The sequence below is a fragment of the Eulemur rufifrons genome, chromosome 15 (assembly GCF_041146395.1).
Source record: "Eulemur rufifrons isolate Redbay chromosome 15, OSU_ERuf_1, whole genome shotgun sequence".
NCBI lineage: Eukaryota > Metazoa > Chordata > Mammalia > Primates > Lemuridae > Eulemur > Eulemur rufifrons.
This window is the reverse complement of record NC_090997.1, coordinates 63,475,964-63,618,201: the sequence shown is the minus strand read 5'-3', so window position 1 is coordinate 63,618,201 and position 142,238 is coordinate 63,475,964. Positions and strand designations below refer to the sequence as shown.

Below are 142,238 nucleotides of genomic sequence, written 5' to 3'. Positions count from 1 at the left end.
GTGCTCCACCATGCTGTTGCTGTCCCGAGTTGACTGTGCCCTACAACATACTGTTGTCCTCCCGTGTGGACTCCGCAGTTTCGTCATCTGTGGATAACTGCCGTCTACCTCGTGACCTGGCAGTTAGTTCTGGTCCGTGGTAGCCGCAGGGAAGGCTAACTCTGACACCAACGGATGCATAAACTTCAGGCCCCTTCACTTGCTCTGGCTCTTGTGAGAGACCTTGGTAATGGGTTCACTTGGTCATAAGATTCTGTAAAATTTTGCATTAAATAAATTTTACAAAAGTAAGATATTCACCGTGATCAGTTAAGACCGCTGCCTTTTTCCACTCTGTTTTTCCTTCTATCAATTTCCTCCTCTGTCAGATGCCATCAAAGTGGTCATGGGCATTTTTTTCTTTCATGATTTGGTATATATCTTTTACTTTAAAGAGGGCTCTTGAAACTGTATAAACTTCAGACCCCACAAAAGCTGAATCTCCCTCCAAATCACATTTAAAAAGTGTGTTGTTGGGGAAGTTCATACTCAAAATACGCTCTGAATGTATTCAACCAAACGCTCAGTTCTGCTGGTTCCCTTTCATGTATTATTGAAAACATACCGAGTGCAAAGGGCTCATTCTACAAAATGATGTACGCAAAGGGGAGTGTAAAATTCCTGTATGTGGTAAGGAGGAGCGTTTTCTGATTTAAGATTGTAGAGGCTGACTGTGGAAGCCAACATCTTCTGCAGCTCCCCCCAGTAGAGTGTCTCGGAGTTACGGGTATTTGTTGTCGTGTCTGAATTTGCCAGAAGTTAGTAATGGCACTATTTTTATCTCTAAAGTCTACAGTGGACTGGTATTTTACTGGCAACTGCTACTTCTCCAAGTAAATTCATTTTCATCATTTATTATTCCCTGCCTCTCTCTGGGCTCACCCACCACATCAGACACCAAACCTTAGAGATCTTCATGGAAGTTCCAATAAGTAAGTCTTGAAAGTCTACCTTATGAGGAGGAAAGGGGTCGATTATAACTGCGCTACTTCTGTGTCTGGAATCAGGGCTACTTGCCAAAATAGCAGAAGCTCGAGCCGCCCTGGCTCACACCTTCCCTGCCGCCCTGTCCTGACCTGTTGCTGCACACAGGGGAATCCCGGGGGCCCGAGCCTGGCTTCAACAGGCCTCTGAAGAATGCAGGTTCCATTGGCTTCAGGCCCTTAATTTACTGGCATCTAGCACAGGAGCAAGGCTAACACACCACAGGCCATCAACACCCAGGGACAGCAGAGCAGGAGGGGCGGGGTGGGAAGGGAGGCCCCAATTGTGCTGCAGAGGTGAGGTTCTGGGGACCCCCGCAGCCCACGTTAAAGTGTTTCTGAAAGAGTATTGGGGGTGGGGGACATGTGAAGCCCAGCTCGCCTGAGTGACCTCAGCCACTCACCTGTAAGGTGATAGCACTAGATCCCACCGGACGGTCCCTAGGGCTGCTTTAGCTCTCTCCTCAGTGATGCCGACGCCGGTTTTCCTATCAGTTTTCTCAATGATCCCCCATTCTAGTCATATTGCTACAGCTCCATGTAAAGAAAGATAAAGGACTTACTAGTCTTATCCATATACAAATCAGCTTTCTTTCTGGGTTTCATTTCTAAATACATTCACCTCTTCTTGCTTTTCAGAGGAAAGTAGAGCACTGACCCGGGCAGGGGGAAGGAGGGGCCTTCCTAGACACCTTCTGTGGCTGCCACTACTTGCTGGACGCAGCCCTGCAGCCTGGCCTGCTTCCCGCACTTTCACACTCTGCCGTGCGCACGCCTTCCCTTCCCTCAGCTGGCTTTGACCTTCCTGCCTCTGAGGCTTTGCTCACACCATTCTCCCTCCTGAGATTTCTCTCCCTCCTTTCCTTTGTCCATCCAAATCCCACTGATTCTTTGGAGCCTTCCTCACTTACCATCCTCTCCCCTGGACCCATGTGTGTCCACCATACTCTCCTCTCTCCTGAGCCCTCACAGCCCCTCATAGCGCATCTGTGCTGGTTGTTAGAGGACTGTCTTGCTTCCTTTCTTGAGGAAGAAAACCTCCTAGAAATCCTTAAGTCTCTTACGGCCCTTACAGTCTGCCTTGGACAAAGTGACTGTTCTACAAATGTTTGTTGATTGATTTTTTTATAATAGCTGCTCAATAAAATATGACACCACCTGTGCTATTGTGAAATATATTTATTTGATCTTCATCTCAGTTTTCTGACATACAGCTCCTAAAAACCCTTGGACTCTCTGGAGTGAAATGAGTGTCTTTTGTTTACTGATGAGATAACTGGTGGCTGGGGGCCTCTAGACAGGTTCAGAATGGGGGTTGGTCACCTGGAAAGACCAAGGCACAATTAGAGATTTGAGGCCCAAGAAGGGAGAGGGGGTTGAAGGTGAAGTTGATCACCAATGGCCAATGATTTAATCAATCACATCTAGTAGACAAGCTTCCGTAAAAGGCCAAAAGGACAGGGGAGATTCCAGATAGCTGAACACGTGGAGGCTCCTGGAGGATGGTGCCCCAGAGAGGGCATGGGAGCTCCACACCCCTTCCCACAGGCCTTGCCCTATGCATCTCTGCCCTCTGCTGTTCATCTGTAGCCTTCGTGACGTCCTTATCAATAAACTGGCAAATGTAGGTAAAGCGTTTCCCTGAGTTCTGTGGCTGGCTCTAGCAAATTGAACCTTAATCAGCTGCACGTGAGGCAGGGGTCGCGGGAACCCTGATCTATATAGCCCAGGCCACAACCTGGGGCTTGTGATTGACATCTGAAAGGCTTGTGTAACTGAGCCTCAACCTGTGGGATCTGACGCCATCTCCAGGTGAAGTAGCTAGTGTCAGAACTGAATTGAAATTAGAGGACCCCTGCTGATGTCTGCCAGAGGATCTGCGGAACTGATTGCTTAGCATGCGGGGAAACAGTCCCACATTTCTAGTCACAGAAACGTTCTATATTGAGTGACCATGAGAGTAGTAAGCACAGTAGGAGAAAAAACAGTGTGGGTTTTTTCCCCTCTGTCTCTTGGTCCACCTTACCAGGAATTTTACGTATCTTAACTTACCAGAGGCTTACAACTACCTGCAAGGGAAATCTTGGTTCGTTCCCACTTTTCAGATGGGGAAGCAAACTCAGAAGTTAGGTGACTTGCTCAAGGTAAAACAGACAGTTCGCCTGGCACCAAAGTGCATGCTTTGGTTAAGAGTTTGAGCCTTGGAGTCTGATCCTTAGACTGGGCTTGGTCATTTAAGAGACCCTGGGCCCTTCCTTGTTTTGGAGCCTCAGTTTGTTCCTCCATAGAATGGGGATAATATTAATAGTGCCCACTTCATAGGGTGATTATGTGATATGGTGACATCCATGGGTCTAGCGCATGGTTAATGCTAAATATATATTAGTTAAAATACTATTATCTCTATATTGGTACATCAAACCACCTGCCTGGAAATAAACTCATTGACAGCGAAGTGTGTAATGCCTGGTGGTCAGTAGACACTTGGCAAATATTGGTTCCCTTGTTTGAATATGTGGGCTAAAGAATCATTTGGGTCCTATCCCGGATTATCTCCTGAATAGTTTTTTCAGCTCCAATCGGGTCCTCATCTTAGGGACGGCAACATTGCTCTGCCCTTGCCCGCCCCTTGCCCTGCCCCCCGCTGGCCCAACGGGAGACTGCAGCTCGCTCTGGGCAGCCACATGAGGTAACAGGCGTTTGCTTCTGGCTGGAACTTGCTGGAAGTTGGGCAGGCTCACCCGTTGTTTACCACACCTCCGAATCAGCTGGAGAAATCCCAGGCTGGTGGCGGGTGGAGCGTGTGGAGCAGAAAGGGAACCCGCTCCCTGGGGCTGGGCAGAGACAGCTTCCCAGAGCTTGTGAGATGAGGTCACTCGCTCCTTTCTCCAGGGCAATGAGTGACAGAGACACAGCCGCATGGGCCAATGGAGAGTAAGATTAGAGGGAATGTCCTTAGTGAACTCCCCAATGGGAAGCAGTTTTGCTTTCCCTCCGTCTCTCAGGGCATGAGACCAACCAGTCACTGGAAAACAAGTTTTGGTGCCAGAGCCTTCCGTGGGTTCCAAGACTGCTTTTTCAGAGACAGGTACTTGAATCCTCTCGCTTTTGGCTCAGGGGTCTTTCTGTCCACACCCTGGGAGTTTGGGGCTATGTCTTAATAGGGTCAGGGGACAGTGACTGGCAGGTCACTGTGCCAGGAAGCACGCACCTTGGCAGCTCACTCCTCTCCTCCGTGGCAGCTGGTCATTCTAAGCCGCAGAGTGCCTTCCCTCTCAATTCATTTATGCTATTTTGAGAGAGCTGCTGTACGAGGAGGCCGATGTGAAATAGCGAAGCCAGTAAGGGCACGGGTGGCTGCCTCCTGCCTCCAGGGAACACGAGGGGCTGCGCCCCTGCGGCCTGTCCCGGCCCTGGCAGGCCTGCTCCCTCAGCTGGGCAGCCCGTGGGACAGCAATCAGATTAACAGATGGCTGTGGAAACGCACGGACTGCTTGAGGGACAGAAATAACATCACACCCCATTGGAGGGCTTTACAGTCTCTCAGTGCAAGAGAGCTTCAGAACCAGAAGAGAAAGCAGAGACCACCGTCAGCCAAGCCCACCTTTGCTCACAGCCCCCGCAGAGGGACTGCTCACCCCCTCCAGAGGAAGGCGCATCTCTGTGTGAGGGAGGCCACGGTTCACACCACGTGACCCGATGTCCTGGCCACTGCTCTTTGGACAGGGGAGGGCAACTGTGCCCAGGGCAGATTTATGGGCTGGCTTAGCCCAATAGGCTGTCTGGGGCTGGAGCTCTGTCCAACAGGGGTGGCAATGACCACCCAGGACAATTGCATTTTCTCTCTCCAGAGTTTAAACCTCAGCCACACAGAGAGAGTTAGAGAGCGTGAACAGACGTGGACAGACAGACGGGGGAGCCAAGGCAGGCAGGGAAGCTGACAGTGGAGCGGGGCCCAGTGGGAGGGTGTGCGTGGGTGTCGAGCCCTCGGCATCCCTCGGCCCCACACGGGGCGCCCGTCTCAGGATGCCCAGCCCGGGCTCCTGCGTGTCCACTCAGATTCTCACAGGAGTCCGCTTTATGGGACAAGCTCAAGTGGGGGTGTCTTAGTTACCACCTAAAGGAGCTAATCAAGACTCCATTGGTTTGTTTTATTTTTATTTTTATTTTCTTTTTTTTTTGAGACAGAGTCTCGCTCTGTTGCCTGGGCTAGAGTGAGTGCCGTGGCGTCAGCCTAGCTCACAGCAACCTCAGACTCCTGGGCTCAAGCGATCCTCCTGCCTCAGCCTCCTGAGTAGCTGGGACTACAGGCATGCGCCACCATGCCTGGCTCATTTTTTAAGTATATATTTTTAGTTGTCCATATAATTTCTTTCTATTTTTAGTAGAGACGGGGTCTCGCTCTTGCTCAGGCTGGTCTCGAACATTGGTCTGTTTTACAATGAGGGAGTGGAGGCTGGGAGACCACGGGCCACTCCCCAGGTTACAGAACCAGTCCAGGACCGAGTCCAGGCAGGAATCCAGGTTTCCGTATCTGCAAGTATGCTCTCCAAGGGCTGGGGGGTGTTCAGGGGTAGGGGGTGCAGGGTGCGGACGGTGACTGGGGCAGATAGCGGAAGAGATGGGTTCAGTCACTCAAACTTTCTGTAATGTCCTTATCATTAAAAGCACATTTGTGAACAGTAAGAGTTGAGTTCTAAGTTGCTCATGGGTCATGCCCACTCCCGACTGCCCCCAGGTGGTTTCTGGGAGCAGAGCCTACCCGGCTCACCTCACCAACCTTTGCTGGGTTGTGCCCACAGGGAAAATAGGTTAGGAAAGGGGGCAGAATGAGTAGAAATCTCCCCGCAAATGCAGACCTACTAACCAACTGTGTGTTCTAAAGGCAGATCCAGTCCAGTTTGGTGCTAACACCTAAAAGCCCATAGAGACCTTGCTGCCCGTACCCTAGTATTTAATGGGAAGAGAACTTAGAGGGATGTTTTCTTCATCCCACAAGAAACATCAACAGGGCTGGGGGCAGTGGGGCCAGGTTAAAAAAAAGAAAGAAAGAAATGCCAACAGGAGAGGTCTTTTTCTGAGGGGCTGAAGACCTAAGGAGGGAACTGTCAGGGACAAACTTTGTCTGGACGGAATAATCCTCGAGACAAGGCGTGCAGCCCACATGTCCCTCCTCACAGGCCCATGGACACGGCCCGGGTGGCGGTGGTGGGGGCAGGCCTGATGGGGCTCTCCACCGCGGTGTGCGTGTCCAGACTGGCCCCCCGATGCTCCGTGACCGTCATCGCAGACAAGTTTACTCCTGACACCACCAGCGATGTGGCAGCCGGGATGCTTATTCCTCACGCTTATCCAGGTGAGAGAGATTCCAGCTCCTCTGTCAGAGATGGTAGATATGGGATGGAATGATTTTGGTGGAGTTCTGCCAGCAGAGACGGCTGGCTGTGTGCGTAAGTGCAACGTGCAGTTTTAACATCCTGTTGGGTCATCTCCTAGGAAAGGTTCAGTTATGCCGCAGGACAAAACCAACGTCCAAATCTTAGCCGCTGAAAAAGCAAAGGTTTGCTCTTGCTCATGCTGTATGTGGGCTGAGCATCAGCAAGGGTGTGGCTTGTCACCCAGGCACCCAAGCCACGGAATAGCTGTCGCCCTGATTTATTGCAGCACCTGTGCGGGGAGGGGGGCGTGGGGGGGGCGCAAGGGAGCTCCGAGGGTCTCGCCTCACGGTTAAATGCTTTGGTCAGGAAGTGACTTTCAACACATCTGATGACACCTCATTGGCAGAGCTAGTCACGTCCCCCCACCCCTCAGGAGGAGGCAGCAGGTGCAGTTCTGTGAGGTCCCCAGATGCATAGCAGAAGCATTTGATGAACAGCATTGAGGACTAAACAATTGATGACTCTAAGTCTTTCAGAAATTACTTGTAATGGGACTAAAATTATCCTAACTTCTAAGCCAGTATAAAAACAATTAGGCAATATTCATTTAGGCCTGAAGATGTATTGATCTTTGAACCCGGCCATGCATCCTTTGCATTCTGCCTTCTATGCGTTCATTGAGAGGCAGGAAACAACATCAACCAAGATCACGTTGCAGCTAGCAAGGTTTATACACACTGTCCCCACTTCCTGGTTTCCACTCTCTTTTTTCCCTTTAATTTTAGTTTTTATTCTTTATCAAAGTTATATGTGCACATAGTTTAAACAGTCAAGTAATTTACAGCATTGATTACAAAAAGCAACGATCTGGAATATGAGAATCACGTTGCGCTTTCAATCTGTAAACGCTGTTCTGCAGTCCAGGAAGCAGCCTTCGAGTTACTCAATTGTTCATTTCCTCCTTCTGGTGTCTCTGACTCTCTTTCTGGAATTGCTGTCATATGGGGCCTCCTGGACTAATCCTCCAATTCCTTTAGCTTTTCCCCTCTCCTATTTCTAGCTCTCTCTTTATTTTGCTTTCTAGAGATTTTACCAATTTTATCTTTCTCCTTGCTGTTGAATTTTTTATTTCTACTATAATATTTTTAATATTCTACAGCTTTCATTTTGTTCTCTGAATGTTCCTTTGTTATAACATCCTATTTGTGTCATATGGTTACAATGTCCTTTTTTATCTTTCTGAAGATACTAGTAAAAGTTTTTCTCCCTACATAGTTTCTATCATCTCCAAGTTGGTTTTTTTGTGTGATGTTCCTTATTTTTCATGATAAAGGTTTTCCTTTTTCATGCGGGAATCTTACCTGCCTGCTGATGTTTATGAGTGGGACCCTGAACAAATGGGAATTTCTGGGTGCTTGCATAGGACTTGCTGCCTGTCAGCTTCCTGGAGTGGGATGGCAGGGCTGCTTAACTGGGCAACCTCTGATGTCATTACGTTTAAGTCTTTCTTCTTGGGAAGGTCACGTTCCCCAGAAAAGAAGCTTCCGTCTCCTGGCTGGGGAGGGTGAAGGCCTGCCAGCATTCTAGGAGGTGAGGAAAGAAGAGTCTGGGGTCCTAGCATCTAGTCTGCTTGTGTTTCCTTAACATCTTATTTTCAGTATGGCATCCCTGCCCTTGCCTGCACTTGGCATTTCCCAGTCCAGAGACCCTGTTTCACCCAACAAAGAATAAACCCATCTTTTGCCAGGGTGGTGAGGGCAGTAGGCTTGGCATTGCAGGCTCAGGAACTTGGCCAGGTCAGCTCCTGGGAGCTGCCTCCCAGGAAACAAATACAGGAGCCTGGTGTATTTGCTAGATGCCAGCTCACATTAGGCACCTTTCTTGGGACTATAGTTCTTGTGTCTATTTTCCAGGGTCTCCTTTGCTTGTACCAGGCCTGAGCGGTCAGAAGACTGCCTGGCAGTCATGGAATCATCTTCAAAGAGGGAGGCTCATCTGAGAGTTCATCCACTCTATTGAGGCTGGAGCTCTCTTTGGCCAGGTGGCGGGGTCTCCTGGCCCAGGGTCTTTATCTCCCTGGTGCTGCTGGATAAAGACTTTGGTCTTCTCTTTGGACTTCTCTCCTAGACCCTATTCAGACCAACCCCACTAGTAAATATCTCTTGGATTCATAAATGTCAATACCATATGGGGACCATGCCTGTCCCATAGGGTTGCTGTGAGAATTAGATGAGTGAATATATGTAAAGCATTTAGAACAGTGCCTGGCACATGGTAAGTGCTATATCAGCATTTGCTATTCTTTCCGACACTCTGGCTACAGTTTTGTTTTACCAGCACTTGAACATGAATTATGTCACCAGGCTTGCTTCACCCACTGTTGAACGGGAATTGTCTGTTCTTTGGGGATGACTTCTGCAGCATGTGAGTCTCAGCCACTGTTTTGTCTCTAAGGCTTGGGATGGGAACAAAGGGGTGCGTTTCAGTACAGCCCCACAGGCTGGCACAGATCGTTGCGATATGATCCACATGAGGTCTAATTTAGTTTTCTCTGTAGCTTATTATTTATTTCTTATTTCTAAACCAGCAGCCCTGGTCCGCAATTTTGGACTATAGAACTGAGTTTACATGGGCACATGTTTAAAGACAACAGTTCAGATCCAATACTAAGAAATATTTATTGGCTCTATAACAAGTGAATTGTTTTAAAACTCTACTACTAAAGTGCCCTCACTGACCTGGGGGCTTTGTGTGGGGAGCAGGATGCTTCCAAGGGTCTCTCTTGTGATCCTTCCATGGGAATCAGATGGCCACATACTTCACCCACAGCTGACTTTGTGGCTTTGGGTTATGCCTGCTCTCTGTGCCTACAATGTACGCTATTATTTGGGGGCTTAAACCCTGCCTCTTGTTTCCTCCCTGACAGGCCCGGCACCCTTCCAGAAGCTGTGTCCGTGTCCAAACTCCTGGCCTCTGGCAGGGATGCCTGGGGGATGGGTGGCCCCAACACGCCACTGCTGGCCTCAGGAATGCTGCTCTGAGCTGGCCCCTGAGTCCATGGTGTGGAGGGTAATGGTGGCCCTGGCAGGGAAATCCGGCCTTCGGGGGGCTCTTCCCCAGGGGCCTGTCCCCACAATGCAGGACTTTTTCCTTGTAGGGCGAGCTCCCTGGGCTTCTCATCCACATGCAATGTGTTCCCTGCCCTGGCTGACCTGGGCCCCACAGACCTGCCCTTGTCATCCACTGTGATTCAGCCCCCAGGAAAGAAGCCCTTTGTCCTTTGTCCTATGGCCTCAGCTGTGCGGCCAGCCGTGTCTCTCAGCTGTAAACTAACCTCTGCTCAGTTTGGTTACGGAACCTCCGATGACCTCTGGAATACACCTAGTGCCAAGGTCTGCCTTCCAACTGGCTCACACATTAGGTTTTTCTGTGACTGGCCTGTTTCCCACCCATTGATTAATCATTACATGAGCAGACATGGATGGCGTGTGTCAACATGCAGCACTCTGGCTGCTGATGGATCCTCCGCTGTGGTACTTTATACAAATATTCCTCCCGGCCTCCTTGTTTTTCCCATTTCTAGGAAGGAGCTTATCTGAAGCACTGTCATTATCATCACTTTCCTTTCTGTTCCACTTTGCTTTGCTCCGTGATTGCAGACACACCCATTCACAAGCAGAAGCAGTGGTTCAGAGAGACTTTCGACCACCTGCTCTCAATCGCCAGTTCTGCAGAAGCTGGGGACGCCGGTGTCCTTCTGGTGTCCGGGTAAGTGAGGAAATCTCAAGTCACTTTAGAATTGAGGATGACCTTAACAGACATTGGAGTTCAACATACACTCGTTATTGAGTATCTGCAGTGAGCAGAGTGCTGAATTAGATGCGGGAGGATTTAGAAAGAACATTATAGGCTTTCTCCAAAGAATTTAAGAAGGACAAGTTACAGTATCAGACTTTTTAAACAATAAACAACTGCCACAGTTTCCCATCACAAATACTATTTTGAGTTTCGTCAGGAACTATGCAGTGATTTGCAAATTTGGCTAAAAAACCGCATAGGAGGTAAACATTGAGCTTGGGTTACATGGGGACGTTGTGGAGAATGGAAAGCAAACAGGTGTGACATTGGAATGAGTGCAGAGACCTAAAGTACAGGGACGTCTTATTTATTTGGTGTCCTTGGAGAATGAGATAATCTAAAGAAGTAAATTTTGCAGTCACTAAAGTTGCCTTTGAAGTGCCATTTGGAAAAAAAGATTTCTGAAATGGGTAACACGCTTCTATTTGATTTTTAATATCTGACTTCAGGAGACATACATAATTAAATGAAAGTTTGAGAATAAATTCTATTTAACATTTCTAACACAGACTAGCACTTAAAACATGCCAATATCTTTTAATATATTCTTAAAGAGATCATTAAATATTCTATCACTTTTATATCTCAGTGTCATCATCTGCCATAACACACGCCATCTGTGTTATCCTGTGTGATAACACAGTCTCCCTACAGCCTTCTGAAGAGCAGAGGGATGTTTGCCTTTTAATAAGCCCCAAAACCACTACATCTTTTGTACCATTATGCCTGCTTTAAACATTTTGCCCCATCTCTTTTTATGTCAGGCTGCCCACGGGCATTTTCAGTGGGTGTACACAGCTCCCTCAGGCAGATTTCAACCCGTTTTTCCTCTTTTTGTCTTTCCTCACTATCACAAACACCAAGATGATGTTGACGTCAATAATTTCCTAAAAGCCCCTCTGCAAAGTAGCAGCTTTTGCTCCTCTATCACTCTATGGATTGATTCTTCTCTGTAACTATCTCCAGAGCCAGCTGATGAACCACAGAGAATGAGTGTTTGCATTGATTTATGGTCACTCTTTGTTTTTGTCCAAAACCAACATGACCAACAGTCTAATTCACAAACTTCAGCTCTAAGTAATTTTTGGAAACAACCATGTCCAAAATTCAAAAATTCTTTCAAGAATAAGACTTCACAAATGTCCTGTGCATCTTTGGCGTACGTGGACAGCCTTATTCATTCATTCAAAATGATTTATTCAGCACTCCCCAGTGCCAGGTACTCTCTTAGGTATCAGGGATACAGCAGTGAGCAAGTTAGTAACGCTGCCTGGCGCACAGCAGATGCTTGCTTAATAAATATGTGTTGAGTGAATTTTTAAGGAAAATAGACACAGTCCTGCCCTCATGTAGTTTATGATCTGTAGGGAATGCACTAAATCTAATGAGTTGCCAAACTCACTGGGACATGAGTTACCAAAGGGAAAGAGGACAGGGTGCCATGGAAGCAGATGTCTGGAGAACAAACTTGCTCTGGGAAGTTACGAGAAGCCACCCAGAACATACAGTTTCATCTGAGACCATCGGGAAGAGTGTGAGCTAGTCTGGGGATGTTGTGGAGGTGAAAGGAGATGGAGACAGGTGGGAGACAGGAGAGATAGCATTCCAGTAGAGGGAACAGCACACACGTAGACCTGAGTCTAGGGGACTGTGGTGTGTTGGAGGGACTGAAGAAAGTCCAGGATAACGGGGAGGCACTGAGGGGGTTTTCACAGTGAAGCAACTGATCATATTTGCATTTCGAAAATATTTTGCCTGTAGTGTGGAGGATAGCTTTGTGGGAAGAGAGATGGTGGGATAAATTGGGTGTTGATAGTTGGGATAGAGGGTAGATGGATTTGAGAAATGCCTATGAGGCGTTGGATGGGACTTGATAGTTGATGGCCTGTGGGGGGTAAGGGGGGAGAGAGAATCAAGGATGACTCTTGTGTTTCTGTGTTAGCACCTGGATGGATGGGTACCATTTTCTGAGTTGGGTAGGGCTGGAGAAAGAGCAAATGTGAGTGTCTGTGTGTGTGTGTGTGTGTGTGTGTGTGTAAACGCATGAGCCGTCTAAGTAGACTTATTCAGTGGGGAGTAGGCAACATGGTCTGGATCTGTTTTTGGAGCTCAAGAGAGAGAACAGGGCTAGAAATGAAGCCTTCTGAGTGTTTGGCCTGTAGACGGTGGTGAATTTACGAAAGAGGGCAATCCAGCCCAGGGCGAGTGTGCAGAATGCGACAGGAAGTGGGCCAGCATATAGCCCTGCAGCAAGCAACATTTATATTAATACCTTCCTGGGGACTGCTCTGAACGAATTACTTAGAGGTATAAATTCTGGTATGTTAATCATTAGCAACTATTGTTAATGCTATTTTAGAGCAATGATTTACAACATTTATTCATTTACTGATGAAGACAATGCAATATTTATAAATCCAAATATATGCATAGCAGCTATAAGTAGCAGTATTATTACAGGCTTCTTGTTAACAATCAATATTGTTCCAAGCTCATCTACCCCAGTGATGCCAGTGACTTAATGATAACAGGGCTCCTCTTGGCAACCCTTGGCTTCTCTCTAGTCCTGCAGCGAAACTTGGTGACTTAAATCTTAACTCATAATTTGCACCTCTGCTTCCTTCACACCTGCCATTGCTTGTTCCAATTTAGATATCTCATTCAGAATTGGGGCTAACCTTTAAACTTTTAACGTTTTGCTTACAATTTATGTAAACCATTGTGCAAAGCAGAAAAGACTTTCCTCAAAAATGCATCGTCATAAATAAAGAAAAATTGGGCAAAAGTTTTTTAGAAAAGGAGTATTAAATTCAATCTTTAAAAGGTATATTATTTTGGCCAGGTGTAGTAGCTCACACCCGTAATCCCAGCACTTTGGGAGGTTGAGACGGGAGAATTGTTTGAGGCCAGGAGTTCAAGACCAGCCTGGACAATATAGTGAGACCCTGTCTCCACAAAAAAATAAGAAAAATTAGCCAGGCATGGTGGTGGGCGCCTGTAGTCCCAGCTATTTGGGAGGCTGAGGCAGCAGGGTCAGATTGCCTGAGCCCAGGAGTTCGAGGCTGCAGTGAGCTATGATTGCACACTGCACTCCAGCCTGGATGACAGACAGAGACCCCCATCTCAAAAACCAAAAAGGTATGTGACTTTAAAAATGTCTTATTGCCCTAAACATGAACATTGGAAATTTAGCTACTGAGTTATCTAAACCCAAGAGAATGGAAGAATATATCTTTTTTTCTTTGCATTTATAGGAAGTGAATTTTTATTAATAGAATGCTTTAGAGAATATGTCACATGGAGTTTACTAGAAATATGTTATTCCACAACATTTCAGGGAAATTTTCCACTTACTATGTTTGAGTTGGCAGATATTTCAGAGCCTTCCTACCGAAGAAGTGCCATTCTGGGCTGATGTGGTTCTGGGATTTCGAAAGATGACCGAGGAGGAGCTGAAGAAATTCCCTCAACATGTGTTTGGTCAGGCTTTCACCACCCTAAAATGTGAAGGCTCTGCCTACCTCCCATGGTTGGAGAAAAGGTGGGTTGAAATGGCTCTTCCCTGTTCCCTTTATATGTCATAGCAGCAAATAACTTCATAGTTATTCATAAAATTTCGTACTGAAAACTCTGTCCTCCCTCAGAGCTCTTTTGCATGGTGTCTTGTTGCTCATGAATGGCTCAGGCTTTGTAAAACAGCCTGAAGACACTGTCTGTGTCACAAGGTCTAAGTCACCCCATGCTCGTGGACACGTCTGTCTTCTATTTTCAGTGTGCGCCTTGATGTCCAATTTGTTCCCCACCTTCCCCAGCCCCAGGGGTAACCCACTTACTGAAACAGTATCTTAGTTTTTTTCATCTGTAAAATGGAGAATTTTGGAGAATAGGCTTCCATCTAGACAATGATGTAATTTACTCTAGTTCTTTGGATGAGAGAATCCTATGCTTATTATAAACTATTTTTGAATTTTTTTCTCATTTGTGGTAAAGAAAATAGCTTTGTTATTCTCTTTTGTCATAAATAAGAATGCTAAAACTGAAGGCTTATCCAAAGTATGTAATTTCTTCCTCACTAAGTTCAGCCCATAATATCTTGAACTTGCACTTTGTCTTGGTTTTCAGAATTGTTTCCAGTTAGTTAGGAAACACATCGAGAGTATACTTATTTGAGATACATCAATAAATCTGTCTTTAGTTTAGTCTGGACACTGCAGGCATGTGGAGTGTCGTGAAACATTCGCCCTTTCAATTCTTGAATCTGAATATTTGATAGATGAATAGGAACAATGTGAATTATTGCATAAATGTTGGAAAAGTGACTTGACGCAAGCAGCAGCAGCAATGATCTGGTCCCAGATGTAGGTTATGGGATAACTGTTTCGTACAACTCATTGATTACACAATTCTTTGTTGAACACCTATATAGGCCTGGCACTGTGCTAGAAGCTGGTCAAAAAAGAAGGATAAAATATGGTTACCTTTTTAAAAGAAATTCCTGGCCTATGGGGAGTGATTGCATGTGTGTGCATGTTTATGTATGTGAATTAACAATCACAGTGACACACATGGTAAAGGTTAAGTCCAGATTCGTGCAGGTTGGACTGGGAGCACAGAGGAAGGAGCCTAACTCTGCTGGGCACATCAGTGACATCATGATGTATCTTTGTAGCTTTTTAAGCACTCTTCTCACTGTTACCTCTTAGCAATTTATATAGGACATTTCGCTTTTTTGAGTTCCAGTTTCACAAAACCCGTGCTTTTATGCCTTTTTCGCTGGCCCATAAATCACTGTGTGCTAAATTTGGACTTGTATCCTCAGCTGATAAATGTACATTCTGAGCCATCACTCGATGGGGCTGTCCGCCAGCCAGCACGCAAGTGTCAGCAGCAACACTGGCTTTTCTGAGTGGCAATGTTGTGTAGCGTTACACTTTTTCCCTAATATTAAACAAATGACTGGAAGTAGAAAACTTGGAAGTGTTGATCCCAGTGATAACAAATTGAGGTGTCATATACCTTATGTTTATAAAATTCAGAGAAGTGGAAATTATTAGGCATGCCAAATAGTGTCAGAGCTTTACTTTCAATACAATGCATATTTTTTTTATTATGATCCCCCCCCCCCCGGAAAAAAACCCAAAATGGAAGAGATATACAAAATATTGTGTAAAAAAGGTGAAGTGTCATTAGAAAATTTTTTAATTTTTGGTATTTTTAATTGTCTTGGACTGAAGTTTCATTATTACCTCAAAGTCTATCATGTTTGGCTTCTCATCTTGGACTTTTGTTTCAGGGATCAGGAGGGTCTATAGGGAACCTGGCTGGAGCCCTGTGGTCTCTGGCAGACCAGGAAGAGGTGGGTGAGAGAGAACCTGAGAGTGTGGTTCTCACTCAGAGAGACTGTGAAGGGCTGGTCAAGGGCTTTTCTGTGTGGCGATGGCTGGGACGGTGCCAGAGGGACGGTGAAGGATGCAGAGATAAGGGAAGTGAGGAGCTCCAGTAAACCCTTTATCCAAAGTCCTAACATTTTGATTATCACTTTATCTTTCCTCTTTATACATATTTTTTCAGAACCATTGAAAGTAAGTTGCAGACATGATGACTCATTAAGTTTTTAAACACTTGTTCTAAGAACAAGGATATTCTTTTATGTAAGCTCAGTACTACAACAAAAATCAAGATCTTTATATTGATACAACACTATAATCTATCGACCTTATTCATATTCTGCCAATTGTCCCAATGATGTCCTTTGTAACTGCATTTATACATTTTTTTCTGGTCCATGATCCAATCCATGATCACATGATCACACATTGCCTTCAGTTGTTGTGTCTCTTTAGTCTGTTGTCTATCTTTATCTTTTATTACCTTTACAACTTTGAATAGTATAAACAGTTTTGTAGAGTGGCCCTCAATGGGAGTTTGTCTGAGGTTTCCACAGGATTGGATTGAGGTTTTGCGTTTGGGTGGGAATGCCACAGAAGTGACGTTGAATCCTGATTGCCTCATATCAGCAGGCACATGATGTCAGTTTGTTCCTTTGCTGGGGATGTGAACTTTTATCACCTGGTCTGCCAGGTGTCTCCACTGTGAAGTCACTACTTTTTCCCTTTGTAATTACTAAATATTTTGTTATGATATACCTGTGACTATGAAAATATTCTGTTCCTGTAGAAACTAGTTCCTATGAAACTAGTACTTTTGCCTACTAGTTTTAGCATTCTTTGATGATTCTTGTCTGAATCAATTATTACTGTGATGTTTGACAAGTGATCATTCTCTAACTCCTTCTACATTTTGTTTGCTTTCTACTGTAAAAAAAAAAAAGAGCATTTCCTTTTCCTATGTTTTTTACTCAATTATTTATTTATATAAGTATAAACTCACAGATTCCTACTTTATTCAATGAATTGTAACCTATCACTCTTATTTATTTATTTTCATGTTCAAATTGTCCAAGATTTGGTCAGTGGGAGCCCCTTTAAACTGCTCCTGTGTTTTTTTGACACATTCACATCACTTTTTAAGCACTTCCTTACTTTTGGGCACAACGGGATTCTGTACACCCCCAGTTTTGAGAAGAAAACAATTTTTCTTTTCATGAATATTTTCCTCCATCTTTTCCTTAATACAAACCTGAAGCAATGCCACAATTTAATTTTATGGATTCATTACAGAAATAAATTGCCTTTACTCTTTCTCCCTCTCTTTCTCTCTGTCCCCTGAAGTTTGTCCTCTCTTGTGATTTGAATCCCGATTTTGGGTGTAGCTAAAGAACATACCCAACATCAGACCCACTTCTACCACAAGCACCCGGAAGGCCAAGTTTACATTTAGAATTCCTGGATTCCTGGGAGTGCCACATCTTAACATGGTAGCAAGGGGCCTTGAGTGCACACCAGGAGGCACCCCAGCTCAGGCACGCAGGCTCCATCCCATACCCTCCCCCTGAAAATAGTCCCTTGGCCACCATTTGGGTGCACCAGGGGTGCACACTGTGGTGTGGTCTGCCCCTTGGAGGAAGCCAATGCAGGCCCTGAACAAGTGTAGGGGATATGGGGGTCCTAGGTCCCCAGAACATGAACTAGAAGTGAAGGGAAAGGGCTGGCTGAGCGCATCTCTGTGCCCCACGTACTCATTGCCTCAGGGGAGGGGCCTGGCTGGAGAAGGGCCAGAGTAGGGTCTTCTAGGCGCCCAGCCAAGGAAGGAAGGGCTCAGACGCGCCAGGGTAAGCTGTGAGTCCTAGTAATGGTCTTGAGCTTATGGGTCACCAGGGTTAAGGGATGTGAGGAGTTTCTCCCAATCTCTCGCTGAAGCATTGGGTATAAAGTCAAACAATAAGACCTAACCGGTAATTCCTTCTGGGAGAGAGGGCTCATTGCTTTCCTTTTGCTTTAGGGGACAAATAGTTGATAAGGTCCTTGGGAGACAAGGAAAGTTTTGATGAGGCAGGGAGGGAGCATGAAGGCCCAGGGCACCTGAAGGATTGTCACTGTGGGAGGGACAGAGGCAGGGAAGCCAGCTTCACCCCCCCATCCCCCCAACCCCCGTGTGCGGGTCACCTCCTCTGAGCAGTCTTCCTAAGTCTCCCAGTTTGCCTGGCTCTGCTCTGAGCCATCTCTTCCGCGATGGGCGCCCGGGAGTCCCCCGTCGGGCCGGGAAGTGACGCCAGCCCCCAGCACTGCCCTGCACCTGCGTGGCCACCCTCCATGCTCCCCGTCTTGCTGACAGCGAAGGTTTTAGCTCCAGGGCAACCCTCAGCCATTCCCACACAAAACAGAAATCATCTGAACAATTTCTTCTTCCCGCTTCCAAAGTGCCACCTTCTAGAAAGCAGGCCCAGTTTCCATAATAACCGTATTTTCAGGCCTGATCTCTGACTGCGGGATGAAGGCCGGGGAGCAATCCTGCTTCCCCCTCAGGAGGTGTGAGCCTGCTCTCAGCGTTTCACTCCGCTTAAAATAGCCCGGAGAGGGTGGTGCCACCTGCTGACCGCAGCGGCCTGATGACAGGGCAGATGGCTGGCTGTCGTGCTTCCCGTCTGCAGCCGGCTTACAAGAGGACCGAGGGGCTGCTCTTGGCCCCCATGGGGTCCCGGGGAGGCCTTCTGCTGTCTTTGATGCGCACGCGGCAGCTGGGACGCGAGTGGCACAGACAGAAAGCCGCAGTCTGCTGCTGGGAAGAGTGGAGGAGGAGACCCTTGTCCCAGCAGGCCCCCCAGACCCGACCCTATCAGCAGCCCCGCTCTGCAGCCCCCTGTGCCCTGATGCCTTGCTTCCTCCTGCTCCGCTCTGCCCCCACCCCCAGTCAGCACGCAGACGCCGCCTCTCTGTGGGACTAGCTGGCCCCAGCCCCAGAACTTGGCATCCCCTGTGCTCCCGCGGGGGCTTGGGGGGGGGGGGGGGCCGGGAGCAGTGCGGCGGGTGGGAGGCAGGGCCGTGTGAGTGCGACCCGCATGGCGAGCCCCGCAATCCCTGCCTGCTCCCCACACTCCAGGTCTATTCTGTGGCCTCCCGCGCTCCTCCCACGCAATGTGAGTGTTCTGCCTCCAGCCTTCTGTCTCGAAAATGAGCACTTCGCTCAGCAAGTTACACGATGCCCTGGGCCTAAGAACTATCCTTCTGAAATAATACAAACTTCTAGGGAAAAAAATTGTTTTTTATTACAAATTAGGTCTGTAGTAGTTTTCAAAGAAGAGATCATCTCCTTCTCAAAAAAAGAAATAACAATGCCCAACAATATCCAGAATGAACAAACAGATGAAAAACCCGCAGTGACTTAGTCACCAGGCAGATCATATTTTATATCTTCAGCGAGTGGAGTCATATTCTGCTGCTTTTCACTCGCCCCTTCCAGGAAGGAATCATAGAGGCAGTCAGTCTTACGCCTGGCAGCCTATATATCATCCCGGAGGGACCAGAACCGCCCTGCCTTGGATGACACCGGAAAGCTGGGCGGCCCGTTTCTGTTACTGGGCGCACCTTCTCCCGCGGCGCTGACCGCAGTATTTTCCTTTCCACCGTCCTTTCCTTTCCACCATCCTTTCCTTCCCACGCGGCCGATAAGGCCTCCCTGTTACTTTCTTTCTCTGGAAGAGCCCTCTGTCTCCCGTCTTAGCCTTCCCTGTGTATTCTGTTCTCGGCCTGACTCGCAGCGATGCCTGTGAAGGAAACCCCTGTGACTTCCTGCCTGCTGTACAGAGACAGGAGCTGTACATCAGCAATGCTGACCGGTCGTCCCAGCCGTACAAACGTCCAACTTGCAGAGGTCCCTTCCCGTGTACAGCAGACCGCTGCTCCTGCGCCCAACACACGGGACCTGCTAGAGCACAGCCTTCCTCGCCTTCCAACCATCTGCCCCACCCCCAGCCCCTGCCTAGAGGAGCAGTGGGCAAAAGGCACAGACTCGCCATCAATAGGAGCACCTCCCTTTCTCCCTGGCTAGGCAAGGACGAAGTGAGAGGGCACTGGCGAGGAAGGTGGAAAAATGATGGTGTTTGTTTTTTCTGATGATGGCAACAAAGGTAGTAGGGAATAGGTGGAGGTTGTGTGGGGTGCAGCAGCACTGGGGGCTTCCATTAGGGCTTTGGGAGTTGCTCTAAGGCAGCTGCAGAGGTGAACTTGCTCTTCACAAGCCCACCTGCAGCTAGACAGACTAAATATGCAGGGCTGCCCCGTTCAGGCCCACCCTGCCTGAAGAAACCCTGAGCTTCATCTACACCCACCTCCTCCACGGGGCCAGAGGCTGCTCCACGCCTGAATGGGGCCTAGAGGGAGTAATATGAGTCCATGGAGTGGACAAAGCAGGGAGGGACTTCCTGAGAAGTGGGAAATAGGATGCAGTTTATTTTACTGGAGTACGATTGCAAGGGCATGAGTGAGGAATGTAATTGTCAGATGAGATAATGTTATCAAGTCAAAATCAGACTGTATCTATTTAGTTGCTTTGTAAACCTAAGAAATACTTTAAAATTCTAACTGTTATAAGCTATGTTAGGTATAGCTACTTTGAGTATCACCCTGAAGAAACAGTGGATTTTTTCCCACGAATCTGTATGCGTAGTACTATTTGCCAACTGAGATTTTAAATTAGGTTTTTTTCCTTGGTTTCAGACAAGTAGATCACTGTTAATAAGGCATTGCTCTTCAAGTTTGAAACAAGGACTAATGTCAAAAACTGACTACATCTAATAATGCATGCATAATACATCCTGCTACTCTGTCTAATAAATTCTTTATGTAAAATATCTCACAGAGACAACCCTGCCCCCTGGTCCCTGAGCACCAGCCCAGGCCCAGCCATCCTTGCTTCTCTCTACGTCTTTGGCCACAGCTGCCTCCTCCCTGGTTCTCACCTCTCCTCTCCAAGCTATCCTCACATAGTGACTCAAAAACTCAATGCTGTTTTCCTCATACCAACTAACTTTAAAAGACAGATGCTACCAGGCCTTCCTGGATCACAGTAGAGCTGGGCTCCACACAGAGGTGGGGAGAAGTGTCCCCTTCCCAGCTCTGAACCTCCAAGGCAGCCCTGCTCAGAATCAGTGCCAGCCCGGGGTCCTCACCCTCTAGCCAGGGGAGCCCGCTGGGGAATGGACACCTTGCTGTCCCCTCCTCCTTTCACCATCCTGGGCCAAGGCACAGAGTCCAAAAGCAGTCTGGCCTGCAGAGAAGCAACTCGGCCTTCACACAATTATTTCCTTTCTTTCCCCAGAGTAGTCTTAGATCCAAGAAGAAAGATTCAGAAATTTTAAATTTTAAATGAAAAAAAACATTTTTTTCTCCCTAGTTTCTACTCATTAAGTTCCAAAAACAACTAGGGTCTAAGTTTCAGCAAATGAATTGCAGGGCCACATGGGCTCCAGGGAATATGTTGGCTCTGCTGGTTTAGTTGCCTTGTCCCACTCCTCACTGTGTCTCTGCAGAGCTGTACCTTCCCTCCTGCCCTGTCTTCCCATTCCTCTCCCTTCCTCGGTCCCACTGCCCCCAAGGCTGCTGTCAAAGCAGCCGCTCACACCTATTGGTGCCATGCTCCATCCCACTGCACTGGAGCCCACCAGGGGCTGCCATTCCCCTGCGCCCCTGCTGCCCACAGGGTCTCCACAGCAGAGCCGCTACCTCTCTGTTTAGTGCTACCCAGGGTTCTTCTCTCACCAAATCTTCAGCTGAGGAAGAGGATGGGAAGTAGGGTGTGGGAATTGCCTCTCATCCCAAGAGCAGAGAGGGGAAGAGGGGACTCCTCTTTGCTGGTGGGAGATGGAGTGTATGTGTGTGTGGGAAGGGGGGATGTATGTGTAAAGAAATGCTTAGTTCACAATTCACAATCGCAAAGATGTGGAAACAACCCAAATGCCCATCAATTCATGAATGGATTAGCAAAATGTGGTATATATATACCATGGAATATTACTCAGCTATTAGAAATAATGGCAATATGGCATCTCTTTGGTTCTCCTGGAGAGAGTTGGAACACATTCTATTAAGTGAAGTACCCCAAGAATGGAAAAATAAGCACCACATGTACTCACCAGCAAACTGGTTTCCCTGAGTGCACATTTGGGAATAACACCAACTGGGTATCGGACAGAGGTGGGGGCTGGGGGGAAGGGATGGGTGTATACCTACTTGATGAGTGCGATGTGCATGGCCTGGGGAATGGACACGCTTGAAGTTCTGACTCGGGGGGATGGGGGGCATGGGCAATATATATAACCTGAACTTTTGTACCCCCATAATGAGCTGAAAAAAAAAAAAAAAAAAAAGAAAAAGAAATGCTTAGTGGATCCCCATCCTTCTCACAGGCACAGCCAGCTCAATTTCCCTCCTTGCTGAAATTTCCATTGAGTTGAAAGAAGGGCCCCAAAGATGACTGTCCCCCATGTTTATGGTCAGGCTGATGTAGTTCAGGGAAAACAGGCACTCATGTTTTAGGGTGAGGATGAGATGACATTAGGCTGGGGCCATTTAGTGAGCCCAGCTTCTTGAGAGCCCCCTGTCCCCTATTTTCTTATGGGAAATTGGGACAATGGTATTCTCTCTCTCTGGGTTGAGGTCTTGCTCAGTTTCAGGAAGCCTCAAAAGGAAAGCCATCAAGCTTCTGATACCCAATCATGTCCCCCTAAACTCCCAGAATAACTATCTCTTATAGTCATAAAAGCAACATTGTAGGCACCTGGTCACCTAACTTAACATCCAGCTTCTGGGTATAGTTTCCTCCTATGCACTGATGTCATCTTGATGCATTGCCCATGGGATGTATAATGATTACTGGGCATCGCCATTTGCATTGCAGTGCCATAAAGCTGCCCAGTCTCTGGGCATATTCAGTAAGTTTGCTCTTGGGGAACAAAGCCTGGGATGGACCCAGCACAGTAGGCCTGACAGGGCCTTCCAGCAGCCCAGCCACTCTGATAATTTAAGAAGTCTCCAGGTACAGGTTGGACTTTCTTCAGTAGCTTGTACTGCAGGGGACCCTTGAAATGCAAAAGAAAGACATTTGCATTTATTGAATTCCTACATAATTATCCTAACAATCCTGTGAGTTAGACACTCTCATCCCTAGCTTATAGTTGAAGAAACAAGTTCAGTGAGTTTAAGAAATTTGCTTAAATCCCAAGGCTGGTAAATTCTCTTATTTTCCTGAATTAGGAACATAATTCTGAGTTTTATTAGGATGGCTGGAGCACAGAACCTACTGTTCAAATATGAGAACATGGAATCCACAATTAACATGGAATCCACAATCTATTAAAAGAAACGCAAAACCAAGATAATGTCCAAATAATGATTAATTTAAAAAAATGTTTTTAATTGAAATGTCATTCTTAATGTAAGTGGTGTATGGGTATTCCTGAGGGCAGGAATACTTGTAGATGAAGGTCTTACATTTTACAGTAGCATAACAAACCCCTAAACCTTTTAATTTTTCTTACAAAAGATCTTTATTGAGCAACTGTAATGTGCTCTGCACTGTCAGACTTTTTCCAGATGTTGCCTCATTTCATTTTCACAATGAGCCTATGAAATCAGTATTATTATCCCTGTACTATGGACTGAAGGATTAAAGCTTAGAGAAGTTAAATAACTTGATCAGGATCGTATGAACGGTAAAGGGTAGAGCGCTCCTGAACCCTTTTCAAACGTCTTTTCTTTGTGTTCGCTTTTTTAGAGATTATAAACACACTGCAAGGTGTTGGTCAGTATCATCACAAAATTCCAACATACTCTTCTTTCTAAGCCAGTGTTGGGGGGAAAAAACTTCATAGAGTTATTTTACCTTTAAAAACATTCATCTATTATTGTATATTTAAAACAGATAATTTAAGCTTCCAAATTGTTTATTCTACTGAGAGAGCTGAAAATTTGTGACCATAAAATTTGCTACATTACATACTTTCATCTATGAGCTTTTTACTTAGAAAACAAACAAACAAAACAGCTCCAGCCCATTCTCCCTCTTTTAACTACTTTTAGTTACATCAGAAAGTAATCCATTCGCTTTATTGGTTTTCTGCAGCCCTAAAATATGATTGTTTGCTAGATTTTTTTCTTTGGTTTCCTTCTCTCAAGTAAAAAACGTACTGTCTTCCATGGATTTTCAGAATAACAAGAAAGGATGCATAGAGCAGAAATGCCAGCGCTTGATTTAAGCCCTATTGTTTGGAGCATTGGTGCTGGACATACTGCTTGTATTTAATAGGAAGCGCACTGCAGGCTCACGTAATCTTACAGCAAGGGGCAGCCTTTGAGCTCTCTCCCCTAGCACAGTGCTTGGCACAGCACAGGCCCCCAGCAAATATTTGTTTAATAATAAATGAATCTGAGGCGATGGAGCCCAGTGCAGCAGCTTCTCCTTCAGTCAGATGCAGAGGCTCAAGGCTGTTGTTTTATGTAATAGGAAACTGAGCTATTGGGGTCAGAGCTGCCGAGAGCCTCTTTCTCACATTAAACCTTCTTAGACTCATACTTAATCATATTAAATTCACATTAAACCTATGAATAAGAATACATGACCTGGGGGTTGTTGTATAATGGGTACAGGGTTTTCATTTTGTAAGACTAAAAAAGTTCTGGAGATGAACGGTGGTGCTGGTTGTACAACAGTGTGAATGTGCTTAATGCCACTGAACTGTACACTTCAAAATGGTCAAATTTTATGTTACATGTATTTTACCACAGTTTTTAAAAAAGATTATAGGACCTGGAAAGCCATCTCTTTTCATTATCAATATACTTGGTGCAAAAAATAATTACCAGTTACAACTGTCATTTAGTCTATTGGCTGCAAATATGTTGTGTTCTCACGCTAATATCCCCATAGACATGGGGAGGGGGCGTGCGACCCCGTACCAACCATTTGGTCAGGGAGACCAGACTGATGCAAGGGAACATGCAGGAGCTAACAGTACGAGACAAAACATCCAAGGCAGTAAATTTGGGTGTTAAATAAACAATATAAACAAGAAATGCTTGCTTAAAATACCAGATCACTTGGTATGTATTTAGCACCTAGAACGATATAGGAATTCTACAAAACCTAAAAAGGGCAAGACATAGGAGTATAATTTCCTTTGTTTTGAATTTTCAAAATAAGTTTTCATTTCGGTACAACCGTAGGACTCCTCAGTCCCCAAGGCTAGGAGGCAGCTGATGGCTGGAGTCTGGCCCTGGAAGTTTTGAAGGTTTGTTCAGCAGGTTGTCACCTCATTTTTGTTCCCGTGTTCCTGTTCTTCACTTCCTGGAAGGAGCTGAGCAGAGGCGACTGCGGCTCACCTCATGGTCTTTCTTCCCCAGGGTGAAAGGGAGTGGAGGGCAGATACTGACCCGACGAGTGGAAGATCTGTGGGAGCTTCACCCATCCTTCGACATCGTGGTCAACTGCACAGGCCTTGGAAGCAGACAGCTTGCAGGAGACTCAAAGATTTTCCCTGTAAGGGGCCAAGTGCTCAAAGTCCAGGCTCCCTGGGTGAAGCATTTTATCCGAGATGGGAGTGGGCTGACGTATATTTATCCTGGTATATCCCATGTAACCCTCGGTGGCACTAGGCAAAAAGGAGACTGGAATCTGTCCCCAGATGCAGAAATTAGCAGAGATATTTTTTCCCGATGTTGTGCTCTGGAACCCTCCCTCCGTGGAGCCTGCGACATAAGGGAGAAGGTGGGCTTGAGACCCTCCAGACCAGGCGTGCGGCTGCAGAAAGAGCTCCTAGCCCGGGATGGCCAGAGACTACCTGTGGTCCACCACTACGGCCACGGGGCCGGGGGCTTCTCGGTGCACTGGGGCACTGCCCTGGAGGCTGCCAGGCTGGTGAGCGAGTGTGTCCATGCCCTCAGGACCCACACTCCCAAGTCAAAGCTGTAGATGTCATGAAATGACAGCAAATGGCTCTGGACACTATTGCTCAAAGCACAATTTAAGCATCAGAACAGGTTCAAATAACTTTTTCATTGCTTGAAAGTTTAACTAGGCATTGCTTTGTTTTCAAAATCAGAAATGATGCAGCAGGTAGACTTAGGAAGTCTAGTACTAATGACACAGGGCATAAAGCTCTTTTTTTGTTCTTAAAAATACTTGTTATAGAGTAAGATTTCTTTTAGACCTGATGTCCAAGCACCTATGCTAATTTATACGAATGCTGGAAGCTACAGGGATTTTGACATTTTTTGGCTCACAAATCCACAGAAAGAGATAATGCATGGAAAAGTCACTGTCAGTTGCAGAGCTACCTGTGATCCTCTTAGGTTATAACGAGCATTATAATCCCTCTAAATACATGGTGATCACAAAATGCAGACTTGTTACATTTAATTGAAGACAGAGTATGATGACTGCTAGCACTAGTGGCAACCTTTTCCTCCCCTCAGCTGATAATGATGGTAGAAGACAGAGATGAAGTTGCTTAGGGATGTGGCATCAATTCAGCAGCTGCCTGGAGTCAATCACCTAAGTGTTGTACGTTCTGTTACCACAAATGACGGCGAGCTGGCTTGCTGTGTAGTCGACTTTGCCTAAGCATTTTTGAAGATTGAAAATCATGTGCAGCCAAAGTACTAATTTGCTAATTACAGTGGAACAATCATTCTGCATGACATTGAAGCAAAGGGCATCCTGCAGGTTGTTAAAATGTGCTGGGGAAAAGGGGAGTGTGTCTCACGACAAAATGAGTTTGGGGATTGCTGAGTTAAATAAATTTTTCCTGGCTTTTTGCCTCAGGCATGCCCAGAGCCTTTAATCTGCTCATGTGTTTTGTGAATCTTCAGGAGGATGTTTGGCTTGGGTGAATGGAAAGAGAGATGCTATTCATTGAGGTAAGGAGGCTTGAGAAGAAATAGGTTTAATTTTAATTTTTGAAAGAGATGACCTATGTTTAGTGATAATAGGTTCTATTTTGGACATCCTGGGTGAGATGTGGGATTGGCAATGAAAATGGGAAAGAGAAAGGTCCCTGCACAGCTCTGGCTTTACTGTCTCTTTCATTGAGCGTCAGCGTATGATTTTGTTTAAAGAGAACTTTCTGCCAGTAGAGAGTGAGGGAAGCATGCTGGCCTATTGGATAATCTTTATCACTCCACTTCTGCAGTATTAAAATTCTTAAGTTAAATCAAGTGTGGGAGCTTTTCTATAGCTTTCCACCAGGGGGTGGTGTTGCATCAAATTCAGATAAATTGGTACATTCGAATGTTTAGAAATGATTAGAAATAAAAAATGGATACCAAGTGTGCAGAGCGTGTGTGATTCTTTTGAAGCTTTGGAGTTTACATGCTCAAAATGCAATGATTCTGAATTCTGTTTAAAGAATTTGTGACATGTATAAGTTTAGATAGACTGGAAACACATTTATGCATCTCACATAATCCATTAGAAATAATGTTATGATAAAATGGCATTTCAAAGGGGAGAAACAAAATTTTTAATGGTTAAAAATAAAAAGGAAGGACACTGCTCAGAATAGGTAGGATTTCAGTCGTTTCTCAGTAGTTTTCAGAGTACACTTTTGTTCCGTGTGCTGCTACATTTTTATTTTGTGTGCAGAGGCTCACACTCTAGGACCTTTGCCTATTTGCTACCCTAGTTTAGCTTCACACTGCATTTTGCATTTCTAAAGCTCAGCACTACGAGACTGCAAGACTGGAGGCTTCTTGAAAAAGTGGCCATGGCTGCATGCCCTGATTTCATTTTCTCTAATTGCTAAATATTTGCTCCCAGTGTTTCTCAAAGGTTATTTATTTTGGTCAGTATCTGCCAATCTGGGGTGCACCTTAGAATCACCTGGGAAGTTCTGAAACAATATTGATGTCCAGCCCTGCTTTCTGAAATTAGACTCTTTGTGGGTGGTGTGCAACTATGGCATCAGTATTTGCTCAAAGCTGCCCACAGGTTCTAACTGACAACCAGGGCTGAGAACCACTGAACATTGTTTCCCTTCTCTCCTCGTAGGGTTCCCCTGCTAGTATAACTACAGTCCTTGCCTTCCTTCTCTGCCTTCTTGGTGCATTGAGCTAAGAGGGATGTGCTCACTTAAGCAGGTGTGTCCTTAGGCACTGCTGGGCAAGGTGGCCTATAGGAATTAGCTGTCTCCCAAAGTGGCTCCCTAGAAAAGCTGGGAATCACCTTGCTGGCTATATAGGTCAGCTGCCCAGAGACAGCTGCCTGTCATTGTCTAAAAGATGAGAGACTGAATATACAAATGGACAAAGTCCAGACCATACAAAAATAGAACTCTGACTCACAACCTGCATCAACCTACCCCCTAAACCAATCCCCTTTTCTACAATAAACAACACAGGAAGCCAGCCTGCTCTATGTCAGACTCGCAGTAAGCCAGATTGCCATCTCTAGTAATAATCCAGAAAGCTAAACAATAACTTCTGTAACAATTGGCACAAAATGGCAGGACTTGATTAATAACTGACAGCTCCCCTAATTTTTGTCCCCACTTCTAACTCAAGATCAATCAGAGAAAGCAAAGTATGCACCCCTAACCAATCACATACGTGCCCTGCCACTAGTTAACCCACCTGCTTCTTTACATGCCAACAGTGTCCAGTCAGGGCATATCTGACATCTCTTTTTTCTACTATAAAGCTTCCACGCTCCTCTGCCTACCTTTCAGTCTCTGCCAAACGCAAGCGATGATGGCTGACTCCTTTGCTATAGCAAAATCTAAAGAAATAGCCTTTGCTTTTCTCATTTGGTTGGTGTATTAGTCAGGGTTCTCCAGAGAAACACAACCAAGAGGATATAGATAGATACATAGAAAGAGATTTATTATGAGGCATTGGCTCACATGGTTATGGAGGCTGAGAAGTCCCATGATCTGCTGTCTGCAAGCTGGAGGTCCAGAAAAGCCAGTGGTGTGGTTTTGGTCAAAACCCGAAGGCCTGAGAAGCAGAGGAGCCAATGGAGTAAGTCCCAGTGTGAGTCGGAAGGGCAGGAGTGCCGATGCCCAAGGGCGGGAGAAGATGGATGTCCCAGCTCAAGCAGAGAGAGCACACTTGTCCTTCCTCACCTTCTTGTTCTATTCGGGCCCTCGACACACTGGATGATGCCTGCCCACACTGGTGAGGACAATCCTCTTTACTCACTTTATTGATTCAAATGCTTCTCTCTTCCAGAGATGTCCTCATAGACACACTCAGAAATGTTTTGCCAGCTATTTGGGCCCAGTAGAGTTGACACATAAAATTAACCATCACAGCTGGTCTTCGTTTATTTCCACAAAGACTTCATGTTTATATAAGTTGAGGTCCTCCCCAGTGATCCATGCTACCGCCCGAGAACAGACTTTTTCTTCTTTTCTTCCTTGTTTTCTATTTTAGAACATCTTTTATTTTTTTCTGAACACGGAGAACAACCGATGTCCTTCTCAAATCCCAGCTTTCAAGTGTCTGACCTTGGTGGCTGAGTTTGTGCCTGCTGTGCCTGTGACCCAGAGGAACAAGGCTGCTTGGAGGCCCTGGTATTGCCCACACAGTGCTGCTTCAGCAAAGGTTATGCACAAACTTTTAGGATTTTTTTTAACTTTCAGGATATTTGCTTAGGAAGAAAAGAAGTTCAACAGAAAGGCCATAGCCCAGTTGGACACAGTTGCACATAGGAAAAGCTATTTTAAAAAATGACATATATGCTTCCTTTTATGGAATCGATGCATTCAAATCAGCTGATATTCAGACCAGTTTTTCTCAATCAATTAAAAACTTTTGGAGAAAAGGAACAAGAGGATGGTGGGACCTCTGTCCACTAAGAGTTGTAGTTCTTGGAAACCTCTTCTAGGACCCTCATAACTTGTCAAATATTTGAAATGAATGTAGCTTGTAGTCTTTTTTTTTTTCTCGAATTTCTCTCATCTTTCTCCTTGAAGATGTGAATGATGGAGACACATTTGAAACCTGTTTCCTCAGGATATCATTTACTCAAGAAAAGCTGATTGAGATGTTAAGTGGTCTCTTTCTTCTTGAAAAATCTTTGCAGTTTGCCACCAGGCCTGGGGGCTTTATTATCCTAAGTGACTTTGCTGCCTATAAATCACAGCCCTAAGTCACCAAAGGAAATGAGTTAACCAGATCGCTCAAAAATATAAGCAATGTTTCTTCAATTATTAGCAGAACAATTGACTTCCATCTGCTCAGGGCACCTGCCTACCTGGCCTGCAGCCATGCTACCCACAATTCCACCCCTCAGAGTCTGTTCCCCTTGAATTGCAATTTTTATCCTGGTGCATGTTCTATGGCATCAGTCCATGTCCAGACTTTTCGTTTATCCTAGTATTTTCCCTTCTGTACAGATCCAAGTCATCTGGCAATATTACTTAGCATGAGGTCGATAGGCCAAATGATCTGCCTGCTCTTTCTAGGCCCCCTTTCCTGGGAAATCTGCTCAGACCTGGGGGACTCACTAGTGAGCAGTATCCCCCATACTCTGCCTCTTTGGTCACAGCTTATTGGATCAGAGGAAATTATCAGTTAAGTTTGGGTTCAGTTGTTCCCTTCACCCACCATTATTTGCTTAAACCAGATGGGCATATATTTCTCTCACATAAAATAAGCCTAGATATAGACAGTTTGGGGATGGTGTGGGGTCGCCAATGGCAATCAGTGACACAGGGTCCTTCCTGCTCGCACTCTGCTATCTCAAGGGTATGGCCCTTGTGCTCAGGTCCAAGATGGCAATCAGAGCCCCAGCCGTCACATCATCACATCCACACCCCGGAAACTTCCGGGAAGATTCACTTGTTTATATTTCACTGCACGGGATTTAGTCTCAGGGTTACACTGAGATTGAAGGGAAGCTAGGAACGTGGTCTTTTGGCTTGGTGGCAATGTAAAGATCAAGGTTGTAGCAGCCTCTGCTAAAAGTATCAAACTATAAATTGGGTTAAGCTGGTCAGGTTAAGCATTTGTACTAAGAGATTCTGAAACTATTTTCTGGTGATGGCAGGCTCTGGGGAGTCCAGGTTGTTCAGGTTTACACAGAGGAAGCCAGGCAAGAGAGAAGAGGAAGAGAAAAGCAGAGGGACGGAAGCCCCAGGGGCCCTGTACTACTGCTGAAGCACTGAGGGTGACCTTGGGTTCTGACCCAGTCCCACTTCTTAGGAGGTCTCACTGGACAGTAAATTCTGTATTCCTCAGAAACTGCATATTTTTAAAAACTTGTTTTTAAAAATTATTGTTTTAAGAAGGTAAAGGAGAAGGGAGCTGAAGTGTTTCAAATTCCCCCCAAAAGAAGGGTTTTTTTTTTCTGTAATATTTCAATAATAAGAATCCTTTTTATAGCCAAAGAGTAAAATCTAAACATCGCAGATCAAATCCACCATTTGGTAACTTGTGGCTTTTGCTTAAAAGTCTTGTCTCTTTTTTCCTTTTCCTATCACCAACTCAGGATATTTTACATATTCTTACTTCCTTTATCATTATTATCACCCATTGTTAGGACAAAGTCAGAGCTACTCAAACAAAGCCCTTGTGTTGCTCAGGCAACAGTTTTTCTTGTATTCTAGACATATTATTAGTTCTTAGTCAAGATCTTGTTATAACCAATGGTGACCTTAGTAATACTGATTATGTTCTTTAATTAATAGAAGTGAGTTATGGCCAATTTGTAGGGCAAAAACTCATATTTTAGGAGAAATGCCTGTATTTAATTTCCTGTCCATAGATTTTATGCCACATATGGCCTTCTGGATCCTTGAGTGTGGCCTTTTGACTGAATCCAAATTTTACAGAACAAATCCTTTTAATAAAGTTTATATTTGGTCGAGGGGCTGCACTTGGGGATCTGGAGGGCCACATGTGGCCTTGAGGCTGGAGGTTCCCTATGCCTGCATGGGGAAATATTTTATCATAACCGTTCTTTCTCCTTTAGCCCATTTAAGTGGGTTCTCTCCCTTCAACCCCAAATCCTCGTCTAAGTCAGTTTATAAAAAACAAGTGGATGGTTGTGATGGGAAAACAGAGTTCAACCATCCATTAGACCAGGGGTCAGAAAACTTCTTCTGTAAAAAGCCCAGGTGGGCACAATTGTACATGTTTGTAGTCCCAGCACCTCAGAAGGCTGAGGCAGGAGGATTCCTTGAGCCCAGAAATTGGAGACTGCAGAGGCGGTAGTGAGCTATGATCATGCCACTGCACTCTAGCATTCTAGCCTGGGTGACAGAGTGAGACCCCGTCTCTTAAAAAACAAACAAACAGAAAAACCAAAAAAAAATCCCACTGAACTTCTCCTCAACTCTGCCATTATAGCCTGAGAGCAGTCATAGACAATACATAAACAAATTGTCATGGCTGTGTTCCAATAAAACTTTATTTACAAAAATAGGCAGAAGGCACTATTTGGCCTCAGGGGTGTAGTTTGCCCTGTATTAGACCATAAGCTCCATATGGTCAGGGACATGTCTGATTTAACATTTAACACCCAGCCCCAGGCACCAAGCCTGCACTTGATATACGTTTGCTGAATGACTAGGTGAGTAAACTATTACTGCAATATCAACGGGCAGATTATCCCAGCTTAAATTTGGGAAAAAAATGTTAAGCCCTATTCAGTAAGCTCTCTTGTTGGCCTTCTGATTGATTTTTCTTAAAAACTGTAAAAACCTATGTACTCCTAAAATCTCATAGCTTACGTTTACGGCCTGTACTGTCAAGGAGCTGAAGCAGCTAGAAAGAACAGGCCGGAGAAATCTTTCTTGGAAGAAAAGCCAGCATGTCTGTGCCTCCACCCAGGTCTGTGTATCTTCCTGGCGTTCCTCTACTAAGCTGGGGCCATGAGGGGTGTTAAGGGCACCCCCTGCTAAAGGAGCAGCTTAAGGCTCCGTCTCTTCCCTGCTTCTGTGCTCTCTGCAACCTCCAGGCCTTTGCGCCTGGGATTTGGCTCCTACTACAAGCAGAACAAGATAAAAGATAAACATCAGACCTGTGTCGGGAAACAGCTTTGGCCAGAACCTTCTCTGAGGCTGATGGCTCATCTCAGCGCCTTCTTCCCACACTGACCCCAGTGCTGCTGCCCACCTGGGCCACCAATAGCACTTGTATAATAATCTGTCTGGTCTTTCCTCGGCTTGCCTTACCCTGGTACTCAAATGCGAGTTAACTTCCCTGAACAAAATCCTCAGGACCAGAGGTCTTCGATATTTTACATTAATTTCTCTTTGGGAATTTCTGCATCACAGGAGATGCCCAGAGCACTGGATTGAGGTCAGCTTCCTTGAAGTTTCCCTCAGCAGGTGGACAGAGTTTTTATGCTCCCCCCTCACGGACAGGCCCATGCTTTCCAGGTCTCCCGTGCCTCGGGCAGGGACATCATTTCTAATCCCTTCTTTGTGCACACTCAAGCCCTCTTTCCCCAGGGCCCTTTCTGGATATTGAAACCCCAGGCCCCTGTCATCTCTCTGTATGTCATTTTCCAAACATATGGCCCAAGTATAAATAAGCATTTTGAGAGTGGAGCAATCTAAGTTCAGGTTTAGAAGGAAAATGATTTTTTCTAACTCTGCAGGAGCATAGTTCTGCAAATATATACCATTTAGTCTATAAAATAAGACACATAATGCTAGGAAGTTTTCTCCATCTTCTAGAATCTACTCCATTCCCTCCAGCAGGGAAGGGAGCTTCTCAGTCATGCTCACCAGTGCAACTTCAATGTCCAGCTTAATGGCTGGTACATAGTAGGTTCTCAATCATTTTGGTTGTAATGACCAACAGGTTAATCTTCATAAAGTTGAGAGAGTCCTTATAAGTAAGTAAGAAAAAAAATGGGCAACCCGAAAGGCAAATGATAGGAATAAGAAGGTCACGGAAGACTTGTCAAATGGCTAGTAAATCTGTGAAAATATGTTCAATCTTACTTATATTTAAATAATTAGAGCTCAACAGTGAGATTTAGTTTTTTACTTACCAAGCCAGCAAAGATTGAAGGGAAAGTTGATATCCAAGGATGTGGAGAAATAGGCTTTAATAAACTGTAGGTGAAAGTATAAGTGGCTTTGTAGGAGGAAAATTCCACAATTATTTTAAAATTTAAAAAATATTTTTTCCCTTTGACCCTATATTTCACTTTTAGTAATTTATCCTAAATAAATAATGATATATCCATAGGATGAAATATTATGCAGTTGTTCAAAATGTTACAAATCTGTATGTACAAACACAGAAATGTGACCAGGATATATTAAGTAGAGCAAATTGCAAACATTGGTATACTATAATATCTTTTTTGAAAAAAATACCCATAACAAAGTGTAAATTTGTGTATTTCTTTACATACCAAAGAACAATAATGGAGACATATCTACAAAATGTTGACCATGATTGTCTTGGGGAAGAATTGTGGGAGATATTTATTTTCTCCTATACATTGATTTATAGTGATTACATTTTGTATTATAAAGGGGTGTTAATTGTATAATTTTCAAAAAGAATAATATAAAAAAGAAAAGGAGTCACTGTTTCTGGTATTTCGGAGAACACTAGGGACTTTGCTTAGAGCCTTTTTAGTGGGGGATTGTGGGTGAGAACCAGATGCAAAGACCCCAGGAGTGATTCTGTTGTGAGGAAGTGGAGACGGAAAGCGCAGACAGCTCTTTCAAGAAGCTCATCTGCTGGTTTCTAAAGGGAGTGAGGTCGGCGGAGAGCCATTTAAGATGGGAGAGACATGAAAATGCTCAAATGCTGAAGGAAAGAGGCCCTAGGGTGGGAGAAATTGAAGATCCAAGCCATGAAAGGCTAAGGGTCAAGGGACCTTGATGTACAAGGAACCCGGGGGAAGGCAGGGGAGGGCTGGTGCAGAGAACCCTTCCACTGAGACAGAAGGAAGGCCAGCAAAGGGGACGTGGGGTGGGCACTTGTAGGTGTGGGTAAAGACACTGCTGGAGTTCTCATCTGATGACCTGGGTCGTTCCCTGTAAAGTAGGCAGCAAAATCTCTTGCTGATAATGAGTGAGAAATTGTAGGAGGGAAAAGGAGCTTGAAGAGAGGGGTGAAGTTTTAGAAGAGACCTGTGGAAGAGAACTGACCAGGGGCATATGAAATGGATCACTGGGTAATGCCTGGAGGTTGGTGATCCTAAACTGGTGGTGCCCCAAATCAGCAAAACTAATTAAATAAATAAATTAATTAAAGGCATATTTATTAAATGCCAATGATGTGGCAGACAATGTTCCCAAACAGGGGGAAAGAGTGGCGAATGAGACAAAAGTCTTGTCTTCATGGAGCTTATATTCAACTGGGGGAGACGATACATAAATACATACCCTAATGTTAGGAATTGTTAAGTGCTTTGAGAAAAAAAATTTTTTTTTATATAGGGAGGATCAAAGTCTGCAATTTTATAGAGAGTGCTTTGGTTGGGCCTCTCTGGGCAGGTGGCACTTGAAAGAAACCCGAGTGAAGCGAGAGGATTGTGATCCCTGTGAACGTCTGGGGAAGAACCTTCCAGGCAGAAGGAGCAGCAGTACAAAGGCCCTAAGGGGGAGTGGAGCGTGCCTGGTGTGCACAAGGGACTCAAGGAGGCCAGTGTGGCTGGGGGCAACGCGCAGGAAGGGGAATGGGAGAAGGTCGGGTCAGAGAGGGAGACCCAGGTGGGTGAGGTATGGATTTTGCGTTGTGTGCTAAACACAATAGGAAGCTATTGGAGAGTTGAGAATGAAGGAATGACATGCTTTGGCATCACTTCGGCAGCTGTGTAGAGAATAAACTGAAGCGGGGGGAGGGCAAGAAAACAAAAAGGCAGACAGCGGTGAGGAGCCCATCGTAACCACCCCCAGAAAAGGGGACAGTGGGTTGGACTAGGGCATGGGGGTGACAAGAAGGGCTACATTCTGTATGTATTTTGAAGGTAGAATTACAGGATTTGGGAATGGATCAGATGCGGGATGTGAAAATAAAAAAGGAGGTAAAGATGACTCCCAGGTTTTGGGTGAGAGCGTCTGGATGAATGAAGCTGCTGCGCTCCGAGATGAAAAGCATGGAGGGAGGAGAAGGTTTAGCTGGGCGGTGGGAGGTACAAATAACCACGTGCCTGAGAAGCCGTCAGAATCACCTCCACCACTCGGTGCTCCGTGCCTGGCGCCAGGCAGCCCTGTAATCGGGGTCAGGGTCGCCTGTAGGCAACTAAATGGCACCCACGCCGGGTGACATCAGGGACACTTAGAATGTCTTCTGTTCCTTGACTTTACTGACCTCAAATTTCACTTGAAATTCCATTTCTTATTATATGTAATGACTTCTTGGTTTTATATTATTTTTAAAATTTTAATAGATTTAGGGGGTACAAGTTGAATTCTGCCACATGTATATATTATACAGTGGTGAAGTCTGGGCTTTTAGTGTACCCATCACCTGAATAGTGTACAGCATACGTCACAGGTAATGTAGTAACTTTCAACAGGAAGAGAATGTCCTCTTTGTTCTGCTCACTGGGGACAGGTTGGAGGAGAGAATGTATGATAAGACTTCAAAAAGTTCGTGGAAAATTAGAATTAAAAGATAAAGACATAAACTTTATTTCTCAACATAAGCCCCATCAAGGTCAAGATACTTTCGTAAGTGATGATACCAGCCATTTAGTCCATGCCAAAGAACAGAGGGGCCTGGGAATTCAACCACGTCAACGTAGTCTTTTTTACATTAACTGAAGAAAACTGGGTGTCCTTTACAGATTTCTTAAGATTAGGAAACAAACAAAAGAAAAGTCAGAAAGAGCCAAATTAGAGCTGAAACATGGATGCCTAGTGATTTCCCATCAAAATTTTCCTTGTTTGATAAGAGGAATGAGTAGGAACATTGTCATGTGGAGAAGGTCTCACTGGTCAAGTTTTCCTGGGTGTCTTTTCTGCTAAAAATTTGGCTAGCTTTCTCAAAAGACTCTCATAATTAGCAGATATTCTTGTTCTTTGGCTCTCAAGAAAGTCAACAGCAAAATGCCTTGAGCATCTCCAAAAACTGTGGCCATGACCTTTACTATCAAAAGTGCACTTTTGCTTTGCCTGGACCACTTCCACTTCTTGGTGGCCATTGCTTTGACTGTGCCTTGTCTTCAGGATCTCGCTGGTAAAGCCATGTTCCATCTCCTGTTGCAATTCTTCACAGAAATGCCTCAGGATCTTGATCCCACTTATTTAAAATTTCCATTGAAAGCTCTGCTCTTGTCTGCAGCTGATGTGGGCACAACGGTTTTGGCACCCATCAAGTGGAAAATTTGCTCGACTTTAATTTTTCAGTCAGAATTGTGTAAGCTGAAGCAATTGAGATGTCTGTGGTGTTGGCTATTGTTTCTGCTGTTAATTGTCTGTCCTCTTCAATTAGGGCACAAACAAGATTAATTTTTTCCTCAAAAATTAATGTGGATGGTCTCCCACTGCAGGCTTCATCTTCAACGTTGTCTAGTCCCTTCTTCAAACATGTTATCCTTTTATAAACTGCTGCTTTCTTTGGGGTATCGTTCCCAGAAACTTTCTGTAAAGCATTAGTGATTTCACCATGCTTCCACCCAAGCTGAACCACCAACTTGATGTTTGTTCTTGCCTCAATTTTAGATGAATTCCTAGTCTGATAGGGGCCCTTTTCAAACTGATCTCTTGTCATTCTTAGTGCCTCAGACTAGATCCTATTCAGACATATTACAAGTTAGTATGGATTTATTTTGGTGGAAAAATTTTTGAAAGCCATGTACAGTTCTTTTCATAATACCCATTTTCCATGAACTTTTTGAAGACCTGTTGTACATGAAGGGTGGAGGGGAAAGGCATATCAGAGTCCGCAGGAGACTCATATGAAGCAAAAAGGTTTGGGAAGGCAAAGATCTTCAAGCAGACACTGGTGATTTACAACTTAATGTGAATGTGTTTCAGGTCTCAGTTGAGAGTTAGTGTTGTTAATGTAGAATTCAGGGTGGGAAGGTTGTTGGGGTAAAAGGTAGAAATGTTTGGGAAATCCACATACACTGGGTCTCTGCTGGAGTTGGCAGAGTTTTGATGATGGTGGTGGTGCACAGAGCACAGAGGTCTGTGAAAATATGTTTTGCTGAGGGTGGGCCGTGCCTGTACCCAGTAAGGCTTAAGTGAGAGAATAGAAAATACTGACATGTGCAGATGTGAATAGGGTATGTGAACAGTGGGCAATGCATTTGCTAGTTCTTATATTTGGAAGGAGACAAAGGAAAATAAATGCGTTTAGAGGAAGTGAGCGGGTAATAGAATCATTTCACTTCTAGACAAGGCAGGACTGCTAGGATTTCTTTTCTGGCTAATCTGGGAAGAGTTTGGAGGAATGAGGCAATGTTTTTTTCTTTTTGTCAGTCATGTGTCAAATACTTTGGGGCTATGGGTGGAATGATTTTTTTAAAAATTTCAGAATATTACAGGGGTACAGATATTTTGGTTACATGAATTGCTTTTGTACTGCTTTAGCCAAAGTTGTAAGTGTGCCAATCACCCAGATAGTGTATATTGTACCCGTTAGGTATGATTTCAGCCATGTCCTCCTGGTGGAACGATTTTAAAGACCTATTCAGAGACAAGGGAATAGAGTCAGCAGAATGCTGGGCTGTTAAGGGGAGAAGGCTGAGATAGAGGCATTATGATGACTTGCAGGCTGCAACAGAGGAGTTTATCCACAAAGCATTTCTTCAGTCTTTCCTGGGAGAATTAGAAACACTTTCACAACTATCTAATTTTAATCTTTTCAATGTTCTTGTAAGGTAGGTAAGAAGGAATATTCTTACACTTTTTTTTAACAGATCATAAAATTACATGACAAGTATTTTCCAGAGAAACCACGTGGGGCCAAAGTGTAAAGTCAGTCAGAGAAGGCTATCTTCTGAGAGCAAAACTGTTATTCTTTTTGCAGAAGCATTTTATTTAGTCTGTACCTTCTCCTTTCTAATTCATGTTATTAATGGTCTTCAATATACTAATGTAGGGCTTAGCATTGACCACTAATGCTTGGTAAGAACATTAATCACGAAGGCTTTCCTATAGTTTTGAGTGGTTTGTGCATAGAATATGCTTTTTTTTTTTTTGCTAGGCATTCAGAGAGGTTTCAGAGTTGCAGAAAATTTCTCTGATACAAGAAGCTGTTGAACCTTAGGAGCAGTCTTTTGTTCAGCAACTCAAAAAGCCTTTCCTGGAACATGAACTGCTAATGACAGGCAGAATATTTTTTTAAAAGTCATTGCTAGTTATTACTTCCTACCTCCTACTGTCTGAGGAGAGAAATGATTCTATTGATCTGCCCAGCTAACTTTTACCCTTGCCAGTAACAAAGACTTAATTTTTAACAATGTTGGTGAATAATAGACAAACATAGCCAATTTATTCTGGGTTAGTAGAGCCTGAAAGATAATGCAACGTCTCCCCTTTGTTTAACATGGGGTTTGAGGCAAACTGCATGGAAAGAGTTGTGTTTCATTAGAGCCTGTGGTTAACAAGATGAAAACCTTTGAGTTCAACAAGGTTTCTGTGTTTCAAAGAGATTTGATTGTGACAGCTTTCGGATTTAGTTTCGATATTTATTTCTTATCAATGAAAGCTTAATATTATCTCTTTTTCACATTTAATTTAATTGTCGAAAAAGCTTAGGGCTGGAGGCTTTTTGTGAAGTCAATGCCCTTTTGATGTTAAACCAGAATTAGGCAAAATGAAGTATTTAGCTGGTCATATATAGTGCCCAATGGTCACTGGATTTACCCTTTTACTGAAATTGAGTGCTGGAATATGATGATGTGGCTTGCAAACAATTTTCATTATTGTCCACCAAACTTAGGAAGGCTATAACCTAATCTACTAAATATACAAAATCAAGATCCCTCTGAAATTTCATCAGCATAGCTTTTAAGGGCTTTAAGAAAGACACTTCAGATATATTGTAGTATTGCTCTGAGGATATTCTCAGTGCATTCTGTGAGGCTAAAGCAAAAGTGAGAGAATCTATCCTGAAATAATTATACTATTAATACATTATTATCTAACTTTGTGTGAAGAAAATGCACAGTTGGGCGATGACCACTTTATTTTGTTAAATCTCTGTGTTCAAACCTTATAAAATTCTATAAATTGCTGGAAGAACATTCTACAGGAAAGAAAGAGACCCATTTTAGTTTTGGAAGAAGTAGAGAAAGCCCTGGAAAAGTATTCTCTTTTTGCATTTGGAAGATCTGGAATCAATCTTTTTCGATGTCAACATATCTGATGTTTTGTGTTTTACAGTTTGATAAGTTTTATTTTGAAGAATATAAGGTGAGGGCTTTGGGAATACTATAGCCTGCATTCTTAGGGCCTATGAAGGTCTTAATGATTTTACCTCCAATCATCCCAATCTCTTCTGCTCAAAACCATCGATGACTCCCCATTGCCCTTTTAATAAAATTCAAACTCCTCAGCCTGCTGTTTCCAAACCATCATGGATAACTGTCCCATCTCCAGGATAGGGCCGTAGTGTTCTTTTCGGGCAGGGGAATGACAAGAGCAAAGGTCCAGAGGCAGGACAGCACAGTGGGTGCTGGGGTACAGTGCATGAGGGCACTCGGAGGTTGGGTCCATACATACAAGGCCAGCGTTGAAGGTTTCTCGAAATCCTCTGTTGCATAGATTTCACTGAGCTCCTCTCCATGCCAGAGAAGGGTTACCAGCAAGGAGGCAAAAATGAATTATTCACCATCCACATCCCCACCCTGCATCTGCTGTGGGATGTAGGCTGGTAAACAATCACCGCAGACGCAGTTACTTGCTTTGATATACCTGGTTGGGACAAAGTGATGGCAATAATGGGAATTTGTTTCCTGATTTTTACATATAATTTCCCCACATTAAGGCAGAATTAAAAACCCACAAAGACATTAAAATAAGGACTGCTGCTATTAAAAACCTAGCTAGTGATCTCATGCCCAGTGGTTGAAGCAGCTAATGTGCACATACCAGCAATATTAGCAAGACACGGAAATTCTTCCCCACTCTTCTTTGTCGCCCAGCTCAGGGTGGCTTTTCTCCTGGCCCCCCTTTGTGACAGGGAACTGGGTTTTTTTTTTTTTTTTTTTTGCCTTCTTTCTCTCCTAGCAACAGCAACATTCTTGCAGACAGCATTTGTCTCCCTCTCTGAGCAACCATCCAAGTCGGCAGGGCAGGAGGGAGGAGAGGGTTGCTCAGGCCTTCTGCCCCCTCTCCGAGGAAGCAGCTCTGAGAAGTCCTGGGCAGCTCTAGCACTAGGCGCATTCCTGACGGAGGGGTGGGGCGATGTGTGCACTGCGATTGGCTTTGTATTTGATACTAATGGTGCAGACTCAGTCAAGTGATCAGCGCTGGGGCTATTCCAAGGGGCAGGTGAAAAGGCATGAGAGATGATGGAGCTGGAGCAGTATGAAGAGCTGGCTTTAAAGAGAAACAACGGCGAAGTGAGCACAGGAAACAGGATGAGAAAGGTAAAGGAGAGAAAAGTGGTGTGGTTGTGTGGCACACAAAACCCACAGCAATCAGAAATAAAAGGAAGAAAGGAACTGCTTTAGACTAGTGCCGGTCGAAGTGGGAAGGAAAGGATCTGCTAGTTAAATTGGATCAATGTGCTTTCCCAGAAATAATAGAAACCTAGTGAGACACTGCCTGCCATGTGATGACTCTAAGAAAAAAGACCAGGGGCTTGGTAGTAACACCAGCAGAATAGCTCTGGTTTTCGTTTTTTCTTTTTTTTTTCTTTAGAACAAAAGGGTCTCACTATGCTGCCCAGGCTGGCCTTGAACTCCTGGGCTCAAGCAATCTTCCGCATAGCTGAGATTTATAGGCATGCCACCACACCCAGCTTCATTTCTCCTCTTATTAATATTTCAGTAGAGTCGAGACCCAGTAAGCCCACGTCCCCAACAATTCAACCTGAAGCAAGAGAAAGAGGAACATAAACTGGTCCAAAACAAATGTCCTCTCTGATTTTACAGTGAACAACAACAATAACAAATTACACATGATAGTACTATGTGCCAGGCACACTACTCTAAGTGCTTTAAATATATTAGTAACTCATTTATCCATTACAACAATATCTCAATACTTGATGAGGAAGTTACTATTATTACACCCATTTTATAGATGAGGGAACTGAGGCACAGAGAGTAAGGTAATTTGTGAGCTGAAGGGCATTTCATCCCAGTGAGAGCACCGTAGAGTTCCAGGTGCTACTGCTTCCTGAAGAGCGATCAAGGAGCAGGCTCTTGCTGTATACAATCCCTATGGGTAACTACAACTGGTTCCTTTCATTCCACTATGGTGAGAAATTCTAAGCACAAACAGGAGGAGGGAGGGAGGACTTTTGTACTCCTTTCACCTCCCCGTGCGGCATTATGGGGTAGAACGGAATGGCTGCCAAGGGGCCTCCTGAACTATTAAACATGAAGACCCCTTGCTAATGCCTGAAACTTTGCTAGCAGCTGTTCTTAGAGGACTAGGGGAGAACATTTGCACCCATGGATACGAGGACACCTTGTAACAACTGCCTCTTACCTTCCACCCCCCACCCTCAACCATTAGCACAGTGGGAACCACTGAGCCAGGGTTTCTAAAAGTTTGATTGTGGACCACCTGAGGCTTGTTAAAATAAAGGTTTGGGGGACTCACCTCTGCCTGAAAACCCTCTGGAGGTGGGACCTCTGAACCACATTTGAACAACTCCCCAGGTGATTCTTATGTACACTTAGGTTTCACAGCCTCTATACTATGATCTGAAAATAACATAGTTCTTAGGTTTTTGCCTACGGCTACAGCAGTAATGTGATGAGAAAGTAAAATGGCTTTTGACCTCAGGATTTTTAATATATTCACAAGCCGAGTGGAAATGACAGAGCCCTGAGATTTTCGCCTTGGGCATGCTGGGCCTCACTTTATCCTGTCAGTTCCCTGGTGATCTTTTCTGACCTTAAAAGGTTTTTTTTAAGCCCTCGACTTTGGGAAAGTTTCAACCAGGAATGTTTTTGACTTCAAAGTGATCTGTAGCTGGGAGATTATTTCTGGCATGTGTCATAATGATAAGATGAATCGAGGGTGCGGGAGAGGAAAGGCTCTATAGGTGGTCCTATGAAAAAGGCAATGTTGTGGTAGTTCTTAACCTAAGCCCCTTTATTGTCACAAAATCCACGAATGTGGATTGCGGGAGCTTATGTCTGTAAATAAACCTTTCTAATAATGCCTCAGATGTGTTTTCAGAACACATCCAAGAAAGAGTGTGTGTGTGTGTGTGTGTGTGTGTGTGTGTGTGTGTGAGTGTTACATCTTTTTGTCAGAACTTCCTGCCCAGGGGTGTTGGGGCCTAGGGTTTACCTCGGAGCCACCAGCCCCTGCAGTCTCCACCCTGTGCCTGCACTGATCTTCCCACATCAGCATCTTTGACCTTGGGTGTGTTTTTCCCTCCAATGGCTTGTGTGATGCATTCCCTGATTCTTCCCAAGTTCCTTCAGGGGCGGGCGGGGGGCGTGGGGGAGGAAGGTACCAGGTTGGAGGGATTATCTGTGAGCCAGCCAACAGAGGTTTGACTATGATTCTTTTTAGGTTAGGATGGATGAGCAACGTGGTCTGCTGGGAGAACTGTGGTATCTTGGGTCTGACCTCAGCAGAATTGGGGTGTGATGTTTGTCGTTTGCCAACAACTCCAGAGACATAATTGAAGCCGATCCCATGCAAGGCATTGCTGGCGGTTCAGAGGCAAGTGAGACCCCCAGCCCTATGCCTGAGAGACATCCCAGGCAGAGGAAGGCTAAAGCAAGTCCACAAATGTTAGCGTAAGAATGGGAGAACACAGTGTGAAGGGGGATTCAGAAGAGGCAGGAAAGGCTCATGCTCTCTCTCCCAAGCAGGCCAGGCCATTAAGACATTCCCTAGGCATTTTCCATATGACTACCCCAGAGTTAGCTTTATTAGGTTGTGGAATATGCAGTGGTGTGATTTTAGGCAGGGCTCCCAGCCTCAAATAGCAGTTCCAATGTCTGTCATTCCATTAAAACTTTGTTCTTTTAGGTCTTGAGAACTTTCATCCTGAGTGCTTTTAACATAGATGCTTCCGATGGGACTATCGTCATGCGGAACTACTACCTTAATATTTAGCTACTCCTTTAGGGTGGGGAGGAGGAAACCAACTGACAGTCCAGTGAACACAAATCCCATCTGGGATGTGGCTTGGGACTGGCGTTAGAGGGGAGTTGAAGAATGAGTTCAAGTGCGGTGATGGAAGAAATAGAAGGGAACTAGAAATAAGCTTCGCTTAGTTCATCCTTCTGTTGGGAGCTGTCTCAAGGCTATCCTTTGAGGTTTTCCAATGATAACAAAGGAATATTTGATGGACTTTAAATGGGATTAATATGGCCTTTTTGGTAGATTTAAAAATTAGTAATAGCAATTCATATCAAAAGACCTATAATTTTGCCTTAATTTAGCATTCTACTCTTAAGAATTAAACTTAATGTGATAAAATAATTATAAATACAGACTTGATTCATTCTTCATTCTTTAACTTGACAATTATTTATTGAGCACATACTATTAATATTAATACATGCTAGGTATTGTTCTAAGCACCAAGATTATAGCAATAATTAAAGTAAACAAAGTCCCTGACCTCATGGAGCTTACATTCTAGTTGGGGAAGACAGATAATAAACAAAGCATCATGTTATCAAATCTCATGGGCAGTTTTCAGTCCACATACATCTTATTAGACCTTTCAGTCTCTTCCTTCTAGAAATACTTTCTTCATTTGGCTTCTGGGACACTACATTCTATTACCTTCCTGCTTATTTATCTCAGTACCCTTTGTGGATCCTCCTCATCTTCCTGACTTGAAATTGGGGAACCCCAGAGCTAAGTCTTCAAATACTTCACATCTATACAGTAATGACTCAAATTTATATTTCCAGTCCTCACCACTCCCTTGAATTCCAGTCTTTTAGAGCCAATGACCTTCTCCACATCTCCATTTGCATGTGTAATGGGCTTCCCAAACTCAACGTGACCACCAAAATCAGACTCTTGATTTTCTACTCCAAACTACTGTTACTTGAGTCTTTCCCTTCTCAGTTCATGGCAACTTCATTCTTCCAGTTACTCAGGAAAAACCCTGGAATCATTCATGGCTTCTTTCTTTCTCTCATACTCCACATATCTACGACCAGATTAAACTACAAAGATGCCCATCACAGCATTGTTTATAAAAATAAGAACTTGGAAATGGTCTAATCATTTCACAGTGGAAGAATGGTTAAATTATGGTACATATTGTAAGTCAATAGCTTACTGTTCAAGGATATTTTTGTTATAGAAAACTTCAAACATGCTCAATAACAGAGAGCTGTGAGCCCATCATCCAGCTACGACAATGATCAACTCATAGCCACTCTTGTTTCATTTACACCCCCCACTTATGTCCCACCTCCTCAATGGGTTATTGGTAAGCAAATTCCAGACTATACAACACATTATGTTGCAAAAGCAGACTGTGTAGAAATATGTACATGATTTCATTTTTGTAAACTACATATATGTGCAGGGGAAAAAGTCTGATGGGATAGCTATCTCTGAATTGTGATGTTGTGAATGATTGTTGATTTCTTCTTTTGCTTGTGTGTATTTTCCACAATGAACATGTATTACACAGAGAAAAGATGATAAGGGGTTGGGGAAAGATATTGAGGCCGGACATTTTAGCTTCATTCCTCTTGTAAATTTGATTTATTCAGGCTGCGTATTTCACATTGTGAAAAAGAAATAGCCACTCGATGGAGGTCAGGGTCCTTCCTGGTCAGCTCTGTTTTCTCTTTGGACACTCGGTAATGAAAACTTGCCACACAAGCATCTATCTTTACAACAGGGTTTCTCAACTTCAGCTCTCCTGACATTTTGGGCTGGTTCTTTGCTGTGGGAGGGTATCCTTTGCATTGAAGGATGCCTAGCAGCATCCCTGGTCTCTACCTATTAGATGCCAATAGCATCCACCCCATACCCCACGAAGTCTAACAACCAAAAATGTTTTCAAACATTGCCAACTGTCCCCTGGGAGGCCAAATCACCCCTGATTGAGGACCACTGCGCTACAGCATATGTGCAAGTTGAAATGCATGTTGTCTAGGAGATTAGCAGTAAAAATGTTCCATTTCACTCATTTCCCTGGCTGAACGCTCAAGGAGGATGTAATTTGTGATCTGATGAAAGCTTCTATTGTGGTTTACTGACCTGCTCGTTTAATTAACCAACCTATGACACAGCGGTTAATGATTATTTGCATTTTGAAACGTATCCAGAAACGACCAAGACACATTCAACTCTATGAGAAAAGCAAAGGTCATGAATGAAAGAAAGATCGCTTGTCAGCCGCAGCAGTGATCAGTAAGACTTGCCTCTCCAGCTCCCCAACTGACCCATGTTATTATTCATTATCGTCCACAACACAGGAAAATATTGCGTGGAAATTAAAAACAGGAGATTTTTTCCTACAAAATTAGTGATCATGCATTAGTATCAATGCATATAAACAGTTCCTTTTTATTAGTAATAAACACATAGACACAGTTGCAAAAGAAAAGGGAAAATGGTACTTAATTAAATATTGCATTTAATTTGGATTTTTTTCCCATAATGGAAACATTTTATTAGAGAACCACAGAAATGAGATAAGGGAAAATATGAGCTCATCTTGCCCATTCTCTTCAAGAGCTACACTGTTCTATATGCACCCCCTGCCTCATCCTCCACTCCCAGTCCAGAGTCTTAGTGAATGTCCCCATTTTAATAATGAGGATACTCCTCATGTTTTTTCCCCTGGAGAGAAACTCAACAGATGAGTAGAGGGTATACATTAGTGGTATCATGATCTTTAAAAGACTAGTTAGTGGTATTGTGCTGACTGCATAGAAGATGAAACCTCTAGCAAAGCCTACATCAGACATTACTGATCCAGGTTTATCAAGCATCATACAAATTGCATCTTAAATAGCATTACACAATTTTACAACTTAATAGAGTTCATTTCTTGCGTCGTAATGGTGTTTTCTTGGAATTGTTGGGTACTACTAATTCCAGAGAATACTGTGTAAGATATTTATCATCTCCTTATACTTTCTTATGCGTGCCTACCTCAGAATTAATGTTTACTTTTTGTTTTTCATGACAACATCCAGGATTTTCTCTAATGGTAAATAACAAAAATAATCACTATTAATTGAGCGTCTCCTGTGGGCCAGGTATTATTTAGCTACCAAACATATAGTATTTTACGCAATATTTGTAATCCTACCATATACGAGGTCTGTCCAGAAAGTATCCAGCCAATGTTAATATTACTATAACAAGAACAGTTTGCACGACATCAATGTAACCTGGCAGCCAAGGAGAGTGGACTGGGATGCACATGTGTGACCAGTACGACTTCACTGTCCTAGTCAGTGGAGCGCTAGACACTGTTGAGTGAGCATGTGTACTGTGTGGCCGCGGCATTCAAAATGAGTGAGTAGAGCAATGAATCTGCATCAAATTTTGCATTACGCTTGAACATTCCTCCGAGGAAACTATTCGGATGATTCAAGAGGCTTTCGGGGATGATACAATGAGTGCAGCGCAAATAAAAGTCTGGCACAAATGCTCCAAAGATGGTTGAGAATCTCTTGAAAGTGATCCACGTTCTGGAAGGCCTGCAACAAGCAGAAAGCCTGAGAATGTTCAACGTGTATGGGTTAGGTTAAGAGATGCTGGGAGAACTGTGTGAGGTCCCAAGGTGCCTACTTTGGAGGGGACTGAGTCCTTGTTCTATGTACAATGTTTCTTGTATCGTCTTCAATAAATGTCTCTATTTTTCATATTACATGGCTGGGTACTTTCCAGACAGACCTCTTGTATAGGTCTGTTTATGTACAGGGAAACTGAGGCTCAGAGAGCTTAAGTTCTTTGTCTAAAGTTTCACAGTGCCTGAATGGCAGGGTCCCGATTCAAACACAGTTCAAGTAAATAGTCACAGGATGTGCTGCTGTCTCTCACAGTTTGTGTGAGGAAAAATGTACTTATTTGGATTCCTTAAAACAGAGCCTATCTGCAATAGCCCCCAGGCTGCGTCTAAGAAAACAGCAGAAGTCAATCATAATGAAACATGCAGGAGCCCGAGGACCTGATGTGGCCAGGCAATGGACTAGACTGGGTTGAGAAATTTTGTTACACGTAGAGATATAGCCCGAGTGCTTGGTTCAGTGACAAAGAATAAAATGGATCTTTTTTAAACCAGGAAGAGAAGAGGGTTCCCTATGGAAAATTCCTGAAATTCAAAAGGAAAGGGGGTGAAGCTCCCTCCATATTTGATCTCTGTTGACCATGCTGTAGGTTAAGGGGAAAAAGAGGATAGGTAAGCAGGGGCAGTCTAGGCAGAAACATGGAAAATGCAAGCGTTAAAGCAAGAGAAAAAAATGTGATCACAGTTAAAAAAAAAAACAAAAAAAACCCCAAACCTAAAACCCAAACTCACACCAAATGGGTTGTGGGAAAGAATTCTACTAACAATTGAAAATGGCACATCCAACACTGGACTTCAGGCTGTGAGCGTTCGGTCTGATTAATTAAGGTCAAGGTGGTGATGGAAATACCAGCTGGGGAGCATTTTGCCGAAAGATAAATTTGTCCCTCTGTATCTCTGCAAGACAGCAGTGAGGTGTGTGTTTGGAGCTAAATTAATTTGATTTACATCATGCCATGGTAACTTCTGTTCTCTCTCCCTGCTGTCAGATGTCTTAGCTGGCTTTTTCCCTCTCCTCCTTCACCCCCACACATTTCATAACATGGAGAGAAAGCACGAATTGGCTTCAGGCAGAATTTAGAAATGGAATAAGTCTAATCTGATTATTCTACATTGAGCTCTATTCGTCCCCTGCCCCCCTTCTTTCTTGAGAGGGAGAAGTTGTAAACCTGAGCATAAGTGCGATTTATTTTTATATTGTGTTTAATGGCACAAACTGCTTGACTGTTGATTGTAGCCACACCTGGCAGCTCACCTATGCTCAATCCTGTGTTTCTCCAAAAATACTAATTCCAGAAAATGAAGTTGCGGCTCAGGATCCCATTAGGAATGTGCTTTTTCTGGCCTTGTCTCTTTCAGCTCCGCCAGGCTTTGGCGGCCGGGCTGGAGGGCGCTCCTTCAGAGAGCCCTGCTCAGCCGGCCGCCTGCGTCCGGGGCGGGGTGGGGCGCGCAGCCCCGGGCCCGCGCCTGGCCCACCGCCCCTCGCCCCTTCCAGCGGCAGGGCGCGCTCGGCTGGGCAGGATAAGGTTACGCCGAGGCTTCCTCGGTGGGGAGGAAGGGAGGCGGGTCCGAGCCCGCGCCCCGGCCCGCGGGGGAGTTCCCACAGTTGGCAGCTCGCGCCCGCGGGGCCACATCCCTGTTGCCGGCCGGGCGCCGCCCGCAGGACCCCAAGCGCGTCCCCGGGGCCCGGCCCCCGCCATGGCCCGGGACAGGCCGCCCGGGAGGGGCTGCAGCGCCCTGCGCCGGGGTCTGCTGGGCGCCGCGCTGCTGCTCGGCCTGCGGCTCTGCGCAGAGCTGTGGCGCGCCGAGCCCGCGCCCGGGCCCCCAGCCCGCAGCGCCCCGCCGGCCCCGGCCTTCAGGCCGCCCGGCCCGCACCTGCCACCCGCGCCCGGCCCGCCGCGCGGCGCCAGGAGGCAGGTGACCTACGTGCGCAGCGGGCGCCGAGCGCCGCCGGGGGGCGGCGGGAGCGGGACGCCGGAGCCGAGCTGCTGCGCCCCGCGCGGGCGCCCCCGCCGGAAGGTCAGTTGCGAACCGTGCAGTATTGGGCCTTGGGCCTGAATCCCCTCCCTGACCGCGCGGCGGGGCCCTCCGCTCGGGGTCGCAGGCCACCCCGCTGGGCCCTCCAAAGTCTTCCGCTTCTCTAACCCCCATGCTCTCTGATGCGGCTCCACTGGTCGCATGCTTCCAAGCTCAGGTGGAGCGAAGTGGGACCGAGCAGAGTTCATTCAATATTCAACTAATACTGGCTGAGCGTCCACTGTGTGCCAGGTGCCCTCCCAGGCTCTGGATATCCAGCAATAAGGACGATGCCCTGCTCTCACGGGGCGTACACTTTAGTGAGGGGACGGCTTGAGCGATAGGCAAGGGAAGTGATGGACAGGGACAGGGAAAGAAAGGAGTTGTAGTTGCCATTCATGTGCTGTGTGCTTCTCCCAGTTTTCCCCTCAAGGCCAGGACAGAGCCGGGTGGGTATCCACTGTGAATGGCTTGTCCACTCCCTATATCACAGGGAAAATCCACCCTCTAGCCGAATTTCCTTTGATCCCACTGCCCGGGTAGGCAGGAAGGTTGGTGCAGGGTGAGAGGTCCAGTCCCCAGCGCCATTTAATGGGAGGTTAATTGGATACTCGAGGGCCCAAGTAATAACCTGGCTTTGTCTGACATCACTCCGCAGTGTTGCGCTTCCTTCCGCATTAACTTCTTGGCTCATACCTCATCGAGTAGTCCATTTTAACCTCTGATTGGTAAGCCTCAGGCCTCCTACCCTTCTTTTTGGAGCTCGGTAATTTACATGGTACTTGGGAATGAACAGATTAAGGACTACAGTTATGAGCTGGCCTCGTCCTTGTACCCGTCAACTCCTCCTCCCAACCCCATCCACATCCTGTGAAGCACTTCCTTCGGTTGCCTGGCTTTTCCTCATTTCTTTGGACACCCCTCCCGCCGCTGTTGGGCAGGGGGAAAAGCTCTTCCTCTGACTGTGTTGCTTCCTTCCCATTATCACACCCCACCACTTCCTCCACTGCTTTTCCCGCCTCCTCCGCTTAGGGCTTTGCACTCTGTCCTTCCACACCACTGCTGTTCCTTTCCAGGCCATCAGTCTTATCTTCCTGGATAACAAATATTTGTTTCTATCTCTGAAACCTCATCTCCTATGTAAAGTCTTAATTAGCTCTTCCAGAAGAAAGCAGCCACTCCCTCCCCATGCTTCTAATGCACTTTCCATGATATCATGTTATGCGTTCAGCACACTTTTGCCAAGGGCTTACCAGGTACCCAATGCTGCATCAGGTGCTGGAGGCACAAAATGAGTTCAAATTCTCATGGGAGTGGCAATCAGCACAGGCATCTGCTGATGTGACTAGTATTGTAATTGAGGCCTTGAACTCTGCCTGCTGAGTCAAGAAAGGCTGACTGAGGAGGGGGACACTTGACCTACAACTTGGTGTTTCTTAACAGTTGGGCTTCTTTTGTTCCTCCGTGGCTGTCCTCAAATGTCCCATCCTCGATACCCTCAACCCCACCGTGCACTTCTTTCAGATTCACTCTCAACATCTGTTCTTTCTGCAGTCACCTGTCCAAGAATTACTCTTAAGTCTTTGTCTCTACTTGAGACAACAGTACAGATAACTGGAGCCTGTCCTACAGATAGCAAGGTTTGGAATGCGTAGGCTCAGAGGACCACTGGTCACACCCATCCCCTTAGGAGGCTGCTGCAGTGATCCCTGCTGGAGATGGAGGTGGCTGAGACAGGGTGGTAGGTGTGGAGGTGGTGAGAAGGATGTGTTTGGAAGGTAGACAAGGGAGGAGCAGTTGGTTCCTGCTTGGTTGTTTTGTTTGGGGGATGGAAGAAAAGCAGGAGTTTGGTTTTGAGATATCCTTGGTCATTCAGGTGGAAATGTCAAATAGGCAGTTGGACGTGTGAATCTGGAGTTTGGAGCAAACATCCAAACTTTCTAATATAAAAATATATAAGAAAGAAGGTAACAGTTTGGGATTTGAGAGTCATCATGTACAAGTGGCACTAAAATCATGATATTGTATGAGGTCAACTAGAAAGTGGGTGTGGCTAACAAAGAAAAGACATCTCAGTCTGAGCCCTGGGGCTCAGTTTAATTAAAATTAAATTAGGAAGAAAAAAAAAAGGAAAAATTTAGCATAGTGCCTGATGTACTAGTCTACTCCAGCTCTTTAGCCTCAGCCATTTGCCAAGTGTAGTTTGTTATAACCTATTTCCATGCCTTTGGCTTTGCTGATTTGTTTACCTGCAAGGCCCCCCTCCCCCTTCCTATGACGCCTGCACTTTCCATCCTTGAACATTCAGGTGAACGTTCATCATCTGGAAACCTTCCCACAGCAATCCTTCTTCCATGCTGATCTCTCCCCAGTTTGGGATGACAACAGAAATGCTGTCTGATTTGTGAGTTGCTTTGTACATGTTGCGACCCAATAATCCATTTCAGATTGAATATTTTGTGTCCACTATTGTTCTTGATGGGAAGGATTGTGTTTCCCATGGTGACCCCTAGTAAATGTTTACTCCTGAGATACCAAAATGTAAAAATATAAGAATCTTACTATTTCAGCCTATTATGGGTAACTCTGAATGTCTTTGGTTAAAAACATATAAGAAAGAAGTAAGTGGGCTTATTGCTGTTTTTAAAATACTAAGTTTTTAGCCGCCTCCTAAGGGAAAATTTTGCCTGGATTTCCTTCTCCCTAGCTATTTACCTATTTTCAGGATGTACATCTAACCTCCCCAAATGCCTAGATAGTGAGAAAATTGAATTTGTTTCATTTTCCCATGATTTAACAGTTGAATTAAAATATTCCTTAAAACTGGAAAGACCAGTTATCTAATCTGTCCTCCCACTTCTGGGAACAGAGCTCAATAACCTGCATCTCCCTTGGGACAAGTCTTGTTCCTTTTCAGCCTCACATCACGAGGTGGTATAATATAAGCTGAATGCACCGTTAAGTAATTGAAATAAAATTTGGAAGTTGTTTGTTAAACTCCTTGAATCTTATTTTATTTAAATTTTGTTTGTTGAGAATACTGATCAACAATCTTGTTAGGTTCTTGGTTACTTTGCCCTGGGCACCCCCCAGATTGGTAAAGGAGAAAAAGTTCCATTCTATTTTGAGGATGGCTTTCTGAGTGGATGAAAACCTGCATGAAATAATTGGGTTGCTGAGTGTGTCTTGTCACCAAGCTTCTTTTGCAGGTGTTAGAGGCACAAAAATTCAGCAATTATATTGCCACTTTAATCATAGCTTATGTTCTTCTTAAAGAAAACAATCTATTATAAAAAAGAGAAGTGAAGTGTAATTCTCATATAATTCTTTCCCTCTTTCCTCATTCCTTTCTTTCCCTGAGGCATGGAAGAACCAGCTCTAAATATTAAGTCGTTTTTTGCATCAGGGGTTCTAATTTGATAGCACTGTGAAATGAGGGCAAATGACAGAGAATAGATATTAATAAATACTGCTCTTTTTGATTATGACCACCCTGAAACCTGTACATTCTTGTATATTGCAGACTCTTTAAGCATTGCATCAGAGTTTTTAATCTCCAAATTTTGTATACTACCCATGCATAAAAATATCACTGTGACTCTTTTTTTTTCTCTTCTCTGTTTTCTATCTGCATGTGTTTTTTCTGTTTTTTTTTTTTTTTCCTTTTTCTTTCTTAAACAGACTTTTATTATGTTTACCATGAGTAATGTTCTTTTTGGGAGGATTTATGTGGAGGACTAAGCTATGGTCTCCATGATTTACACTTTCTTTCTTTCTTTTTTTTTTTTTATGCAGCTCTTGGGCAGATTTCATACCTCTTACAGGTTGACAATCCACCTAAAAGACAGCAGCAAAATACAGGGTTCATTTGCAGAAGAGAGAAACTCACTCAAGGGCCAAGCTTCCCAGAGAAATTTCTTCTCTCTTATCGGATATATTTTACTTGACATTTAATATGTTGGATAGAAAAGTGACTTCTGAGTCACAAAGCTACAGAACCCAGCAATGTGCTGGCTTGGTTTGTTAGTTACAGATTCTTTGGAACAATGTGTCAGGGGGGAAAAAAAAAGCTGTTTCCTCTTCTCCTGAAAAACCATATGGCAAAATTTGGTCTTTCTCACTTCTTGCCATCCTCTTAGTATTCTAATTCCGTGATTGTCATCAAGAAGAAAGAGGGAAAATGACATAGTATGCCCCCTGGTATATCCAACTGCCTGAAGAGTCATTATTCTTTAGGAAATACTTGAAGGTAGGTTTGAATTGCTTGTGAAATATGGCCCAGCAGTAGTTTCCAGCTCCTCAGGTTTTTGCGTGTGTACCTACACTTCAGTCCTTCAGGGAACAACATTAATCAGTCCTCTCACACTGTCCTTAGGAGGCAAAGCATTTTCATTTTAAACAAAGTCATTGAGGGTAATTGAATGAACTCCAGCAATATGTGGGTGTGAAATAGCAGTTGCTTAGTTGCACAAAGAAAAGCAGGCTTTCATTACAACTTTGATGTGTCTTAGATGGGGAACAGGGCGCTGCACTCTTTCCAAACCCCGCAGTTGCTCAGGGAGCATTCTGTGGGTAAAGGAACTGCTAATGGAGGCTCTATTGTTTTTCAACAACTGGTGGTGGAGATTTTAGGTTTTTGTGTGTAATTTATCCAGTCCATTTTCTCCAAGGAAAAGAATGTCTTATCAGTTTTCTTGAATAGGATTGGATTTCCTTTTTAGTCTGTGAAGAGAATCAGGGCCAAGTAGTTAAAGGGAAGACTGTCAAGGGTGGTAGGCATTTGAGTTTTTCCGCCTGTTCTATGGATACCTTTGGAGTCCTGTGCTTATAAGGGGTTTGGCTCTTTGTGCTGGGATTTATAGAAAGTAACACGAGCCTGTTTTATTTACCATGAGGCACACACTAAGACAGGAATCTACCAGTGTTGATAAGCTTCTTTTAAAAGCAGCACTTGGGTCTTCTAGATACTTCACATTGGTCCCACTAATGTCTTGTGGAGTGTTCTGCTAAAAATGGGTAGGAAAATTTGCTGTCCAAAAAGCATTTTTATCCTGCTCAAATGATTGAAAAAAATTGAGTTTATGAGCCTTACAGTCTAGGTCCAGATGTAATGTAAACGAATAGCAAGCTGGGTTACTAGTTGGCAGCTCAGGAGGTAAATCTGGCCTATGAATTTTGTTCAAGCCACATGGTGTTTTAAGTATTTGAACATAAATATCTTTAGATGGGGCATATAGTGTCTAGTGGGGTCAGCTCACCATTCTCTACATTTACCTCACCTGTCTTGTCTTGGAAGGCATTTGAAGTTAGAACCCTGAGCCAGATCATGCCAGTCAAAATTAGCAGTCATTTTCCTTAAAAGTGACAAGTTAGGTTAATGCTAATTGCAATGGTAGCATGGCACATGACTAGTAGGTAGAAAGGAATTGAAGGTCCTTTTAAATTGTTCCTGTTGAGGAAGATGAGTTACCTAAGGCTGGAGCTGGATATTGGGGAGGATAAGATTGTAGGAGAATATTCTTAGTTAATATAATGTTCTTTTGGATGTAAATAAGAAAACTGGACTCTGGCCTAACTTAAAAAAGAAAAAAAGAGTTAAAGAAATGTATTGGGAAACCTTGGGGATTTCTGACTGAATTAGAGGAAGAGTTGATGACCACCCTGTGGAAGAAAGAAGGACTAGAGCTGCTTTGGAAATCCCAGCTCTCTGAATTCCTGACCTTCTTCTTCAAGTGCTGCTGTAATGCAGCTCGCCTCACTGGACGGCAGGGCTGGGTCTCTGGTCTCTGATAGTCACCCTGGATCAGCCAGCTCTGGCCACTTGCCCTTGACATAGCCCAAGGGCTCCCTCCCTGTCCTGGAAGCCATTCTTAGAGAAAAGAGAAACTTTCTCTAAGTTACCCCAAGAAATCAAGTCCTTGGCATTCTTTACTCAGTCTACTTTATGTGCAGGTTTGCCCTTTGGTTTTTGTTTTTCTCATATATTATTCTCTTATTTCAACTAGCCCTTGGACATGAGCACCTGGAAATAGAGTATAAGGTTGCTTTTGTTTTAATAATCCCAGACCCTAGCATCAATGTGTGTGAATATATATATATATATTTCTTTTTTTTTTTTTTTTTGTTGAGACAGAGTCTCACTTTGTTGCCCAGGCTAGAGTGAGTGCCGTGGCGTCAGCTTAGCTCACAGCAACCTCAGACTCCTCGGCGTAAGCGATCCTACTGCCTCAGCCTCCCGAGTAGCTGGGACTACAGGCATGCGCCACTATGCCCGGCTAATTTTTTCTATATAGATTTTTAGTTGTCCATATAATGTCTTTCTATTTTTAGTAGAGACGGGGTCTCGCTCAGGCTGGTCTCGAACTCCTGACCTTGAGCAATCCACCCGCCTCGGCCTCCCAGAGTGCTAGGATTACAGGCGTGAGCCACCGCGCCCGGCCTATATTTCTTTAAATATTAACTATTTCTCTGTCTAGATGTGTTCTTATAGATAACCCTATTTCCAAGTAGCTTTTGGCAATAAGTTGGCACCTTGTGTATACTTCGGACTTTTTTTTTTATTCAGTGGGTGTATGCACACAAGATCTATTTATATATAATGTTTCCTATACTTTTTTCATATTTTACTTTTTTTAAAGTAAAAAGTTATTTGTGAGGACTTTTAGTAGAGAAAGTATAATAAATATCAGTATTTAGCCCATGATCCCAATTAGGGTTCTCAAACCAAAGTTAGAGTCTTATGTTCTTTGATTCTTTTTTCTGTGAATGCAGAGTTACTTTGCAAAAAAAAAAAAATAAATAAATAAATAAAAATCTGAAAAATTCTTCATAGCATCTGGATATTTACGCCCCTTTGCAACTGTCTAGTCTGGGATTCTTTAACATACGGTGATTTCTATCAGTTAGGACTCTCTGGGTTGCAAGTGACAGACACAAATGAAACTAGTATGAATGGCAAACAAGGACCGACTGAAACAGTACTGGGGAGAAAAAGAAAAGCTGTGGAAACCAGGAAGGCTCTGGAACTTGATGATGTCTACAGTGAGCACTGAAGACCTTAGTCATCCATATTGCCCATTACTACAGAAGTGCTGGGTATTTATCTTTCATTTCAGCCACACTTTTGAATATCTTTCCTGTGTTTAAGGAATTCTCTACCTTTCTAAGAAAAATGCCAAAAATTTTTCCCCCACTTGTCATTGCATCTACAGTGCATTCATGTGACCTGTGCCTCACCATTCAGATACAACTGCAGGAGCATTTGGATTGGACCTTACAGAGGTCCAAGGACCACAGAGTGGCTCAGGGCTGAGGTTCTAGCAGCGGCATCCAGAGCTCAGAGTGGTGGAATAGGCTGTGGTGTCCATACCCAGTGGTGGGGCAGCATAGTCCACACCGGCATGTCTGGAGGTGGTGTTACTGCCTTGAGATTCTATAAGCTAATAAATCTTTAATCAATTCCTTTTCTGCTTAACTAGCCAGAGTGGTTTCTATTGTTTACAACTGGGAACCTTGACAGACCAATAAATTAGAACTGGCAGATGGGAAGGTTACAACGGTAAAACTTTTCCTTTTCAATTCTGCTTAGGTCTATTTAATTCAGATTTTGGAACATGATGATTGGGGGCCAAGTGAACTATGGGCTGAGGGACCTTTCCCTGGCAAGATAATGACATTTTGCTTCAGATACTAAATTACACAAATCTGCTAACATCACTAGAGACGCCAAGCCCTTTTTCATGACACCATTTGTCTGGGGGATCCAGCAGGAGGGGCTCATTTATGCTTTATGCTGCGGTCACAAACAATGCTCCAGTCTCAGGGTTCATACTAACATGCATTTATTTCTTGCTGGTGCTGTGTATGCATTGTGGGCTGGCAGGGTGGGGCACAGCTTTGTGCTGGCATCGTCCTCCCTCTGGACCCCAGGCTAGCAGCGCAGCCACTATCTGGAACATTGCCGATCACCTCAGCAGAGGGGTGAGTGCTCTGGAGGGTCTCGCGTGGCATTATTAAAAGCCCTGGCCTGGAAGCAGCATACATCACTCCTGCTCACAACCCAGTGGTCAGAGCAGTCCCTTGGCCCCGCCCAATGCCAGAGGTACCCTCCTGCTGTGTACCAGAGTCAGAGAGCTGGTGAGCAGCACTTATGGCCACCACAGTATGGTAACCCTTCAATCATCCGTGTCTAAACGGACATTGTCTAGGTCATGTTTCACGTTCACTGTTTTGAACGCCTCACTGAATTTGCACATTTCACAGTATTGAATAAAGCATAGGAGGCTCTTTTCAGGAGACCGAGATCTAAAATGAGGCAGACGTGAATTTGGCAGAATAGTGAAAAAAAACAAGACTTGATTTACATCTTACAAGCAGTGCTGTGGTGCATCCTGGAGTTTGTTAAATGCGATCATTCTTGTTGACATTGTTTATGTTAGACTCTTTGCACAAAGCAGGGATGGAATGATGGTCTGCTGGTCTTTTTCTCTGCAGGGAAAAATGCAAGTTATTTGAATAAATAAGGCCACGAGTGTAAATGAGCTGAAGACCTCTGATGAGATGAATCAAACGCCATGTCTAAATCCATCTTCATGGTGATCACTTACTCAGTTTTAGTTGGAGCCAGTCGAATGACTTCCAAACGTGTTTTCAGAATCCAGCCACAAATCAGAGGCAATTCATGTTGAATAGCATTTGCTATTGTGCACAATATGACAGCAAGTCATTTTAGTTTATTTTTCATCTTTGAGTGGAGCACAACAAAAAAAATCCGAATGAGCAAAATATATACTCATCGAGCTCAGAGTGATTAGGCTGTGGAAGGAGGCTTCTTCTTTCAGCAGTTTTGGGAGTAAAATATGGGAGAAGTCAGTGAAGGTTATACATGGGATCCTTGGAGACCTGTTTACCTGGATTTACAAATGTCATAAAAATACTTCCATATGATGCAGCCTTACCTACCTGTAAGATGGACTCATATATTTACACTTAACGTCAGAAGTTTAAATTCTGCTCCCGTACTTTACTGCATGTGGACAAGTAGAATACCCTCTCTGAACTTTAGTTTCTTCCTCTGTAAGAAATTAGTAATACTTAATTCACAAGATTGTTGTGAAGATTAAACAAGAACATGTTGGTGAAAGCACTTAGCAGGTGTCCTGGCACATGGAAATAGTTCAGTAAATGAATCTGGTCTGTGTTCAATCTTGTGTTGCCAGCTGGGACACTGGCCTGTGATTGTCAAAAAGGTGTAGGGGTGTTGGCTGGGTACAGTGGCTCACGCCTGTAATATTGGCACTCTAGGAGGCCGAGGCAGGAGGATTACTTGAGGCCAGCCTGAGCAAGAGCAAGACCCAGACCCCATCTCTACCAAAAAAAAAAAAAAAAAAAAAAATAGAAGCATTAGCCACGCATGGCGGCATGTGTCTGTAGTTCCAGCTACTCAAGAGGCTGAAGCAGGAGGATCACTTGAGCCCTGGAGTTTGAGGCTGCAGTGAGCTATGATGATACCGCTGCACTCTAGCCCAGGTGACAGAGCAAGACCCAGTCTCAAAAAAAAAAAAAAAAAAAAAAAAGGATACAGGTGTCTGTGGTGTATAAAGCCCAATTGTAATTTTTAATGTTTCTTTTATTCTTAAAACTTAATATTCTCAGGGATCAGAGGAGTTGGAATATTTTTTAAAAATCTGGAATAAAAGCTAGCAGTAATGAGGGCATTTGTGTTAGTGTTTGTATTATAAATTTATTCCCTATATAACTCATTTGTTATGAAATTGTTATGGCTTACCTGTCCATATCAGTTTATGATTTTTTTCCTCAAAACTAATTACAAATATCTTTTACAATGTACTGTTGAATAATTTTGGTCTGTATTAGGATTGACTGTATAAATTCCAAGCTTTTAAAATACAGTTTTCCCTCAAAAGAATGTTTACAAATCTCTTATTAACTGGGTCGCTTATTACCACTGTTACCTCTTTAGTTCAAAGGAGGCCATTTGGAGTAATCAGGGATTAAAGAGCTAATTGTTGAATTGTTTTTCTGGCCCTGTCTTCCACATTTTAGTCAATTAAGTGCATATTATTACAGTTGCTACTTTGTATGCATTTTAAAGATAAACTCAATTTAATCAACACAATAAACAAAGTCTAAGTATCAACATTGCACATAGTATTATGGGGAATATAATTCCTTCAAGAAGCTTCTAATTTAAGAGTGGGCTGGGAGGGGGCCATTGTCCTAGGGGAGTTACATATATATTCTTTCATTTAATTCTCAAAACGAACCTGTGAGGTAGGAATTGTCCTCATTTTACAGATGAGGAAGTCAAGGCTCAGAGACATTGATAAATTTGAGCAGGACGTAGCTATAAGGGATGAAATGAAGGTCTGAACTCAAAATCCATGCCTTTTTCTGTTTGCCTGCTGGGAAGGGCACTAACAACCAAGTCTGACATAATGTGGATTATTTACCAGGTAAAAATTAAAATCTTGTATACAAAAGACACCACAAAATTAAAAGACAAATCAGAGTCTGGGAGAGGATATTCGCAATGTATATCACCAATAAAGGATTAATATCCAAAACCTTAACACCAACAAAACGCAAAAGACAAACAACAGAAAAATAAACATGGAATCAACCAGGAATTAACAGAAGAGGAAATCTGAAAGGCCAAAAACCAAATTGTACATATGTATAAAGATGATCCATTCTCCTAATAAGAAGGGGAAGCAATGGAAACACGATGGGATTCTAGTTCATCCCCATCATATTGTAAGAAATACAGTACATCTGATAAAACAAAGATTGATAATAATATGGAGAAAAGGGAACTCCTTACTATCAATGTACTGCTTTATCCAAAGTAGCTCCCTAGCCCCACTCTTCTAATACCTTCTTTCATTTTCTCTATAGCATTATCACTCTCTGACAATTTTTACTTTCTTTAATTTTTGTTTGCAGCCTCATCCCCTATGAAGGTAGACAGCTCATCTGTCTTACCACCGTTTCCCCAGTGACTATGATAGTTCTCGTACATAGTACGTGCTCAGTAAATAGTGGCTGAAAGAATGGTTATTTCTATCATGGGGGTACTAGACCAATGGGTTTGAGGAACAGCTGAATCTCTCAGGTACTACTACAAAGTCCCTTTGAGGTCTGTGATCTCTCTATTAGGGTATTTACACCATAGACTCTTAGCATAAATAACCCAGCATTCACTTTCTTCAGATAATGGTGACTACAGAACAGAGGTCAAGGACCACATCTGGCCTGCACCTGTTTTTGTATGGCCCATGAGCTAAGAATGGTTTTTACAGAGAAACCGTTGCAATCAATCTGATGTTAGGAAACATGAATTTTGAACCCCAATAAAGCAAAATGCTATCAAAAAAATAAATTTTATTCTTCTCATTAGTAGATCTGTATTACTAAAAATTGTGCACAATTATTGTGTTTTGAATTTTATCAATAAAAGTGTTGTGGAACTCTGTCTTCTCTCTTGTTATTTAAGTACTTACTTAACGTCCTTGATTTTGCCTCTTGGCTCACAAAGTCTAAATATTTACTATCTGGCTATTTTCAGAAAATGTTTACCAACCCCTGCTGTAGAAGTGGCCTCAGGGTCACCTAACTGTGACCGTTCCAAGGGTGGTGGTGAGAAAAAAACTTCAGTGGACCTAGAGTTTTTCCATCTTCAGCGTGAGAAGAATAGTCCTAGACTTCCAATAGGGCACCGAGAGAATGTTTTGGTACTCTCTGACCATTCATGGGAATGTCACAGTAAAGTCTTGAAGGTCTTAAGAGGCTGCAGTGAACATTAAAGTGATAAATCTTGGTTTTTCCTACTGTGACCCGTTACCCACTTTTTCTAATACAACTGTGAATTTGTTGGGCAGATTATATTGTGAAAGTCAGATGATTCCCATCTCTTCCAGCTTCTGGGGTCACCCTTTCCCTTAATACTTAAATTAAGGCCGGGCGCGGTGGCTCACGCCTGTAATCCTAGCACTCTGGGAGGCCGAGGTGGGCGGATCGTTTGAGCTCAGGAGTTCGAGACCAGCCTGAGCAAGAGCGAGACCCCATCTCTACTAAAAAAATAGAAAGGAATCATATGAACAGCTAAAAATATATATCGAAAAAATTAGCCGGGCATGGTGGTGCATGCTTGTAGTCCCAACTACTCGGGAGGCTGAGACAGGAGGATCCCTTGAGCTCAGGAGTTTGAGGTTGCTGTGAGCTAGGCTGACGCCACGGCACTCACTCTAGCCTGGGCAACAAAGTGAGACTCTGTCTCAAAAAAAAAAAATACTTAAATTAAAATGTCTTGAGCCGTGTGCTATGAGAAGTTCAGTATCTTTTCTTCCCTCCAATATTCTGATAATGTCTGGGGCTTACATTTCCCATCACCCTTCTCTGAATTCCTGCTGCTAGCTCAGTGTCTCCCCTCTGGCCACTGCGGTCTCCTCTTTGCACTGCCCACTTCTTTAATCTTCGAGAGTGACACCAACACAGGCCTGACTGCAGGTCTCAGAAATGGAAGAAGATATCAACGCGGTTCTAAACAGAAATCAACTTAAAATTGATGCCTTGTAGTTTTCCTGCCCACTGGGATTTCTTACAGGCTGTCTTGTCTTTGTAGGCTCCTGCTGCATTATTTCTGCTTCTCCTATCTACACATCAGTCCTTGTCTTCCATTTCAAGGCTTCACACTCCCACTCCCCACCCTACTCTCTTTAGCTTCTAGCAAACAAGTGCCAAATACATGTCCTTTTCTTACTCAGCCAATTTAGCGTCCTTTGTTTTTCCCTCTTCGTCCAGGCCTGGCCTAGACGTGAATTATGCCATGCTGGCAGAAGGCAGAATTGGCTGCAGTCAGTGTTTGTTTTCAGTAATCATGTTTCCCCATCCTCTCTACTATTAGACAATGCATATAATGTGCTCAGTACGGCGCCTTGACCATGGTAAGCAGTCATTATGCGCTGTGTTATGGTGTATGGGAAATATGTTATTAGTGGTATTTTGGGAGCAGCAATATATTGCTTCATGCAGAACGCCTTTTTTCCTTCACACATGTCTTCATTTCCCCCTTTGACTTTTGGAGTCCCTGGTGAACTGTATTTCTTTCTGTCTGCCATGGAAATGGGTGATGACATGAACTTTAGGTTCAGAAGTGCCCAGAAGTTACTCAGCAATTGCATTCCAGGTATATACCCAAGAGAATTGAAAATATATTTTTACACAAAATTTGTACATGAATGTGTGTAGCAGCATTAGTCAGAATAGCCAAAAGTTGGAAGCCACTCAAATGTCTATAAACAAATGAATGGATACACAAAATGTAGTATATCCATACAGTGGAATCTTATTCAGCCATAGAAAGGAATGAAGTACTGATACATGCTACAGTGTGGATGAACCTTGAAACATCACGCTAAGTAAAAAAAACAGTCACAAAAGGCCACATATTGCATTACTCCATTTTAATGAAATGTCCAGAATAGGCAAATCTATAGAGTCAGAAAGTAGATTAATGGTTGCTGGGGTGGGGGGGGTATGAGGAGTGACTGCTACTAGGAACAAGGTCTCTTATTGAGGTGAAGATAATATTCTCGAATTAGATAATGGTGATAGTTGCAAACCTGCATATATACTAAAAGCCACTGAATTGTACACTTTAAAATGGTAAATTTTGTGGTATGTGAATTATATCTCAGTTCTAAAAAACACCCAGAAGCCCACAGAATGAATGACAGGTGTGAAACTACATGCTTTGCTCTGTTCAAATAAAGGAACTGTGAGAGCACCCTGGGATCTCAGCCTCACGGCTCTGACTGGTGGGCACAGGGATGTTCAGCAGAAATGTGGAGCCCACGTGTTTGCTTCTCTACGTAGCACCTGGCTTGGCCTCTCAGGAATGGTCTCCTGGCCCCTGGTGAACCTCCTGGTGCTCAGTCTCCTGACAGTTGCCCAGGCCCGGCAGATGCATTGCAGAACCAGACGCACGCAGCCCTGCATTAGAAACCTAGGAGCTTGCCGTGTGCCAGATGAGAGGCAGCTTCAAGGTGCTGTCGCCGTGAGCTTGCTGGCCTCCTAGTGCATCAGCTTTTTGCACAAAGCACTGACACAGAGCACCAGGGGTTTGTCAAAAGATGTGGCCAAGCATCTGTCAGCCCACTGCACCTCATACACTAGCGGGTTCATGTGCAGCTAAGGACTTCAGCTACCTGGGCTCTTCTTTCTCACTTTCATTCTCAGCCAAATCACTGTTGTCACCTCATTCGTAAGGACTTACATGCAGGCAGCATTCTATATATGTTGGTGGGCGTTTGTGTTAAAGGGAACAGCAGTTATACCAATACCTTGCTTTTAGACAGCTCTTCCCAGCTCACAAAGGCTTGCTCTGTTGTTATATCAAGTGGTTCTTATAATACCCTTAATGAGTGAGATGGACGTTATTTCAATTCCACCAAGAGGGAATCTGGTTAAATTATTGGCTCAGGATAAATTGAGTTTATAACCCAGGTCAGCCAAGCTCAGATTTAGTGTTGTTTCTACTCTGTGCCATGACTACCTCTATGCTGAAACCGGATCTCAGAAACATATGTAATTACTATAGATTTTAGGTTTGATATTAAGGCTTCCTAAATGTTTTCCAAATCAACTAATATATTTTAAAGCTTAATTTTAGCTATTTTGTCAGGCTGGAATTTCAAGTATGTCTTATATTGCTTAAAAACAAATTTGAACCAGTTATGTAATTATGATAGGGCATGTTCTCTTGAGTAGTGAATATTCATTTTGCACAGAAATAGTAAAAGATGGCTTATTTAACTAATGTGCACTTAGAGGAAACTCAATCAGGAACAGATAGCTACATTGGTTTTGAAATTGAAATGCTTGAATTTATTTGGGTACCCTGGTTACAGAGAGTTGTTTTGGAAAATCTGAATGCCTGGGCGTTATTCCTGGACAGGGAATGTTCTTATTTATAAAACCAAACCACCAGCACAGATTGGAGCCTGTTTAACACATATAACATTGTATCCTTCCTTGTTATGTTGATGTGTTAAGATAAGAAACAGGAGAAAAGAGCACTACCTATATGTGTAATTTGTTATTTTAAAAATATAGGTAAGCCATGATACTGATAATTAAAATAAAGACATGTACATTTCGTCAAGTCATTAATTTAATAGGAAAAACAGAAAGTGCTCTTAAGGTTTTTTAAAAAATGTTCTATAATAATAATAAAACCATACAGGAATGGGAGAAGGGCAAGGGAAATTGGAAATTTAATTTTCTGTGCCTTTTATCTGAGGAATTCTTATGTTACAGTTATTTTGAAAACCAAACTTTTCGATTTAAAAATAGAAGTGAAGAAATAGGAACAGATTGGAGTCTAGAGGAAAAAATTTAGAGAAAGAAAGAGAGAAGTACAACAGGAGGGCTCTGCACAGGGAGTGCTTGTGTTCAGCTTCGTCTCAGACTTCCTCATGGCCGTGTAAGTGACCGGGACAGTTGACACTTGGACTGAGTTCTCAACAGTGGTTCGGTACCTTTTGGAGTTACACAAGTTTGATGAAAACAATCTGATGGAGGCTAGGAACAAGCGTTCCAGAATCCTGAACATTTGCACATGACACACTCATTTGCAAATTCAGGGGATTCAAGGCCCATGTGAAGTCTTAAACTCTTAATCCAGGAGTGGATCAGAATTGTTCATAGGAGTTTTCAGAATGCAGATACCTTGGCCTCCCCTGGCCCCGCCTCCTGTGACGGATCGCTCCTGCAGGCAGGCGTGAGTGCCAGATTAAGACGTGGCCAGTGATGGCAGGGATGGTTGATTTCTAAACTTGGGGTAGAGAGTTTAATAATTAGTGTTCACCTTTAACTGAGGCTGCCCAGTATGATGATGGGCTTTTCTCTGCTGGCATTGCCTGGATGCTGGTTGGGCTGAGCCCTCAGCACGTGGGGCCCAGTGTCCTAGACAACAGCCTGTAGCATCAGACCCACCCCGACCAACCCCCTCTAGCCAGGCCTAGCTTCTTCCTCGTGGTGCTGAGATGTGTGATCACCTTGGACTCCTTAAGCTACACCTTGAAGAAGAGCCATGTTTTGTTTTCAGGACAGTAGCCAGTGGTTCCTCTTCCTATTGATTTTTGTGTTACTTCATTTGTAAATAAGTGCTTGTTCTATGCTGTAAAGATGATGAATGCTAAAAAAAATTTTAAAGCTGGGGAAATTTATAGCTTCTTGAGAAAATAAATATAAAGGAAGCTATGGGTCATCTCTTCTACCTTGTCCACATCCTGATTTATGTTTATATTCCTCCAGCTACTCACTGACATTAATCTCTAGCACCTTTCTGAGTTGATTAATAACATTGCGCTGTCTCTAACTGTGCACTTGTGAATCTCTACAACCGTTCGTTTAATTAACAAGTTGAGTAGAAGCCTCATATTCTAAGTCTCTGGTTTGCAGTACTTAGTTATATACGTTAAAAGGTGGTTCACGCAGTGAATCACAAACACATGTACATACACGGTGTATTTATACTGAAAACATACACATGTACATTCATCTGCCAATCTTTTGTTGTGTGTATGGCCCCTGGCTGGAGTTCTGGTCTTTCTTGCAAAAACTCATCTGAACTACATCACCCCGTCTTTCCAATTTTGTTTTCTTCAAAGTAGAGCAAGAATTTGACACTTGGGAAGCAATCTGAGTGCAGAACACCTCTAGATTTTAGTGATTTTGTTATTCTCTTTTACAGTTACTTCATCCATATATAATGCAACAGTATTTAAAAATAGCACCTAGCCTTTATTGACTTGGTTTTTATAAAAAGAGAACCCATTTTCTTTCTGTGCACACATTTCATGGTTTTACCTAATTTCCAGTTAAATTATGTCATTTCAATAAGTTGTGCAACTGATATAGCCTGGTTTGGGAACAAACCAAATGACTCCTGGGGAACATAAACTAAGCTGCAAAAGTTCACAGATAGGGAAAATTCTGAGTTGGTTTTGTAGAGACAGATTAAGAATGCTTCTACTGTAATATATGTTGAAGAAAATAAAAATCGTGTATCATGTTTTGCATATATTGGAGCTCACTTACTTTACTTATAAAATAAATTCCTACAAGGAGGAATGCACTCATTTAATGTTAAGAGAATCTGCACAGCATTGTTCTTATACAGGATGAATGGCAAGAACCAGACCAGAGCAGTTGTGACCAGAAGGTTCTCTTCGTGAGGTTGTCTCTATGGGATCAACCTCCCATGACAAATATAGTTTTCATCGTTACCTGAAAAACTACTTTTTCTGCATTTAACAAATAAACTTTACAGTAACAAATATATATAGCTTCCAGGTTACATGCCAATAGTCTTTAGAATTATGAAAACAAACTTTCAATGTTATAGAAAAGCTCTGTGCTCTACTTAAACAGATTTGGACAAAACCTAACTTTATGCCTTCAAGATACAGAATATGTACAGATTTAGCTTAAAGTTTATGATAACTGGTATGTAGATACTTTTTATCTATCAAAACAAATGCTAATTTTTAATGACGTGTTTTAAATTCCCTAAAATGCTTTCTTGCGGTTTCTCTCAGGGTTCCTGCTAAACTACTTGTCATTTCTGGTTTATATTTTAATTTGAACAAAGCTGAATCAAAGACATTTAGGGTTTATAATAATTTATTTCCACTTAAATAGAAGTATTTATATTTAGCAAGATTAAGGTATTACTCTAAAGCCCAGTTAGTGAATTTCCCTACTTTCTTCCAAAGTAGTAGAAAAAGATTGTCCTCAGCTCCAAGGATGAAACCATGTTCTCTCTTCCCTGGCATTTAAATCAATGTGAAAATGTCCCTTGGAATCACTTCTGAGGGAGACTGTAAAAGAAGCAAAACACATGGTGTCTTCATGAGGCTTGGAGTCTGGTTGGAGAAACAAGATTGACACACTTGAAACAGATTCTACCAAATGTTTGGTTACGTATAAAATGAGAAGTAAAAGCAATATTGCTGAAGCACCTGCTTTGCACGTAGCAGAGGCATGAGGGATTAGGAAATTTGAGGGAAGTGTGTGGGACTAACACTAGACTCTGAAGAATATGTGGAATTTGAACTGACAAGTGAATAAGGGAGAGGATTCTGGGCCGGAGGAAACAGGCCTAGCTCAGTATGTTAGGGCAGGATGCACTTAGAAAACAGACCAGAGGGTGGCATTTGTTTTATAACTAGAATTTCCTCATGGTTTTTATCTGAGCACTTCCTAAGTTCTCTGGGTCTGATCTCAACACTGGCTTGTTTTTGGTTACACTTCATTTCTTTCTCCATAAAACAATGGTGTGTTCTAGACTATCATTCAGTCTCTGATATGTGCATTGGGAAGGTTATGTGGGGATGCATTCGTAATAATGATAACCATCTTTTACCGAGTGCCCTTTAAGGGCTTGTGTCAGTCAGGATAGGTGAGGTTATGCTACAGTAACAAACATCCTTCAAATTTCAGCAGATTAAAGTAAGAAACTTTTATTTCTCACTCATGCTACAAGTCCATTGTGGGTTGGTGCGGTGAGAGGCGAGGTCTCAGCTTGTGGCTGCCATTGAGGGACTCAGGCTGCCCGTTCTGCTACTTACATATACCATCACCATTCAACAGAAAGGCCTGAATCCTTTCCCCAACACATTCTAATCCTCCTTTTTAGCTCACTGAGGATTCATCTCCATGACATCTTCAGAGCCACTAGTGAACTTTTTAGTATGTTCCACATTTTATGGATAAAGAATTTCATGAATTTCTTAGCCCATTGCATTGATGAGTTTATCAGCTCAAGGCAGTCATTGTGGTTTTTACCTAGGAATTCCTTCTGAAGTTGCTATTGGGTATGTCATGTCTGTATTGTCGGGAAAACTAGGTATGGGGAAGACAAAACTCTGAGACCTGGGATGGAGGCAGTGTGGTGTGGCAGGGCAGGTAGGGGACTAGCAGCCTAGAGGCCTGGGCCCAGATTTCATCCCTGCCACCTCCTACCTGGGTGACTTTTGCATGTCGTTTCACCTTTCTGAACTTCATTTTCTTTGATCGTAGTACGAAGGGGTTGGTCTACATTATCTCTAAGGTCTCTTTCAATACCACGATTCTCTACAAGTAAGAAACAAGTAAAATTTAAGGCTTGAAATGGTTTGTGTCTTCTAGAATCCGTAACCTGATTTGTTTTTTTTTTAATTCTTCCTTGTGGAAGCAAGTTTGTTTTTCTTTAATGCAAGGAATATTAGTCCTTTCTCATACAATTAAGATCTATGTTCAAGATTTCATCAGCTTAGATGTGCATTTATTTGTACAATTTTCCCCCTTTTTACTCTTGTTATATCCAGTCTGAAATGGGGAAAGGGCCCCCGGCCAAGGTCATTTGCCACTTTGGCAGCTTTACTTCTAACCTTGGAGATTCTCACTCCCGTTCACCTAAGAACCCTGAGTCCAGACAGTAACACGGAGTCAAACCCAATAATTGACCTCCAGAAAGGTCTGCTTCCTTCAGCAATTCTTCACGTTCCTGAAAGGGGCCACTTAGTGATGAAGCGGGTAGATTTTTCCTTCCATTTAGGTTTGAGGCTGAAGTGCGTTTGGTTCCAGAGGAGTGCAGCCAGCTCTGCCCGCCGTGTTCTGCCCTGCTGGCAGCTTCCCACGGATGAAAAAGAAGCATTTGTATGGCTTCTTCTAACTTGTCAGGCACTATAACTTATAGCACATTCAGACAGGAAAATGTTCTATAAATATAGAATCATGCAGAGAATGTCCTGGAACCAGAGTCTTATCTCTAAGTGTCTGGTAGGATTTGCTGAGGCTACCAAATACTGTATCGCTGTCTAACAGCCAGAGGGGGAGACTGGACAGTATGACACATGGACAATATGAAAATGACAAAAGAGTTAGTTAATGAAGGAATGCATGCTGAGAACTGAGAAATACATACATATTCATACACACACACACAGTTGTGTGCAGTGACATATTCAATGGGATGTGGCAGTCTCAGGAAACTGGTGGTAGATGGCATGTGGCTTCCCCCAGCCTGGCTGTCCAGCCATGGCAGAGCACCTAACATCCTGCTTGCTTGTGTCCTTTCTCAGAGATGAGTTAAGCACCATACAGTGTCCATAGCTGGTTTCCAAAGAAGGCTTTGCTTCCTGTCAAGGCACTGGGTCACAGGTGGCTGCCACCCCCTTGTCCCTTTGGGGTGGCTATAGGCTGCTGCCAGATTGTATTTCAGGTGCCATTTGTGGCCCCCGGGAGGCATTTTTTCTGCCATAATTCCTGTTCCTCTACACTTGGTGACTCTGAGTGAGGCATTTTTTTTTTTTTTTTTTTTTGAGACAGAGTGTCACTCTGTTGCCCGGGCTAGAGTGCCGTGGTGTCAGCCTAGCTCACAGCAACCTCAAACTCCTGGGCTCAAGCAATCCTTCTGCCTCAGCCTCCCAAGTAGTTGGGACTACAGGCATGCGCCACCATGCCCAGCTAATTTTTTCTGTATATATTTTTAGCTGTCCATATAATTTCTTTCTATTTTTAGTAGAGACGGGGTCTCGCTCTTGCTCAGGCTGGTCTTGAGCTCCTGACCTCGAGAGATCCTCCCGCCTCGGCCTCCCAGAGTGCTAGGATTACAGACGTGAGCCACCTCGCCTGGCCTTGAGTGAGGCATTTTATTTCTTTTTGGTGATAAAAATCACTTCTTGCTTAGAGTCTAGAACTGAAATGGTTTCCTTGGTTTGAATGAAGTTGAGGACTGACGTGGGCTGAGAGCCACCAAAATGGCCCCGGGAACCCCCTGTGGACAACCCTGGGTTGCAGGTAAACTCGTGGGGACAATGGAGATTGATGTGCAGGTGTTGAGGGAAAACTCCTTTTTCCTCTCCTTTCTCTCATGCCCCCCTTTTCCTCTTCCCTTCTCCATTCCTCTCCCTACTCTCAGTGGCTTTATGTTCTCCCTACCCTCTGCCAACTCCAGTTTTCCTTTGGCTTTGGAAGCTACTTGGGATTCCCAGCATCTTTGAAATGAGTTTATGGCATGCTGTGGACCTTCCATCCTGAGAAGCCGATGTTTCAGGAACTGGTAAATGTTTGATGGGATGTTAACTGACTGGAATTTTCTGACTGAAGCAAGTCCTTGAACATAGCAATTGATGTTGATCCAGATGATGTTAACCTGCTAGGATTCTGAGTCCCAGAAAGTCCAGGAGGTATCCTACACATTTTGATGAGGCTGTGCGTACACGTGCAGGGTGTGTGTGTGTGTAGAGAGAGAGAGAGAGAGAGAGAGAGAGAGAATGCTTAAAAATGTTAATGCTCTTCTGAATTTCCATTTGCTTTCCTACGCAAACATTCTTATATAAACTTACTTTCATAAGACAAATGAAACTCCCTCCTTTCCTGGTTGATGTGCTAACTCAGTGAAACCCACGATTTGACATTCGAGTCCTTGCTGCGTGAGTGCAGGTGCTGGGTAGTTTCTGTATCATGAAAACAAAAACCTCTGCCTTTCATTGGATCTACTCCAGGTATTTGGCTCCTCTTTTTACTGCCTATGGTAAAAACCTAAAATACACTATGTTTTATTCTCTTAGCCATTCCCTCGTGTGTTTCAATCTCACCCACATTTGAACCATTTTTAACTTATACAGAAAATGTGGTGAATGTAAAGATGTCAGTTTAAGAACAAAGCCCGACTCAGACTTATTTGGCCTCTCTTTCCAACCTACCAGCAGAACTAGGGTAACTTAGAGAATAAATCTAGAGTGGAGTATTTATTCCTCCTTGTCCTGTTTTTGTTGTTTATTCCTTCCTAAAAGTTATCAGGGCCTGCTTGAATTATGGTGCATTTTTTCTTGTCAGAGTTGATTTGATTTCTGGTTCCCTTGCCTCCCGGCCTACACTGTGTAATGACGCAGAGGCGGCAGATTGATGGGGAAAGGATTCAGAATGCTGCCCTGGATTTGGGTTTCAGCCTGCGTGCTGTCTGCTGCCAGAGATGTTTAGCAGATGGTCCCGGAGAGGTGGGACTGGGCCTTGACAGGGAGGGGCCCCAGGGGAAGAGGCTTCTCTGGGATGGGCTGGCTCTGCCCTTTCTCACCTGGCCGTTGTGACCTTGTCTGTCACTACAGTCACAGAGGCTCAGCTTTTGTTGTTGTTTTTAGTTTTCAGCAGTTTGATTATGATGTGTATGAGTGTGGAACTCTCTGAGTTTTCCCCTTAGGGGTTTGCTGAGCTTCTTGAATCTTTAGGTTTATGTCTTTTGTCAAATTTGGGGATCTTTCTGCCATTATTTCTTTAAATACTTTTTTTCTGCACTGCATTCTTTCTCCTCTTCCCCTGAAACATCAATGACATGAATGTTAGACCTCTTGGTATTGTTGCACAGGTCCTTGGGGTCTTTCTGTTCCCCCCACCCCCGACCGCCCCCAAATAGTTTTTTCTCTCCGTTGTTCAGATTGGATACTTTCTATTTATCTGTCTTCAAGTTCATTCCATTACTAAGTCCATCCACTGAGATTATTTCCGTTATTATATTTTTCTGTTCTAAAATTTCCATTTGGATCTTTATGCCTCCCATTTCTTTGCTTTCAAGAGTGTTCACCTTTACTTCATGGAGTATTTTATAATAGTTGCTCTTAAGTCTTTGTCAAAAAATTCCAACATCTGTGTCATGCCTACTTTGGCATCTGTTGATTGTCTTTTTCCCACACCAGTTGGGATTTTCCTGCTTCTTCAGATACTTAGTAGTTTTGGATTGTATCCTGGACATTTTGAATATTATTTTATATACTATAGATAATGATGATGTATTTGTTTTAATAGGCAATTGACCTGGCTGGGTTCAGGCCTCAAGTTCCAACCAGCCTTCTGTGGGTTGTGATCTCAATGTCCATTCTGTGTTCAAAGCCTGTGCTGTGTGGTTCAGCTCTGTCCCATCTGCATCCCACCCAGGGGCCAGTCTGGGACCCAGGCAGAGGTCTGTCTGCTAGCTCAGTTCTCACACTTTGATTTGCTAACCAGGATCGGATCCATGCATGCGCAGTTCTAGAGTGAGCCCAGGACTTTATAAACCACTTTATGGGTTGCGTTCCTAAGGTACTCCTTCTCCCCAGTTGTCAAGGATTATCTGGTTCCTCGCAGTTTTGAACACCTGGCTGGTAAGTCTGGGCTTCGGTTACCCCTGCTCTGCCTGTGCTGGGCTGCACGCTGCCTGTGACTGTGCCTGAGTCCAAGGCCAGCAGCGGCAGCCGGAGGAGGGAGACAGGAAATAGTCAGTGGGGATTCACCCCACCCTCTGGGGGCCACAGCCACACATCAGAGAGGAAGCTTTCTTTTACTCCTGGTTTTAGGTGCCGCCCAGCCCCCGCTGTGGCTTCTATCACCTCCATGGGGTTGCCTGGGCGTTGAGAGGCACAAATAGAGAAGGCAAAAAAAGGAGGAAAAATGAGGAATTTCCCCCACTTTCTCTGGGCACTAGGAGAGGCTTTCCCTCCTTGAGCCTGGACTAGAGGGCTGCTCCTGAGCCCTTCTGCCTGTGCCAGCAGCCTCCAGGGGGCGGGAGCATTACCAGAAGGAAAAACAATGGTGAACTCACTGCTAGTGCCCAGGTACTTTGAATTCTGGTCTTCCTCCCCAATCTACCTCCTATTGTCTGTTGACTTTTCAGATTCCTCAAATAACTGCTCCCTGCATTCCAACCAGCTTCCATTGCTGCATTCAGTGGGAGACACAGGGTGCGGATGTGACCCACAACTGAATCTGAGATCCTTTATTTTTAAATGAAATCTTTGCATGGGGTACCTGAATTTTAAACATCACCACACAATGTATAACTCACCCCTGCTCTTTTTGAAGCAGGGCTGAGTCTGAGAAACCAGCCGATGACATGAGAATGCAGAGACAAAGGCATGTGAACTGCACCCCACCCAGCTTTCAGAGCCCCTGGGCACACTCTAAGGGCGGTACCGGACATTGACAAACTCTCAGCCGTGGCTGGATTCATGTTCTGTCCAGACACCATTTTGTTGCCCTCCTCCCCCGACAACTCTCATCCCCTCCTGCTAAAAAGGAATAAACAATTTCCTTCAGTCATTGTTTCCTGCCCACTCACAGATGCTCTTAATTAGCGCAAAATCGCAGCAAAATTGCTAAATAAATCTATTTGACTTGTTTTGGGTTTGTTTCTCCCAGAAAGCTTAGGCTTCCCCATCATCAACACATCAACACATTCTCAGTGTTTTGTTTAGTTTGAGTCAAGGACTCACAACCTTGTTCTTTTCCAGGAGCACAACCATAATGCACAGGATCCATTGTTAGTTCTCTCTCCCAGCAGAACATTGCTGGTTCTAAAACCTTTCAAGAGCTTAGTAGTGGTGGGAACGTGCTCGTGGGAGTATTGAATCTTTATAAAAAGTGTCCTGAACACTGTGTCAATTATCCATCATGATGAAGGAACCAGTCATTGAAATTACTATCATACAATTTCATCCCCAAAAGGACCATGGCATTGAAACACAGAGGAGTGGACCATTAGAAGCTTTCTTTTGCTTATTTTACATTTAGTTTTTACACCAAAACAATGTAAAAATGCACGCACAAAAATTACTTGTAAAGCTGCTGGCGTCACTGTTCTTAGTTTGACAATTTCTTTGTAGGCTGCATGAGGTCATTCATGAATGTGAGGATATAGCCTGTGAAGAAGAAAGCTGTATTCCAAATTTTAAGACAAAGAAAGCTTTTGCACAAGGCAGAATCGATAGCTCTCTTTTCTAGGTCATGGGCGGGCCTCCTTTTTTCTTTAAATTTTTAAAAATGCTACCAGTTTTGCTTGGGGCTTATGGTATTGAGTTAATATATTTCTTTCATGTGCACAAGTGTAGGCTGGTAGGCAAAGGAGTATTTTAAAAGATTGCTTTATTTTTTGCTTTGTCTTTTAGGAGTAAAATCTCAGAATTCAGCTTCATAGCTGGAGAGAATCATTTTCTCTTTTAAAAAAACAACATTTAATGCTGAAATAACAAATGGTAAAAATATCCCAAAGCCTCATGGTTGTGCTTGTTGCAGTCTTTTTGAGTCAGATCCATTATCTCTACGCACCGAATGACTCAGTGATCACTTTTTACCCTTTGAGAAGTAGAATCTCAGATATCTGCACAATAGCTACTCAACAGCACGAGTTACTTGTGCACCGAATCTTCTGCTGTCTTTAATCTGAATGTTTGGAATTTTTTCTATGTAACGAAGACATTTGCCTCTCATTAGAAGAAGCCAGCCCGCTTTCCAATACTCATTTCCTGGAGAAGGTGCCAGAACCGGCCTTCACAAAACAAAAAAGGGGATGCTTCCTTTCCTTGCACATCCAGGACCACGTGTGCCCTGAGAAATGCTTGTCTGAGGCCGGGGAGGTTCCTTTGTGTGAATGTCCTGGTGGTTTAGGAGCAGAGGGGCCCCCATCCCTGCGGGAGCTCAGGAGCAAGGCCGTTTCTCTGTGGCAACTCATTGAAATGCTCCATGCGACATTTCAGCTCAGGCTTGCTGGGGACAGGCCAGTCCAAAATGATGGAACCTCCAACCACCTTCTGCGTAAGCTGCTGCTTTACCTGTCTGAAGAGGAAGTGCAGGCGGCAGACAGGACTGGGAATCCATGTGCCCACTTCCTGGGAGCGATGGGGTGGCAGTGTTATGGCCACTGGATAGTTGAAACACATGGATAATAGGTATTTAATGTACCCTGGTATTTAGGGAATTGTTTGGAGTAAAATCGTAATAATAAAAATTGTTTTGAAAAGAAAAAGATGGTTTTTGTCCTTTTCTATTAAGCCTGCCATTGGTGTTTTAAGGTGCTCGGAGAATTCTGTTTGTGGGAATTTGGGAAGGACAAATGTTGATATGTGCACTAGAGAATTAAGACAAATGATAATTGAAAGAGATGATAAAAGCTAGTGGTTTCCATGGGGAAATAATCACAAACTGCTGTCAGACTGATTCCAATAAGAACATTGCTTTATGTGAAATGTTTTTTAAACAGCTCAACCAATGCATTAAGCCAGAGCACTTCTGAGGGCATTTATTTGTTGTATGTTTCTATTATATCCCCATCTGAGACTCTTCAACTTATATTATTTACTATTTTAGCTGCTGTGTTTAGCTTCTTTGTGGTCAACACTCAGTTGGAAATGAGAAATATCAGATTGCAGAAAGGGTACTATTTGTGGATCCTTAAGATAATTCTATAGTTTCACCATATTGATTCACCATAGGGATTCATAATTACTCATCTGTGAAGTTTCTTTCATGTGTTAGCCCAGGTTAAATGCTACTTCTGTGTTGAAGGTGTCTCTTTAATGATGCTAGAAAGAATTTTGATGTGCTTTTGGGCTCCTAGCAGTGGAGGCTGCTTCCCCAAAGCTGCTTTGTATTTTCAGGCATTTATTTTGGAGTAATACTCAGGTGCTCCATCTCTTTGTGCCCCCATCCATTGTACCCTGTAGAGATTTCTGTCGGAGCCCTACAACCTTCATTTCATTTGTTGGTTTACACAGCTGTGTTCTATATTAAATCGTAACACAGAGCCTGGCATGAGGCACAAGTGCCCGCTGAATGAATGAATGACTCTTTGGTCAAATCTCACTGCCTTTTTCCAAAGAATGCTGTGCAGGAGGCCCTCCATTTGCCCCCCAGGTCCTCTAGGCCCAGTCTCCCCCTTGCTCCCTGCTCTGCCCCTGGGAGGCTGACCTGCATGGACCAACCACACCCTCCCTCTTCTCTGTCTTCCCTTTGGGTTTGGCCAACAGGAGGCAGGAGATTGATGGTGGGGCAGACGGTCAGGCTGGAGTATGTTATAGGATCGACTGTGTTCTTCTATTAAAGACCTTCTCCGTCTGGTTTCCTTTGGGCTTGTCAGGGCTCTCTGGTGTTACCAGACACAGGTATTGCATTATTCCTTATTGGTTTCCTTATACCCTGCCCACACCTTTGTAAGCGGTCTCTCTGTTAAATTAGCCAGTTTGAACGAGCTCACTGGATCCTGCTGGGATCCCAACTGATGTACGCAAGTCACCCAGGTGACAGCATTGGTTATAATCTAGGTATCATAGGGGCGGAATGATACCTTTCCTCACTTATCATAAGCATCACGGCCAACACTCCTGTAACAAAAGACAGGTTAACAAGAGAAAAGCATAACAAATTTATTTAATCAAGGTTTTACGTGACATGGGAGCTGTCAGAAATGAAGACCCAAAAATCCCAGGAAAATGGTCTATTTTAATACTTAGGTTCACTGAAGAATGGACAGCTGTGTAGAGATATGATTGGACAAAAAGGGTATAATCTAGCACTAATAGACTGAGTAGGGAAACCCAGCAAGGCTTGTCTGTTCCAGATTCTTCTTGTCTTCTCTGTGAAGCATTCCTCCCTCCTAGGATGGAGCAGAACCCCTCTGGAATGAGGGTATTCAAGGGAGAAGGGAGAGGGAGAGGGTGACCTTTCTATGGCTTGCTTTGTGGAAGAGGGATCCTAGTTTCTATGACCTGCCTTACAGAAGAGGAATTCTGGTTTCTTGGACTTGCTTCAGAGCGAGAAAGAGGGAAGAGAGACAGGAAGGCAGGAGACGGTCAGAGAGAACTTTATCTCAGGGCCTTTCAATGAACTTCGGTTTAAAGTACTCAGTATGCCAAAGCACCACGCTTTGGGGTGTCATGTTCTGAGCCCCAACAATATCATAATCTGTCTCCCTTGCATTACTTCAAGTAAACACCCATGTCTAGGCCAGCCTACTTCGAAATTAGAATCAAGTGGGGCAGGGGTCAGCACACTGCAGCTTGCGGGCCAAGTGCAGCCTCCCGCTTGTTTTTGAAAACGGAGCTTGATTGGAACGCAGCCACAACCATTTGTTTATTTATTATCTGTGACTGCTTTTGAGCTCCAACGTGAGGAGTTGCAACAGAAACTCTGGCCTGCAAAGTCTAAAATATTGGCTATTTGACCCACGATAGCAAAGGTTTGCCAACCCCTGATTTAGACGAAAACCAAAACATGCGAACTTCATCCTTTTCGTCATCGAGAGGCTCCAGGCCAGATGCTGGGGGCACTTGTGAGTGGTCCCATGACAGTTAAGTGGGAGGTTTCAAGCCCCAGGCCTAAGTGCTCGTGGAGCATCATGTGGCTGTGCCGACTGCCGTGGCAACCCGGGAAGGCACTCTGTCCACGCCACGCGGAACGAGTGTGATCCAGCGAAACTAGGAGGCATGTGTGTTTAATGTATGATTTCAGAATCAAATAATTTCCCGAAAAGAATGACTCTCGGGAACGTTTTGGCATTTCACTATCACCGGACTGCGAGCGCCTTCTGGGAGAGTCTGGGTTTTACTTGGACCTGTATTCACCAGCGCCTGGCACGGAGTGGCTGAGGCTCAGTAGATACTGTTTGACTGAATGGTGATCGCCATCTCACTCAGAGAAGGAAACATTAAATGGGGGGGGGGGGTGTGGAAGGCAGTAACTGGAAGATATATTAGTTGGTGTTCTCCAGCTCTCGCTGACTAGAGTTCCTGCTCACCCTTCACAGAGCAAGAACAGCCATGGGAAAAGGCTGTTCTTCCAGAAAGGGGGGGAAGAACAGCCATGTCATTTGTGGGGCCCAGTGTAAAATGAAAATGCAGGACCTCTTCTTCCAAAATTATGACGAATTTCAAGACAGTGTCAGCAGAGCATTAAACCAAGCCTGGCCCTTCTAAGAGGGACAGGTTGCACACCCAGGAGGCCGGCCCTGCCTTATGGATTCCTGAACGAAAGGCAGCCTGTGGGCAGTCGGGGAGGGGTCCTTCAGTCTGAGGCACTGCACGGTGCTCAGCCACCGCAAGGGCAGCACAGGCTGTCGGGATGCTAGGACTGCGGGCTCTAGCGTCCCTGCGATGGTGTGTGTCTGATAATGCCTAACCTAACACTCCATCACTTCCAAAGTGTTTGCCCTGATCTCAGACCCTCACACCAGAGTGGATTCCTCTTCCCCAGACTCAGACACCTGGCTTCATATTGACCAACCTGCCTGTTCCTGCCCTGCTCCAAGGCAGTTTAACCCCAAGTCACCTCTCCCACTCCAACATACCACATTTGTACTAAAGTGTCTCAGGGCTAGCCTGTTTAGATGTTTCTTTTTTGGGTGACAGACATTTCCTGCCTAGAGAACAATGTGTGTACATGAATGTTCCCTTTATCTTGTCCCCAGAACTCTCCCCTGCCCCTTTCTCACCATGAGAGGCAGTTTAGGGACCCATCCTAACCACTCTGCAGGATCCCTTGTGCTGTGACACCCCAAATCCTTCCTGATGCTAGACTTCCACCCAGGCAGCTGCTGGAGCTTCTCCTGCCCCCAGCCCTTCCCATGCTGCATGCTGAGCCCTCCCCTCCCCTTCTCTTGGAATCACAGGGAATTTTCTGGAGCTCTCCAGGTGGTGACAGCTGTAGGTGGGGAGCTCTGGGCTCCAGCCAGTGCCTCCTTTTCATGGGAGGGGTTCCCATTTTTGCTTCTTCCAGACCACTGTCTTCCCCTAACCCTTCATCCACTCATCCTTGCTGCAAAACGAGGCTAAGGGGTCATCCTAACCCTTCTGCTCATGGGAGCTCCTCCTGCCCCCTGCTAAAAGGTGGAGGCTGCCTCACAGTGTTGGAAAGCCACCCTCCCCAGCCCTGGTGGTGACAGCTCCGGGTCTGCGTCCTGCAGCCAGGTGGCATTACCCCATCACCCGGTGCTTAGGAGGATAATTGAGGGCCCTGAGCATTTCTTCTCCACAGGACAGGCCTCCAGCATCATGGTGCTGCAACCAACAAAACTGGCCTGTAAGAAGGCACATGTTCTTTTTTCCCCCCCAAAGGTCTTTCTTTCTTTTTTAATTTGTATAACTTCAAGGGGTACAAGTGCAATTTTGTCACATGGATATGTTGTGTAATGGTGAAGTCTGGGCTTTTATTATATCCCTCACCTAAATAATGTACATTGCACCCATAACCCCCAGCCTCCCACCCTTTGGAGTCTCCAGGGTCTGTCATTCCACTCTCTGTCTGTGTGCGCACATTATTTAGCTCCCACTGGTAAGGAGAGCTTAAAGCTCCAAGCTTTGGGAAACTGTAGTAGATAAGGGAGTTTTTTTCCTGAATGGGAGGGCCGGCATCATGTCATATAAAGCTCCGGTTAAGGGAGAGCCCGATGGGGTCGAGTGGAGTTTGCCTTTGATCACAAGTGCAGAGTCAGACAGTCCCCGGGGCCTGTGCAATCTCATGCTTAACCTGGGATCTGGCTGTCTCGGGACTCGTTTGTCTCCCTGTGACTGATGTGGCCTTAATGACAGCAGCTCCCTGAGAGCTCCCTGAGCCTGTGTGCACTTGTGTTTGTTCTGCTGACAGCTAAAGCAGCCTCGCCCCCATCTCACACTCTTCGTGGTTCCCTTGCCCACCACGCCTCTAGTTCCTGACGCTGCCTGTGTTGTGTGTCTCCCACAGGGTCCCAGGTGGCAGATCCGTCTCCAGCCTTGGGCAGGCCCTGCTCAGTCCCTGGATGAAGAAGCCTGGAGGTTCCTGAGATACATCAGCACCACCCAGGTTGTGTTGCAGGCTCACGTGGGTTTGAGAATAACGTGAAAGATTCGGATTGCCCCTTTGAAAGAAAGATTTGTCAGTGAGGGGCTGGGGAGGGTCTCAGCGACTCCTGATAGGGACTTGATAGGGCTGTGATTTCTGAGCATTGCTGCCTAAATTCATCCACTCACTGGAGGCAGATAAGATGCCTTCCATTTGCTCGGGCATCTTCTTCCTTCCAGGAGTATCATCAACCTGAAATGTTTTAATGATTCATCCCATAGTGTTTTAAAGATCCACTTTAGAAAATTGTTTTGGAAAACCATTTGAAGCGACAGATTGGTCCCTGTGAGTAGGCAGTCAAGTGTGTCACAAAACAAAACCATCATCTGGAGGTTCAAGTTCCATTTTGTATTTGGAGGAATTTGCCTTTTCACTCTTCTGCCACAGATGCTTGGCAGCCAGGGACGTGCTAGGCAAGAGAGCAGAGGAGACTTTGCAGGCAGTGTGCTGAGGAGTTAATGAATCCAAAGGCTCTCTGTCCTTAGAGCAGTTTAAATCATTACTGAGCCCCGGCCTTTATTACTGACTTAACACACTGTGGCAGCTCCTGCCCAGCTGCAGGCTGAGCCAGTGCCCCAAGCAGGCAAAGAGACTGTCCATTAAGGAGAGTCTATGGGCTCTTGACACGTTAATCAGGAGGTTCCATTCTCAAGCTGCCTGATCCCGTGGGACAGAGAGACAGAAGAGAAAATCAAGGCCCCGGGGAAACAGCCCTGCACTGAGAGGTGCTAGCACATTAGGAGCTCAGACTGCCTGTGAGCTGTGCAGTGGGGCTGGGGGTGCATGGGGCGGGGTCCTGGATTCTTTTCATCTCCCTCCAGCCTGGGCTTTTGGCATCCTACTTCTCTTCCCCAACCTCGCTCATCTATGGGAGAGAATATATTTCTAAATCTTCAGGAGGCTAGTTTAGGGGTAAAAGAAAGTCCCATGTCACTTATGATGTAGTCAGACAATCATGTGGATTTTAATATTTGTCACCCAAACATGGAAGTAAAAGCTTATTGAATTAATCATGAGTGATGGGATGAATTGGTCCCTGTGCTGCACATCATTTTATCTTATTTTGCTGCTGCAAATTAATTTGGCAGACTTATGCAGACTTAATTAAAATACTGAAATTTTAATTTTACAGTTTGGTTTTACATGAAGGATAAGAATCTGGACCTCTTAACTGTGACTGTAAAAAGCCCTTAAAGGCCCCAGAGAAAAACAAGAGGTGTTAAATTTATGAGTTGAATTTGAGAACTATGGGCTTGCCCCCCACCCCTGCAAAATAAATTTACCTAGTGCAAACCTCTAAATTCCATTTTATATATATTTCACATTAATTTTCTTTAACTTATAAAAGGCATATTTACTTAGAAGAAGCTCTTGAGGCATGAAATGGCCATTTCAGACCCCTCTTGGATCTTTCCCCACGCTATGGGCTGAGAGGAGAAAAACTCTAAAAAAACAAAAACAAACAAACAAAAGAAAACTGAAAGCATCCTACGACATGATGTGGTAAACCTGGGCAATTTACTTTGTTTCTCTGGCTCTCCTTTGGATCCTGAAATGGAAGAGATTGTATCAAATTATTTCGAAGGTCCTAGGTCGATCCCTTCCAGTTCTGTGGGCTTGTACTGTGCACAGAGTAGTAAAGAATTGTTATTAACTAAGTATTTTTGAGAGCCCACACGTGGCCAGGAACCATGCTAGGCCCTGGGGATATAGTCTCTGCCCTCAAGGTTCTAACAAACTAGTTCTGAAGGCAGATAAATGGATGTATAGTTAGTTTTTTTTTTTTTTTTTTTTTTTTTTTTTTGAGACAGAGTCTCACTCTGTTGCCCAGGCTAGATTGAGTGCCGTGGCATCAGCCTAGCTCACAGCAACCTCAAACTCCTGAGCTCAAGCGATCCTCCTGCCTCAGCCTCCCGAGTAGCTGGGACTACAGGCATGCGCCACCATGCCCGGCTAATTTTTTCTATATATATTTTTAGCTGTCCATATAATTTCTTTCTATTTTTAGTAGAGGTGGGGTCTCGCTCTTGCTCAGGCTGGTCTCGAACTCCTGAGCTCAAACGATCCGCCCACCTCGGCCTCCCAGAGTGCTAGGATTACAGGCGTGAGCCACCGCGCCCGGCCGATGTATAGTTATTATTCAGCTTGATGAGTGCAATAGTAGAGAATGGGTTGTTGAAGCTCTCTAGAAGGATTTTTGTCCTCCAGAAAGAATGCGATAAAGTTTTAAACCTCACAATGGTTTTATAATCAGGGGCCATTTTATACAAGTACGGTATTGTGCTTTGATGTACTTCCGGGTTATTAGGAGGCCAGCCGGTGGGAGCCATCAAAGATGACACTACGTGGTTCTTAATCACAATCTTTTACCAACCAAATGCTCCCTCCCCCTCTCCATGGGCTTTTGTGGCTTATGCCTCATTTAGAACTCATCTTGACAATGAAAGCCTGCAAAACTGGCAGAATATTAGAATCATTGTTACCTAAAATTTTCACAGTTAGCAGAAGTGAGTCATAATGGGCAAGGAAAAAAATAAAACCTCTGAAGTTATTAAAGTGAATTCCACCCCCATTCTCTTATGCCACTTTTTAAAATATAAAAAAATTTACTTTTCTCAAATCTGTGTTCAAGCCTGTACAGCAAAGCCCAGCATTTGACATGTTCATCACTGATTTACTCATTCCTCAGTTCAGCAGGTATTTGCTGAGCACCTGCTTTGTGGCTGGCGCTGTGCTGGCCACTGGGATATCAAACCTGGATAAAACACTCCCACACACTGGTAAATAGCAAGGGTGCGAGAATTATGTGTTCTCTAACGGGGATGTACAGATGGGTGAGGAAGGCTTTCTAGGCTGAGGGAGCTTGGGAACAGGGCATGGGACAGCCTGGCAATAGACAGCAATGGGCGTGGTACCCTTGGACGTGTCCATCGTAGAGACCTTGGAGGCATGGTTGGGGCTATGCATTTCTTAGTGGAACACCAGACCAGAGGAAATGGTATTTGGGTAGGGTGTGCAGAACATCACACTCAGGTTAGTTAGGTGCTATTGTTTTTTCTAATGTGAAAGACCATGATGCACGGCAAAGTTCTGCAGTTGATGATACACTGTCTGGCTGCTGACACGAAATGGTTAAATCATAAACACAGCGCTCTGTTCTAAAGGGAAAGCTCCAGATCCAGCTTTTTATGTCAACCCCCAAACCATATGCCTCCAGGAAGGATGCTTCACAGTACAAAATTAATCTAAGCAATGGTGGCTGTTTTAAAAAGGAAAACAAATATTTAAAAGCCTATTTTTCTGTTTGTTCATCCATCCACCCTTCCATCCATCCAGCCACCTACCTGGTTATCTGCACATCTGTCTATTTGTAAGAATAACCGAAGAACCCAGGCTCTGGAGATTTGGACTGCAGCTTTACAATGATAATCTTTATTATATTTACTGCCACACACACACACACACACACACACCCCCGCAGGATAAAAACAATAAAAATACACTTCTGCCCCTGAGCCTTTCAAAAGTAATGGTACTGTATAAATATACAGTTGATCATTAAAGTAATTCTTGCCAAAATTTCCAAAATTTTAAGGGTTCCCTTTGCCAGATTCTACTTATGGCTTGGCAGAAATGCTATGCAAGCTTTTGGGATACAAATGAAACAAAAATAAGTTAGATCCCTTTAAATCCAATAACTAAAAAACATTTCAGAAAGTATTTTTTCCTGGAGTTTATTTTCCTTTGTCCAGACCTAATTTGCTTTATATGGCTAAAATTACAAGGGGAATTAGACAGAGAACATAATTAGTTGAGTTAGAGCTTGGCTAGAAGTTACTACTCTCACTTATTTTGCTTACAAGAGAGTTTACTGAAGCCCTGGCCATAAATCTTGACTAGAAAGTTTGAAAAAAAAAATCAATATTTAATTAATTTTTAGAGGCAGAATTTTTATGGGGGACTTTTAGTTGTTTTCAAAAGCTAATGACTATCCATGAGATGGTTAATAAATGGTTAAAACTGAATAGCTCTGTGTTTTATTTTTGAGCTTAGAGAGGAAGGGGGAACATTGTCAGAGAGACTGAGTGGAAAAGAATGTCTCTCCACTAGGGATATATCTGTGCAAGATGAAATCTGTAGACTAATTAGAAATGCTTAAAGTAGAAGAGAAGGAAGCCCTAGTCCTTGACTTTGGCAAAGGAGGAACGGCTGGACTCCAAGCCCTGACTCTTGGCCCTTATTATTTATCTGGTTTTTGGAGGCCTCTGGCTAGTTGTTGGTGCCAACCCCTTTCAAGCAGTGGTCCCTAACTTTTTGGCACCAGGGACCGGTTTCATGGAAGATAGTTTTTCTACGGACCGGGGGTGGGGTGGGGGTGTCATGGGTGTGGGTGGGTGTGGTGTGGAGCTCAGGCCTGGGGGTTGGAGACCCCAGTGTTAGGGGTAGGGTCAGAGGGGCTGCTGTTTTCTATCAGACACTATGACCCAAGAATAGCTTCTTCTCTTAATTTGCTAAGGCACAGGTGTGACCAGGCTGGAACATTTTGCCTGGGGCTTTACAAAAGGCCTGCAATAAACTGGCAGGGCCACATGCATAAGAATTACCTAGAGAAGCTTATTAAAATGCATATTCCCAAATGTCAGCCTCGAAGAGTGTGTTTCCGAAGATCTGGAGTGGGACCCAGGAATCTGCATTTTAAGTATCTCCCCGGTGATTCTGTTGCAGGTGGACCACACCTTGAGAAACACTGTGAAAAAGGCTAGAGTAGGTTTGGATGGTACTAGGAGGAAATTACGAACAAGGACTGGTGAGCATCCATATCCTGATCTATCACATGGAGGTTCTCAGGGAGAAGGGCACACAAAGAACAATAGCAATGGGAATCATCATCGTACCACTTCCATAAAAACACCTGGGAAGCTTCCCTGGCGCAAATGGCTCAGACTTCTGAGGTCCAGGCATGCTCTGGAGGCCCATAGAGCTGCCCTGGATTAAGTAACTTTCTGCTGGAGGCGAATGGAGCAGAGTGCTAGGGAAAGTGCTGATATTTAAGGCACAGTAATCTGCCCACTAGTGGAACAGGCCCAGTGAACACTCTGAGCTCTGACTAATTAGATTAGCAACTTCTCTTCCCTTGAGTGGGTGGGTGGGGAATGGGAGGTGGGCAGGCAGAGACATAATTTCCATTTATCTGTGGGAGAATAGTAGGAGATGAATTATACAAAATAACATGCTGGTGCACCCAGCTAATAAATGTATTCTTTAATAGTTGCTTGAGAACAGATTCATTCCATTTTCTGTTATTATTTTTCCCTTTAAACAATAGTTGGGGATAGAGAAGTAGAAAGATACTGGTTAAAGGAAAAGGATATATAAGGGTTTCACTTTTTCTGCTTTCCTCTAAGATGTTCAAATCCTAGCAGAAGAGTCTCTCGTTGTCACTGATAAATAGTGCCGGGATGATTTTGCCAGCCCAGCCCTAGGTTTTAGCAAGAGTAATGCAGATGCAGATGTATTCGTAGTTGAACAGGCTCTTCATAATATGCTCTTCTTAGATTAAAATTTTGGCAAGTCAGTTAAATGAAAAGATTAGGCAAGCCTAGGATGTCTGCTTAAGAATATTGCTTGCTGTTATGTTTTCCAATGAGTGAAAGCAATGAACCTCAAAACATCTGGAGTGGTCTTTCATCGGTGACGTGCTAGCAAGAGCTGCGGCATTCATGGCGCTTCATGATGACTGTGAGAGTTTTGAGGGATTCAGGGAAATACTGTTGCTCGGTAAGGTAAATATCTTGTCCACAGAACTTATTTTCTCTGGTTCCTGCAGCCTCAGCCGTGCAAAATGCACCAGTCTCAAACACAAGTCAGAATCGCTTATGGAGTGTATTTGCTTAGAGACTTGTGCAGTTGAAATTAGAGACTGCTTCTGTTTGACTTAGATATACATTCTCTTTGGTTTTCTTATCTAATTTCTTTTTTTTTTTTTTTTTTTTTTTTGAGACAGAGTCTCGCTTTGTTGCCCAGGCTAGAGTGAGTGCCGTGGCGTCAGCCTAGCTCACAGCAACCTCAAACTCCTGAGCTCAAGGGATCCTCCTGTCTCAGCCTCCCGAGTAGCTGGGACTACAGGCATGCACCACCATGCCCGGCTAATTTTTTCTATACATAGTTTTAGCTGTCCATATAATTTCTTTCTATTTTTAGTAGAGATGGGGTCTCGCTCTTGCTCAGGCTGGTCTTGAACTCCTGAGCTCAAACGATCCGCCCACCTCGGCCTCCCAGAGTGCTAGGATTACAGGCATGAGCCACCACGCCCGGCCTTATCTAATTTTGATGGATGAGTTAAGAGAAGTGCTTTGGTTAGCTCAGGAAGTGCCTCCTGCCTGGGGCTCTTGCCAACCTTCCTCAGGAGGAAGCTCATTAGAGCAATAAGTCACAAAGAACACTGCCTTATCAGCAGGGACTGCCTATTAATTTCACTTGACCCATGATCAGCTGTTTACTTTGGATAACATCTGCCACCTTTGTGGACCTTAGTGGCCCCACCTTATCTGCCTGAAATAAGGAAGAGATAATCTTGTGAGTGTCCTTCTGAGATCTATGCCTGTGATTGTATCTCATATCTTGTCGTAGGGCCACTATGGGAAGCAAAGACGTCTGTGCTTTGTGAGCACTGTCCTCTGTGTCTGGAATGCCCTGGGTCTGAGCCTCTCGGTCAACTTCTCTTCATCCTCCAAGACCAACACACCTCTGCAAAGCCGTTCTGACCCCTCTTCCCTCCCGTCTTTGCCCCTGATTTGTTCTCTCCTGTACACCCTGTGCACATGGCTGTAGCCGCTCTTAACTTCCCTTCAAGCCTGCATATGGTCTCCATGAGGTTACTTATTATCTGGTAATTGAAATCCCTCCAAACATTTTATAGCAGTCTTGTGGTTCCCTGGGGAGGGGAGTAGTTAGCTGTGGAGAAGGATATAACTCTCCTATTATGGTTTTCAGGGACTGGGGAAGCAGTAAGTCCCTACCTGCCATTTATCATCCAGGGTTTTAAATTATTCATATTGATTTCCAATCCTTACAGATTGCATGTGATCACATGAATACAGACAACCTGGCTACTGATGCCAGCCCTGCACAGAAGCCCTGGTCGGTGTGTCTTGATGACAGGTTTGGCTTAGCTCATCAAATCCACAGCAAGCAATGCCGCCTCTACTCTTTAGGGTGAGTACATTTTTCACAGCAGAAGAAAACACAGACTCTCCTTTAGGCAGCCGAGGCTTCTTCAGCAACACAAGGTTAGGAATGGTTGCAGCGTATAACAGGTGCTGTGCTTTGCATCCTGACATTGTTTCAGACTGATCTCTTTGTTGTGCAACTGCAGGAATGTGCAGATAACAGATGCCTCCTTGGCCAGAGCTATTCACCCGCCGTCCCCACCCCCCCTCCCCATTCTGCTGGTAGTAAGTTGGCAGCTCCAGTTCTCAGCATGAGGATGATCCTCTTGGTGAAATCAGTGATACTAAGATCATTCTTATTGTAATGAGAGAGAAGAATATTAATGAGCACAGCCAGAAAAAAAAAGGATGTTAGAAATTTTATACACAATTTGGAGTGACACAAGACAAGCAATGGCCACTGTTGATTTTTATGTTTTGTATCAATGATAAATCTATGTGTAGTTTTACATTTTTTTTTTTAAAAGCAAGGGAACTCTTATGAAAACCATGTGATTTTGTCAAAACTATTTGGAAAAACTGATATTCAGTTTTTCAGGTTGAAAATGACCTGGATGTACAAATAGATTTAGAGAGCATTTTGATAAAGAATGAATATGAACTAATGAGACTATTTCATCAAATATACCAGTACTTATATAAACAGGCCTGAACTTACAAATGATAAATGTTTCCAAAAAAAGGCAGGAGAAAATTATGTTTTGTTTGGGACACCCTGTTCCCTAGACTCTTTGTAGAAGCACTGTAGGTTCTCAGGCTAGACCACTGAAGTCCTTTACAAACAGTACTGGGGACCCCAAGGAGTGTCACATCCTTGTTCCTCACCTGTCGGCTTTGCCACCTCTACAGTCTACATTCAGGCCCAGGTATGATAACCACCAGCCATAATCCTAGGTGGTCAGGGTTAGGGGATGAAGGGATCCCCATTGCTGTCAAACTATAAGCAAACAAAAATTACTAGTCATTGTGGATTTTTTTAAAGATTCAAATAAGAATTTAAAGATAGTGGGAACATTTTTATGTGGGTTAAATGAAGAGCAATGGTATATATCGGTGGAGCTTGCACACAGTAGGCCCTCAACACATATCCACTATTAACGGATTGCTTGAAAGGAGAAGACTGGGGAGGGAAGCTGGTTATGCTTTGCTTTAGATGTGGAGGCTGTGAATTTGAAGATGAGATGCTCTGCCAGTTGATTAGAACAGAACTCTTTTTCTGGGAAGCCACCAGCTATGCTTCGAGATTGTAGGAAGGATGGGAAGTTGTGACAGCAGAGTTTATTTTATGTCACATTAAAAATGTATGAAAGTGGGTCATAAAAATAATTGCATAGTACCACATGCAAATTGGAAATCTCAGCTTGGTCCTATTTTCTTGCTCCAAAGTGCCTTTATATTTTACTTAATATTTTACACCCTGGAATAATTTAATTTAAAGCATATAACTGAATAAAATAAAACTTGGAAAGCTTTGGGGAACATTTTAAAATTCCTTTTTGCTTTCCTTGTACTTCAGAGCTGTTAGATAAGATAGTTCTGCAGTAAGAGTTCATATTATTACATGTAAAAAAGTAGTTTATCATTTAAAAACATTTTTTTATTGCTGCATAATATTTTACATATTTATGAGCTACATGTGTTATTTTGTTACATGCATAGAATGTGTAATGATCATGTCAGGGTATTTAGGGTATCCATCACCTTGAACATTTATCATTTCTATGTGATGGGGACATTTTAAAACCTCTGTTCTAGCTACTTTGAAATATACAACACATTGCTATTACCCTTAGTCACCCTACTGTGCTATTGAACATTAGCACCTATTCCTTCTATCTAACTGTATGTTTGTACTCATTAACCAGCCTATCCTCTCCCCTACCCCTTCCTGGCCTCTAATATCAGTCATTCTACTCTCTACCTCAACTTTCTTAGCTCCCACATAAGAGTAAGGACATGCAATATTTGTCATTCTGTGCCTGGCTTATTTCTTTTTTTATTTTTATTTATTTAAATTTCAGAATATAACAGGGGTACAAACATTTTGGTTACATAAATTGCTTTTGTACTGTTTGAGTCATTTTGTACCCGTTAGGTGTGAATTTGCTCATCCCCTCTTCCTCCCTCCCACCTGATTGATTTCTGATGAATGTTATTTCCATATGTGCATGTAACATGGATGGCTTATTTCACTTAACATAATGACCTCCAGTTCCATCCATGTTGCTGTGAATGTCAGGATTTCATTCTTTTTTAAGGCCAAATAGTATTCCATTGTGTACATGCCACGTTTTCTTTATTTATTCATCCATTAATGGACACTTAGGTTGATTCCATATCTTTGCCATGGTGAATAGTGCTGTGTAATATTGATCCCTTTGATATACTGATATACTGATTTCCTTTGATATACTGATTTCCCTTTCATTTGGATATACTGATTTCCTTTCCTTTGGATATACCCAGTAGTGGAATTGCAATTTCAATTAGTTCTATTTTTAGTTTTTTGAGAAATCTCCATGCCATTTTTCATAGCGGCTGTACTAATTTACATTCCCAGCAACAGTATGTGAGTTCCCTTTTCTCCATAGCCCCACCAGCATCTGTTATTTTGTCTTTTTAGTAATGACCATTCTAACTGGGGTAAGATGATATCTCATTGTGGTTTTGATTTGCATTTCCTTGATGATTAGCAATGTTGAGAATTTTTTTATGTACTTGTTCAAAACAAAAATAGACCAGTGGGACTATATTAAACTTAGAAGCTTCTGCACAGCAAAGGAAACAGTCAACAGAGTGAAGAGATAACCTGTTGAATGGGAGAGAATATCTGTAAGTTATTCATCTGACAAAGGACTAATATCCAGAATATACAAGGAACTCAAACAACTCAACAGCAACAAAACAAATAATCCCATTAAAAAGTGGGCAAAGGACATGAACAGACATTTCCCAAAAGAAGTTTCTCATTTTCATTTAAATGTTTACTATTCAAAATCAACTTTGTACAGAGCAGGCAAGAACATCTGAATTCCACTGGGAAAAGAAATGAATAGATTATAAGGGCCAATATTTGATTAAAAACACAAACGTGCTTAATTGAAAACTGAGACTAAAGAAAATATTTCTGATGCCTAAAAAAGGAAGCCTTGGATTGCGGGTGATTATGTTGATTTCACTGTTGTTAAGGATCCAGGACCCAGACTATCATCCTCCTGCTCAGGTAAATTGTCTGGGGGGCAAGTATTAATAGCTAGCTGGCTGACAACATCTCAGCTGATGCTCAGGGAAGAGGGAGCCCCTGCCCAGAAGAGGTACTCCTGAAATAGGAGCAAGAGCTGGGAGGGAAAGCTTTTTATCCCACAGTTAACGTAAAAGGCATTTGTCTGAAAGAGTGCACTCCATATAATGTTCAGCTGAAAATGAAAATCAGATCCTTTTCAGTTTTGAAATGAAATAGGCTAGATCAATTAAGATAAAGTAAGGCACTGAGGCAAGGTATATATTAGGGAGAAGGGGATAGAGAAGAGAAGTAAGGAGAGGCAGTGGGTCAGATGATAATATCATCTGCCTTGTGACTTCAGACGGGGCCTGCCCTGCAAGTCTTCTTGTGTATATAGTGGTCGGGCGGTGCTGGGAAGGTGGGGGATGAGGGTGGTAGATAAAGTGAAAGGAGAAAAATCACCTATTTTACTTTTTATGTCAAAGATTGTATTTTAGGGGTAGGAGAGGGAGAGGAGGGAAAGACTTGAGAAGGGATAATACATAGGCAAATATTTTTCATCTCTTTTTTAGTTCTGTGGTAGGTTGTGCCTTTTGGTTTCAAGTCATAAATTCTCAGCATAAGCAGAAGATTTCATAAGTGACACATGGTTAGGTAACAACAGCCAATATTTTATACAGAAAATCTGGGACTTTTGCGTTACGTGAGCATTTTAAGAAGAATGAATGAGCTTCAGAGCTAAATGTTTTCATTTTATAACAGCTGAACACAGCAGGAAGGGTGTTAGTATAGTGTATGTGAATGAGGAATCAGCAATTCATGGACCCCAAGGTCTCTTTTTAGGCATTTTCCCCCTAATCACCCTCTCCGTGTAATTTTAATATCTTTAATGCCATAGATATACTGTATATCTGTTTATGTAAAGGGTGCATATCTGTGCTTTGTATGTAAAAAGAAGAAAGATATTTTTGCCCCCAAAATTCATTTTGTCCCTGTGGGAGTGGTAGTGTCCCTGTTGAGAATACATGTTTTAGATGAAATCTTGGTATTTCATGCAATGTTATATAATGAAAATTAATAATCATAAAATAGTTTTTATCCACTGTTGTGTCATTTATGCTTTTAAAAACCTGTTTCTTTCCCTCTAGTAGTTGGCAGTTTGCAGATCTAGATAGTCATTTGGCCAGATTCTCTGGTTCCTGCTGGGTTGGAGAATGGAGTGCTGAAACTCCCGGGAAACCACTAATTGTCTTACCTCTTCCAACCCTCTGCCTTCAGCAGGGAGGGTTAAAAACGCTGCCTGTATCTGCTCTGAGTTTATTTATTTAGATTTAGCTTTCTAAGCGGCTTACTGAGATATAATTCACATACCACACAATTCACCCCTTTAAAACACACAGTTCAATGGTTTTTAGTCACTATGATCAATTTTAGAGCATTTTTATTACCCCAAAAGGAAGCCCTGTACTCAGTAGCAGTCACTCTCAATTTCTCTCCAATCCTCTTCCACCAAGCCCCCAGCACCCAGCCTTAGGTGCCCACTACTCTACTTTCTATATCTATAGATTTGCCTATTTTGGACATTTTGTATGCATAGAAGCATACAATACGTGAACTTTGTGACTGGCTTCTTTCACTTAGCATAATGTTTTCAAAGTTCATCTACATTGTAACATGTGTCAGTACTCCATTCTTTTTTATGGCTGAATAATATTCCATTGTGTGGACTGCAGTAAGGATATACCACGTTTTATTTATCCACTCATCAGTTGATGGACATTTGGGTTGTTTCCACTTTTTGGTTATTATGAACAATGTTGCCATGAACATTCATATACAAGATTTCATGTGGACATATGTTTTCATTTCTTTTGGGTCCGTACCATTTTACATCCCCACCAGTAATCTATGAGACTTCCAATTTCTCCACATCCTTGCTGACCCTTGTTATTGTTGGTCATTTTGATGATAGCCATCCTAGTGGATGTGAAGTGGTATCTCACTGTGATTTTGATTTGTATTTCCCTACTGGCTAATGATCTTGAGCATCTTTCATGTGCTTATGCTCAGAGTTTTTGATTCCTGAGGAGCATAAAAGGCACTTACCTTAATACTCTCAGAAATATTTTGAGAACCAAGGGCTGGAAATAGTGCCATAATCCATCCCTTCTACCCTTCAGCAGCATTAGAAGGCATGTGGTTGCCAACACCACCCACAACTAGTCCAAAGAACACCTTTGTGCAACTCAGGAAAAGGCACCCTTCCCTTAAGAACCTTTATTGCCATCTGCTAGAAAATCATCATTATGGTAATTATAATGTGAATGGCACCTCCTAGAGTTGTTCAGTGCACAACCCACGCAACCACATGCAGGGATCCTGGTTGTTTTTCTCTGAGCTGTCAGAGAAAAAGAGCCAAGATGGCTACTCTGTTATTCTATTACCTTTGGATTTAGCCCTATGAATCTCCCTTTATCTATTTCCTCAGCAACTCTCAGATTTGATAGTCCTTCTATGCTGACAAATTTGTCGTGACCTCAAACCCCAGCATTAAATATACAGAATAATATTTATAAGCATGAGTTATATAATTTTATCTCTCCTCCATAGGGAGGGAGAAGTTGCAGTATGAGCCTTCATTCAAAGGCTTATACGTATTAACTGCTTAACTATTTCAGCAATGGATTGTAGCCGGGACTAATTGTCCCCCAGTATTTATTCTCCGCTTTTTTCTTTGGTAGCAGAACCCCTGAGGTTAGCATGGCATATGGCCACTTGCTGATGGCTGAATTTCTCAGCCTTTGGTGTAGCTATAAGGGGCCATATGACTATCTTTGAGCAGTAGGATATGAGTGGAAATGATATGTGCAACTTCTAGGCCACACCCCCAAGAGGAAAGGATGAGACCATTACTTCTCCTCTTACCATTCCCAATGGCTGGAATACAGATGGAGTGGCAGAAATGGGACAGTCATCTCAGACCTTGAGATGAGAGCCCTGTGATCTATATTTCTTGCTTCATGAAGTAAACATTAAATAAAATACTTCTATCAAGTAAAATTTTCTACAATGAATTCTCTTTCCAGTTAAAGAACAGCAGAAAATGGTCTCCTGATAGACTAAATACATTTTTGCTATAAATAATGGTTGTCATTTTATTATAGTTATTTGTTCAAAAATCTTTCTTCATTACTACTTTGTGAACTTCTTCAGATCAAGGACCATGTTTAATTTATCTGCTTGTCCCTGGTGTCCAGTAGAGTGCCTTGCACATATAAAGTGCTCTATAAATATTTATTTATATACATGAACAAATCAATGAAATGTAGCCCACTATAGGCTACATTTGGATACTGGATATCGTACTGTATATCCTGGGAATTCCAGACTCTACCTAATAGTTTTCTTCCACTTAGGACAGCATTTTGTAGGTCTGTCTGTTGTCATTGATCTACTCAGCACTGAGGATTCAGAAATGGGAAACATTGACACAGCCTTTTTCTTCATGGAGATTTACTGTCTAGTCTAGCACCTGACAGTTCCCTAGACCTGAGATCACAAATATTCCTTCTATGGTCCTGTGTCCTGCGTTCATCGCCGTAAGGTATAGTATAGAGAGTGCATGATTTGAAACCACCTGGATTGGATTTGACTCCTGGTTTTAGCACTTTGGGCCATGTTTTGTAACACCTACGCATGCTATAGCTATTCCTGCTCTTGCCTTTTACACCTGCCACAAACTTTACTAATTTAAACTGAGCTTAAAGAAGTACCATTGCAAATAAATTAAAGTAAGAATTATAGACGTTGGTTAAATGAATATAGTTTATTACTTTCCAATATAGTACATATTTATATGTTAAGATTAAATAGATTGAGTAAAAGTAACATAAGTTAATTAAAAAATTACAAATTGCAAATAGTTTCATGTTTTCTAATGTATTATACAAAATAGTTCCCCACTATTTAATGATTAACTTATATGTGTGTGTGTGTTTGCTTATATTTAATAGAGAATACTTGTATGCAAATAGAAAATTTCTGGAAAGATACACAGAAAACTGCTAACCATGATTATCTCTGGGAATTAGTGGCTAAACATTTTAGTGGTAGAAAACTTTTTCTTTTCATTTTATATACATTTCCTACAATTTGAGTTTTTCCATGTGTATTTATTTTACAATTGTAAGCAACTAGTTTAAATTAAAAACATAGCAATATATAATAAAGTGCTTTGCCAAAAAAAAGTAGAACTTTATGTAGCTAATTTAATTTAATTGTTTTTTGAGGTCTTGATTAAAATACATATATGTTTTGTAGAGTGGAGAATGTTTTTTTGAAAACAATATTCTGAAAATTCAGAGGAAGAAATTCTTCACATTTTTCACTCTAAAAGGTTTATGTATGAATTACATTTAGTGAGTACTTTTTTTTGACAGTGTTCTCTGTTCTCTTAGTGAAGGTACAAAACTGCTCTTTTCTACTGGGGGACCTACGACAACACTGCTTTGTTCATCTAAGTTTCAAAAAAATTTAATTAACTGAAAAATCCATTGGGACAGGTAAATTCTACAATATTCTGATCTACATGGAAATAAATCTGTCTACTAAAAAAATGCTTTGTAGTTTCAACTGCAACTTTTGGATTTATACTTAATACTAGGTATATCAGTTAGCTATTGATGTTTAATAAATCACTCTAAAACCCAGTGGCTTAAAACCGCCATTATTTACTCTCACCTGGATGTCTGCAGGTCAGCAGGGCTTCCATGGATCCGGGCTGGGCTCAGCTGGGAGGCTTTACTTCAAGCGGAGGTGCCGAAGGGCAGTTCTGTTTTTTATAGAAGGCTGGTGGACTGGCTGGGGTGCCCCTGCTCCTCACATCTCTTATTTTCCTGAGACCAGCAAGCTATCCGGAGCAGGTTTTATTGTGATAATAATGCAAGAGAGTGAACAGAAGCACCCAAAGCCTAGGATCAGGACTGGCATGCTGTCACTTCCTTCCATAAAGCCAGTCACACAGCCAAGCCAAAAAAATCAAGGGGCAGGGAATGACACTTCGTCATGATGAGCGGGCAGTAGTGTGGATGAGGAGGAGTGAAGAATTAGAGCCAGCAAGTCAATCTGCCACACCAGATTAGGTAATGGAAAATTGGGAGGAAACCAGGGTAGAGACTACAATGATCTGAGCTGTGTGGATTAATAGGAGGTAGAAAATAGGGAACAGGATCTCTTAGGTAGAAGAAATTGAAGTGTCTATGAGAGGAGTGCTGAATTTTTTTTTAGGCAAAAAGGGTTGAAAGAGCTGTAGCTGAAGGACATCAGAGGGCTGACATGTAATGGAATGCAGTGAGGAAAAGAGCAGTGTGTAGGGTGAAGGGACAAGAAGAGGCAAGCGAGACTACAGTCATCCTTCAGCATCCGAGGAGGCTGGTTACAGGACCACTGCAGATAACAAAATCCGTGGATGTTCAAATCCTTGATATAAAAGGGCCTAGTATTTGCATATAATCTCGGAACATCCTCCCTTATACTTTAAATCACCTCTAGGTTACTTATAATACCTACGATGTAAATGCTATGCAAATAGTTGTTACACTGTATTGATTTTTATTTGTATTGTTTTTTATTGTTGCATGGTTAGTTCTTATTTTTATTTTTTTGAATACTTTCAACCTGCAGTTGGTTGAATTTGTGGGTAGGAACCTGCAGATGCAGAGGAACAACTGCATTAAGAATGTCTAGGTGGATGATCTTTGTACTGAAGACTTACATTAGTTAAATAAAATCAGGGAAATGATTCTTATCCACTGAACTTGTACACTTCCAAATTATGCAATAGGCAGTCGTTCCTTGGTATTGGGGGGGCATCAGGACACCCTCACCCCCTCCTACCCTATGGATACCAAAACTCATGGATAAAAAAGTCAACACTCCATATCTGTTTTTCAGTCCAAATTTGGTTGAATCCACGGATACGGAACCACAGATATGGAGGCCTACTGTATTTATTGAAAAAAATGCACTTGTAAGTGGCCCTGGGCAGTTCAAACCCGCATTATTCAAGGGTCAGCTGTAGTAGAGTGTAAGATAATGAAGTATTTCTGCACTGGGTTTAGGTTTGGCCAATGTATTACAGATATTCTGAGATTTTGGTATCCTAAATCACATATAATTGTAGTATTTTGCACAGAGAAGCCATAACCACCATTTCTAAAAATCACTCTTTGGTTAATTTCATGCTTGTTATTAAAATTGATCCCTTAATCAAAGTGATACCTTACACCACTAAAAAAGAATATTTCTGAGTAAATCCAATATTTGTAAGTTTATAATATTCCACATGAGGTGTTACCTATTTGGTACTTAAATACAATGAAATCATAGTTTCTTTCCCTTCTGATGTGAATTTAGGTAAGGAATTTCTTCTGCTTCTTCAGTTCTGGATCCAGGAGAACCATGTACATTTGCCTTTTTTTCTTTTCACTGTTTAAAAATATACTTTATTTCTAAGAAAACAGCTGTTGTCTGTAAGTCAAACTGCATGAACAGCACTGGTCATTAGAATAGAGACAAATGACCTCCTTAATAGAACACACCTCTCAAAGGAACGGATCCTAGGGCTTGTATTTTTTAATATATTCTGAGAAAATCTCTTTAGACTACTGGATATTCTTCCTTGTTTCATTGCTACTGTGATTTACATCTTTTAAAACAATCAGTTTGATAGTGCTTCCACATGTTTGAGCATATGATTCTCTGGTCTGTTTAGCAGATAAATTCTCTTTATCCAGAAGCTTTGAGGTTTAGTGCTTTTTGTGAAAGAAAGTTTATTGAATGTGTACATTAGAAAACAAGAGAAGGCTTGATATGGCTAAGAAAATTGGCCTTGAAACTTTCATTTTGTCAATCCCGCAGGGCATATGGGACTCATGACATTTGTTGTTGTTTCCATCCTCATTCTTTGCAGGCTGGGAAGTGACGATACCCGTTTTGAGGTTAGCATGGCCAACGACGGATGCGAAGTGCATCGTTTTGATCCCAGCGTCAGGTCGGCTCATGTTCTGGAGAGTCAGCGCCTTTGGTATCACCGTTTGTCCATTGACTGGCGGGACCCCCATCCAGCTGTTGCCGCCCAAAAACCACATAGCAACACCAGAAAACTGGGAAGCATTTTGAATGAATTTGGGCATCATAAGGTGAGGTTTTTCATTTGGTTTCATAATTAAAGCAAACAAACCCATAAACTTTTTTTTTTAAATGCAAACCAAGGATAACAACATTGGCATTGGATAGTTGACAGTGCAGTTTTAATCTTACTAATCACCCAAAATTATTCATAGAGTCAACTCTGTAAACATAAAGTTTTGGCAAAGATATAAATATTTAAACTGATTTAGAGATTTTAGTTGTTGAGTAATGCTGAGGTCTTGGCCAACACTGAGCAAGAAGACTGAGAAACTTACTTCTGGCGTAGGCTGAAGAATACCATTTCTGTTTGGCAATTATTTAAAATTTTCAGAAAGGGCAAACTACTTATGTTGACCTCAAATACAAAAAATAATCTGAGCCAAGTTTATGTTTGCAAGAGATTGCTTGTGCATTGTTTCTCACTGTTATAACATATGTCTCATGTTTATCACTATTTTGCACCTCTAGGTTCTTAAAGTTCAGAAAATATATGTAGTTTTGATTAAAAATCTACTTTATAAAATTGAATGAACCTTATGTATTTTATATAATTATGTCAAACGATGTCAAATCTCTGTAAATATTTTATTGTGAATGGACAGCAAAAATGGAACTGAATCTTTGCACTGTGTTCCCTGAAAGCAATTTTTAGTGTAATACACCCAAACTAATTGCATTCTGTAGGCAGATACTAGAGTCCTCCTGAGTGTAGTCGGCTTGTGTTTGATCTCTAACCCTGGTTGGGTTTGGCCTATCTTAGCCTGTCCTTCCCAGCCAGAGGTGCCATGTAATTTAGAACTTGTCAGAATGAGAGTTTCTAGTTGAGAAATAATGTATATGGGACTCAATTTTAACTTGAGCTGGCTTTTTGATCTTGAATAAGAGGCCTATATTATTATTCCTCGTTCTTTCTCCTCCTCCTCTTCTCTCCCTCCTCCTCCTCTTTTTTCCTTTCCTCCTGCTCCTCCTGCTGTTCCTCCTCCCTCTCCTCCTCCCCCTCCCCATTTCCCCTTCTCTTCCTGTTCCTCCTCCTCCTTCGTTTAAACCCCTTTAATTAGACAGCCCAAGCTTCTTCAAGAACAAGTTCAAAGAATTTGCTGTTCTTTTAACATGTGATTAACTATTGATTTATATTTTGCCTTTCCACTGATAGTAACTAGCATTTAATAGTCAGGAGCCTTAATGAAACATATATATACACACACACATAATTTTTTTGGGTAAAATCCCAGAACAGAACTCTTTTTAACATGCTATTGATGTTTAAAATATGTGTGGGAAGAAGCAGGAGCATTTTTCAGAACTTTATTTTTATATTATTTTATTTTTTTGCTACTTGTTACCTTTGTAGACCTGTTTTTTACAGCTGAAAATTACAAGCCTGATTCTCTAATATGTCAACTCTAGCTTATTCAACGAGCCAGCTACTTATTCTTTGTTCGCAGTTAGGACTCTTGCTGCTCCTCCCCCACTTGATGCTCTTTATTTCCTGGCCCTCTCCAGCCCCAGTCTTCAAAGAAAAGAGTAGAGAAAAAAGGGGAGACTCAATGCCATTTTGCTTTTTTCAATGACATTTTAGCAAAAGATTTGGTAATGGTAAGTGTAAAAGATGACTTTGAAAGGTGATCTGTGGATACAACCTATCTAACCACATTTGTTATGGAAAATGTGTACCTGAATTGTGTTTGTTTAGCTCCATGGGAGCTGCAGGGACCAAACCTTTACGCTGAGGAGAAAGCATGGAGCTTTTTGCAACACTGCTCCTGAGACAGCAGAAATATTTACAATAATAACTAAAAACGAGAAATGCTTTAAAGGATTGCTGCTATTCCTCAGGCTACTTATTTTTATTAAAAACATTCACAGTGAAAGCGATCAGGCTCAGAATTGCCAGGCATGCGTTTGCTGCTCTAAAAAAAAAAAATTTCCTTGTTGAAGAATTTAAAAGATACTGATGTTCTTCCATAGAGATTCTTCTGGGGAATGCTTTAAAACAAAAAGAACAAAAACTAACCCATCGGTGAGTGATTGCTTCCATTAGGAGCATGCTTCTAGGAGCTATGTGGTGCCAAATAAAAGGAAATCTTGTCTGTGGCCTGTAGCCGGCATGGTCTGTTTTCATTTTTCTGCATGTGCAGACATTGGTAAATCAGATGTGGAAAGCAAAGGGGAAGCAAATAGGAAACAACGCGGTAACAAATGTCAACACTTTTTGCCTAGCCTCCTTTTGACTCCTTTATTCTGAAAGTGACTGTAGAAACCAAAGCATCATTAGTTGTTTTGTTTTTTATTTCATGACTTTGAAGTATCTCATATTGTTTTGTAATAATTTCCATGTTAGGCTGTTGTTACTCTCTTTATCCACACCTAGATTCCAGCCCATCGGGCAAAAATGTGGGCATAAATGAAAGCAGCATTCTGAGATAGTGACAGAAAGATGCATATGGCTTTTGCACTGCTTTTAAAACTCTTTGGTAATTTTAACTTCAAACTATAAATTAAAAATAACCTTTCTAAAGCATCAGGCTACAGCAGCTGCATCAGCAAAACCATGTGGACCAGAAGCCCAGTCTGTCAGGGAATGACATCACCTGGATCCAGCGTTATTTGAAATGATTAACGGTCTCCTCCTTGCTGAAGCGCTTGTTGCTGTTAACTAAGCATGGGAATTTTTCCAGAATGTCACTAGACATACTGAATCTAAAGTTTCTGCTCGTATTAATCATAATATATGCTTTTTTCCTAAAGTCTTTATTACATACTCAGAGTGTCCTAAATGATCCAAGCTGGTTAATGAGACGTTATAACAATTATTATTATTTCCAGTCTTAACCATGCTGCTGCTAATATGGACAGCACGACTGCCTGAGAGTTTACCTTTGTAAACTCATTAATCTAAGTTTGAAGGATGGGTCCTCTTAGTGGCTTTCGGCGTTGGTAAAGTCATTGAACCTCTCTGGTGCTTAGTTGGATTGTGAGTGAAATGAGGACAATGATAACTGCCCAAATTGTGGATTGTTTTTTGAGAACTAGCTATGAGAACACAATGTGAAAGTCCTCCTCAGAATGCCTGGTGTGAATTAGTCACTCATTTGTTTTCAGTAATTTCAAAGGATTTTTTTTCTTTAACAATTTTAGGAAATTTTTACTAAATTTTATGAAAAATTTTGTCTTTTTTTTTTCTTTCTTTCTTTGTTTTCAGGGAAAACGTATCAGAGACTTCTCTGGAAATTGCTAACTGCATTTAATTCCAGTCAAGATTTTTTAATGAAAGCTTTGTGTGAAACTGAAGGGCAGTTGGTCCTTCAAATGTGGTTGTAGATAATTATTATTATTATATTGATATATGCTGCCTCGGGGCGCTGAACAGTTGCTGGCGCATGTATAGGAAGCAAATACCGTGCTGTATAGAGATTAAATAAGCTGTTGAGGATTAACTGGGATCTGTTCCACACAGAGCGGATGTGGACCTAGACTGCGGGGGCTGGGGGCGCTGGGCAGACGCCCCGGGGAAGCTGAACTTCCTGCGGGTCAGCGCTGGGTGACAAGTCCTTCTTTGCCCACTCTTGTCACCACCCAGGCAGCAGCCGAGTGTCTGCTTGGACCCTCGCAGGACCACCCGTTTCTGCCCCCCTTGGCCTGGAGCTCACCATTGATTCCAGAACGTCAGTTTTGTTGTGTGGTCTCTACTATGTTTGAAAGAATATGGGCTTTGAAATTAAACTACAGAAAGATACCCATGTTTTTCCTTTCGCATATTATAATAAATTGGCAAATGTAAACAAGATACTGATACTGCCCTGAATTGGAATGCTTGTTGGGAATAATACACTTTGCTGCTGAAAATGGAAAATAATATACTCTTTTAGGAAGAACATTAAACCATGGGTATATATTATGTCAATTTTATTTCCAGAAATCTTTTTTGCCTTAAATTCCATTTTGTCTGGTATTAGTTCCACCACACCAGCTCTCTTTTGATAACTATTTGTATGAATACCATTCTGAATTCCTTTATTTTCATTCTTTTGATACAGTTTTAGTTTATGTGTAGCATATAAGACCAATGTATTCAGTATATGTCTGGATTGTGTTTTTAAACCCAATCTGATAATCGGTCTTTACACAGGTGTCTTTAATTCATTTATGTTTGTATTTATTGTGATTATTGGTATTTGGGGGCTAATTTCTACTCTTTTAAATTGGGCCTTTGGTTTTCTATTCTTTCTTTCTTTCTCTTATTGCCAAAGCTTACATTTTTATTTTTCATGGCTATCTTTAAATTTTAAATGTATATAATTAGCTATAAAATTTAAAAACATGTAAAATTATTCAATATTTCTATATTCTTCCTAAACATGACAAAGATCATAGCAAGTTAACTACCCATTGAACATGGGTGTCTACATTATTATCTGAAGTTTTACCCTTTTTTTTTATTTTGAAGAAATTTTAAATGCAAAAGTTGCTAGCATAAGACAATGAACTCTCATATATTTTTTCGGTGAGATTCAACAATTGTTAATATTTTGCCACATTTGGTGCGCTCGCTCTCTCTCTCTCTCTCTCTCTCTCTCCCCTTATATATGCAGAGATAATTCAATAATTATCTCTGCAAATTAAAAAATTTATAAAACTCATTGGAAAGGAATGGATGAATACTTCCATAATATTATACATTTATCTACATATGTGAGTTTAATTCATTTATATGTATTATTTTTGGTGATATATTTGGGCTAATTGTATCTTACTTTGATATATCTCAGTCCAAGAGCTGGTATCATAATTAATGTGGAAATAGTGGAAATATCCTTATTAAAGTCAGGGGAAAATAAAGATGTTTATCATTACCATTTTTAAAAAGTAGATTAGAACTCCTTAAAAAAAGCAAACTTCTCATTTTGAGATAATTTATAGATTCACTTGCAGTTGTAAGAAATAATACAGAAATTCCATGCACCTTTTACCCAGTTTGGCCCAGTGGCAAACCTTTGTATGATATCACAACCAGGATACTGACATTGATACAGTTCAGATACAGAATATTTCTAGTACCACAGAGATCATGTTGCCCTTTTATAGCCATAGCTACCTTCTTCCCCTTATCTCTTTCCCTAACCCCTGGTAACCACTAATCTGTTTCCCATTTTTATAATTTTGTCATTTTCAAGAATGTTATCTAAATTGAATTATATAGTGCCTAATCATCATTGCTATTTGACCTAGTTCTTAATAGCTAATACAATTCGAAAAGAGAAATTAATTTAGAAATAAAAATTAGGAAGAAGGTAAAATTTTATTATTTATAGATGTATTATATTGTTATTGAGAGATTTATTATTTGAAGATAATATACTGGATTATTATTATTTGATTATTATTATTTGAAGATTATATACTGGAAAACTCAAAAGAATCTAATGAAAAGCTGTCAATAAGAAAATATAATGAGTTATCTAAGTGCAGTATACAAAAATTTTAAAACTACACTTTTCTGAATAAAAATCAGTTAGAATATAAAAAGGAAGTAAAGACATCATTTACAAAAGCAACAAAAAGATAAAAATAAACTTAATGAGACATGTGCAAGATCTACAAGAAAAAAACTTTAACCACTCAAGGATTTAAAAGAAGATTTGAACAAATTCAAAGACAGCACATTCTTTGATATAAAGACTTACTATCATAATGATTTAGTTTTTCTTATGTTAATCTATTTATTTAACATGATCCCAGTAAAATTGCCTGTAGAATTTTTTTCTGTAGAACTAGATATGCTGATTCTAGAGTTTATATTGAATTAACAAGCAGAAATAGCCAATCAAATTCTGATAAAGGAGGTTAAGTAACCCAATGAGGTATTAGAACTTCTTACCAAACTATAATAAAAACAAAACTGTACTATTGCATAAATAGATAAACAGATTAGTGGACAGAATAGCATATCCAGAAATATATCCAAATACATGCACATTTGATATATGATAAAGTTGGTATCTCAATCAGTGGGAAAAGATGCATATTACAGTAAAATTATGGGTAGGCATTTATAAGAAATTAATTTTGATTTTTGTTTATGCCTTCTGCCAAAAAATCCAAACCAATAAAAAAACAAATATTTCTAAAAACCATAAAAATACTAAGAAAAAAAAACTTTGGGGATTTTTTTTTTATAATCCTGGAGTTAGAAAGTCATAAAAAAAAAGATAATTAATTTGATTACACATAAAATTTCTGCATGGTAAAACTACCAGAAACAAAATTAAAATACAAATAAGAAACTGGGAAAATATTGACAATTCATTTCATAAGCAGAGAGTTAATTTCACCTGTATAAAAGGGCTTCAACAAATCAATAAGAGAAAGATCCATGACTTGATAGACAGTTGATGTAAAAAACAGTTTGCAGAAAAGGAGATACAGATGGCTTGTATCTGTGGTCCCAAACCCAGTACCAGTCCAGGGCCTGTTAGGAAACAGGCCACACAGCAGGAGGTGAGCGGCAGGCGAGCCAGCAAGTGAAGCTTCATCTGTATTTACAGCTGCTCCCCATCGCTTGCATCACTGCAGAATCTATGACTCCTGCAGATCAGCAGGGGCATTAGATTCTCATAGGAGCACGAACCCTACTGTAAACTGTGCATGTGAGGGATCTAGGTAGTGTCTCCTTATGAGAATCTAATGCCTGATGATCTGAGGTGGAGCTGAGATGGTGATGCTAGCACTGGGGAGCGGCTGCAAATACAGATTATCATTAGCAGAGAGGTTTGACTCTACAATAAATATAATGTGCTTGAATCATCTCGAAACCATCTCCCCACACACCCATCCATGGAAAAATTGTCTTCCATAAAATCGGTCCCTGGTGCCAAGAAGGTTGGGGACCTGAAATCATCTCCGCACACACCCATTCATGGAAAAATTATCTTTCATGAAATAGGTCCTTGGTGCCAAAAAGGTTAGCGCTTATATGAAAAAGTACTCAGGTCGGTCGAGGTGGCTCCCTCCTGTAATCCTAGCACTCCAGGAGGCCGAGGTGGCAGGATTGCTTGAGCTCAGGTGTTTGAGACCAGCCTGAGCAAGAGTGAGACCCTATCTCTACTAAACACAGAAAAATTAGTCAGGCATTGTGGTGCACGCCTGTAGTCCCAGATACTCAGGAGGCTGAGGTAGAATTGCTTGAGCCCAGGAGTTTGAGATTGCAGTGAGGTATGTTGATGCCACTGTACTCTACCAAGAGTGACAGAGTGAGACTCTGTCTCAAAGAAAAAAAAAAAAAGAGAGAAAGAAGAAAGAAAGAAAGAAAGAAAAAGTACTCAAACTTGCTAATATTAAGAGGAATACAAAAAATTATAGTTAGATACAATGTTTTCATCAGATTTTCAAACATAAAAAGTAGCAGGAATGTCAATTGGTACAACCGTTCTGCAGGGCAGTTTGACAATATCTGTCACATTGCAAATGCAAATCCAGCAATTCTACTTGTGTGAATTTGCCACACAATCATATTTCCAGATGTGTGAACTGATATATAAACAGGTTATTTTTTTGCAACATCATTTCTAATAGCAAAGGGTAGAAAACAATCTTCATATACACCACTGTGGAAGTGGTTAAATGAATTATTGCACATATTTTCCTGGACTACTTACAATGTACTATAAAAAGAGAACAAAGCAAATTTTTATGTACTGATATGGAACAATATTTGAAGTATATTTTTATGAAAAGGAACTTACAATGTAAAGCAATTGCTAAACAGTTTTGAAAACAAAGAACAAAATTAGAGGATTTATACTACCTGATTTCAAGACTTAATATAAGTGATAGCAATCAAGATAGTATGGTACTGACATAAAGACAGACGTATAGATCAATGGAAGAGAATTTGGAAATAGAAACACATATATAATTATAAAAGTCACCAACATAATTTAATGGGAACAATTATAGTCTTTCAAACAAATGGTGCTGGAACAAATGGATATCTGTATGGAAAAAAAGTGACTCTTGACTTCACATTATCTCAAAAGTTATTTTGAAATGAAATGTAGACTTAAACATAAAAGCCAATATTCTAAAACTTCTAGAAGAAAATATAGGAGAAAATCTTCACAACCTTGAAATAGAAAGATTTCTTAGACAGGATATAAAAAGCATAAACCAGAAAATTTTTAAAAAAGATAAATTGGACTTCATCAAGATTAAAATATTCTGTTCATCAAAAGACATTGTTCAGAACATAAAAACTGGAAGAAAACATTCACTCACAGGTGTATCAAACAAAGAACTTGTATTCAGAATATGTACAGAACTCTTAAAACCAAAAATAAGAAGACAACTCAATAGGAAATAGGCAAAAGATTTGAACCAACACTTCACCAAAGAAGATGTACAGATGACAAAAAAACACACACGAAAACATGCTCAATGTCATTAGTCATTAAAGAAATGAAAACTAAAGCCACAATGAGATACCACTTCATAACTACCAAAATGACTAAAATTAAAAGGATTGATGATACCAGGTGATGGTGCGGATATGGAATAACTGGAGTTCTCAAGCCTTTCTAGTGGAAATGCAACCTCTTTGGAAAAGAATTTGACAATTTCTTGTTAAGTTAAACATATTTACCAATTAACCCTGCAAACCTACTCCTACGTGTTTTACCAAAGACAACTGAAAACATATGTCTATACAAAGGCTTTATAATTGAAAATTTACAGATGCTATATTCCTAATAGCCCCGACAATCCAAATGTCCTAGCAGAGTGAATGGGTAGAGAAGTTATGGTATGAATGTATCACCTGCAATGTACCATACACCGTACATCCATATAGAATGGAATGTCACCCAGCAATAAAAAGGAACAGGCTTGGTAATACGTACAGCACAAATGAGTCTCACACACTTTATACTAAATGAAGGAAGCCAGATACAAAAGACTACATATTATATGATTCTCTACTTATATGAAGTTCTAGAATAGGCAAAACTATTCTATAGTGATAGAAATGAGAGCAGTGGTTACTTGGGGCAGGCAGTGAGAGAGTGGAGTAGGAGATTTACTGAAAGGATCACCAGGGAACTTTTTGGAGTGATGGAAATATTCTATGTTTTGAATGTGTTGTGGTTACATGGATATATACATATGTCAAAAGTCATCAACCTATATATTTAAATGTATGAATTGTATTGTGTATAAATTATACCTCAGTAAAGGCAAATTGAAGAAGAGAGTGTGTAGATTTATACCATTCTACCATTGTTTTTGTCTATGTAGAATTTCTCTGAAAGTATATACAAGAAAATGGTGAAACTGGTTGCCTCCAGGGAGAGCTGGATGGCTGGGGAAGAGGCTCAGTACTCTTTGTATATTTTGAATTTTGTACCTTGCGAATATTCAAAAAATTAAAATATTTTTCAATTGCTTCTCCTCCATTTCTTTTATTCTGTACTTCTGGAATTCCTTTTAGATGTACTTTTGGAGCCTTGAAGACGATCCTCCTCATTTCTTCATTGCTTTTTCGTATTTTAAAATGTCATGCACTCTGTTCTACTTTAGGGTAGATGCCTCAGCATGAGCTTCCAATTCTTTAATTTTCTTTTGAACTATGTGCAGCCTAGAGTTTATGCCATTTATTGACATTTTATGAAAAAATGACTGTATTTTTCACTTCCAAGATTTTTAATTGGTATTTTTCCTGTCCATCTGTTCATTTCTATTATAGTTTTGCATGTTTTTATTTAACAATGTATTGTCACTGGTTGTAAGTTCATAAAAGTTGACATTATTCTTCTTGATTGATCCAAACATCCTAAACATACTCATTTTATTAAGTGAGTTTCCGTAGTGTAGTGGTTATCGCGTTCACCTAACGTATTCATTTTAAACTTTTATCAGATTGTTTAAAAAAATTAATTTAATCTTGGAATGAAGTAATGTTCCAATCATTGCTTTGGCTGGTTGTTTCTCTTATCCTTTGGTTTCTGTGCGTATGTTGGAATTTTGGGTTGTTGGCTTATTTTCAGTGAAAGGTTTTTGATTTGGTTTTGCTTTTCTCTTTCTTTTTTGCCTCAGCCTTCTATGCTTAGTGATTTTGCAGTAGCCTCCAGGACTTGGTCTGTTATAAGCATCTGGGGGCTCCCACTCCTCCCAGTGATATTTGGAATCCAGCTCATTTGCTGTTTGCTAGGGTGTGTCTCTCTCCTCCCATCTCTCTAGGCCAGTGGCTGGTGCTAAGCTAGAGCTCCAGCCAGTGGTTGTTAGCAGTTTATTTCAGGCTCCTTTGTGGAGCCAGGGAGCGCCACCCCAGCCCGTGGCTCTAATCAATGAATGTGGCTCCAGTTGCTCTCTCAGGGGAGCACCTACAAGTCCAATTTCCTTTAGGAGATGCACACCCAGGACCACTGCCACCTGCTTTAGGGTGGCAGCCAGCATGTCCTGGCTGCCACCCTGCTCACGGCTCTGTGTTCTGGTCCATGGAGATGTTCAAAGCAAGTTTTCAGCCCCGCTTTGTCCTTTCTCTCTCTCCCTCTCTCTCCCCCTCTGTTTCTCTTATATGATTCTCCCTTTTTGCTTTGTGCTTGTCACAGGAGCAGGGGATGCAGCATCTTACCTTCGTATTTCTCTTTAAATCAACTTTAAATGGATTCATCCTTCTTAGTATTGTCTGAAGAAATAATGTCCATGGACTCATGAGCCAGCTGTCCTAGTTGTGTTCGCTAATACATATTAACAATACCTTACCAAATGAAAGCTTTTGAAATGTTTATTTATATTGCCCCCAAATCGTATCCTATACTTACTATTATTTCTTAAAGTTAATGTATCTGTGAACCACCTAGAGAATTGAATTAAAATGCAGGTGGTGATTCAGTAAGTCTAGGGTGGGGCCTGACATTCTGTATTTCTTGTAAGCTCTGAGATGATGCTGATGTTTGTTGCTGGTTGGAAAATTATACTTTGAGTAGCAAGGTGTGCACCACACTTGGAGAAACACAGGACCAGAGGAAATTTCATAATAATTGGCAATGCTGGGACTTGAACCCAGGTGGTGTCCCCCCAGAGCCCGAGCACCAGGCCATTTTGTGCCTGTTGTTGTCTTCCACCCTCAGCCTGTATCTCCCTCTGCCCAGGTGATGTGAGGGACGGACACTCTGTTGGGATCCAGATCATTTTTTCATTCCCACGCAGCCTATTGCATCAGATTTCGTACCAGCTGTTGTCCTGGGACAAATTTTTTCTCAGGAGGGAAGCAAACGGCCCCTGCTGGTCTGCCACATCGGGTCAAGACCCAGGCGTGCCTGAGTCCTAGATTTACCCGTGAGCTGGAGCTCTGCTTTTGAGCTGTATGCTCCTAAATGAGCTGTGTGTGTCTCCTAGGCAGAGACCCCTTATTGAATGGACTCCCATTCAAAATACCTAGTGAAGTGCTCTAGAAATATATACGATGTATGTTGGACTAACTGTTTCCCCAGCACCTTCCTAAATAGAAATGTGCAGGGCACCAAAGTTCAGACACCTTATCTTTTGACACAGCCTACCCTGATGCACAAGCAGCAGCCTTGAGCATCCAGAGGCCTCAGCTACTAATGTTTCAGAAGAATGTTTGGGCAGGAAACCTTACAGAAAACCAGATACTGTGTGGTAAAGGTAGAAGTCCAGGTGATTCTTTTAGGTCCCGGGACAATTTTCTATCTAAATTTGTTTATTTTCCTTTTTCAAAGAGAAGTGTGTTTCTTTCTGTATATTTGAAGGCAACTTCATCTTGCAGAATTGCTATTTAATCACAAAGGTGCTGTGTTTCTGTGAAATAAGCCAGTGGCAATTTAGCAGTAATGAGTCATTCACGGCGCTGAATTGCAATTTGAAATGCAGAGACATCCTTCTGTCTCCATCAGTGTGCAGTGGACCCTAAGGACAAGCCGTCTTGGGAAAGTGAGTGGAGTACTTCCGAAAGCAACATTTAGGAAATGGGTTTTTTTGTGTGTGTGGTTTTGTTTTGTTTTGTTTGTTTACCCTTTTAGCTCATCTATAAAGGTGAGATTTGCCATGTAGCAAAATGTCTTGACTCTTCTTAATATTTTTCAAACCATTCAGTATTTCACTAGCATGGAGCTACAGTAGATTAGAAGAGAGAACTAAGTACATCTGGATTTAGCTACAGTTGGTGTTTTCTTTCTCCTCGGTTTTCCTGGGGCAGAAGTCATGACTGGCAAAGTTATGTGTGAACAGTGTTCTGGAATCTGGAGACCCACTCCCACCTGTACAACCAAGTAGTTCTCAGATTCTAATGTTGGAATGGGGGACACCAGACCACAAACCAGAACAAAAGCGATAACATACCACAAGCGAGGAATTCAACCACAAAGGGAGCTTGATTAAAATGTCAAATTCAAGACCAACCCCAGAGATTCTGATTTAGTTGGTCTGGCGTGGAGCCTAAGAAGCTGCATTTTAACCAAGTCCACCCCACTCTAACCCAGGTGCTGTGAAGAACCTCACTGTGTAGAAAGGACTTGAGTGTCTGGGGCTGCCATTTGCAAATCCCTCGCCCTCTTCTGTGCATAACGCCCTTGAAACAAGAAGGGGCTCTGGAGCCTGGCTGTCAGCTTCTGCAGCATCTTCCCTGCCTCTTTCCCAAGTGTCTGAGTCTTCCTCAGTTCTTCCTCAGTCTTCCTCCTCAGTCTTCCTCAGTTCCGTGCCTCAGTTTCCTCTATTGTAAGGTGTGTGATATGAACCCCCACCATCGGAGAACGTTGTGTAGGCCAGTGAACTTGTATGAATGAGAGGAAGGAACAAGAAGTTTTCATAAGACCAGATTTGTGATTTTATTTTGTGGAGAATTATGATTGACTATTGCTTTTTTGAGATTTTCAAAAGAGCCCAGTATTATTACAGAAGAGGAAGATTTCACATGTAGAAGAAATTATCCTCCAAGGAGCTGGCATTTGATTTTCTTTGTTGCTGTGTACCTTGAATGGCTGTACTTGTCTGAGCATCGTGCCACGTGGACAAAGTTTGGGGAATAAGAACCAAGTGAATCCTGAGGAAGGAGAGGGCTGTGAGCTCAAGGTGCCCATCAGGTTCCTGGGTTTCCCTTTGTGTGATTTCCTTTCCTAAAGAAGATTGTGGGTCTGTCGAGGACTGTCATGTTCAGTGATGCACGGCTCAGATTTGCAGGATCATGTAGCTCTGCAGTTCCTTTATGCGCGTTAAAAAAAAAAGCTTAATGCCTTTTGACAGTAAGAGCTCTGAGAACTTGCAATCGTATTAGTGAATCCTCCGAGGGAGTGTATATTCCTGAGCAAATCCTTCCAGGTCACACCCATGCTGGTCATTTCTGCCTTGGGAGCTCAGCCCAGGCCAGTTTTCAAAGGTGCCCAAGCATAACAGACACACCCATGAAACAGCCTGCAAGTGCTTGGGAAAAGGTGTTCACAGGTTTCAGAGGTAAAACCTGATTTATTTTCAAACCAGTAAAATTATGGGGAAAGGAGGATTTCATTTGCCACTTTTTAGTTAAAAACATAAGGACCTTTTAAAAAACACAAGTTTCCCAGCGTGGAGTGGCATTCAACAGTTTTGCAATTAAAATGATAATGAAACATTTCTTACAAGAACTTCTCTTTAAAATCAGCATGATGGGTTCACAGCACACCATTAGAAGGAATTATGTAAAGGAGCCTCTCTGTTCCAAGTTTTATTTTAAGATTTAATTTATTCCAGATTCTGCAGGAATAAACCATCCATGTGACAAGCCTGCTAACAGATGTCAATTTAGTTTTATAGCACATGCCTGCACTTCAGAGTCAGAAAATGAAGATTATTCTTCTTGCCTGCTGTTTATTACATGACACAGCTTCATAACACCATGCCCCAGAGGACAGCTGATTAATAACCTGTGGGCTGGCAACTTACCCTGCTTCTGTCTGTGTTCTGCGGCGTTAAGTGTACGCTTTCTTTCACATTACCCTTTTGGATTAACGGAGGTACTGGAAAGAGCAAAGGTGACAGAAAATGGAATTTTCTTTGTTTTAATGCCATCTAGGTCAGAAGACATTATACTGTAGTATCAGTAGTAAAAGAGAAATAAAACAAAAATAAATAAGAATTATTCAACTATATAGAAGTAAATCTATACTAAATTTTTTTGTGATGTTGGTAGGTAAAACATAGTAACCCCCTTATGATAAATATTATCTTAAATTCAACCATAATAAGAAGTCTTCACGTCTTCATATTCACAGGGCACATTTGCCTATGTTCCCATGATAGAGGAATGATCAGTTTATTTGTATATTGCATTTCTGTTTGTATCCCCATCCGTCTCTCCATCCATCTGTCCCTCCATCCATGTATGAAATATCCAATAGATATTTATTAAGCACCTTCTATATGTAAGGTTCTGTGTTTAAATATTAAATACGTAGGAATAAACAAGTCTCTTTTTAATTTTTAAAAATTTTTAATTGTGGTAAAATACACTTAACATAGAATTTACCAGCTTAATCCTTTTTAAGTGTACAGTTCAATAGTGTTCTGTATATTCACATTGTTATGCATCTAATCTCCAGAAATTTTTCATCTTGCAAAAGAGAAACCCCATATCCATTAAATAATAACTTCCCATTCCTTCCCTTTCCCCTGGTAACCTCTAATCTACTTCCTGTGTATGAATTTGCCTACTATAGGTACCTAATACAAATGGAATCACACAGTGTTTTGTCCTTTGTGTCTGGCTGATTTCACTCAGCATAATGTTTTCAAGGTTCATCCATGTTGTAGCATGTGTCATAATTCCCTTCCTTTTTAAGGCTGAGTAATATTCCATGGTATGTACACACTACACTCTGCTTATTCATTCATCTGCAGATGGATACTTGGGTTGCTTCCACTTCATGCCTATTGTGAGTAACAAATACCTCTTGAAGATCCTGCTTTCAGTTTTTTGGTTATATACCCAGAAGTGGAATTGTGGATCATGTGGTAATTCTATTTTTAATTTTTTGAGGAACCATCGTACTGTTTTCCATAGCAGGTATGTCATTTTACATTCCCATAGACAAGTCTTTTAATATTAACATGTAGCTGAAAAGACAAAAATGTGATCTTGTAATGAGTGCTACAAAGGAAAACTACAGTGTGCTATGGGAATGTTTAATAGAGAAATCCAATCGAATCTGTTGTGTATTCTTGTATTTCTGATGCCTAGTCCACAGTGGAGGCTTGATAAGTATTGGGTATGTGGGTGAATGGACCATCCAGACCCTCGGTGTTTCCTTCCTGCTATTTAGCCGCCCTCCTGCTGTCGAATGGAGAGCCAGGCTTTTCCTTGGTTGCCTGTATGGATCTCTGGGGAGATTATGGAAAACATTTTTCTAGTAATGCTTTTTTTCTTATTCTGTTTATGATCCAGTATTCAGAGATGTTAAGATATTTCCACCAGATTTGTCCCTGCCTTTTCTTGGTGGGGAAAAAAGAAAGCTGCGTGCCGATGTAAGATGAAAGTGTAGTAATGTTAGGAAGTGGTGGGGTATTCAGGGAGAAATGTTCTCTCTATTATTAGAACATTGCTTCTGTTCTCTAAAGAATTTTGTTCTATAAAGATAGCAAGAAGACCTCTTGCTCATTTTCTCATTTTGGCTTTAGTCAATAACATTTTGCTCAATTACATGCTATTTATAGCTATTTTAAATTGAAATTTCATTCTTGAGATTTTTCAGGAGAATTTCAGACATTTAAAATATACAGACATTATATTTGAAGACTTAAACTTCTTGTTCCTGGTGTTAATAAAAGGAATCTGCTTATCTGATCTCCAAACTAATGAAGACATTGTTATTATCCTGTCCAATTTTTTATTTTGCTAACAATTGAGGCATAGAAAGAGGCTGGCCACAAAAATATTTGGCACACTTCTTTCCTTTGAAATTTTTACTGGTTTTGCTGTTTGCCATGGTGCTATTATTCTGATCAGCTAGAGCGATCAGTTATTTGTCTGGAATGAGTCCTGAGTGTTTATAATAATTGCTCTGGTCTTGATATTGGCACAGGAGAACAATGTTGATGACATTTTCAGGATGTTGGCTTTGGGTCAGGTAGCAAGTATTGGGCCATGGTGCCCATTGGGAGTTGCTCTCAACCACAGAAAACCAAACACCAATTCTACAAGCTGTTTGTTGTGTGACTAGCAAGGTGAATTAAGTCTTCTGAGCTACATTCCATCTTCTGTAAAATGAGGAGGACAATACCTTTCATGCAAGGCTGTTGAGGGGATTAAAGACAAAAAAGGACTGTAAAAAGACTAAATGTCTGGTCAGTTGTTCCCCAGATGGGAGCTATTTATTAAATTGTTGTTGTGTTGGATTGATTTGAATTGTTTTAGGACAAAATTCAAATACTAAGGATAAAGTGTATGTTATGGATGATTGGTATATTTTATTGCTCTTTTACTTTCTTAGTGATAGTGGGGGAACTTCTATTAAGTCAACATTTACTCCAGAAAACATTAAAGAGAGTCAGTATCCTGGCTTGGATTTGGGAAGTATTTAGAACAGCAGTAGTGTGAATCTGATGTCCAGACATCCCTTCAGTGTTCTTGGGACCAATCTTTCTGCCGTGACAGCCATGGACATAATTGTTGTGTGTTTCAAATATTCCACCTGCTTCGTGGCATCTGCAGAAATCTTGTAATTTAATGATCTTTCCCATGTGCATCTCTTGCGTGTGAGTACTTAAAGCTACACAGGTTTATTGAGTATACTATTGTGAGATAATTTAAGTGGTGAATATTGATATCTTTGAAAATATTTTAGCTAGTAATAGTTCAATACTTCTCACTACATTGGCCATATGACATTGTATTTCCCTTTAGGCTGACCTCTTTCTGAAACCTTCTGGTATGTCATTTTGACTCCTTTCTGGGGACATATCTAGTACCAATTGTTGGTTGAACTAAGTGCTCAGGAATATTCTGGGTAACTAAATTTTCTAACTAAATGAAAAAGGCACTGTTGCTCACCTTTTTCTTGTTGTTCCCTTCCGGTGCTACCTACTGTGTTGAATATAAACACCTCATTTGATGTGCAAGATCTTGATTCAGTTTTTCAACCTCTTTATTTTCCACTGGGTTCTTACAGATAGATATCCTATGCTCTAACCTAACGAAATGGTTTTACTTCCAATTTGCCTAAACTTTCTCATCTTATGTAGCTTCAATCATAAGTCCTATAATGTCTATTGAAGTACTCAACCTCATTGAAAAAAAATTCCCATCATGTCTAATATTTTCTCTGTATCTGATCAAGTAAAAAAAATTTATGCATCTTACAAGTCCTATCCCAAATGCTGTCTCTTCCATAAAGCCTTTCTCAAAATCATTTATTTTAATATTTTTTGATTACATAAGTGACATATATTCACTGTAGAAAATTTAGATAATAGAGAACTCAGAAAATAAAAGAATGAAAATTAAAGTCACCTATATTTCTACCACTGAGATAACTACTATTAATATATATAGTCTCTCTTTCCTGACGTCCCTCCCACCCCCATAGTATATATATTTTTAAAAAATGAAAGTGGGATCATGCTGTAGATGCTATTTTATAATCTGGGGTTTTTTACTTAAAATATTTTGAACATTTTTATATATTATTAAACATTTCATCTAGATGTAATGCAGCATTATGTATAATTGCAAAATTCTGGAAACAATATAATTGTTCTTTAATAGAGGACTGAATAAATGAAATATAGTAAAACCCATACAATTGAATACTCAGTGACTATTAAAGTACATACTTTATATCTATATTTTGCTTATATGGAAAGATATCTAAAATAAATTGTTAAGGGCCCAAAGCAAAGTGCCAAATAGTGGGTATACCATGACACTCACTTTGAATAAAAATAAAGCAGTGTGCATACAAATACATGCTTGTATATGTACTTTAAAACACAGATCTTTGGCCAGGAACGGTGGCTCATGCCTGTAATCCTAGCACTTTGGGAGACCTAAGTAGTAGGATTGCTTGAGGCCAGGAGTTCAAAACCAGAGTAAGAGTGAGACCCCGTCTCTACAAAAAACAGAAAAATGAGCCAGATGTGGTGGCGCTTGCCTGTAGTCCCAGCTACTTGGTAGGCTGGGGCAGGAGGATTGCTTGAGGAGTTTGAGGTTGGAGTGAACTATGATGATGCCACTGCACCCTAGTCCCAGTGACAAAGTGAGACCCTGTCTCAAAAAAAGCAACAGCAACAACGAAAAAACCATAAATCTTTAGGTAAAGGTTTTGGGTAAAAGTACTGGGGATTCTTTGGGTAAAAGTACTGTAGGTACCTTTGGGTCTTTGGGTAAAGGTCTGTTTTTGGGTAAATATACTTTAGGTAAAGGTACTGGCGGGGGAGAAAGACACTTCATTGTCCTTTTGAAGGGGTTGTACATTTTTTTTACCATGTATATTTTATGATTTTTCCATAAAATCTTATACAATACTTATCTACAGTGTAATTTTTAAATGCTGCATATATTCTAGTGAATGGATATATCATAGTTTATTTAACCACTCCCCAATTTTTGAATATATAGATTATTTCCAGTTTTTGACTACCATAAACTGTGCAGTCTAAGGCTTTTTATATGCCTTGCTGAAATACCCTCAAGAGAATTTGTACCATTTTACTCTACTAGGATTTGTCCAGTGGATGTGATTTCTTACTTCTTTGAATTCCTGCAAAACTTTGTTTGCATATCTTTTATGGAAGTTAGCTAGTTCCTTGCATCATAATTACCTGGGTACTTAGTGCATGTCTATGATACACGTTATATCTGTCTATATGATACACTATGTATCTATTTATACCATACACTATGAAATTCCTGAGAAAGTGACTCAGCAAATTCACCATTTTCCCCATTGCAGTACACAGCATGGTGCCTGGCCTGTGTGAAACGTGCAGTAAGTAAATATTGGGTGCGTTGAAATGAATTAGCTTCACACTGTTAGTGAGCCACTTTCTAAAATGATGGTATTGAAACTCGCTCAGCTGGCTGGGCATCCTGTGGTCGTAGCCCTCTTTATAGACCACCATAGTCTTTGTGGAACTTTGTGAAATACCAATATCTCTCATTTAATGATTTGAGCTAATTTTACCAGAAGAAAGCATGACTATTTCTGTGTAGGAAACATAAAATCCAACAAAGACCATGTGTAACCAAGCCATAGGACTACGCAGGATTGACTACTTCAAATTTCCCCATTAATAATTGGTAGTCACTTGTCATTTATTTATTTTTCTCTTGGCCCTTGGTGGCAGACAATTAGCGGTCAGTGTGCAGGCTTAAGAAACACTGATGAGTTTTGTCATTTGGGAAATTACCTTGATGCAACAAAACCTCCACAAATACTACTGGATAAGCGGTCCCACAGGTTATGGATCACAAATTAAGATGCTTGAATCACACGGTTTGTTGAATCAATTAAAAACACACACTGGGATTTAAGGGGAGAGAGGTGGAGTAAGTTAATGTCCTTAGGATCGGGTACAAGCAAGTAGAAGGATCACCCTGCATGAATCCTGCTCAACGGGCCAGTCTTGCTCTCCTTCTTCTCCCTCTCCTCTCCTCTCATCAGCTTTCCATGCTGACTGGCCGAAAGGACCAGAGTTGAGGTACAGAGCAAGGAGGCTCAACTGGAGAGACACAGGGACGAGTGTGTCTGGTCACACTGCAAGCTCACCAGTTAGCCTGTGAACAGCTATGGATTTTATCCGGCAGAGTATCGGTGAGGTCAGAATGGGTGTCATCAATGGGCGGCCAGTTGAAGACCTCAGGAATATTGAGTGACTCATATATCTCATGTATATCTAATGTTTAGTGGCAATTTAAGTGTTTACTCCTTAGCGCACTCATGTACTCCTTATTTTATTTATACCTAATATGTTTTATAAGTTACTTAAGTATCTATACTTGGCACATGTTGTGAATTTCACGTATCTCATTTGACTTCTCATCTTCTGTAGAAGAATTGAATATTCTCAAATAAAACAATACATGCACGTTACCAGTTTGAAAGTTAAAATTGATAAGATTGTGTTGATTAACTTTGTTTTTGCTATTAATCCACTTCAGTGTTCAAACATCTTGATCCAGTATTCTACAGGAACCTAAAACAGTCATGCATGGGCCCTAATGAACGAAACAGAGTGAGCAAAGTGAGGTACAGTCATGCATCGCTTAACAATGGGGCTAAAGATTTCCTAATGCTGTAAAGCATTAGGAAAAAGAGAGAGGCCGGGCGTGGTGGCTCACGCCTGTAATCCTAGCACTCTGGGAGGCCGAGGTGGGAGGATCATTTGAGCTCAGGAGTTCGAGACCAGCATGAGCAAGAGTGAGACCCCCCATCTCTACTAAAAAAATAGAAAGAAATTAGCTGGACAGCTAAAAATATATAGAAAAAATTAGCCGGGCGTGGTGGTGCATGCTTGTAGTCCCAGCTACTCGGGAGGCTGAGGCAGTAGGATTGCTTGAGCCCAGGAGATTGAGGTTGCTGTGAGCTAGGCTGATGCCACGGCACTCTAGCCCAGGCAACAAAGTGAGACTCTGTCTCAAAACAAAACAAAACAAAACAACAGGGCTATGTTCTGAGAAATACACCATTAGGAGATGTTGTGTGAACATATAGAATGTACTTACCCAAATCTAGATGATATAGCCTATTGCTTCTAGGCTATAAATCTGTGCAGCATATTACTATATGGAATGCTGTAGAAAATTATAACACAATGGTAAGTATTTGTGTATCTAAACATATCTGAACATAGAAAAGGCATAATTCAACACCCTTAAAACTGATCTGCAGAAAAAAAGTTATTTTGGCATATTTTTAAGCTACACAGTATCCAAGACAGTGCTTTTTGACAAATAAGATTTTTTCTCTTGTGATTAAATTCTGTTTAATGGAGATTTTGCTGTTCAGCTAATGGCTATGATTTCAGAGAATGTGGGTTTGAGGCCAAAGTCTCTGGTCTCAGGCCTAGTATAGCCAGGTTCTTAAAATTTCTTAGAAAATGAAACTTGCCAAATGACTTATTACCACCGCTTTAGCCGTTGCTCTCAGTTTCTCCTGCAATCTAGATTTTAACACAAGCTGTTTCAAAGAGGAAAGTGCAGAGATAAAGTTTAGCCTTTTCTAGTGTCCTTGTAAAAGGTGATAATGTGTAGAGAAGCTAAAGGCATTAGCAAGGAACAGAAACAGAAGGAATGTTCTACCTGCTGGAGAGTTGGCTCTCAGAATGCCCTTTCTCCAGTTAGCACAAGGGAACCAGAAATGTCAGACTCAGCTTGGCCATGCAGTCTTGACCTTGGCCTGAAAGAAGATATCAAATGGGATTGGCCTGAAAGAATTACAGAAAGTAGAAAGGGTAGGAATTTGGCCAGCCGTGTTGTTTTTACTGAAAAATAAATGTGCTAATATCAAATAAGGCTCCCTGTGACAGTTACTCAAACTTTTCTTGGTTGGACAAAATTTGAAGAAAATTTATCGTGTGAGGAAAGCAAAGCATCATTCTTTTTGCTTCTTACACATTCTGTTATCAAGAATATTCTTTTTTGAATGTTTAGGGGAAAGTCAGAATAATTTTGCATGTTTTAGTTCAGCCCAGAGTCTTCCTATTTATAGTTTTTGACATGCAAGATAAATGTTTTTAATCAAGACAAATTCACTTATTTATAAAAACACGCCACATTCAAGAATCAAGATGAAGAATAAGATATCACGGATAAGAAAATATCCTATCCAAGTAGGAGAGTGTTAATTTATTGGGACAGCAAGAGATATTAAAGGTGCTTTAGCTTTCTATAATATCTTCCTGACAAAGATTCCTTTGCTATAACTTAAACTGCATTTTTTTGAGGGCTTCTCCATTTAGAGTGAATTTAACAATCATGGATTTAATATAGGGTAGCCATTTCCAAGAAATTATTGGACAGCAAAGGATAAATGAATCCTGTTCCCTAGGCAACTGCATGGAAGGGCGTAACATCCCTCAAGCTCCTAAAATGAGGTTTAAAGTTGCTACTATTTTTGGTTTCAGCTTACTCTAGAAACGGTTTTTATTCCTTGAAATTACTCTTTTATATAATGAAGTTTGAGCCCTTTCCAGCTCCTCTCCCTGTAATGTCAGTCTTCTGTGTGACAGCCTCTCCATCCTTTGATCTCAGCATGTGTGGCTATAAGAGGAATGGCTGCCCTGGAAATAAGATCGAATTGGGGATAGAAACTAATCTCTTGAAAAGCAGAGACATTTCCAGCTATTCGTTAGGCTTTCATAATTTCATGAAGAAAAGTGCTCTGGGCTTTTTTGACCCTCTCAATCTTTTGTAATTTTTTTAAGCTAATGTGGTATAGACACCCGGGTTTAGGTGGAAACCATTTTAAATGGAAAAAAGTGCTGGAATGGGTACACTTCTGATTCTTTTGGTAGGCTCTTTGTGTGGATGCCAATGCCATCTCTTTTATGTGGTTCCCCCAGTATTGTCATGCTTTTTTATCTGCCACCCTTCTTTTGACCTTTTTTTCTCTTGTTCTCCTTGCCCTAATTCTATTAATATTTGGTTTTTTAATGATTTTTTTCCCACTACATATATATTGAGCAGCTGCAGTCTTAGGATTACGCTGGGAAATCCCTGTGCAAGGGCCAGGTGTCGGGAACCTTTCAGAAATGGGGGGTCTAGCTGCTGAATCCATCTCCTCAACATGTTGGGGCTGGTGGTGTCTTATGACTCAGCAAGTCCGAGGGATCTCTGGAAGGCCCCCCAATAAACATATTCTTCATTGTATTCTACCAGTTAGATTCACTTGGGTTCATTAGGTAATCTTTGGAAAAGAGAGTCCTCTCTGGGAGGTTAAATTTAATCTTGCCTAAGTATCAACGACTTAAGTCATGTAGTCTTACCGGTTTCTCACGCAGATGTTGCGTGATACTTGACTAAGGGGATCGAGGTTGGCCGAGGTGGAACAGGGAGAAATTTTTGTATATGGCTCGGTGGTACATGTTCCATGATAAGGGTCCTTGGCCAGCCAGAGGGCATCTGACAGTGAAGGCTGTGGGTGGGAAGTCACAGGAGGTGAGGGAGGAAGGTGGGAAGGAGAAACACTTGGGGATGGTTTGTCTTCTTTACTGTTTTGGCTAAGTGCCACCTGCAGAGTTTCATGACGTGCTTTCCTTGTGCAGGGCAGCCTTAGGTTGTTAATGCTTGTTGTGTACTAACTACTATCAAGTATTTCCTCCTTTATGCTACAGGTGAAGGAGAGAGACTGGATTTTTCTTGTTGTTTGCTTTTGCTGGATAATATTGAAAGCTATTTATGTATTCTGTAAACACTTTTTGAAAGCCTCCTATAAATCAGGAACTCAACCAAGGACAGGGAATCAATGGTGAAGGTCCTTGCCTTTAAGGACATTGTGGTTGATGAGATGAGGCAAACATTTATACAAAAATTATATATTATAATAAAGTACTAAGCACCACCACAGAGAAGCAGATGAGATGTAGCTCATTTTTCTTGGGGAGTGAGGAAGGGGACATGGAAGAGGTGATATTTCAGGTGGCTCTTGGAAGTTGAATAGGAGTTTATCCGAGGCAGAGGAAGGGAGGGCAAATAGTAACTACAAGGGCACAGAGGTGAAAAAGAGGATGGCAAATTCTGAGAAAGGTAAAAAAGTCAGCATGGCTGGCACAAAGAGTGATTTGTGGAAACAGCAAGGACATGAGGCAAGAAATGGAGGCTGTGAGGGAGCTGGTGAGGCCTGAAAGCCCTCTGGATTTACTCTGTGGCTGCAGGGAGCCAGCAGGGGCCTGTAAGCAAGGGACTTGTAAAGTGAGGGTTAAAATTAGGCAGATAATTCTGGAAGCATTATGGAAGGTGGACAATTCAAGGCTAAGATCTCTTGAGAGAGTAGACTCAGTTCATTAAAAATATTGGACAAGCAACCATTAAAAAGATTGATTATAGTCAGTGTTGGAGAAGCTGACATTAGTCAGCCTTGGCATTTTAGCAATGGCTGTAGCATCTGTCAGTGCTACCGAAAGTTAAAATGTGGGCAGGCAGGAGGTTCTTTTACTTTTTGTTTTATACATTTCTCTTTTAGCTGTATTTTTATGGCCATTGTTTATATTATTATTAATATAAATTATTAATTCAAATAAAATTATATTATAATTTATAAATAAATTATATAATTATTATAATATAATAATTTATTTATAAATTAAAATTTATTTAAATAAAATAATTTATTTATAAATTATAAATTTATAAATAATTTATAAATTTTTATAAAATTATATTATAGTTTTATAAAATTATATTATAATTTTAGTATAAAATTATTTTTTTTGAAAAGGAGAAAGGTCAAATCCCATTGCAATAAAATTAAAGCTACAGAACAAAACATTTAAAAGCTCTATTTAATAATTCATTGAAAAAAGCAATGTTCATTCCTAAAGCATTTAAAAATTCCTCTGGGGCTTGCTATAAACAAATTTGAACTAGGTTTTTGTCTGTACAGAAAATGGACATATGTCACATTCCCCACAAACAATGACATCTATTTTTGCATTATCGGCAATTAATTATTTTCCTCCGTGGATCCTGTTAATCCAAATTGTAGATTACTCCAAATAAATACTTGATATTTAGCTATGAACTGTGTACTTACAACTCTTTTGAATGTGGGTTTGGAAATGACCCCATAGATAGCTGAAAATTGGCTTAAAAATGTAGACTATAAAGATTTTTTTATGTTTTTGGAGACAGGGTCTTGCTCTGTTGTCCAGGATAGAGTGCAGTGGCATCATCATAGGTCACTGCAACCTCACACTCCTGGGCTCAAGTGATCTTCCTGCTTCAGCCTCCTGAGTAGCTGGGACTACCGGCGCATGCTACTGTGCCCAGCTAATTTTTTCTATTTTTTTGTAGAGATGGGGTCTCGCTCTTGCTCAGGCTGGTCCTGAACTCCTGGAGATTTTTTACATGGACTATGGACTCTCTTTTGTTGTTCCTTCCCTGTGTATTGTTTTTTCAAGTTCAAATGTGTGTCTGGGTGAAGATTTCCAGCACATAGATCAAGAAGCTTACAATTGATACAGCCTTGTTCATCATATTTGGTTTTTTGGAAACAAATTGAAAATGTATGTTCTTAACTGAGATATTAGGAAGCTGTCTTCAGCATGAACTCATTAGTGAAACATCCACTTACAGGACTAAAGTTAAGTAACCAAATATGGGAACTGCACTTCAGAATAACCAAGATGATGTTGTTTTTCCTCTCCTCATGTAAACAAGACAATTAGAACACATTCATCTCCTTTAAGATGTTTATGGAAAACACTAGTATGAGGATCATTAGTAACTTAAGGAATTTAGAGTAACTTAAACTTGCTATTAATAATTAGTGTCTTGTAAGAGATTTGTCTTTCCAGGAAGTTCAAATGTTATCGTAGCCAGGAAAGAAGCTGTTAGGCTGTGAGGTAATGATTCTCATGCCACTTAACTTGCTTCAGAGCTCTTCTTGGTGCCTGAAAAGTGTCTGACTGCAACCATCCACTCCCTGCCATATAGAGCATACATTTTATTTAGGGAAGGTGTTCCTGGTGACAGGTTAGCAACTAGCTCAATAATGGTGTCTGCACTCAGGGAAGCTGCATTCTACCTTTGGTTTCCATTGAAAAAAATGCCATTTGGAAAACTCCCCCAGCTCCAATAAAACTACATTGCCTCATGGCTGAAGCTTCCCAGTCATCAGCGATTCTTTTAAAGAAGGAAGATGAATAAGAGGATAAGGAATCCTGGAAACCTCAATTAAAAAAATTATAAAAACAGCCACCACCAAAATCAAGCAAAATGACAAAGTGTCTCCCTGGTTGACAACCCATAAAACTTTAATGATTACCTCCATTCTCTCTGTTCTGGGCCAACACATACACTTTAAAAAAAATCCATTATATATATATTGATCTCTTTGATTCAGTTACAAGTGTATAGTTTTGGATCATTTTCAAAGGATCATCTTTTGCCACACAAAGTAGTAAAAGTATCTTTCACTTCAGCTGTTAGGCAGCCATCCTGCTATTTTCTCTGTTGTGAGAATAAGAGAGGTTTTAGGGCAGTCAGAGAGGAGAAATCTCAACAGAAGTCCTCACACTACCCTTCCCTCTCCGCCCCCTTCATATCCTCTTCTTCCGCCTCCTTCTTGTCAAGCGAATGAGGCTTTTAGCATCACATAAATGTTAGATGACTCCTTCACTCCTCCATAGGTGCTGCATCCCTTCCTTCCTTTTGAATTTATGATCTTTTTTGCTCATACAATTCAAAGATTGCCAGGTGTGAATCAGTGGATGTTGTGAAACATGAAAAAAATTAAAACTTCTCAATTCATATTAGCATAAAAATGCAATGACAATCACATTTTTTAGGAAGGTCAGCTCTCATGTTATATAACTCTATGTAGGTTAAATTGTGTGGGCAGATCTTCACTACTATGGAATCAAAAAATCCTAGGGTAGCCTGCTGAATTACACCAAAGAGAAGCTTAGGCTGTTTGCAGATATCTCTAGAACATTCAAGTCAAGATGTTGAAGTGATCTTTGTCTGAAATATGGGGAGCTGGTCATGAGTATTAAACAGATAGCCTTTTAAAATGAAAAAAAAAAAAAAAAAAACAAAAAAACCAAAAACATAAACAAAATGTTAATAGTACCTCTTGGGACTGGAATTTTGAACAATTATTTTCCTTTTCTTTATACCTTTTGTAGTTTGCTAATTTTTAACAATTGCCGTATCTTATTTTTATAAACAGAAACAAACAGCTTCCCAAATTGTTTTCCTTTTCTAGGAATGGAGAAGCTTGGGATGAGGCTGGGATGTCATATTATTTGTTTCTTGCTATGTTAGGTCTCAAATAAATTTTTATCTTTTTGGCAATTTAACATGTGATATGATGTTGTCTGTAGATCTGGTTCCTTACAGTTGGACTTTGCCAGAATCTAGGAGTTAAAGGGAATAGCAAAATCCATTTCTGGAGTGGAGCAGGGTGAATTAGTGGGAGGAAACCCCTCTGTAGCAGGAATGGGGGCTTCACGGCACTTATTCCAGCATCTACAGATGCAAATGGTGACTTTCTTCTTATGTAATTATGTTAATTTATATGGAATTTTATAAAACATGAAGTGGTAAAGAAAGTGTCCCAGCCCCAAATTATGCCGCTTGGTCACAGGGAAGCTATGAAATTAATGTGAATGACAATGTCATTGTTTTGCAGGTGAAAGACAACACATCCAACTTAAAATTATCTAAAGTGAATGTTATTATGGGAACATTATGAGACTAAGTATATCTTTACTTTCTTATTTTACTTGAGGTTCTGATTAAATTTTGCTCTGCTTTTTTAAAAAAAATCTGTGCCTTCATTAAAATCCTTGGCTGGTCAAAATAATGTCAATATCTGGCTTCTTTAGTGTATTATAGAATTTCAAATGTGTAGAGTAGGTAAAGAAGAGATCTGACTTCATTAACATGATGGCTCAAACTTATTAATAGATTTTTTTCAGACTAAAGGAACTAAGTGTGACTTTGCAGCCCAGTTTTGGTATGTATTGTAGATTGCTAGACTAAGAGAGGAGGGATAGTGTAGATAGTGTGGCGGCCATGGGAAGTCTAGCAGGAGAATTGCTGTGGTCCTGGAGCAGAGTAAAGGGAGGCAAGAAGGAAGTACTAGGAATCTAGAGGAAGAATAGAGACCACAGAATTAGAAAGTTACTTACCGATTCAGAATTGCTGAACAAAGAGAGTGAATGTTTAGGTGGGAACTTGAACTTTCAATAGACATGGATTGTTGGTCTATTGCATGTCTACCAACCACATCACAGAAGCTTTCAACTCTGAATAACTTTTCCAATAGGGACACCACTCTTAATAAGTAGCCAAGAGTACTAGAATATGTCAAATGTATTTAAGATTAGGTTGAGTTGCATGTGAAAAAAATAATAACATTGTTTAAAAATAGAATAAGTTTCTTCCTCTTACATAAAAGAAATCTGGAGGTAGGTAGTACAAGTCTTGTATGGAGACTCCACAGTTATCAGGGACCCAGGCTCCATCCAGTTTTCTCTCCCTCCACCCCTAGTGTGTAATCCTTCTTCTCATGTTCCAAAATTGCTGCTGGAGCCCCAGCCATGACATCCTCATTCCAGGAAAAAAGATGGAGGAAGCACTAAATACAGCCTTTTCCTTTAAAGGAAACTTCCTGGAAATCCCACATGACACTTTTACTTATGTCTTATCAGTCAGATGTTAGTCACATGTCCACACGGCCATAGAGAGACTAGAAAACATAGTCTTTTATCTGAGTAGCTTGTTGTCAGCTAGAAATTAGGGCTTTGTTATTGAGGAAGAAGGAGTAATGGATACATGGGCAAGCAATGGCTCTGCCATGCTATATTTCCCTTAAACTAAATGATGGTATATGTTGCTATTTTCCTTATTGTTGCTATTTTCCTTATTTTATAAAATGCATTTCTTAGTGCATTTTATGGGATCTGAGTTTGTATTAATGTGCAAACTGGTATTTATCAGAAGTAAATTTAGAAAACACCAGATTGTGCTTTTCTGGGTACTTCTGGTACAAAGAAATTCTTGGCAGAGAGGGATACTGGGAGAAGAAAGGAACTGTGCTTTTTTCTAAGATATCATAGTCATCTTTAAGGTGACCACCTGGTTAGTCTTTAACTCACAAGGAGAATGAGGCTTAGGGTTGTAGACTTGCCTCAAAGCTGTGTGGGGGTGTGTGTGTTTGTGTGTGTGTATGTGCACGCGTATCTAGGACTCAGAGCAGAGGAGTGATGTTTGAGATATGGAATCTCTGTCACTAATTAATCACTTTGTGATCTTGAGTATATCATTTGGCCTTATCTGTAAAATGAGAAAGTTGGACCAGATGTTCACAATTCCCTACTGGCTCTAATCTTCCATAACCCAGAACCTGGGGGGGTCATTTAACCATCCACCTATCCACCCACCACTCATCCATCCATCTATCCCTCCATCTGTCTGTTCATACCCTTCATCCATCCACCCACCTATCCATCTATCAAATATTTTTGAGCATCAAGTGCCTGGCAGTGTGCTAGAGACTAAGTATTCAAAAATAAATAATTTATCAACCTTCATGAAGCTTATGGTCCAGGGTAAGGCATAGGAAGTATACCACTTTTGCCTCTTGTCAGATGAAAATGCAGTTGAAGAAACTCTGTCTTCAAATTCACCTGCCAATGTGCTGTATTATAGATGGCTCTTGGCTATTATGTTTGAAATACCTCCGTTTATTTCTTGTACCAAATTGTAATTTTGCCTGTGAGTCATTTCCCAAAACATAGCTGCTGTGATGCACAGAAGGCACATTTTGATATTAGCGTAAATCAGATGATATTAAGTTTTAAGTTTTTTTTTGGATGGACCTTATGGAGAATTGGTGAAAATAATAACAGCTAACAGTGATGGAGCTGTTACTCTGTGTTAGGTACTGTGCATGGTGTTTTACACGTATTTTTTGTTTAACCTCAAAACAGCCCTATGATGTGGGTCCTGTAGTTTTCCTCTGAGTCACTGAGAGGCTAAACAACCTGCCCCAGACCCTTGTGATGAGGTGATGTGCCTCAGAGCCAAGGCCCTCGGCCACCACCACTGTTCTTGGAAAAGTACTTGTGTGCACAAACACATATTTTTGTATATAGTTCTAGGAGGTGTAAGTCTCCCTGAAACCTTGGCAATTGTTAAGAAAACTCTAACCTAACTGTATCATAATTAAGAAATCAGGTGGTTAGAAAACCACCATATATGTTCCAAAGTGAAAGATTACCAACATGGAGACACTTTCTGCATCTGCTCATGAGAAGGGGAAGAAACCAGCCTGTGATGAGACTGAGTCCTGTGCACTGTCACCACGAGAAACTCACCCAGTGTCATCAGCCACGTCCAGTGATTCTCAAACTGTGGTCCTTGGACCGACCCTCAGCTGGGCTCCCATTAGAAGTACAAATACTCAGGCCCCACTTCACATCTACTGAATCGGAAACTGTGTTTTCACAAGCCCTCCAGCTGGTCCTGATGTCTTCTGAGCAGCGCCATCCAATAGGACTTTGTGTTGAAGATCAAGACCCTGGCACAATACGTGTGCCCAGTGCATGACGGAATCCATAGCTGCTCTCATTCCTAACTTCCAGCCCTTGACGCGGGGCCATGGGTAAGATGTTAGGGAGGCAGCTGGGCAGGACTTGTTGTCTGCTAGGATGTTACACCTGCTGTGTGCCAGGACTTCTAGTAGAAGCTTGACACCCAAAGAGGAGTGAGGTTCTGCCCTGAAGGAACTTATAGCCCAGGTAAGGGAATCGACATATCAACACATGAGTGAAAACCATGCCATCTACTTCCCTAGAACTCTGTACAGGGTCTAGAAATGGAGGACATCAAGGTGGCCCCAACAGATCTAGTGTGAGTTGTGATGGTGTTAACTGCAGCACTGGGGTTCACGTCACATATGGCTGGCCAAGGAGTTGTCAGAGCTTTGAGACCTGGAGGTTGATTTGTTAGGAGTGATACCAAGATCTGAGGTGAGGCTAGGCTAGGTGGTGAAAGTAATTTCTTATGTATTTTTTCAAAGCTGCATTCTTCAACTGTGTGTGTGTGTGTGTGTGTGTGTGTGTGTGCATGCACACATGTGTACACACATGTCCTGAGACCTCTTAGTGTCCCCTCGTCTCCTTTCATTTCTGCTTCTAACACTTGGCCCCACTTCCTGCTGATCCTTTCACCATTTTCCTCCCCAGGACAGTATTTCTTCTCACTTAGATTTCAGGATATGTTGAAAGCAAAAATAAAAACTAAATACCAAGTGAGTTTATTTTGTGTCCCTCTACATTAGTGCTTGCCTTTGGACCACGTTTTACGTGGCGTCAGTCACATTGCTGGCCCCAGCATGCTCTGAGATTGACCTGGTCCCAACATCTAAGGGTAGAGATTCTCCTGTGGAACCTCAAGGACACATCTTTCTGAAGAACATTTTATTTGGGTGCTTACTTGTTTATACATCTGTTCATTTAGGAGTGGTTTGTAGTTGTATATGTTTTATGTCCTCTTTCCAGAAATATGTTAGAACACTTGCATAAATACAATCAGGCCAGAAAAATAAATTAACCAGGTGGTGTAATGTTAAGGCACCGGGTTCTGATCTTAAGGTCAGAGAATGACTGTTGTTTTCAGCTGCCCCCAAGGAAATGGGGTAGAAATAAAGACAGAAGAACAGCTGCCTGGCGCTGTCCCTGGTCCTGCCTTTCTGCCTGACTCTGCCTGGGCCAGGTCCCCTGCTACCACCTCAATCCTGCCTAGATTTGTACTGCTTGATTCCTTGCTATTGCATGTTACCAATAGCCCTGCTGACTTCTAACTTCTTCACTTGTCACCAGCTCACTCATTACCTGTCCCCGACTTGGATTTGTGGGACTACGTAGTACATTACCTTATTCAGCCCAGACGATTCTTGTCTAGTAGCCTCTGGTTGGATTCTTTGGTCAAGCTGAATATCTGGTAAAAACAAAACAAAACAGTTTTTGTTTGTAAATGTTTTCCTCATTTCCTTTTAAATTCATTTGCAGAGTATTGTTCCCTGCAGAGGTCATTTCTGTGAGCTGATTATTACATAAAAAATATTTTCTTTTATTATTAGTTCATTAGCTTAGAGTGACCCTTCATATTTCTCATAATAAGCAGGGCAAACCTCATCTCTTTTTCCCTAGTGATAGCAGAAATCTTGTATAGTTATATTTCTGCCAGTTGACAATGATAATCAAAACTGATTTAGTGTGTTTAAAGTCTAGGGCTCTCAAGGAGACTTTTAATCCTCTTGTTTATTCAAGATAGATTAATTTGCTCTATTTTTCTACAAGATTCTCTTTCTAGCTTCCACTTTTGTAGGTACAGATATATCTTCCTTTAAGTAGCCTTGATATAGAAAAGCCTGGATTTACTTTATCCTTAAATAACAACTTTTCATAATAAAACTAAAATGCAGGAAGAAGTTGTATTGATATAATTATTTTAAAATTATGATTGACTATTGACCCAAACTGTAATGAGTATGGAGAATGAATATAGCTAGATTTGTTGGGGTGATAGGTATTTGATAATAACTCAATTTTTAAAAATATTCATGAATAACTAGATGATGTGGTCAAATAATAATTTTTCAAAGATGAGCTCAATCACAAGATTCAATTTCCACACTCCTTTTTGGGCATTTTTTTTTCACAAAATGTGAAATTTTGTAACAGGCATGTGTAAATACCTTATAGTATATGACTCTGTCCCCCAAAACAGACAGCTCATATTGAGGCGAGCCACTGTGTTTGCAGGTCATTTAGAGCCTGAGTGGAAAGTTCCTCCTTCTGAGTTGGGTGACCGATAAGCTGTATGGTTAATATTGACATTTTATTGGAGTTGCTTATGTAGCTTTGGCTCTTAGCCAGGGATTTGATTAGTATAATGATTAATTATCTTCATAACTGAGAGTAATAGCCAGCTTTAAGCTTTAATATGTATTTTCTGGATAGAAAAAGAGATTTATCTTTTTAAAAGATTTAATCTAGAACAATAGATGAAAACATTTTTTACTAAAATGTTTTAAATAAAAAATTATGTAAAGACAATTTAACATGTATTTAGTTAAAATTTATTTGTTTTATTTTTTCTCTTTCTTTAAATATTAATAGCATGCAGGTTTTTGTCTAATCCAATAACTCTCCAGACAGCAAGGGGTAGGTGGGTTTAGGACAGTTGCAGAGTGTCACAGGGTGTTTACCGGGCTGGTGACAAAAGAGCCTTTTGTGGTTTGTTTGCACTGGGCTCCTGGCTTGGCACTACTTGATTTGTCCTCAGTGTTTCAAGAGCAGGGACAGGAAGGGGATATGGGTTACAAAATTATTAAAAGTTATAAACTGTGCCTATATTTTGAACCTGCTGTTCTACTTCAGAGAGTTTATTCTAAGGAAATAATAGAAGACGTTTGAAGTCTTAGCTGCCACATTTGTTAATTACATCAGTTTGTGGCATCATCCATTTGGGAACAAAACTTAAATATCCATCAGAAGGAGGAGTGGTTAAATAAATTATTTTAAATCATTATAAAAACTGTTAAAAAGTAAATTATAGATGGAGGCTTTCAAACTTTTTTTTTTTATTATTAAATCAGGAGAGATCTTTTTCCAAATGAAAATTTGTGAGGGATTCCAAATATATAAAAGAGATCAAAAGGGAGCTGCTCTTGTTGAACTGAGGTCTGGAGCTTTTCCCATTTGATGTCTTCCTTGCCCCAGCTGGGCCCCTCAGTCACCTCCGTCAGAGTTTTATGAAAGCTCTTAGAGACCTTGTTTGAGAGAAAATTTCAGATGAAAATTTATTGACATGGAAAGATATTCATGGTCTGTTACATTAGAAAGCGGATTTGAAAACACAGTATCATTCAATTTTGTGAAAAAACACGCATTTTGGTAATGCTCATATATGTTGTAATCTTTATTGTGTGTGTGTGTTTATGGCAAAGCAAAACGTTTAGGAGTTCTAGAGTAAAATGCTTTTAAACTCTGGATTATAGTTATTTTAATTATTTTTGCTTATCTATGATTTTAATTTTATGTAATTATGTATTGTTTTTATAATAAGAAAATATTTTTGGTTGAGTATATTTTAATTTCTAGAACTCACAGCTTTGGAATATATAGTATTTGACATAATACAAGTAACTTTTAACTTTTAAAAAGATTCACATAAATAGCACTTGGTCTCTGTTCTAGCTATCTATTGCTACATAATGAATCAGCCCCAAACTTTAGCTTTTTAAAATAACAACAACTGATCCTTTTATGCTCTGTTATAGTTTGTGTGGGTCAGAGTTTTGGGAAGGGCCTTGCTGGGTGGTCCTGGCTCAGGGTTTCTTATGCGGTTGCTGTTAGAAGAAGGCCGGAGCAGCTGAGAGTTGGCCAGTCATCTCTCTCTCTTCACACTGACTCAGGACCTCTTCCTGTGGTCTCTCTACAAGGACTAGTTTGGACTTTCTCATAGCATGGTGGCTTCGGGGCAATCAAACACCTTGCATGGTGGCTAAAGTTTTCAAGAGCGAATGTACCTGTTAGCAAAGTACAAGCTGCATCACCCTTTATGGCCTGGGCTTGGACATCTCCTAGAGTCACTTCTACCAGATTTTGTTAGTCAATAAGTCTTAGCCTATCAAGATCCAAGGGGACCAGCTACATAATTTTTGGGGCCCAGTGCAAAATGAAAACGACAGGTCCCTTGTTCAACAATAATTAAGAATTTCAAGACAGTGACAGCAAAGCATTAAACCAAGCACAAAGCTCTTCTAAGTGCAGGGCCCTGTGTGACTACACAGGTTGCACACTCATGAAGCTGGCCCAGGGGAGGGAACATTGACCTCATCTCTTGATGGGCGGAACGGCAAGGCCACACATAGGAAAGGATGTGAGATGGGGGATAATGGTGTGGTCATCTCTGGAAAATAAAATCTACCCAGCCTCTGTGACTCACCTCCAATTAATTTGGTGGCTTACAACTTTACTACCTAGAACCAGAGTTAGCCATCAACTATAAAGGAAAAACTGCAGGCTACCACAACAGTAACAGGGATGTATTTTAAAACTCTTTATGGAGATAGTGGTTGCCTCTAAAGAGAGGATAGCAAAATATTAATACCTGCTTTATATCTGTTGTGGGCTGAATTGTGTCTCCTCCCCTAAATTCGTAGGTTGAAGCCCTAACTCCCAATGTGGCTGTATTTACAGATAGGGCCTTTAAGAAGGTAATTAAGGTTAAATGAGATCATAAGGGTATGGCCCTAATCTAACAGGAGTGATGTCTATACAAGGAAAGAAAGAGACACCAGGAGTGCATGCACAGAGGAGAGGCCATGTGAGGACACAGCAACAAGACAGCCATCTGCAAGCCAAGGACAGAGGCCTCAGGAGAAACCAAACCTGCTGGTATCTTGCTCTTGGACTTCTAGCCTCCAGAACTGTGCAACAATAAATTTCTGTTGTTTTAGCCACTCAGTCTGCTATGGTTTGAATGTTTCTGCCTCCTACAAATTTCAAGTTGAAACTTAATCCTAATGCGACAGTATTAAGAGGCGGGGGAGATAGTCCACCCCTTTTCACCCCTTGCATGCCTTCCACTAAGTGAGGACACCTACATGGTGCCATCTATGAGGAATAGGCCCTCAGCAGACACTGAACCCACCAGTGTCTTGATCTTGGGCATCCCAGCCTTCAGAACTGTGAGAAATAAATTTCTGTTCTTTATAAATCACCCAGTGTAAGGTATTTTGTTATAGGAGCACAAACAGACTAAGACACAGCCATGGCAGACTAAAACAATATCTAACAGTTGCAAATATTCTTTCAAGTATATTCTTTATTACTCATTCTAATCCATTGAATATCCCAGGTTCTCTGTCAACTTCCAAGGAAAGCTGAATCTAATAGCAAATGCCATGTTTTAATTAATGTCCCTTCTTTAATAACATTCTGACGAATAAAGTCTTTATTATTCATTTTTCCTGGAGTATTGCTTGTGTCCAGTAAAGGTTCATGTCTATTGTAATACTGTAGCTCCTTTATGGATTTGTATAAAGTAATATTATTGCCTCAGATGGTTGCTGGCCCTTGGGCCTTTGGAACAGGACACATTTTCCAAGCAGTGGCCCTGAGAATTGACCCCCAAACACACTGCAAAAGCCCAATTGTGATAGCTCCCTCTAACACTGTTATGGGTTCAGTTGTGTCCCTCCCAAAATTCATGTGTTGAAGTCCTAACCCTTGGTCCCTCAGAATGTGACCTTATTTAGAACCAGGTCTTTACAGAGGTAATCAAGTTAAAGTGAGGTCATTAGGGTGAACCCTAATCCAATATGGCTGATGTCCTTACAAAAAGGGGAAATTTGGACACAGAGAGAATACCATGTGAAGATGACGGCAAGGCTCAGGAGAGCAGAAGCCAAGAAATGCCTGAGATTGCCAATAAACCAGCAGAAGCCAGGAAGAAGCAGGAACAGATTCTCCCTCATGGCTCTCAGGAGGAACCAACCGTGTGATGGTTGATCTTGGAATTCTAGTCTTCGTAGCCGTGAGACAATGAATTTCTGCTATTTAAACCACCCCATCTGTGGTGCATTGCTATGGCAGTCCCTTCCTCCCCTTTCCTGGAATCTCTGCAGTTCTGGGTGAGTGATCACAGGGACAAACTTGTCCCCATGGTGAGGAAGCTGCCAGATGGCATCACATCTTAACCCAGTTAAAATGAAAATTCTCATTTCTTCAAAGAGTTTCGTGAAAGTCAATTTGTTGGATTTTTCAGGTACAAGGCAAAGGAAATAATTTTTGATAGAAGGACTCCTTCAATACCTCTGATACCAAAAGATTGTCTCATCTACCTTCTTCGAGACCCTTCTACCCAAGAATATGTCTTCACTTATTCCAGAGTTTACAGGGAGTTAATGCTCAGTTGTTTTTCTCCAGAAACCTGATTTAACCCAACTGTATTAGGATTGGCACTTAATTCTTCTGATCTAATAATTTGCATGATTTTTAGTGCCATAATTGTTGAAAGCCGATATTAGAATCCTAAAAGTGGCATATCTTATTCAGCAATGTTTAATGCTTTATAAAATAACAATAATATTGGGTGCATTATGCGGTAATAATGAAAATTACATTTGCGAAGTCATTGTAATGGGACATTCTGAAAGGCAAGAAATAGAGAAAGCACACTGGAAGAGCGGAACATGTTTTATTCACAGCCTTGTGGCTGTCTGCGAGCTCTCAGGTCGGAAGGCAGGGAGGAGCTCTGTGCTCCCTGGTGGCACACCACCCCTGGGCTGCATGATTGAGATCAACCCTTCAGTTTTGATCGAAGTGGGGGATTTTCAGTCACTGGCATCAAAAGAGGGTGGGGGTGTTGAAAATACTTTTTGCTCTTTAAGACAAATTATCATTTTATAAATGAAAATTGGATTTCCAAAGAAAGCACATATTTGCTATGGTTTAGCCTAATAATTTGGTTCTCTTTGAGTTGCTCACAACTTCTGATTGATAGTTCATTTAAAAATATGTTTGGAAAAAATATATAAATTATATTCCCTATACTTCACTAATACAGTTTTATGTCACTTTAAAGCTGATTAACTTTACCCTGTCCTTTGAATACTTTGATGTATTGCTCACATTCAATTTATGCAAACTCACAGAAAACCACAATGAAAATAAATCTGTAAGGAACCTAAGACATTCTTGGCTATGTGAACTGATATGACCAATGCTGATTTTGAGATTTGGATACTTTCTGCAGCAATTAGATAATTTTGTAAAGTTTTAATTAAATATTTCTTTTGGCAGCTTCATTGCCCTTCATCCAGGAGTATTCTGCTTAAAACTGCCAAGATTAAACAAAGCCATGGAAGTGCCAGGGCAGCAGAGATGGAAAAAAGAGTGAATTAGTTTCATTGTGTCTGATTCACAAGAATTATTTTGGCCCAGTGTATGTTCACATGGAACCTGCCTTTGCTCAGTTTCTTTTATGAAGAAAGGTTTTTCTTTTTCACTTTTTCTCTTTGATTATGGAACTGCTGAACAGACAAGCTGGTTTACAGATGTTTAGTCTTATCTAGTCTTTTCTAAGGCCGCGCAATATTTTGGGGGTTACCACATTCCTTTTCCTTGGCGGAGGGCGAGGTACTATTCAGGCAAGAGAGTGCAGCCGTCTCCCACAGGGCCTCAGGTTGTCAGGCAAAGCCCATTTTTTATAGCAATTATATGTAAATTCTTTGTACTTTCTCTTCCAATCAACTCTGAAATCACACGAGGAATGTTTCCGTGGCACCAAGAGCCTCCCATGTCAGCCTTACATGAGAAGCTTATCAAACAGATATGCACGAGAGAGAGGAGAGGCTGGGCTTGGTGCTCATCCACACTTCTAAATGAGCAAAGATATTTTCACTTTCATGGGGCAGGATACTAGTGGCTTCAGTCGGTAGCTTCTTGCAGGGCTGTGTCACCGCTTGGGACTACAGCCTTTGCTCCTTTGCAGTGATTCCCTCGGTTCTAATTATGCCGATTTGTGTGTGAATGCTGTCAGCTTTCCTCCGTGTGGTAAAATGGGCCCCCTTGACAAGTGCTCTGCAAGTGTAAAGCGGTTATACCGATGCAAATACTTTACTCAAGGGCCCATAGTCACTCTCCAACAGCACCTTATTTTCCAAACCCAAAACCTCTTTGGGACCCTGAGGTTATCCATTTTTTTCTCTGTGTTCTATCGAGGAGGCAGCATCATATAGTGGTTAAGAACACAGGCTTTGCAGACAGACTGATTTCACCGCTGCCTCCCAGTTGTGTGATCGCGGAGGGTTCCTCACTGAGTCTGGCTCCTACTCTTTACTTAGGGACACTAACAGGATCACCCTCACAGCACTGTTGAGAGGATTAAGTGGCTACTACAAGGGGAAGCACTTAGCGTGGTGTCAGGCACATATAAGTACTTGGTAAGGATTAGCTTTCATTGCTTTCTGAAGATGTTTAGGGTTCTGTTATTCTAACAGATTTTGTGCAAAGCCAGCAAAACGGAGTTGCTTCTCATAACTGGATTAATTGCAAAATATTTCTCTCCCCTCATATTCTTCCTTTATTCCATCTCACCTGAGATATGAACTTGTATTCATTAAATGAGCAGAGGATGGTGTTGCTTTCTTAAAATTTAGAATGCTGTACTAGTAAATATTTTTTTTTTTTTTTTTTTTTTTTTTGAGACAGAGTCTCACTCTGTTGCCCAGGCTAGAGTGAGTGCCGTGGCATCAGCCTAGCTCACAGCAACCTCAAACTCCTGAGCTCAAGCCATCCTCCTGTCTCAGCCTCCCAAGTAGCTGGGACTACAGGCATGCGCCACCATGCCCGGCTAATTTTTTCTATATATATTTTTAGCTGTCCATATAATTTCTTTCTATTTTTAGTAGAGGTGGGGTCTCGCTCTTGCTCAGGCTGGTCTCGAACTCCTGAGCTCAAACGATCCGCCCACCTCGGCCTCCCAGAGTGCTAGGATTACAGGCGTGAGCCACCGCGCCCGGCCCTAGTAAATATTAATACTTTTAAAAGAAGTCATGGAATAATAATAATTTTCTTACAAGTCCAGTATTCAGGTACCCGAGAACTCTTTCCTTGGCTTCCAGTACTGATGATGTTGGAGGGGGATGAGGCTGGGAAGGTGGTCCCTGCAGGCAGTGGCCCTCTGTCAGTCCCTCCCTGTAGCCACCATTCTGTCAGGGCTTGGCTGGGTTCCTTGGAGTGGCACATAGCTTGTGGGGAAAGGCTGTAGGCACAGAGCTCCACAATACACACTCCAGCTTCTCCTTCTTGGGTGTCCATTCCCACTGGGCAGAAAGCAAGAAGGTCCAATATGATTTCTGCCTGGCATTTCATTATTTGTATATTAACATTTAATATAGAATGAGGTTAGAAGTTCATGTCATAAACAGCCATTAGAAAATTTCCTCCAACTCTAAAATAAGTTCTGCTTCTTTGGGAGGTTGTTAGGTTGTTAGAACGTGAGGCTCTTAATAACAAGATGGTATTTTCAACAGTGATTCGTCAAATCTGCTAATTTCATCTCATTGCTGTGTTACAGATTGACGTTCTCAAGGCAGATCTGGAAAGCGCAGAATGGAAAGTTTTGGAAAATCTTATTTTGGAAGATGTCCTCGAGCAGATTGGACAGCTCATCTTTGAGATCCATCTCCACTGGCCTGGGTTCGAGGTCGGCGGTAGCGACAGCAGCGTCGTGCGGTTCTGGTACAGCCTCCTCAAAGAGTTAGAACTAAAGGATTTCAGGCTTTTTCACAGTTACAAAGATTTATCTAAACCTCAGCTATTCCTGAAGAAAGACATTTTCAATGCAAGTAGCTGTTATACTCTGAGTTGGGTGAATACAAGGTGGAAATAGGATGCAGGACCTCATCAAGAACATGAGGGAATATTGCTATTTGCAGAATGGAACATGTCCACGATTCTAATAATGGGTTTACTCACCCAGTCTCCCACTAGGCTGTACCTGCTTGAGGCAGGGAGCGTGGTATTGCCTTTGTAGGGCATGTAGCCTGGTGCTTGGCACGTGACAGGGACACAGTTAATACTCGTTGAAGGGGTGCGCACAGTCACTCCCATTTGCCCAGAACCAGGCTTTTTGCCTTTTGCCTCTGACAGAGTGTGGATGCTTGTCCTCCTCCACTTTAACTTGAAAGATAATCCCCCGCTCAGCCCAGTTTTCCCTAAAATTCACTACATATCTATAATCCATGAATTCACCAGCATTAGTTGAGATTATGTAACTTTTCCATTTTCACTGGGTTGATGAGATTTTTAAGTTCATTGCCTACTGTCTAAAATAGTGCCTTTCATTTGACTCTGACTCACCTCTTTCAAGGGTTTTCTTGTTTGCCTTGTCAGTAATATTCTTTGAAACCTTATAGATTTCAATAATTCCTCATGCTGTGGCTTCATGAGAAACAATGATTCTGGTTTCTGGGAACTCAGACACACCAAATTCTGTCACTGAATTAGAAAGACTAGACTGTCAAGAACTTCAACTCAAGATTCTTGTCATGTGTAACCTGAAATCCCCTTCGTTTGCTATGAAATTAAGCATAAAGCAGAATATGGGTATCTTTGCTGCTGCCTTTTTTGCCTTCAAACATGATTTTCCAACAGACTTGCCTATGCTGTTTAATCTTTTTTTTTTATATACAGTATCTCAAAGGCTAAGTGCATTTTTCTTTACTGCCAATTGGCAACATTATAAGATTGCGGCCTGAGGGCCACAGTCTCTCTTTCCTAGGATGGTTATCTAGTTTTTCAGTAGCACCAATCCTTTTTATATTAAAAAAAAAAAATTAAGTGGAAAGTTTAGGTTCTCAATAGTTCAAATGATCTCTATCATTCCTATTTACAAGATTAGACATTACTCCTCTGAATAATTTAGAAAAATCCTATTTCAAATAAATTACATAGTATAAAAATAAATCACATTATTGTCTAATTGTAAATTAATTATATTTTTGGTATTTTTTTACATCTTGAGAGTGTAAAAACTATATGTATATTGTTCAAACTTTTGGGGGAAAGGAGGGGTAGAAGAATATTGTTCCTAGACTTTAACCTTTCTCCCAGTTTTGTACTTCCTCCTACCCTTGGACATTTCCCACCTTCTCTTTGTTTCTTGCAGTGGTTTGAAAATGCCATTCCTCAAGTGAGAAACCAAAATATATTACAATGGAATGATCTCACTAACTTGAATTCAAAAGAGAACAAGATTTTCTGAGTTAGTTGTGATGGATTTTTAAAAATGTAAATGAGGTTTTTATTTTAAAACTCATAGTACACTAATAATAAAAGTTGTTGAGCTGAGAGGACCAGCTTGAATAGGTGTGATTTGAAATGGCAGATTAGTCATTTCAATGTACGTAGGTATTTCAAATGTGCAAAAGGGTCCATAAAAACTCTAAAGTGGTTTATACTGTTAGTTTTTATGGCCTCATCTCCAAAGCAAAGCTAACTTTAGCCCACTTGTGGATTATATCACAGATTTTTTTCATAAATTTTTTATATACTGAAATAAACATTTTTATACACTAAAGTGTGACGAGTGTACTAATCTTAAGTGTCCAGTCTGATGAACTTTTAGATATGTACACACCCATATCAAGATTCGCAATTCATGAAACTGGAGATTTGGGGCATTAATGAAAGCCCCCTTTGTCTGGGGCAAGTTAACCATTTATCCCAGATCGGTGGTGCAGAACATTGACTTCATCACACTATATATATCTGAAACAAGAATGGCTGTACTGTTAAAAAAGAATAAATCACAAACACACCCACCCACACCCACCAACTAGGCAGCCTGTTTAATAGTTATTCATACTTATTTTATGCTTATTTCTAAAACTGTCCCTTATTCTCTTCATGGATAGTTTGAAATTTATGATGAATATTCTGATGGTTGCTAAAGTTTCCCTGCCTCTAGAATTTATTATGCTTATCATGTAGGCCAGGGTTTCTTAACCTCAGCACCATTGACATTTGGGCTGGATAATTCTTTATTGGAGGTGGGAGGGCCGTTCTGTGCACTGTAGGATGTGTAGCAGCATCCCTGGCCTGCACCTACTGGGTGGCAGGAGCACACCCCCCATGCCCCCTCCCCAAAGTTGTGACAAGCAGATATGTCTGCGGACAGTGCCAAATGTCCCCTAGGGGGCAGAATCACCCACTGTTGAGAACGATGTCTTAGGGGGCCACGAGAAGGGCCAGGCTACTGTGGCACTGCTGTTTGCTTGTGAAGAACAGGCAAAGACAATAATTGTCACCACCGTAACCACCACAAAAGCAACACAAATGGAATACAACAATCAAGAGGTACTATTTACTGAGAGTTTACTGTTTGCCAATTTGCATAACTTATTCCCAATTCTCCCAACAACCTGACAAGGAAGTGTAATTTTTCAATTGTATGGGTAAAAAAAACTCTGAGGTTAAATGGCTTATTCAGATGACTCAATAGTAGATGGAGCAACAGGAATCCACATTTCGGTGTTTCACATCCCACAAAGCCTGTGTTTGGTCTCCTCCACAACGCTGCCTCCGCAACCTTTGCCAGATATAACTTTGTCTGAAGGACACATTTTTGCTGCCCTATCTGTAAAAGGGGACAAAACAACAAATAGATAAGACCTCCAAGTCTGTTAGAGTCAGAATTATTTTGTAGCATGCAGGTTTGCTTACGTTAAACCATCTACTTGATTAAACTATTCCTGCCAAATGGAGGCTCACTGAAGAAATATGGGGACCCAGCAACTTCTCTGTCAATACATTTAGGCTGCCAGAAAAGCTCTTAGAAGGCCTGGAAGTGACTCTTGCTCTGGCTTATCCTAATACTTGGCACTTTCTTCCTGGGTTTTAGAAAGAGCACAGTCATTTGGAGCTGCAGTGTGATTCTCCTTTGCTTAAAGCTAGTCTTTGACTTGCAGATAAATGAGCTACAATGTGAATATCTGTGATGTGCATCTCCTTAATTAAATCTTACCAGTGTTCATAAATGATTCCAAAAATACAAATTTAATAATGCTGTTATCAAATGATAAAAATAACTGCTCTTTTTTAGGTATAAGACATATGAGGATAATATAAGAGATCCAGAAATCACCTTTTAGCATAAACTGTGTCACAATCGGAGATTAAAGAAAAATAGTTTTCCCCTACCTCTTTTCTTTTCTTCTTCTCCTTCTTATTTATTTATTTATTTATTTATTTTTCTGTTTGGAGACAGGGTCTCACTCTCTTGCCCAGGCTGGTGTGAAGTGGCATGATCATAGCTCACTGCAGTCTCAAACTTCTGGGCTCAAGCAACCCTTCCTTTTTTCTTAAAGTGATTGTAGCTGATGCAGTTATAATAGTTTATCATATAATTATTTGCAACTGTTTGACACGTTCAAATGAAGAAAGCCAGGGGGAAGTGAACAAATTTCTATTAGAATTGACTGAAGGTCCACTAATATTTATATCAGTGTAGAAAAAAAGTAAATTCATGAATTTACAGTGTTTAGTCCAAATCAGTTATTCATGTAAACATTTCTGCCTTGGTTATAAGATCTTTTAGTAAATACAAGATTTGCTTATTTTAAGTATTAAATGTTTAGATTTTGCGAAGCTTGGATTAATACAGGAAGCCAGGCTCATCATATTTTACCAGTGTAAAAATGAAGAACTAATTTAAACAGATCATTCTACTTAGCAATACAGCAGTACCTCTAAGCTCAATTAGTATAATTGTTCTTTTCTGGTGGAGATAAACCTATGTTTGATTTTTAAGCAATAACATAATTCTTTTTGTCCTAGCCAATTGCTGGTACTTTGTGAGTTCAATAATACATTTAACCTTATGTTAAAACATCTTCGTTTTTCTTACATTGAAAGAGGTATTTGAATTTAGATAAAATCATAACCAAAGATTCAATATATTCTTAAAACTGCCTAAATGTAGAGATTATTGAAATTCTTTAAATAATTTTATTATATTTCTGTCCTCAAGAAAAATAAATCAAGTTTTCTCAATGTTGTCATACTTTATGTTTAGAACTATTATATATGGAGAAATGCTCGTTCTCAACTCATTAAAATTAATGCTTTCTAAAACCAGAAACTTCATATTTTTCTCAGAATATTTTAACTTT

General features: G+C 41.7%; 2 protein-coding genes across 4 annotated transcripts; both read left to right on the top strand.

The window, feature by feature from the left end:
- The first annotated feature begins 3,933 nt into the window (after positions 1-3,933).
- Positions 3,934-29,587, top strand: DDO (D-aspartate oxidase). 3 transcript variants are annotated; one of them, XM_069489175.1, is made up of 6 exons: positions 3,934-4,110; positions 6,203-6,378; positions 10,060-10,168; positions 13,623-13,799; positions 25,054-25,189; positions 29,080-29,587. In XM_069489175.1, exons 1-6 carry the CDS (start codon positions 3,950-3,952, stop codon positions 29,299-29,301), a joined length of 981 nt encoding a protein of 326 aa, XP_069345276.1. In that variant the 5' UTR covers positions 3,934-3,949; the 3' UTR covers positions 29,302-29,587. The 3 variants fall into 3 exon arrangements, with proteins under 3 accessions (XP_069345276.1, XP_069345274.1, XP_069345275.1); XM_069489173.1 differs by lacking the exon at positions 29,080-29,587 and having other exon boundaries at positions 3,948-4,110; positions 25,054-26,956; XM_069489174.1 differs by lacking the exons at positions 3,934-4,110; positions 29,080-29,587 and adding an exon at positions 4,613-5,562 and having other exon boundaries at positions 25,054-26,956.
- Positions 29,588-49,191: 19,604 nt separating this feature from the next.
- Positions 49,192-138,859, top strand: METTL24 (methyltransferase like 24). Its single transcript, XM_069488382.1, has 5 exons — positions 49,192-49,512; positions 80,059-80,157; positions 87,272-87,411; positions 97,619-97,847; positions 137,642-138,859. Exons 1-5 carry the CDS (start codon positions 49,192-49,194, stop codon positions 137,954-137,956), a joined length of 1,104 nt encoding a protein of 367 aa, XP_069344483.1. The 3' UTR covers positions 137,957-138,859.
- Positions 138,860-142,238: the final 3,379 nt, after the last annotated feature.

What these genes read in the sequence shown, in the direction of transcription:
- DDO (XM_069489173.1), top strand. Translation starts at nt 3,950, where the DNA reads ATGGAGAGTAAGATTAGAGGGAATGTCCTTAGTGAACTCCCCAATGGG. An exon ending in GGTGTCCTTCTGGTGTCCGG is followed by an intron (nt 10,169 to 13,622) that starts GTAAGTGAGGAA and finishes ACTATGTTTGAG; the next exon opens with TTGGCAGATATTTCAGAGCC. An exon ending in CTCCCATGGTTGGAGAAAAG is followed by an intron (nt 13,800 to 25,053) that starts GTGGGTTGAAAT and finishes TTTCTTCCCCAG; the next exon opens with GGTGAAAGGGAGTGGAGGGC.
- METTL24 (XM_069488382.1), top strand. Translation starts at nt 49,192, where the DNA reads ATGGCCCGGGACAGGCCGCCCGGGAGGGGCTGCAGCGCCCTGCGCCGG. An exon ending in GCGGGCGCCCCCGCCGGAAG is followed by an intron (nt 49,513 to 80,058) that starts GTCAGTTGCGAA and finishes TGTCTCCCACAG; the next exon opens with GGTCCCAGGTGGCAGATCCG. An exon ending in GATACATCAGCACCACCCAG is followed by an intron (nt 80,158 to 87,271) that starts GTTGTGTTGCAG and finishes CAATCCTTACAG; the next exon opens with ATTGCATGTGATCACATGAA.